We start from the raw sequence: 141,333 nt of genomic DNA on the forward strand, positions 1-141,333 counted from the left end.
GAAGCTGAAATTCAGTGATCAGTCCATGGAGAGGAGGGGATGCTGGATGTGGGAGCTCGCAGGACAGGCAGAGCCCCGATGTCTGCAGGAGCTCTCTGAGGAGCTGCGTTCTGCTGCCATTGCTATAGTAACTTTCTGCCTCCTGGTTTTGTTATGAATGGCAGTGGGAAAGACTCCGTGCCGGCTCCAGCTGATGCCCTGCTGTTCCAAACATCCTCGCTTTCCCTTTTAACCCCTGAGTGCGCGGCGCTTTTTAGCCGGGGCTTCCTTTGTGAGCTTTCTTCCTTTGTCTGTGCTCGCTCCACGATGAGCCGTGTGTCCGTGGCACACAAAGAGGGACAATTTGGGACCTTTGTCCAGCTGCATCTTCGCAGGAGGGGACGCTGGTGGGCATTCCGGGGAGGCAGCAGCTTACAGTGGTGTTTGGCAGGATGAACTAGAGCCGGGAGGTTCAGGCAGCGCTCTCAGGGCTGACTTTGAGCTCCTCTATCTCTGTCCCCGCTCCAGACACCATGCAGCTCTTCTCCTTCTGCCAGCAGCGCTTCCCTCCGGGAGCTGCTGCTGTCCTGGAAAGCACCAGAGACAGGGCTGGGGCTGTCCCGGGAGCTGCTGCTGTCCTGGAAGGCACCAGAGACAGGGCTGGGGCTGTCCTGGGAGATGCTGCTGCCCTGGAAAGCACCAGAGACAGGGCTGGGGCTGTCCCGGGAGCTGCTGCTGTCCTGGAAGGCACCAGAGACAGGGCTGGGGCTGTCCTGGGAGATGCTGCTGCCCTGGAAGGCACCAGAGACAGGGCTGGGGCTGTCCTGGGAGATGCTGCTGTCCTGGAAAGCACCAGAGACAGGGCTGGGGCTGTCCTGGGAGATGCTGCTGTCCTGGAAAGCACCAGAGACAGGGCTGGGGCTGTCCTGGGAGATGCTGCTGTCCTGGAAGGCACCAGAGACAGGGCTGGGGCTGTCCTGGGAGATGCTGCTGTCCTGGAAGGCACCAGAGACAGGGCTGGGGCTATCCCGGGAGCACTGGGAACAGAGGGTCAATGTTTTCGTGTCCCGCCGAAGGGATGGAGCTTGTTCAGGTTAAAGGAGCAGAGGCTCCCCCAGAAAAGGGGAAGGAGCTCAGGAATTGGCTGGTGCTGTCACATTAATGGTCTTTGGTTAGGACAGAACTCAAATAAGGCTGAAAAGGGCCCATTGCTAAAGGCTGCGCACACCCAGGGACCCCCAAAAGAGCCGGGATGGCAGAGAAAGGCCCAGGTGAGAGACTGACCCATGTCCCAGGAGGGAACAGCTTTGCAGGGAGCACGTTCCTTGTGTTCTCACAAGGAATCAAACCCAGCTTCACACCTTAGTTCCTCCTAGAGACAGCGGTGATGGTTTCCTCCCAGCACCCTGCAATTCATCCTCAGTCACAGCATCTTTCCTATCAGACCTGATCATTTTCCCCCATGGGTGCTAGTGAAATATTCTTCAATATTTGCCTTAACCTCGTTTCTGCTGCCATTTGTTAGAGAGTGGGAATATATTTTGGGCCCAGGGAACGTGTCCTGCCTTGAGCTGAACGAGAGAGATGCACTGAAAATTATGTGCTTAAAAATCCTTTTCCACCAAATTGACTGGACTTTCATGGATTTTCTGATGTTGGTGTTTCAGGTAATTCAGCTGGTGCTGAGTTGAGTACATGTTATTAGTAAATAACTGCTTGCCTTAATACTAATATTTCTTAAACCTGATTTTTGAGATGCTGATTAATTAGTGCCTAATGCAGTAGACATCTTAAGTAATTAATTTTGTTATTATGTCTTTTTTGTCTTTAATCCCCACATCTAATTTTCTAACCACTAAAGAATTAATGAAATAAAAGATCGATGTATCAATTTATTCAAGTTATCAAAATATTTATAAAATATTTATTCAAATTTTCTTTTCAGTTAATTGATTCTTAAGCTCTTAATTTTGAAGTCAGAACATTCTCTGCAAACATTTCCTTTGATCCAACAGAAGCACAACTCAACCTGCTTGGCCTCCAGGGGAGGTGTTCCCTATCAGATGGAAACCTGAAACTTTACGTTTTCACTTAATTTTATTTAACAAACTGTTTAGTGTTGACCTCAGATCTTTAAAACAAAATCCCAGCACACCAGGTCAGGAAAGGCTGTTTTGCACAGAATGTTACAGAAATTCTGTTACTGCTCCCCTCCAAGAGTTAGAGATACTCTTTGTTTTCATTCCAACAGGGGCTTGGGGGTATTTTAAACAAATATTTCCACGTATAAAGCACATAGTGAAGGGAATGTAACTTGTGCTGTCTTTGAAGCACTGGTACCAAGTTTCTGGGATGCTAAAGCAGCATCCTGCCTGCTCCCATCCTCCCTGTGGCCCATTCCAAGTGCTCCAGCCAGGCAGCAATGGGACCACAGGGATGTCTGGTTTGCCAGGAGCACCTTCTGCAAGGTTATAGAAAGGAAAAGCAGAGTCCAGGCAGGAGTTAACTCTCTGGATGATCCATGAGGCAAACAGATTTATGAAATAAAAGCTTGTAATGTAGTTTAATCAGATTAGATTTATTTAATAAGTGCACCATGAGGACATTGGTTGATGGCAGCAGCAGCAGCAACACCCCAGACTCGGCGCAGAACAGCACGAAGAAATCTGAGGCTTCAGGGCTGTTATTCTGCTGAGTCCCTTTTCTTACCACTGATGCTATTCCTGCCTGGAGATGGGGGCTGGAAACTGGGCTGGAGGAGGATCCCCAAGCAGGGCTGGCTGCACACAACAAGAGCCTGGCCCAGTGTCTTGCTCAGTCCCAGGCTGTGGTTGGAGGTGAATTTGAATTTCTATGGCTCATTTCCCATGTGTACAGTGAGACCAATAATGCTGCCTTTGTCTGTGGGACTGTTTAAAATGTAATGAGATGAGATTTTCAGAAATGGCAAATGGTTTTCAGGGCCATGTGCTGGGATGAAGGCTCTTCAGAGGGGCCTGGGCTCTCCTGCTGGGCAGTGTGGCCTGCTCAGGTTTCCAAGCTGTGTCAGCAAAATGAAGAACCTGAGCAGTGCAGAGACAGCCTAGGGCACGTCACTGCTTGAAATTGAAGCTTGAAGCTTCTTCTTAGCTTTATAGTATTTATAATATGAAATAATAAATTAAAAAATAAAATAATATTAAAATTCAGCGACTCCAAGGTGTCTTTCCAGTTAGCACTGGCTCTCCCAGACATCACATGTGGATAGGAGAGAAACCTTTGTGAAAACAAGAGACAAGAGGGAAGTTTTCCTTTCATGGGGTTTAATGACTTCGTTTGGTTATTGTTTTGATATTTTCAGCATGAAGTTTTTAACTGTTTGTCTTCCCTGTTCTTCTTTCTGATGCTGAACCAAATCCCAGTTCCCTGGGATTGATTGATTCCTGATTGATCATCAGGAAAACCTTTGCTTGAGACCTTTGGAAAAGGCTGCTGCTTCTGTGTATGTTTACACTATTATACAGCTCAAGACCTGCTGCAATAATAATGTGAAGCATACAAAAAGCTTTAGCTCTTTCTGTTTCACTTGAAAGTGTTGCACTGCTTGGAAATCTGCTTTGTGTGGTTATTGCTCATTTTTTCCAATTGGAAATGGTGCCAGTCTGGCCCCGTGGCCCAGCTCAGCCACAGCCATTGGATTGGCAGTGCAGCAGCTCTCTTGGCTGTCTCTGGTTGGCATTTTTATTGCAGAGCAAGGCAGGCCAGTCTGTTTTCCATGGACTCGAGGCTTTCCCTTCTCCTTCAGCTGGCTTCCCCAGGTCAGTGACTGTGTGCATGCAAACCAGCAGGGCATTCAGAGCTGTTTTTCAGAGCCCACCTGTGCACACAGGTGCCCTGTGTTTAAAATAGGCTTGAAAGCCATCCTCAAACACGGGATGAAGCTGCTTAATGCCGCTTAAGGGTAAGATGCTTTTGTGCTATGAACTGGAAGAGATTCCAGCCAGTGAAGCTGATGAACAGAACCATCAGCACAAGCAACACCTGAACTCACCTGGGCGTTTTCATCCAGCATCCCTTCCTCTCTTCTCTTTCAACTCGTGGAGCTCAGATATCCACAGTGAATTCCTGACAAAGGAGAGGGGATGGATTTCTGTGCTGCTGGGATGTGCCTGTGTGATGAATACTCTCAGCTCTGATCCAAGTGTGGATTCTGTCGCTGCCTCTGGGTGCTCCAGAGCGGCTCCAGTGCCCAAGGAAGGCCTCCCTGAGCCCAGCATGCTGTCCTGTGAGTGCCACGTGGCAGCTGGTGTCCCAGGGTATCGCTGTGTTGTATTGAATGTTTTCATCCCAACAAAAGGACAGGTGATTTCACTGGATGGGAAGATGCAATTGCAGCACGTTAATCCAAGCAGAAATTGTTTCTCGTGAGCCTGGGCTCCTCCTCATGTTGAATTTACAGCTGGTTTTTATTTTTAGTGCTGTTGTGCCCTGTCTCAGAGAAACACAGGGAGCTGCAGGTAAACACTCACTGTGCTTATGACCCTTGATATTATTTTTGACATCATTATTTATTAATGTAGCACTTGGAAGGTGTGTGGAGCCACACAGATCACAGCTCTGGCGTGTCTGCAATGGCAAGATCTTACCTGGAGAGGTGGGGAGCAGCCAGGAGATCCCAGTGCCATGAACTGATGTTCACTCATTCCTCTTGGCTTTTTGGCCAGAGCTCCCTGCCTTGGAAGGTCAGATTTTAAGCCGTGTTCCAATGGTAAATGTTACCATTATCCATTCTGGGTCCTTTTGAGACAATGCTGGCAAAACTTTAGATAATTTCCAGTCCCCAAACCAATGGCTATTTCCACACAAATGTCAGTGCTGGTGAGCCAGGAGCTGCCATATTCTGAGAGAGGAAATGTTAATATTTAATGCTACATTTTGTGGTTAGGTGGGTGAGCTCTCTTAATGACACTGTCTGGAAGAAGCATATCCCAGCCATCAGCTGTAATTCAGCTGTGCTGGGGCTTCCAAATGTCACAGAACACTCACAGATCTCAAGGAAATCAACAATTTTGGAAATTCTGTCTTAAATACTGAACATTTTGGAGAGATTCCTGTTGTTTCTGTCCATGATCATCCTGAGAAAAATCTGATTTTAGGGTGGGCTGGTGCCTTTCACAGGCTGAATTGGTGAGGAGAGATTTTGATAGCAATGAGGGTCTCCACTCCCCCTGGAAGTCACTGGGAATGGTGGGCCTGATTTCCTTTTGGAAAATCCTCTGGTAATTAACTCAATATTTGTACTACTGGCCGTGGGCAGGGTGCTTGCACAGACTAAAACTGTTTGTATGGACTAAAACCCACTGGCAACAAAATTTGAGTGGCAGAAATTTGCTAGGGCTACTTTTGTTAGCTGAGGTCGCTGAGGAAAAAAAACATAAAGGTAAAGTGAGGCATAGGATAAACAGAAATAAAAAGGACCGTGGAAAAAAAATGATCTTTGTCTCAGCATTTGAATAGACTGTATTCATTTATCAAAAGACTTTCTGCTGGTCTTTAATGTTCCTGAAATAATGTGTCTCGTCTTTGAGTGCTCACCGCCAAGAAAATCTGTCAGCCACTCCAGCAATTATCATATCCCAAAGGGAAGCTGGTTAATGATTTCTCTGTGGACAACATGGCCTTTCAGTTTTTGTGCTCTGCCAGAACAATTTCCAACCCAATGAAGCATTTTAGGATTTGGTTGGATTCTTAATACTCAAGGAATATTCTGGACATGGCAGTTTTTCAGTGCCACCTCTTGATCCTGAGCCCGTGCCTTAGAAAATTCAAATATCAGGGTGGGATGCAGGGAGCAGCAAAGGCAACACCCAGAAAGAGGGAAGGTGGCTTTCCCAGCTTCTGGCCAGGCAGGGAAATGAAGATTATTGCAGTGGCACATGTAACAAGTTGATGTTTTCCAGGGCTGCAAAATTCTGTAAGCAGTGCTGGGCACAGAGCTCAGTCCAGCCTAAAACCTTGCTCTGAGCATCCATAAAATATATATATATATATATAAATAAAATCTGTAAAATTTATATAAAATTTATATAGATTTATATAGAATTTATATTTTATATCTAAAATCAGAGTGGTTTGGGTTGGGAGGGACCTTACAGCTCATCCCCACTGAGATCCAGGCTGGAGGTCTCCAAGCCATCCCTTAAATTGGCACAGTGGTTTGTGCCAGGCTTGCTTTGCTCATTTTCACTGGAGAATTGACTCAGTGGAGTTCTACTTCTGCAAATACCCAAATTTCACTGGGATCCTGCCTTGCATAATAAATCTTGCACCCACTGGAAGTATTAATAATTAATTATTTGCAATAGGAAGGGCCCCAGATGTGGAAATATTTGCTGTCATTTAGTTTAATAATGTCAATTAAATGGTGGAATATACTGTCTGCATTCTTAATTGTTAAATAATGAGGAAATTCTGGATTTGCAGCAATTATCTCACCTAAGGATGGAAGGCAAATAAAGCAACATAGAGCTTATATTGCCTTGTTTCTAATCCAAATCAAGTTTGATTGTTCAGCCTTGGAAGTAAGTGTGAGAATGAAATGGAATGAAGCACCTTTAGACATTTCATTCATGAGGAGTGGAATCAGAGAATCCCAGAACAGTTTGGGTGGGAAGGGACCTTAAATCCCACCCAATCATCTTTGGTTTGGTACGAGAGACCAGCCCAGAGTCTCAGCGGATCAGCAGACACAGGTGAGGTGTTTGACACTTCCCATGAGCCCAAGGGGAAATACAAAGCCCAGAAAAGTGAAATACTGCTGAGTGTGGCCTCCAGTGCCCATGGAAGGGGAGAGCTTGGAGATGGATGTTCAGCGTGAGGTCATCTATATTTTGTGGGGTTATTGTACAAGAGTCAGGTCAGCACAGCAGGAAAGCTCAGCCTTTGGTAGTGACCTTTATCAGCTCTGGGACGTTTGGAGGTTTAGTCCTGTCTGCAGGATTTCATTCCCGTCCGGATCCCTGCACAGCCTGTGGCTTTCCCGGCAGATCCTTTGCACCCCTCCACAGAGCCCGTGCCTGTGGCATCGGAGCAGCTTCCAGGGCTGTGCCAAGGGATGAAGGAGCTGAAGGATTCCAGGCTGTCCCTGAAAGCCACTGCCCTCATTTCAGCAAACTGCAGAACGTGTCGACACAATCACTCCAAGACTTTCCTCTTGCTGGAGCCTGTGCCAACACTCGCCGCAGCTCCGGTGCTGCCTGATCAGCAGTGCTGTGGCAATTAATATTTATAAACCTTAAATAAAACAGCACTCGGGTGTACCTGAGAGACCATCTGTTGGGCCCTAGTCCCCAGCCATGCACCTGAGATCAGCAAGGCTGCAACCCCGCTGTCTCCTTGGGGATGATCCCAGGAGGGGAAGGAGGTGGGGCTGTTTCCCTGGAGTGCCCCTGTCTTTGTATTCCTCCCTCCTTCATTAGTTACCAGAGCACATCATCCTCATCCTTCAGGGCCAAGCTGCAGGCTTATTTTTTTCCCCTTTTAGTCTGGAGTTTTTTATTACTGCACTGTGCATTTATTACCGGGCTTTGCTCGGTTGTGACCTTGGCTTTGGTGGTTTTCCACCTTTTGGATACAAATGCCTTGATTTGGGTGTGGTTTGCAGGGAGACATGGCTCTGGGATTATTGTTTTTCAAATACACCTCCATTTATTTATTTTAGTGTATTTTTGGGGTTTTTTTTGTATCTCACAATGGTGGTAGCCATTTGGACACAGATGCCTCTCAATTAACAATTAATGTATGCATGTGCAAAGATGCCTATCAATGAATAATGCATGGGAATAAGTAGCCTGGCCACTGGCTTTGGCCCGCACAAACATTGCATATGGATTATCCTGAGGGCCCCAAATCAAACATGAAAAACGTATTATCAGGTGGAGACAGCCACGTTCCACCTATTGTGTGCTGCATTTCTTGCCTCTGTGACCAGCCTGGCTCTGCTCCCACGTCCCCGGGGTGTCCCAGGCTCGCAGGGTGTGGTGGGTTCTGCCCCAACCATTCCTCTGGGAACGACCTCAGCCCTCCCTGAACCTCGCCTGTCCTGGAGCGGCTCGTTTGGGTGAAACTCCGGGGAATAAGTCCCAGAGGACACCAGGCACGGGAAGCAGGCGCTGCGGAGGGGCTGCAGCGAGAGCCCGGCGGGCGCGGTGGTGCTGAAGGGACAGCGCCGGGGGCCGGGCCGTGCCCGCCGCGGCCCCACTCTGCCTTGCCTTCATCTCCCCTCCCTTTCCTTCATTCCCCTTCCCTTGCTTTCATCCCCCCTCTGCCTTGCCTTCATCTCCCCTCCTTTGCCTTCATCCCCCTTCCCTTGCCTTCATCCCCCCTCCCTTGCCTTCATCCCCCCTCCCTTGCCTTCATCCTCCTCTCCCTTGCCTTCATCCTCCTCTCCCTTTCCCCCATCCTCCCTCTTCCCCATCTCCTCTCCGCCGCACCTCTCCTGGCCCTCTGTCTCCTCTCTCCTCCCCCCTCTCACTGCCCCCCGTCTGCTCTGCATCCCCCATCTCCCCTTTGCCCCATCTCCCCTTTGCCCCCTCCCCTCTCCCCCTTTTCCCCCTCCCCTCTCCCCCATGTCCCCTTTTCCCCCTCCCCTCGCCCCCATGTCCCCTTTTCCCCCTCCCCTCTCCCCCATGTCCCCTTTTCCCCCTCCCCTCGCCCCTATGTCCCCTTTTCCCCCTCTCCCCCATGTCCCGGTGTCCCCCAGGTCCCCCCGGCCCGGCCGCAGGGTCACTGTCAGCGCGGGCAGGAGCTCGGGGGGCCGCTCTGTCTCCTCCTCTAGAAACCCGTCCTGAGCCGTAGCCGCCTTTGGCTGCCTCCCCCGATCTCCCGCAGGGAGGAACCGGGGTCTCCTGCCACTGCAGAGGCTTAATTGACTCGCAAGGTCACTAATTTCGGCTCCTGGAGGTAAGTCCCAGTTGCCAGCTCGTTTTCTTCTCTCGCCAGGTTCCCACACCCCTCTCCCATCTGTCTCTCTTTCTCATCCTCTCTCCAGTGCCATCCATCAGCCCTTTTCCCCCTGAAGGGGGTCTGCACCGGCGAGGAGCCCCAGGAAGCTGAGTCAGCGTTCTGCTCCCCAGCCCCGCTGCCCCAGCTGCGCTGCCGCTGCTCCCGCCCTCCGGCAAAGTGAGGAACAATGGCATTCCCGGAGCTCTCCACCATTGCTGGGCTGGGGAGGCAGGGAACAGCCCGCCGGGAGCAGGGGAGGGACAGAGGCAGAGCCCCTTTCTGCCCTGCCCGGCCGAGGGGAGCAGCCGGAGGGGAGGAGGAGCCCGGTCCCCATCAGCCTCCTGAACAGCGAGATCCGCACGCCGGGGAAGGGGAGGGGGACAGGGTGGGTGTGATGGGGGCTGCTGCTCCAACCTGATCGAGTCCATTTGCCAGTTCAGCACTCGCATCACTTCCGGAGCACTCCTCAGTTTCTGCTGCAGAGTGAGCTTTTTTTTTTTTTTTTTTAATTTTTTTAAATTTTTTTTTTCTCTTCTCTCTCTCTCCTTTTCCCTCCCTCCCCATCTGGATGCTGGGAACTTGAAGCCTCCTCCCTTTATTGCAGCAGGATCTGCCCCATCCTTGCCTCAACTTTGCGCTGCATCAGACAGAGAGCGAGCCACAGGCTGGCTGGTGCCGATGGGGGCAGGGGACCTGCCGGGCACAGCCCTTTGCAGTTGATGTTGCCGTATCTCTAGGACCCAGATCCGGCTCTTCCCCATCGCTTTTCTTTCCCCCACCTCTTCTGTGTGTGTGTGTGTGCGCGCGTGTGTGCGTGCAGGATCCTCCTGGTTACCGCTGTTGTTATTCCCCCTCAGCAGGGAGACCCCAGCCATGGCTGAGAGGAAGCAGAACGGGCGGCAGGGCGAGGAAGAAGAAGTGCCGGCCTTCTTCAAAAACCTGGGCTCGGGCAGTCCCAAGCCCCGGCAGAAATTCTGTGGCATGTTCTGCCCTGTGGAAGGCTCCCTGGAGAACAAGACCATCGACTTCGACTCGCTCTCGGTGGGCCGCGGATGTAACAAAGTGGTGGCAAAGCAGAAGGATGTTGCCCACCTGGGTCCGGATGCTCCGTCCGTCTATTCCAAGCAGAGCGGGAAGGGAAGGGAACCATCTGTTGAATTCGGGAGAAAGGTGGAGATCAGGAGTGCCACGGGGAAGGAGGCGCTGCAGAACCTGAATGACAAGGTGGGTGCATATATCCAGAGATATATTTATATATATATATATATATATATATATATATATATGTATGTAGTGGGGGGTGAACTCGAGCACGCGATAGGCTGCAGAGAGGACGGATCCTCTCCACCTGCAGCCGCTGGCTTTTCTGTGCCCTGCATCCTTGTGGCAGCAGCAGCATCTCCCGCACCGCCTCCCCTCCAGAGCCCGAACGCGTCCGTGTGCGAGAGGGGCGCACGAGAAGAAAGAAGACCCCCCCGCACCCACAAACACCCCGCCCTGCCCTCCTGTCTGGGGAGAAAAAGCGACTTTTTTTGTTTCGGAGGCGATTCCCCCAGCACGAAGGTAGGGCACTGCCCCACCCAGGCAGGGAATGCAGCTCACGGAGCACAAACGCGATTGTGAGCGAAAGCATCAATGAGCCTCCACCTACCGGGATCAAATCCCTGCAGGTCTCTTCCAGGGAGGACTCCTACCCCTGCTCCCAGAGGAGAACAGGCACCGGAGTGACCCCTGGCAGCTGCATTTCACTGCCGATTTTCAGCAGGGCTGCTGGCTACAGTGGGGATTTTTGACTCGGGAAGATCTGGGACTTTCACAGCAATGTGGCACCCTCGTAGCAACCCAGAACTCCTCCCAGGATTTTAAGAGCGCTGCAGATACTTCTCATTCTCTGGATTTGTCAGGGTGTAATAAAGCCTATCCTCTTCCAGAGGCAAAACCCACTGAACCCACAGATCTGCCTGACCATGCCCATCCTCAATAGACTGATTTAAAGCAGCTGCACTCAGCTGTGAGCCAGGAAATACTCAGTGCACACCTCTGACAATGCTGGCAGAGGCTGGCAGAGCAGAAATGAATGAATGAAGCAGCCACCAGCAGCCTGCTGAACTCCTGGCACAGGGCAGGAGTTTCTCTGAGTATTCTCCTGGTGGGCATAGAGCAGCCCTTTCTTCTGGAAGCTGTTCCTAGGATGTGCCTTCTGCTTTTTAATTCTGATATGGATGGGGATGTTGGGCAGAAGTCTGCCTGGAATTCAGGATATGGGGCTTGTTCAGCACTTCCTCCTGCTTTCAGGAAGGTGCACAATAACTGGAGGTAATATAAAAATATCAATTAATAAAATGTAATACAAAAATATAAATTAATAAAATGTATTAGTTATAAAATATAAATTAAGGCTCATCCTCCCCACATCAGCCCCTGCTCAGTGACCTCAGGGCCCCATCCAACCATATCTCCACACGTGAATCGCTGCTGCTCCAAAGAGCTCCCAAAGGCAGGCACAGATTCTTAGAATTCCCACACACCAGCCCCAGTGAGGAGGAGGAGGATGTGCTCCACACTGCTCAAAACCTGGTTTCCCAAACCCAAACAAAAATTTGCCACTACAGATGTCTGAGGTTTGCTCTGATCATGCTGGAGTGTCCACTAATGGAGTAACTTTCCATGGTTAATTGGCCTCGTTGGACAAATCAAGGTACATTTCAAGAATAAAGGGCTTTTTCATCTTGAGGAGTCAAAGGTTCTGCAATTCATGACATTTTAAGAGCTAATTTTGGACAATTTGATGTCCTGTGGGATATAAGTATGAGCAGGATATAGATTAACTCTGAAAAGATCAATTATTTTCTGATTAAATGGTACCAGTATAATAAAAATTTAGAGTACAACATTGTGCAAAAACAGAATCCGCTGAGAATATTAATAACATTTTTTTTAAAGTGTGGTTTTTAGTTCTATTTTTAAAGATTATTGTCTAAATGTTGACTGAAGGGATGAAATAATGGGATGGTACAAAACATTTGTGTTGTTCCTCATTAGCTTTATTTAACACTGATGCCAATGGATCGTGTTGTGAGGGGTGGTGAGCACTGGGGTAAGTGCAGTCTCTTGGGATAAATGTCATGCTATGGATTGGGAATTTATTGCAGGAACGTTTTAGCTTTGGTTTTCCAGCTGACTGCACCCATAGCTTGAATCAATGGTTAAATCCTCAGCAAGTAAAATTTGCTTTATGGGTTTAAAACTCACTCATCCTTTCTGTCGCTTATGGAAAAATCTTGTCCTAAACCCCTTTGAAACAGTTAACAAAGCAACACGGACAAGTTATTTTTTATATTTTTCTCTGAGATCTCAACTGTCAAGAGGATAAGAAAGGGGATGTAATTATTCCACATTAAATTGCCATATATTGTTCTGTGGGGCAAGATAAGGGCAATCAAAGCTCTCTGTGTCAGTCCTGCTTGGGACATTGTGTAGCCATCTATCATGTGCTGTCCCTGGGCTGTGCTGCCTCATAATTCAGGGTTAACATCATCTCTGGAGGCACCAGGAAGGCTCGGCCTCAGTTCCAACAGCGCTTGCAGCTCCGTCTCTGGTGGCCAATTCAACAGATCTGCAGCTCAGCTCAGAGCCAGGTTCTGCTGCTCCCAGCTGCCAGGCCTTGGAGAACTGACTGTGCTTCTGTTTCCCATCTCAACTTTCTCATCTTCCCTCTTTGGGCTGCTCCTGGTTCTGGAGCTGCTGGTTCAGCGTCTGGCCCCTGCTCAGCGCTCCGAACCCTGACCCCAACACTGGGATGTGCCAAGAGCATCATCTTCAGATGTGGGATTCCTGGAATGAGGCAAGAGGTCCTTGGCCTGGCTCTCAGGAGCTGCTGTGCACCTGCAGGATCATTTTCTGCACTGGAATTTACCCACAGGATGATCCAGGTTGGAAAAGCCCTCCAAAGACCATCAGGTCTGACCTGTGCCCCATGCCCTCCTTGTCCCCAACCCAGAGCCCTGAGTGTCTCCAGGAGTTCCTGGGACACCTCCAGGGATGGGGATCCAAACCTCCCTGGGCAGATCCAAGGCCTGATCCCCCTTTCCATGAGGAAATTCCTGCTGCTGTCCACCCTGGGCCTCCCTTGCCCAGCCTGAGGCCGTTCCCTCTCCTCCTGTCCCTGTTCCCTGGGATAAGATCCCAAATCCCCCCGGCTGTCCCCTCCTGTCAGGGAGTTGTGCAGAGACAGAAATTCCCCCTGAGCCTCCTTTTCTCCAGGCTGAGCCCTTTCCCAGCTCCTTCAGCCTCTCCTGGGGCTCCAGCCCCTTCCCAGTTCTGTTTCCTGCCCATTAACTCTGCTCTGTAGTCAGTGCAGAAGCTGGAAGGTTCCTGGTCCCAGAGCAGGGACTGCTGGAGTGGCATCCCAGGGCAATATTCCCCTTTTCCTTACATGAGTAGTCTTGAGACAGAGGCATTCATCTGGGGTTTGGGAAACTTTGGCCACTGATTGCTTGAGCTGGGTCATTTCAGTGTGCTTCTCAGATTTCCCACATCTCTAATTGCTAGTCCTGTCTCTCTCACCTGTTGACATTTCTGGGACAGAAACAGCATTTTAGGGAACATCTATGGAGAAAAGCAAGGTTTAATTGCAAGATAGATCACAAGGGCTTGAATCTGGTTTGCAGAGAGAGCCTGAGCAGCTGCTCAGACCCCTCAGCACCAGTGCAAGACCTGGGATCCTGGATCTCTCCTTCATTTGTCATCTTGTTGTTACTCCAGTGGTTCAGGTGTTTTCCCTGTGCACCTTCACATCCCTTTTTTGCCTCCCTTAAAACAGTTCCCGGCCCTTTGGGAATCACAGACCACTGTGTGTAAACTGCTGGTCTAAACCAACAAAGCCTATTGTAACAAATAACAACAGTGAATAAACAGACAGTAGGAGAATGTTTTGATTTCAGAATTGATAGGAGAGGACTCGCTTGCAAAACACTGTCATGAAGCTTGTGACACCACTGGACTTTTTCCTAAAACCTCAAAGCTCTCAGGATCGTGGTTGTTCATTCCTGGAGAGAAATAATGAATAACAGGATGTTGTTGAGAGCTCAAATAATCACAGACTCTGGAACATTAATGGAACTGTTGTCTAAAACAAAAGAGCTGTTCCAGACAGCTGGAAATGCAGTCCTGAGTTTAATTTGTTACAATGCCTGCAATTTTTCTAGCCTCGTTTCTACAATCACTGCTTACAAAATAATCAGAAGGAAGGATGACTTGCATGTTCTCCCAATGGGTCAGGATGGTTTGTGGAAAAAAAAAACTAGCAGTGAGGAGCAAAAAATGCCAAAATCCTCTTAACATCTTCTCAAAGCCATCATTCTGCACAGCTGCTGTCCCATACATCCAGCGGGTTTCTTGTGGTTTTAGATGCAGAATTTACTAATACCAGATGCAGAATTTACTAATACCACACTTCCATGCAGGAATGAGCAAGTGGTTTTTGATACAGGGCCAAGGTATTATTTGGGTTAAAGATTTGGTGGGAAAATTAAAACGCTTGGAGCCAGATCTCCCTATTGAGCTTGGAGCAGGTTTTATCTCAAGGGATAAATGCAATTAATGGCACGTGGGAGTGGCAGTGTCACCCTTAGATCATATGAAAAAAAATGTCTGAGGTGTCCTTTCCCCAAGACCCTCAGCTGTTTTAAGATAGAATTCCCCTGGACATGATTGAACAGGCCCCATCTGGTTTCAGTAGGTGCTGAGCAGTCATTTAGGGGCTGCCTGAGGTTTTTTACATGCAGGGCCATGTCTGACTCCCCTGTCACCCATCTGTCCTGTGGCACATCAGATCTGGGTGCATCTCCTGGGATCTTGTTGTATAGCTGGGAAATGACATTGTCAGCAAAGTTCAGGTGGGGTTAGGGGCACGTGTCCTCGTGAACTCCCTTTGCTTATAAAACAACAGCATTTGGGAGCAGAAAACCACCCAAACCCAAACCTCTTTGCACTTCTGTGTGATTTTCAATGTCCTGTTCTGTCATCCCCTCCCAGAGAGCAGGAGTGAATCTCAGGGTGGGAGAATAAAGGTCAAAATTCCATTTTTCCCCCAAGTCATGATCATCCTGCACCTCAGAGGAAGGCAAAGCCGGCTGGCACAAGCAGGGACAGCAGAGGCAGAGAGCCTGATGCTTTGCCCTGTCGGTTTTTGGGGAAGGAGAAGGGATTATAGTGGTAAAAAAACTGTACAATCACCGAAACAGCTATTTCTTAGCCCCTACCCATGGATCCCATGGACCTGGGGGTGCCAGAGGATGAAAGGGAGAGGCAGTGACAGCGAGGCCTGAATGTCCCATGCCTTTGTTCCAGAAATTCTGCATTTAGCTGTGGTGCAGGTCAGGGCAGGATGTGACTGTGAGCGCTTTGGAGAGAATAGCACATTTTTTCTGTGAATTGTACAGCCCCTGACAGAGCAACCCCTGTCTAGAACCCAGAAGAGAGCCTGGCTCATTCCCGGGTCCATGATGGGGAATTAACTCTGCCAGGATTGTTTAAGGACAATTCACATCATGGTGCTCAGGACATTTCCTCCAAGAAGCACACTCTAACACTAACAGCCTTCTTCAAATGCTATTTTGGAGCCTCCTGAAGGGTTCTCTGGATATTAAGAGAAAGCAAATCAATTGGAAGGTTAATTTTAATTTGCAGATTGAATGTACATTTCGATTGACCTGTTTGTGTGGCTAGAAAGTGAATCTTACCCTGATAAAATGTGATAGTGGGTATGCGAAAAAAAAAAATCAGGCTGTTTTTCTGAGAAGCTGTGTGATTTTTACCTCCTCATAGTAATGTTTGACCCCACCCATGGTCAATTCTATGCCATGACTCTTAATTTGAATTTTCTTCTGTAAGATAATAAGAGATGCTCATTCTCAAGTACAAGTCCCCTCAGTAATTTAATTTACAGTGATTAATAAAGGACAGTTCTTTCATCATTTTTTGGGAAGGACAGATGTAACTCCTCCTGCCATGTATCAGCCTGGATTTAATCCTCCCTACACTTCCTAAGATGCAGGAGATTCCTGGATCCGTAGAAAACTCCTTTAAAATCACTGAGAGTTGGAGCTGATGCAACAATTGGCATTGGCAAGACCATGACAGAAAATTAGAGCCTGATGGGTGAACTCCTGAAAGCTCTTTTGGCCCAGTTTACTTAAATCCATCTCTGATCCCTCTTTTCATTAAGTTTTAAAATGGATATTTCCATTTGCAGGTTTTTTAATTTCATGGCAAGATGCCATTGTGGACACACCTTTAAGTATGCATTAGGAGGAGAAGCAATTTGGGCGTTGCAGAAATTCTGTGGGCTTTGTTGCCATTACACTAAAATTCCACAGAGGAAGCAACTCTTTCTAATGCTTCTTTTCCCAGCCATCCAGTAACTCCACAGTGGGAATAAAATTCTTTTCCAAGTGCTTTATGGTAGTTCACAGAATCTGTGAGTTAAGATTCAGAGCTGATGTAAATTGATTTCCACTGATGCCTGTGCTGATTTATTTCAGCATAGATTTATTTTGATGATTTTAGCATAGAGATTTTCATATTCCTGTGCCATTTTCCCTCTGGACCTTTGCAGGATATAAATTTAGACATATATATGTTCCTTTAACATGAAAGAAGTTTTTGCTGCCAAGAACCTCACAAGAAGTGCTGCAGCAGCTGGCCAGGAAGGGCTGAGGATGATCCTGGCCAATATTCCCCCAAATACCTGAAGCCGGAGGATGGCTCAGGGACACTCTTTATTAGAATTGATTAGGCAGTGCTCATTAATGTGAAACCTTTATTTTTAACCTGTTCAGCCCCCTGTGTGCATTAACAGACCTGTGGAAGACAAAGTGCACCAGCACTATCCAGAAATCCCATCACTTCCCACAATATCCTGGCACTGCTGTGGGGCAGCGGGGCAGATCCAGCCCTGCCAGGATTTAAGGAGGGAGTTCAATTCTCTTAACAAAGGACCCAACTCCTGCCCCTGATGTTTCATAGCTACTTTTCTTCATTTAACTTGCGAGGGAATTTATGCAGAAATAGAGATTTACCAGAGGAATTACTCAGAGAATCATGGAATGGTTTGGGTTGGAAAGAACCTTAAAGCTCATCCAGTTCCAAACCCCTGCCAAGGGCAGGGACATCTTCCAGTGGACCAGATTGCTCCAAGCTCTATCAGAACCAACCAAAAAGATGCACCTCAGTAGTTCCAGGCTGTTCCCCACTTGTTCTCATCCAACATTGTCCATTAGCTCTTCTCCTCCCTTCCTGATCACCTCCCCTTATATGAGATTATACAACAGGCGATTTCCATTCCTCACCTTTGTTTCGCAAGGCTAAATAAGCCAGTTTGCAACTACAGTAATTTTAAAATGACATATTTTGACAACCTTTTAGCTCATTGCTAAAAGCAAAGAAACCTGGGGCATGCTGATGTGGTGTAATGGAGCTAAGGGACACGCTTGGGAGCTCAATTCTGGTCTGAAATCATGGAAGTTTTAAAAATCTGGTGCTGAGTAGATGTTGCATCTTCAACAACTGTGGTTTCACAGCCCTTTAATCTCTGAATTTATTTCATTCTGTGCTACTTAGGTTCTTGCAGCAAGGTGATGAGAAAGGCAAGCTAAGTGTCACCTGAAGATTGGTTATTGCTTTCTGAGCCTAGTCACTGCTGGACCCAAGTTATGGAATATGTGATTATGGAACACTCAGCATTCAAGAACTGCTGCTCTGAATTAAGTCCATGATGCAGTAGGAAGCTTTTTGAAAATAATAATAATAATAAAAAATTGAGATAGGTGTGTTTGGGCAGCTGAGATGGGCTCTAGGTTTGGTGGTGATCTGCTGCCCAAGGCCTGGGTGCCAGCTACCAACCTTGGGCAGTGTGTGATTCCTCTCTGCTACTCTCCTACATGCAAAAAAAGGCATGGAACCATTCAGATATGAAACTGAGGAGGAAAACGAGCATCAAAGAGAAAAAAAAAAATGGAACAGTTGTGCTGTCTAAATTTAGAGACCTGATGTAGATTCTTGCTGCCATGTTCTGAGCAAAAATATGCTAAGGTTTCAAAACTTCTTCAAGCACACCATCAGAGGCTCAGGATAACTCATTCAGGGTTGTCTATTCTAATCATGAAATCAAAATAAACCCTACAGGCTGACAAATTAATCGCTTTGCCACTGTCATAATGAGCCACTTTTTAATTTGTTGTTAATTGGATATTAACTGATTGACATATCAGCTTTTTAAGTGTTGTGTGATATCCTACCTATACCCAGGAAAAAACCCTTCACTATTTTCCTTAGAGCTTCCTGTGAAGAAATGAACATAAAAGGTCCTGGTAGGAGTCTGTTTGAACAGATGTTGTCTTTATAATGGTTTATTGCTCTCCTAGACCAAAGGTTTCATTTCTTACTGGCTGTGCACAGTGTGTTTGGGTATGTAGACATCATAATTCTGTGGCAGGCAAAGATGCAGTTTGTGTGGTGTGAAATTCATCATGAGTGAGGGAAGAAGGTAAGTCTTTGATTGTTCATTATCAGTTATAACCTTCAAGCAGAAGTGAATTTGTGGCACTGAGTTCTCCAAAAAGTGTGTTGTACCTTACCCCAGCACAGCTGATGTCAGAGGGACCTGCCTGGCCACGGATCCCTTCCCTGCACTGGGACAAGTGCACTGTGAACACTGAGGAGATATTTACGCCATTTAATGCATTTCTTTCCTTGAAGTACCAGCTTATGGAGTTCAGGGAGTGAGAAATTTGACTCCAAGTGTGACTGAAACATGGAGCACGGAGTTGGCAGCACTGGAGTAGTAAGGAATGGCCCGAGGGACCGGAGAGGACCCCCACGCCCGGGTGCGTAGCTCTGAGCCCACATTTCCCTGGCACTAAAGCTTCAGGTTAGTGACCACAGGTGTCTGCGGGGGGATGGATCCGGGCTGGATTTTCTGGACGAGGTGTGGGAGAAGGCAGACTGGGAAAACAAAGGGTCGGGAGCGGCTTCAAATCTTCATTTCCCGGCTCCTCTCTCCCTACCCCCGCCCCCCTCCCCAGTTTGCTAACCGGGAGCGCCAGGAAGGGTGGGGTGAGGACAAAGAAGATGGAAAGCAGTGAGTTCCCCACCGGGCATCCCCCGGGAATGGGGGGGTCGCTCCCCTCCCGGGATGGAATGCTGCCCCGGCGGGGGATGCATGGGGCTGTCCGCACCCCCAGGGATGGAGGGATCATTCCCGTTCCTCCCGGGGATCTCACAGCCCCGGCGGGGAATAAAACGGGCTGTTCGCATCCCCCGAAGGGCTCGTTCCGCAGAGCCCCGCCCAGCGCTGCGGCTTCACTAACCCGGGGCCCCGGGGAAGCGTTTCGGTGGGAGCGGGGGGCCTGGCGGGCGGCGCCTGGCGCATCCCGATGGATTCCAGTCCGTGTATCCCGAGATATCCCGAGATATCCCGAGGTATCCCAGTCTATCCCGAGGTATCCCAGTCTATCCCGAGGTATCCCAGTCTATCCGGACGCCGCAGCTCCGCGTCCCTGCTCCCGCTCCCCGCCGCCTAGCACCGCGCAGCCCCGCCCACCGCTCATTTGCATTCCGGCCCCTCTCCCGCTCTCCCATTGGTCCTCTCCCGCCGCTGATTTGCATCTCCTTGGGCTCTCAGCCAATGGCGCGGCGCAGCGGGCGGGCGGGGCCCGGGAGCGGCGAGGGCCGCATGCGCAGCTCCCGCCCCGCGGCCGCTCCGGGCTGGGCCGGGCTTGGCTGGGCTGGGCTGGGCCGGGCTTTGCCGGGGCTGGGCCGGGCTGGGCCGGGCTCCGGGCACAGGGAAGAAAGGGAGACGCGCGGGGCTGGCTGCCTCTCCCGTTCCTGCCATTGCGGAGAGCACGGATCGCCTCCCGCGCCGCGCCCCCCCCCGCTCCCCTTCCCTGGGATCGCAGTGATTTGGCCTCGGGGGATTTATTTTTTTTCTGGGGTTTTTTTGGGTTTTTTTTGTGTGTGGCTTTTTTTTTTTTTTTTTTTTTTTTAATCTACACACTGGTGAAGGGGAGGTCGCAGTTGCTGCGCGGGAGACAATAGCGGTGCAGCAGCCGCCGCGCTTCTCTTAAAGAAAAAAAAAATAGCATTATTGAATAAATACATCAGGGCTTAATTTCCCAAGATGTCTTATCAGGGGAAGAAAAATATTCCGCGGATCACGGTGAGTGGAGTGCAGGGGAATAGCGGCGGGGAAGGGGGAGGGGTGCGCGGGGATGGAGCCCTTTGTGTGCCGGAGCGATGCGGGGCTGGGGCAGGATAATGGGATCAGGGATAATGCGGCGCTTCCTGTGCTGCAGCGCCGGGGGGGCCAGGGTCGGTGGGGCTGAGCCCCGGCCGGGGGCGGATTCAGCGGCATCGCCCCGCGGCAGCGCAGCGCCGGCCCCGGCGGGGAACGGGGGCTCGGCAGCCTCCGGCTGTGCCCGGGGAGAGCTCCCTTCCCTGGGGCTGTGCCCGGGGAGGGCTCCCTTCCCTGGGGCTGTGCCCGGGGAGGGCTCCCTTCCCTGGGGCTGTGCCCAGGAGGGGCTCGGTGCCCTCGGGCTGTGTCCGGGAGGGGCTCGGTGCCCTCGGGCTGTGTCCGGGAGGGGCTCGGTGCCTGCCCGGGGGCTCCATCCCCGCCCGCCCCAGCCCGGCGAAGGGCGGCTCCGGGCGGCTCCGGGCGGGGGGGATCAGCTCGGGACCCCAATCCCCGCCGGGCTGGCGCTGGGGATTTTCCAGGATCGCCTTTTCTTCGCCAGGAAGCTTCTGGCAAGGCGCAGGTTTCGGTGCGGTCCTGGGGGAGCAGGGAAGGAGCCGTTATATAAAGCCCTGCCTCGGTCTCCTTGTTGTGGGAGCCGATTTAGGGCAGGTATTGCAGATCCAAGGGTACCAACTTTTGGTTACGTAAGATTTCCTCGCCTAACGGGCTGCTGGAGCCGCTTATTTTTTTTTTTGGACACGGGAGATTTTCATCCTTGGCTGTGGTTCCTCACCTTCCCCACGGACACACCCTTCCCCGTCCTCCTTCCTCATCCTCGGGGGCAGGAAAAGAAGCTCTGAAACGGGGCTTTGACGTGTTTGGTTTGGGCAGGAGTGGCTGATTGTACAATTGCAATGCTTGAGGAAGGCAGGGGATGTGCAAAATGGTTATTGATAATTGGAGCATCCTTCTGTTTTTTAATTATTTTTTCTCTGCGGAGGGGAGTCGGTTTCCCACGAGAGTCCAATGGTAAAGAGTTTAAAAAGCTGCCTCTGTTTAAAGGGCGATGGAGGCTCCTGCTGAATCCCTGTCACGGCCCAGGAGTAGTATGACGCATTTTTCTTCTGGCTGATCGCTCTGATTTATGTTCTGTGCAGCCAATCCTCCTGCAAAGGGGTAGGAAAAATCAGATTCTGCTTCTGTTTGCTGTTGTGCAAACCTGGGATTATCAGCCGAGGCTAATGCTGGAAAAAGGAGGATAATGGATGTGTGGCTGCCCTGATTCTGCGGCTGAATAGACACAGATTTGATGGCAGGCCCTGGAAGGGATGCGAGCTGCCTGTGCTTTTGTCTCCAAGGTGGTTGAGATGAGTAGGAGGATTTGTCCTGATCTCAGAGCCCTCTCAGGAGCCCAGCAGCAGCCCTGGCTACTGCCAGAAGCACCATTAAAATGCTCCAGGCTGCGTTTTTGTGGCCACTTTACATATATTTTTTCCCTTCTCCTTCCCTAATTGATGCCCAGTGTGTGAGGACTTGGGCTGTTGGTGACATCCATGGCCAGGCTTTCCCATTTTAATGGCACAAGGAGCCTGCACTGGAGGTGGGCACCAATGCTGCCGTGCTGCTGGAAATGGTAAACATGTAGGACAGTTTGCTGGAGAGGCTGCCATTGAACGATAAGTGGGTTTTTCACACCCCACACTAATTCACCCAGGCTTATTGGCATTTGCAGCAGCTCCTAAATTTAAATTTTGGGGGTTTCTTTGTATTTGAAACCGGTGGCGTTATGCAGGGGAACTCTCCATTGCAGCAGGACAAGGAAGGAGAAGGAGGACAGGAGGGAGATGGATTTCACATCTCCTAGATGTTAAGCAGTGATATAAAAGATGGATATAATGGTATAAATCAGTATCTGATGCAATCCACAGAGCCCTCTTGGTGTTAAAAGAGCCGTGCCAGTTTTGAATTGGGTGCTCCAACTCATCAGTTTTATTATGAGGAATTTGGGAAAATGCCGGATTGCTGCTTCTGTTTGACCAGTGGAGTTGGCACTTCAAAATCAGGGCCCTGAGCACCCCTGTCACTGGTTTATACGTATTTTTCTATAAGTCCATAACTCCGAGTTAAAAGTCCAGCTTTGGATTTCGCCCAGCCTTTGGCTGTGCTGGTATTGCTTTGTTCTCTTCCAGAGGTGTTTTTGTGAGGAGGGAGAGAAGAATCAGAGTAAGTACAAGCGCAGATCTGAGGGCCAAAGGTGTGGTTTAAACCAAAGACTCACAGCATGTATATGTGCTTTGCTTTAAATATTCATCTGCTCTAAAAATGCATCTGTGATGGGGATGTTGCAGCCACTTTTAACTCTCCTCCCCATCAGGAGCTCTGCAGTGGGTTTCACTCTTGTTTATGACTACTGAAAAAAAACCAAACTAAAACCCAAAAGCCAACATTTGTTTTTGACCTAAAATCTTGCAGAAGCAAGCTGTAACCTGGGCTGGAATAAAATCACGCTGCCTGATAGCTGCCTTTTTATAATTACCTTCCTGTTCCTGCCAAACTGTCTTCTAATTTGAGGGAATTTTAATAACCATTTTGTATCTCCTTCCCTTAACCCCGATTTGCTAAATAGGTGCATATTTCCATCTGGTTCTGCAGTGGTGCTCTGGATCCACTGCATCCAAACATCACTGAATTGGACCAAAGAGTGTGTTTGTGTTGTGTAACCCCTGGCAACAGACTTTTGGGCCATTTCCCTGACAGCAGTTGACTCACGTTGAGCCAAGCAGTGACTCCACTGTGTGGGTGCATATAGGAAATTCTGCGTACAACCAAGGCAGAAAAAAATAAGTGCTGTGGTTCTGACACACCCCTCCAAGTGTTATTTAGTGCTGCAGGTGATGGTGGCAGGCTTCAGGTAGGAGTGAGGCTGCCAGAGTCGACAAGACCGCTGGAGCCCACCTCTATCCTCATTCTAATTTTTTAAAATTTTTTTTTATTTTTGATCATCAGTGATGAAAGGCCTTGCTGATGAAATAAAGCATTTTATCTTTCCAGTTGAAAGTACAGCAGTTGACTCGTGTTTTGATGTGTGCTGGTGAATAATGCAGAGGTTGTTGCCTTCCCTCCTCTTTCATCTCTGGAGTGACACTGCACACTGTCAGGTCTCCCACTGAATAATTGTGTCTTGTGTTGTGCTTCTTTTGTTGTAGAGCGATCGTCTTTTGATCAAAGGTGGTAAAATAGTTAATGACGACCAGTCCTTCTATGCAGACATTTACATGGAGGATGGGTTGATAAAGTAAGTGAAGCCTCGTGGTGGGATTGGGGATGTACAGAAATGCACTGCAGATTGGCTGGAATAGCTTAATCTCAGAGAGCTCTATTAAATTGCAGTGAAAAATGAATATTTCCACTGGTGTCTAGTGAAGGAGCTTTAAAAGCAGGGTGTTGAATAAATAAACAACTGGGCCCAAACCCTGCTGGCTCCAAGGAGGTACTTACATGTGTTTAATTTTAGCCATGTGAGCAGCCCCATGCTGAGATGACACATGTGTTTGAAGTTATCTGTGCTGTAAAGTTTCACTGAGTTATGACTTCAGATATTTTGAATCTAGAGTTCAGCATCCTAACACAGTTAATTCTCTTTTAGTCTTGGAGGCTGGACTTAGGTGACCTCTGGAAGTCTCTTGCAGTGCTGACTTCTCTGGGTCTGTGATGCAAGGATCACTCCAACGCCCCCTCAAGTGAAAAAGGACCCTGTAGTGGAAGAGGTTCAGACCTCTTTCTGTGTTTTCAGGCCTGAAACATGTATTCCTGGCACATTAAATGTGTTACAGATTTCTTTGGAAAATTACTCCTAGGAAAAAACGGACAAGCCAGAGGTTACAAACAAGGAATTTTCCTGTTCTGGCTAAACAGCCAGCACATGTGCTTTCTTAATCAAGGTTAAAAGTTAAAGGAGCCAGCTAGAGACAGCTAATTAATTGCATCCACTACTGCACTGCTAAAAATAGGTCTGTGAAGAGCTGGACTGGAGAGACCTCTGAGGGTCTCACCAGGAATTTGGTAACCAATATCTGTTTGAATTTATGCTTATTTCGGGACTCTGTAATACTTACACATGAGAGGAAGGTAGAAAATATAGAGGCAAAATTTTTTCCAGTGCTCCCAAGCCAATGGTAACATCAAAATTGCTGTTAGAGAGCTGGAATCAAGTGTTGAGCTGCTGCTTAAAGAAGTCCAGCCCCAGTAAAGCTGTTATTGGTGCAGTGATCATCCATGACCTGCACAGCCCCTTCCTGAGGGGTTCCTTCTTTTCCTTCCTTTAATGTTGCCCCAAAGTCCTGAAGGAATTGCACATTTCACTCAGCATTGTGCAACTGCTTCCACGGGGAGAATAAAACACCCTCAGCCCTGTGTGTGCTGGTGCTGTGCCCTGCTTTACATGGAAAAAGCAGCAGCTGGGCTAAGTGGCACAGGGGTGTTTGTTTACAGGCTGCTCACCTGGCTGTGCCTGACCTGCTCCTCCAAACCTCTTTCCCCAGGCAAATAGGGGAGAACCTGATCGTGCCAGGGGGAGTGAAAACCATCGAGGCCCACGGCAGGATGGTGATTCCCGGAGGGATCGACGTCCACACCCGGTTCCAGATGCCAGAGCAGGGGATGACATCTGCTGATGATTTCTTCCAAGGGACCAAGGCTGCGTTGGCTGGGGGCACCACCATGATCAGTAAGTGCCTGCTTTTCCTCTTCCAGCAAAGCTGGGCTTTTCTCTTTCCCAGATAAGGACAGGAGCTGTGGGAGTCACCTTGTTCTGGACCAGTGGGTGATGTCTGGCCAGTTTGCTGGGAAAAGCTTGTGGGAATAGGGGTGCAAAAGCAGGACCCCAGGATTTCCCCATCTTTCAATTGTCACTCATTTCATTTGTCTTCCCTTGCTGGTGGTGTGACTTCAGCAGGTTTTTTGGTCTGCTCCTGCTGGTACCAGTGTCACTGTGACCTCTGGCTCCAGAGTGAGGAGCAGATCCCCCACATGCCTGTGCCTTGGTCCCTTGTCTGTGGAGAGGTATCTGTTGTATTTCTCACACCCAGAAGCCTTGCCAGTGTTCAGTGTGTCTTTGAAAACTTTGAAAACTTACTTCAGGATCTGCTTTAGCCACCAGGATTTTTGTTAACGTAGCTCTGTTTGTGTTCATGTCCTCCTCTGGAGAAAGAGAGGAATTGCAAAGTGAAAATACCTCAAAACAAAAAAGACAGACAGACTGACTTGTGCTGGCAGCAGGATTAGGCACTCTTAATGTTCTCATCTGCCTGTAAAATGCCTCAGGAAGGACTTCCAGGCTGTCTGGCCCTGCTTATGTTGGCCACAAGATCTTAAAACTCATAACCTTGGTCATAACCTTGTAACCTTGCTTGAGCCAGAGGAAAAAAACAAACCCCTCTGTTTCAGGGCAGCTGGTCAGGTGTAAAAATCTACCATGGTGTCCCAGGCTTTGCTGCTGCACATGGGAATGAGGGATAAAGGTGTGAAGTGATCCAAAATCTGAGCATCTCACAGTCTTTCATGTACTCTCAGGTGCTGCCATTCCACAGGAGGGGAGTTCAGGTACAAAGGAATAAAAGAAGCTGGTTCAGAACAGGTATTAGTGTCTATTGTCCAGTCCATGGGTTGAAAGAGATCTTAGGCAGAGCCAGGAACCAGCTTAACTCTGCTCAGTTCAAACCAAGCTCTGTGTGGACTGGAACATCCTCATCTCCCAGTGCTTGATTGTGAGCAGTCCTTGATCCCTGGCCTGGGTGGTGGACTTGAATTGATTGACAGGAGGCTGGAAGTAGGTCTTGGTCTGATGCTTCAAAGAAGAAATCTTAAAATAACCCAGGACCTTATTTTTCATAACATTATCACTTCAGAGCACAAGGTTTGTGCCTGAAGATAACCTCACCTACACAGGGGATGTGGCTGTGGGTGCTCCCTTTGTGCACACGGGTACCCAATTCTCCTTCAAATCTTTCCTGTCCATTTAAATCAATAGCACTGAAATGTTTTCGTCATTTTCAGCCTCAGTTCATTGATGTTGTTTCGTTGGTTGCTCCTCTGTTAGGAGTACACCTGGTTCACACTTGAATTATCATTTTGTTCTTCCTTGTTAAGTTGAATTAGATCAAAATAACGTTTTCTGCCATCTGCATGTGACCTTTCAGCAGTACTATTCCCCTTGGTGGTACTTTTGGAAAGTAGAAATTGGTTTGGAAAATTTTTTTTTGAGAAGCCCTTTGCTTTGGTTGCCTGATTTCACCTCTGCAGAGCCTGCTGCTTCAGAAATCCTTCATGTGTGTAAATATTTATTGCCTTTATGGCTGTAGTACCTGAATCCCTCACTAACAGCGAGATAACACTTTTCTCGCTGTTAGTGACGAGAAGGGAGGTGGGAGAATACCCCATTTTATAATTTCTCCTTTTACAGCTGTGAAAATGAGCATAATTAGGATTATGACCTTGGGCAAACCATTTAGGGGAGGCTGGTGATTAAACCTCACCATCCCGAGTATCTCAGATTAAGACACCAAAATACAAAATCGTCTCTGAGCAACAACAACAACAAAATCTTCCTAAAACTGCAGTAAGGACAAATTGGACTAAAACAGGATGATGGGGAGACATTTCTGGTGGGTGGGAATCAGCAATGGGAGCACTGGGAAGCAGAATGAATGATCCAGAGCAGACTTCAAAGCTTTAGAGCCTCCTCCCTGTGTCAGCTCAGCTCTTTCTCTGAGCAAAATTACAGCATTTGCAGAAGTTTTCTCCACACTGAAGCCCTGGTGAACATTCTCTTGGTGGGTGGCCCTTGGGCTTCCCCAGAGCAGGTGGGAGTTGTGGTGGATGGCAGCATTTTGTCTCTTCTGATAAAAAGGACAATATTTAGTGAACTGGATTCATGGTATCAGCCTGAAAGTGATGCTCTTATCTCATTGTATATTTTAAATGCTGGGGTTTTCCAAAGGGAATCTTGCTCCTCCCGTGGATCCAGCTGTGTCTGTGTTCTTCAGTCTTTTTTTAGGAAAAAGCACCTCTTTTTGGATGTGAGATTTGTGGAAAAAGCCACCCGATTTCCTCATTAGTGCTTTAAGCAAACTTTGTATGATGTATTTACAAATAGCTTTGCCCCATCTGTTTCTCTGCTTTATGCATAACCCTCTCTTTGGGCACACCAACAGCTTCCTCAGCTGCATGCTTCAATTTGTTTCACATTTTCATTCAGGAAGGCACTTTAAGGCTGTTTACTTTACAATCATTTTGGGGAAATATTTATTTTGCATGCAGTTTTCAGTGAAATTGAACCAAGAACCTTGGATAGGTTTCCACTGATGGTTTATAAAAAATGTGGATGAAATTCTGACTTTGGTGAGTTTTGACATTGATCTGCAGTGCCAGGAATTCACCTGGAGGATCTGCTTTGGTGAACCTCATTTTCAGCTCAGCTCAAATTCAAGGTTGCCCCTTTCAATCTCATGGCAGACACATCCAAGGGAAGCCCAGGGGTGTAACCTGCTCTTTCCAAGCCCTGTCCTCATTTGCTTGTTCCCCTCTAAATTCATCCCTGCAGCATCAGGGAGGGGGATCAGATGGGTCCTGGTGTCGGGTGGAACAATTGTGGGTTTTTTGTGGCACCAGGGGAGATTGATCCTGGTGGGAAGCAGATCTAGCTCCAATCCAGGGCTTCCCATCCCATCAGGAAAGGGGGGCTGGGGTGAGGATCCAAATCTGCCCTTTTGTCTCTCTGTCCCTTGCTTTCCTGAGCCCTCCCTAGGCTGCTCCACTCAGGAGTTAGGGCTGATTTCTTTTTCTGCTGGCTCCCCTGAGGCCATCTGAGCAGGAATTCCAGCTATGATCCTTCTGTCTCTCCCCTCTGCAGTGCCAAAGGCAAGGCTCCAGCTGACTTTGCTAACGGAGGAACAAACAGAGTTGGTTTTGCCCGAAATGACGTATTGTGATATCTTTGTTTTTCTGCAGTGGCAATTTGCACGCTCCTTTTCTCGGTCCCCACCTTAAAACAATATTGGTGTGGGTATGTCAGCTGAGCAGCCCTCCCCACGGGCTTTGGGATAACATTGCTCCGGGAAAAAAACTTGGATTCTCGCCCTTTTGAAATGTCAGAATGCAATGTTTGGGCATTAAGTTGAAAGGAGAATTCCAGAATGCTCCACAGAGAATTCTGAAGGAGAGAGGAGTATTAGATCTGCTCCAACCTGTTCTAGTCGCTTCCCTAAACTCCCCTGTGTTCCATGGGAAGAGAACAGTCCTCCCAGAGTTTTGGAAAAGGACCCTCTGTCTGAAGTTGCCCTTTACAAGAGGCCAAAATTTTGCTTTTTCATAGACTCCCAAACCATCCTGAGCTGGAAGGGACCCCCAAGGATCACCAAAATCCAAGGCCTGGCTCTGCACAAGACACACCTATTTTTGAGCCCCTGTTTTCCCAGCCTGAGCAGGTTAATACCCCAGGACATATCCCAGTCCCTGGAGCTGCCAGAGGAGGAAGAATCCCTGCTAGGAACAGGGCTGCTTCTCACAGCCTGTTGATGGTTTGGTGGCTGATTAACTGTGATGGGTAAAATCCCCATCAGAATCAGTGGAAAAACTCGCCCTGATTTGAGCAGGGGCAGGATTGCCTCTCTCTGCTTCCAGGCCTGCAGGAGGGATGAAGAAGTTAAGCTCTGTATATTTACTGGTCTCTGATCCCTGAGCCTGTTTAATGTCCCAGTGAGAGCTCCATCCACCCAGGCCAGCTCTCACACACATTTGAGCCCCTCCTCCCAGACTCTGCTCCTTCTCTGGGATCTGCTGTCCTTGGGTGAAATCTCTTGCTGACATTGCCTCTCTTGACTCAGTCAACCACTGTTATAATCACAGAGAGAAATTACAGTGAGAGAAATGATAGCTTTTTCTGGCCTGGTGGCTTGGAAGCCAGCAGCCTTTTGAACTCAAGCAGCAGTTATCCTAATGACATGGGGAGGGAAGGCTGGGGAGGGGAGCCTGTTCATCTTGGGAAGTTCAGGAGATGAAGGGGAGCCTCACGAGGGCTGCTGTTGGCTCCCTAATTCCTGACCCTGCTATTAAAGAGCTCCTGTGGGCAGGGGTTTGGGCAGGGTTTGAGCTGCCCAGCTGCAATCAGACTCAAAGTGAGGTGACACCAGTTCTCTCAGGTCATCCTGAAGATCACCACCTTGCTGGAAGGAGATGTTTCCAGTCAGGAATGATTCCTCACCTCTTGGGTTTTGATCTGAGAATGGAACTGCCCCCAAGGAGATCAGGCTCTGTGATAGTCTCAGCTTGAAGTGGGGTTCAGACAGGGTGAGGGTGTGGGGTGGTATTTAATCCCACCAGTGGAGATTATATCCTATTCTACCCGACTGGGTACATTTATTTTATATTATCAGGGTTAGTCCTGTGCTGCTCCAAACGGTGAGAGGAGGAGGAGGGAAGCAGAGACAGAAGGAGGTGACAGCAGTGGTCAGGCAGGGACTCGTGGCTGAGCTGGAATTATAAAACCAAGTGTTCTGCATCCAAGAGCAGCGACCACAGAGCTGCAGTGTCTCCCCAGGTCCCTGGCTGTGTGTACACAGCACTGCATTGTTCCACAGGCACCAGCCACAGTTTTGTTTCTCTTTGCACCCAGAGATGAAAGAGGAACTGTGCGCTGGGACCAGCCCTGCAGACGGCTCTGGCTCTGCCCTGGCTCTGGAGCTCGTTTCTCTTCCTGGCAGCGGTTCTTCTGCCCCAGAGAAATGTTTAATTCTCCAGAAATGTAGTGAAAATGTCCACACAATATTGGGGATTTCTATGAGTGGGAATCCTTGCTGTCTGTGACTGGAATAATGGCATGGCCACACACTCCTGCCCTGTCCCTCCTCTCTCCAGCTCCCCTTGGTGCTTTTCACACCCCCAAAACCAGCCTTGGCCCTGATTCACCCTAAATCTCTTTGCTTCACCAGCTCTCAGCTTCCCGCTGCTGTGTTTGTACCTTTCATTCAGGGCAGGCTTAAAATGCTCAATGAGAAAGTGAGCAGAGCTGGGCAGTTCCCTGGTGTGAGCTCCTCTTCCCAAGCTTTTAAACCCCTCTAAGTCCATTAGGCTCTGACTGCAGGGGATTGTGCAGCCTCTCCTGGGGCTCCCAGCACATCCCAGCAGCGCTGGATGGGGTCCCCATTGTTCTGCTGGGGATCCCAGTGGGGACCTGCCAGGCCCTTGATGTCCCTCCCCAGAGAGCACAGGAGGAAACAGCTGTGCTCAGATGTGTTCTGTGTTTGTGTGTGTGCTCAGGAGGGGGTTTGGACCCTTTTTATTGTTGGCCAGGTCTCTGTGCTGGGAGAACAGGCTCCTGTGAGGAGCACACAAGGATTCAGGAGCTGTGTGGCAGTGCCTGGGGTGCTGCAGGAGGCCTGTGGTGTGGTGAGGTGGCTGTCACAGACTCTGGGCCCTCGTCCCCCTCAGTGCTGAAAGGTGAAATCAATGGCCCTGGTGTTGGGCTGGAGTCCTGTGAAACCTCTGCAGTCCAGCCTGGCTTGGTTTTGAGTCAATCAGAAGATATTTTCCCTTTCCCATCTTTTCCTTTCCCAGAGCTGCTGGGGATCCTGCCCCATGCTCCCGTGCCACCCCTGTGCCTCCCGTGCCACCCCTGTGCCTCCCGTGCCACCCCTGTGCCTCCCGTGCCTCCCGTGCCACCCCTGTGCCTCCCGTGCCACCCCTGTGCCTCCCGTGCCACCCCTGTGCCTCCCGTGCCACCCCTCTGCCTCCCGTGCCACCCTTCTGCCTCCCGTGCCACCCCTGTGCCTCCTGTGCCACCCCTGTGCCTCCCGTGCCACCCCTGTGCCTCCCGTGCCACCCCTGTGCCTCCCGTGCCACCCTTCTGCCTCCTGTGCCACCCTTCTGCCTCCTGTGCCACCCTTCTGCCTCCTGTGCCACCCTTCTGCCTCCTGTGCCACCCTTCTGCCTCCTGTGCCACCCTTCTGCCTCCTGTGCCACCCTTCTGCCTCCTGTGCCACCCTTCTGCCTCCTGTGCCACCCCTCTGCCTCCTGTGCCACCCTTCTGCCTCCTGTGCCACCCCTGTGCCTCCTCTCCCATCTCTCAGCCTCTTGGCAGCAGTGGTATTTTTTAAGGAGCAGGTGGGGGGTCCCTTTCTGTGCTTGTTTTGACCCATTCTGCTCCAGCCCCTCCCTGTGCAGGAAGGAGGGGGTGGGAGCAGTTCCACAGGTGCTGGAGCCTGGTTTAGTTCTGAGCACACGAGTGCTGGAGTGGCAGCAGTCCTGACAGTGCAGATGTGACTGATCTAGATTTTTCCATGCCTCCAAAAAGAGGGATTTATTTCAGGAGAAATTAACCCCTGTTGTCTTTTGATGCAGTAGCACTTAATGCCTCTTATTCCATTTAATGCTGGGGATCAACGGTGCCGCTTTCCCTCTGCGTGGGGAAGAGTTCTTTTGTTTGAGGAGCTGCTTTGAAGTGCTTTTCTTCCAGAATCACAGAATGGTTGGGTTGGAAGGGACCTTAAAAATCATCTTGTTCCACCCCCTGCCATGGGCAGGGCACCTTCCACTATCCCAGGTTGTTCCAAGCCCTGTCCAGCCTGGCCTTAAACACTTCCAGGGATGGGGAACCTGAGCCAGGGCCTCCCCACCCTTATAATAAAGAATTTCTTCCTAATACCTCATTTAATCCTGTCCTCCTTCAGCTTAAGGCCACCCCTATTTGTCCTGTGACTACATGCCCTTGTGAAAAGTCCCAAAAATCCCCAAATTCTTGCTTTCTGTGCCCAGTTGTCTCATCCCCAAGTTCCAGGCCTTAGAGATGACACAGAAGTAAGGAGCCAGTGGATCCTCTCTGGTGTGCTTGTGTCTTACCCAGCCACTCAGATCAATGGAAAATGTACATGATGTTTTTGTGGGGGCAGGTGTCAAAGTTGGCTCCTCCAGGTCTGCTATGGATGGAAAGAAAAAAAAAATAATAAAAAACAAAATGAAATTATCCACCTGGCTTCATATAAGATCATTAAGTGCCTGTGATAGGTTTTCAGGGCATGTGTGTTACACCTTGCTGGATAAAATGTCTAAATGACCCTCAGGTCTTGACAAGGTCTTCAGAGAAGCAGCAGGTGGTGCCTCCAGCTCTTTCCTTGGCCTGTTCTTCTGGGCAGGGAATTTTTGCCTCCCCACCAGTGTTCAAGGCCTTGGCTGCTTTTTCCTTCCTGTGATCTTGACTCAGCAGAAAATGCCCTGGCCAGGCAGGAGCTTTCAGCTCTCCACGTTGGAAATGAGCTCTGTGTGCCACGGGAGGGAAGCAGGTGGAGCCTGGAAGAAGCAAAGGCTGTAACCAACTGCAGGATTCCCCACTTGGGATGGATTTGGAGTGCTGCCTGTGGAGTGGGATTTGATGTCTTCGATCAGCAGAGCCTTTTCCCCCCTCTTTCCTTCAGCCTTTGTGCCTTCAGAGTTCATAGATCCCATCTGTTTCTTAGAAACTGCATTTTTTTTTTTAATCTTTCTGGTGAGAGGGAGAAATGTTTGAGGAATACAAATGAGCTCCTCTTGTCTGGCACACTTTAATCCTGCTCAGGAGCTGCCAGCTGTTAGCAGCTTGGGGCTGTGCCTGCATCTTTTCACAGCCCTCACTCCCATGGAAGCCCTGTGCATGTGCAAGGAATGCAGGGATGGACTTTTAGGGGTTATGGGAGAGCTCTTTTCTTCCCTTGGAATGCTGCAGTTGGGATTGGGGACCCCCTGTGTGGCAATGGGAATGCCATTCCATTTCTCCATGCTGGTTGCTGGCTGGCTGTAATGGGAGGTGGCTTTGTTGCTGAAGGGGTTGTGGTTTTAATTCAAATTAATTGAGCTCACCTAGAGCCTCATATCATAAGTAAAAAGTGCTTATTTTTATGAAGAGCTACCTGAGAATCTGATGTGGGCAGCTGTGGTGGTTTGGCATTTAGGGCAAATCCAGAGGAAAGTGCTTTTGGCTTCCTGTTTTAAGTAAACGAAGGAACTTGCAGATTTCACGTGCAAATACGAAGTGGGAAATGCTTTGGTTGGTTTTCAGAGCCCACCAAAAAGAGGCTCAGCTTTTGGAAGCTTCCCTTTACCCGGGTGTGTTCCCACCACGTTGCTTTTGTCCCTAGAAGCAGCTCCATGTGTGCAGGGTGGGTATTTTTGGAATCTGAGGGACTCCGTGCTGCTGTTTTACATATTAATGAAATTCCCTGGCGCAGACTCCAGGCAGCAGGAGCTGGGGAAGGAGTTCCTGAAGAACCCTCCCAAATTATTGCACAGCGCTGAGCTGGTGCAGGGAAGGGGGGAAGCTCCCAAACTGCAGCACACTGAGTGGTTTGTGCCTCCAATTTGGGGTTCTTCATGGGCCTGGCAAGATTCCAGGCTCCTTGAAAAGTGAGGCAGGCCTGGTTCAGCAGCCAGGGGCTGTGACACAGGATTCTCTGTTCAAATATTCCAATATTGCTTTGAAAAATCTCTCTCCAGAGTGGGTGTCAGTTAATGATACTTCCCAGCAGGCTTTTCTTTACTTCAGATAAGATTTCTCAGGATTAGTATCAGTGTCCCAAGAGAAGAGGTTGGCTACTGATGGGCTACAAAGGACTTTTCAGCCTGATGGGCAGAGACTCTTTTTCATTCACAGTAGAAAAAAAAGTTTTGGGAAATCTTTGTAGCACAGCTGAGAAAAATGTGGCTGTGTAGGGGGTTCTTAGAAGTGGAATTAGGCCGTGGAAGCAGGACCAGAGTTCAGGACTCTGAACCAGTCAGTCCTTCTGCAATGCAAACACTCTGCAGTAAAGGGGAGGTGGCAGCAATATGGAACAACTCCCACTGAGCCACATCCAGTGGCAATTCCCACTGTTCATGGAATCCCAGAATGGTTTGGGGTGGAAGGGACCTTAAAGTCCATCCAGTGCCACCCTCTGCCATGGGCAGGGCACCTCCCACTGTCCCAGGCTGCTCCAAGCCCTGTCCTGCCTGGCTTTGGACAGGGATGGGGCAGCCACAGCTTCTCTGGGCAGCCCGTGCCTCCCCACCCTTAGAGAATTTCCTTCTCATGCCATGTTTGAGACAGGAAATTAAACTGAGGTGTAGGAAGCAACAGTTGCCCCTAAAGACTTGGAAAAAAGCACAGACCTTGTGTGTAAGAGTTTCCCAAGCCAGTTTGCCATAGGGTGGGTGTCTCTCTTTGGGTGGGCAGCTCAGGTGGTGCCCAGGAGCGGTGCTTTGTGCCCCAAACCTCCCTTCACTGATCTAGGGAGACACCAGACAGCCTGTGAGGCCAGGCTGGGCTGGCTCAGAGCTGGAGGAGGTTCAGCAGCTGGGGAACGTGCCACAGGTTCTCTGTTTAACCTGGGGATCATCTGGTTAGGACCTGCTGCAGGTTAATGATTTCAGCAGAGCGGGGAGAACAGCAGCAGATGGGCAGGTGTGGTCAGGAAATGGCTGTGTCAGGGGGGATGTGCTGCTCCATCCGTGTCCTTTGTGGAAAACAGGTCCTGCTGCACCTCCAGGCCACATCCCAGCGTGTTTCAGGGCTGATTCAGCCCTCCCCTCCCTGCCTGCAGCTGGGAGTGAGAGCTGTCAGTGGGAACAGGAGGGGGACTCCGGGGCTTTGGTGGTGATGGGTGCCAGCTTCCTCCTCAGAACATGATGTCACCTTGTCACAGTCACGGGGAGAGGAAGCGTCTGGTCCTCATGCAGCCAGGGGTGATGTTTCTTTGGCAAATACGGGGCTTTTCTTTCCCCCATTTCTCTCACAAGCTGTAATAATAAAAAGTGCTTGTATAGAAGCAGAGCTTTGCACATTTAGTTTATTTTGTGGGTTGGGGGGGGGAACCAACTCTTTTAATCCCAGAAACTCTCAGAATCACTACAAATTTCCATTGTAAAAACTGGCATCCTGCAGTTGTGTTCCTCTTTATCTCCAACACCCCTGAGACAGCCCTGGGCCATGAAATGAAAGTGAGAATCCAAAACTTGGTGATAACAATGCAAATCCAGAACTGTTCCATCTTCCCAGCGAGTGGAAAAAGCCTGAGGGGCAGGACACATCTCCAGTGACCTGAGAGGGACAGAGCAGGCTCACTGCATGTGTTCTTCTGTCCTCCTGTGTCTGATCAGCTCTCGCCCCTTGGATGTGTTGTTAATTCTTGTGTTTTGTCTTGGCTTGAAAGCCGTGGCTACAAACTGAGGTTTTTCTCCATCCTAGTCCCTCAAGGTTTACAGAGCAATTCATATGGAAGCCTTTGAAGTGCTCTTTTCATGGCTTTCAAGTGGGGAGTAATGCCTAAAAGAAAGGATAAATCTTGGAACCACTTAAATGTCTCTTTTGAACTTGGTTCCCTTCCCTCTCTGCCATGGTGACCTCCTGAGATACAATAAATGCACAATAAACCTGTACTGGGAAGAGATGGAGCCTTTTTTTTTGGATCTGCCATTCCAGCTGCTGGGGAGAGTTATTAATTCTTGTTTGAATTCTTCATGTTTGTGTCCAGCCGGCCTCAAATTGGTAATTGTGTTTTGGATGTAATCAGCCAAAAGGGCAAGAGAAATATCTGGATGACATCAGTGAGGGAATAAGGGAACACTGCAGTCTGAAAATGTAATCAGTGCATGTGTCTGATTCTTCTGAGCCTGGTCCAGCTTCTGATTCCTCTGCATCAGGTCTTATAAAGTGGATGTGAGCTGACAGAAAACAACATGTGATGTCATTTAGGCTGCCTTTACTATGAGCTTGGCAGGCATGTGCAGCCCTTGGGTAGTTGTATTAGCACCATAAATGCTGCTCTGTGCAGGGCTGTAACTCTTCAGAATAATCTCTTTATTCCGGTATCTTTGCCTGGTGGGGAGGGAACAAAGAATAAAATACTGTGGGAATAAATCCCCACAAATACACAGAGCTGAAATCTGGTTGCTGGAGCCAGGATGTGAAGAAAATAATTTGTTTGATTTCTTATCAGCTGAGATGTGTCAGGTCTGTGGAGCAGTTCCCTTCAAAGCGATTTTGTGGCTGTCCTTCCTTTTCCCAGGTCAAACCCATGACCCAGAGTGTGGTCTAGAGGAAGGACTGGGATGGGGTCAGATAAAAGGAGGTGTGAGGCTCTTCTGGATCGCTTGATTGGGGATTTTTGAGCTCAGAGAAGGGCTGAGGTCTCTGGATGGGCTGCTGAGCTGGAAATGGGGGTTAATACTTAAATCAGAATTTTTGCTGCTGAAAACAGCTTTGTTACTCGATGAGGCAGCTTTTGGTAGCTCAATTCCTTGGCACAGAAAAGGGTCATGATACATAAAGGTGGAAGGGGTTGTGATATTTTACCAGCTGAGAATTTGAAGCCTCTGGATGAAATAAAGTTTGTGATTATGGGATAATCTTCCATGGGTCAGTCAAGGGCCTGACTTTCAGTTCACAGAGATTGATTTTATTCCTTTTGCTCTCGCAGAATTACTCCCATTTCACACCAAGAAATATTCCTGCAGCCACAGCCTGACAACTCCAGGCTTCTAAGCAGGGACCTGTGCAATTAGCAGGGCTGAATTTAATTACAACCTCTCAATAAAATGGCTTGTGACAGAATGTACAACTCCATAAATTCACCAGATTTCATCACACACAGTTGCTGTGGGGATTAAGTAGTATTAAACGGGCAGATGTGTTTATAGTGATCAAGCTGCTGCTTAAAGGTTTGGGTAGGGGAGATCTGCCTGCTAACAGTTGAGCTTAAATGTTAAGGATTTTCACCTTATAAACTTCTCTTAAACAACAGGAACATTTAATGGTGGTAGGAGCAGGAAATAATGTGTAAAACTGCAGTCTAGAATAGCAACTGGAACCCTGAATACATGGTTTTTATTGCATACACAATTTTGGTAACATCTGACCCTAATTCGTGTTTATATTGTCCATTTCAAACAGTTTTTCTCCTTCCTGGTAGTGGCATTCATGAGCTGAAGGCCCAGAAAAATTTCATGCATGCTTTGGATGACACTTAATTAAACCAGTTGAAAAAAAAAATCCTTTCCAGGGGAAAGCTGGGCTATTAATAGAAGCTCCAGGAAGGGGCTGTTTGCAAGCCAAGGCCTGCTCGACTGAGGCAGGATGCAAAAAAGAAAAAAAAAATGTACATGCCACAATGCCAGGAAGCTATAAAACCCATTAATCCCCACCCATGAGCACATCCATCCCAAAAGCTGAGTTTTGTTTTCAAGGCAAGGCAAAAAAGCTGGATGCAGCTCTCCCTCTGAAGCAATAATTTCTCTGGAGCTTAGCAAGGGGTCAAAAATATAAAGGCATTGCTCTTAATTTGCTTTTTTTAACTTGAGATTCCAAGTGCCAGAAAGAGATCATGTGGGATTTTTCTGGCTCTGGTCTCAGAGCATCCTGAGATGTTGGGTGATCCCTCGTGCCCAGGGTGCCACCCTGCTCCAGGAGAGCTCTTCAGCAGCAGAAAGCCCCCGAGTTTGGAAAAGGGAGCCAAGATGTGATGCAACATTTCCTAAAGCCACCATTTAAAGCCTGGCACCATTTTCAGTGGGCTGTGGAAGTGGTTTTGAAGTCTGGGAGAAGTTGGATGAAGACAAGGAGATGTTTCAGACCAGTCCTAACTTTGTTTTTCAGGCTGCCCTTTCTGGAATCAGTTGTTGGACTTGATCTGTGTGGGTCCCTTCCAGATCAGGGTATTCCATGATTCCATGAAAAAAGCAGTAGGAATGATCTGAACTTTGAAATTACTCACGTGTGTGTATGGGATTGTGCTGGGATCTGATTTCAGAGCAGGTTTGATGTTAATATATGATAAGAACGTGTTGATAATTGCTGCTGTTAGCACTTCCACCCCGTGTAGATCTCCCCATGCCCTTGTTAAAACAACACTGCTTTATTTTCCCCATCCTTGGAGCATTTAACCCATTCCCCTTAAATTTTTGCCTTCCCCTTTCATTTCACACCCAGACATCTCCCCAGCAGCATCCAAGCAGTTTGGCCCAGGAGAGACAGAGCATTCCAGCGTGGCTGGAGAGCCACACGGATCACCCAGGCTTCTTGTCTGCCTTTAATCCTGAGCCGATTAATCTGCCCGAGGAGCAGGAAAACAGCCCTGCCTGGGAGCTGGAAGGCTGGGAAGCAGGAGCAGATGCACCTTGTAAGCCTGTGCAGGATGACAGGAGAGCCAAAGCAGGCCTGGGAAGGGTAATTAAGAGTCTGGGTGATTAGGGCTGGAGCATGTGGGTCCACAGGTGCTCAAATCCCTCTGCCCTCAGAGGGAGGTGAGAGCTGGGATTGTCTGGGAGAAAGACTAGCCAGGTGTTTTGGAATCCTGTCACTGTTTAACAAGGAAAAAATTAGATTATTTATAATGTATAAAGTAGTTTGTCTCTTTCTTTTCTCTTTTTTTTTTTTTAAAGAAGTTCCTTTGCTGGTGTAACAGCCTTGCCTGGGCTGCTGCATTTTGGGTTCTGCAGCTCAAAAAGTTAAAAGATAATTAAAAGATAATCTACAGAATGTTTTCTGTTCATAGCTGAGAAACCAAAGTAACCCTGAGCTTGGCTTTTCCCTGTGCCTTGCTGAGAGTGTGTTTAGTAAAGAGAAACATTATGATTAGGCCTGAATTTCACTCAGATTCAGGGAGCCACTACAAGGCTCACACAAGTATTTAGTTTTTCCTTTGAAGATTTTAGCACTGATGAAGTGATTCTTAAATTATCTTTTCCTTTTTATTTTTTCTGTTTCCCTCTCTGTTTAGTTTCTGTTTTTGGGACAAGCTTTCAGTTCAAAAATGAGCTGGCAACTTCCTTCTCAGACCTCAAGCAGCTGAATTCATTTGCAGAGCAAAAAAAAAATCAACAGCAGGAAGCAAACATCTGGGCTGGGGAGCAGAGTGGATCAAGGCAGTGGTGGTGGAGGGAATAAAGGGGTGACAACAGCCTGGGTCACAAGAGCTTGTCCTGAGCGTGCCCTGCAGGCGTGGGGCCACCGCAGGGAGAGAGCACTGCCACTTCCAGGGGTGCTGGAAGGATGGATGGGGCATGGGATGGCAGTCCCAGGGAGAAGCAGCTCTGTGGGGTTAGCTCAGCACTGCTTTTCCCATTCCTGGGAATTCTCCACGGAGGGATTTGTGGGGTGGGTCAGCCCTTGTGTCCGAGGTGCTGGGACAGATGGTCCCCAGGGGTCCTGCTGGGAGCCTGGGGCTGTGGGAACGCCGTGGGACGGAGCCTCCTCAGCTGCTTGTGCTGCTCTGGAGCACAGGGACCTGAAAGAAAAAGCTTTTTGTTTTACTCTGAGCTCTTGAGCTGTGCCTGAGGGCTGGAAGAAACCTCTCTGAGCTGCATGTGGGCAGTTCCTGGCCATCTCAGCAGGCAGAAGCTGTTGCAGAGCTCAGTCCTTTCCAGAGCAGACATTGACTGCTCTCTTTTCCTGCATCTTTACTTACATTTTCACTCGTTTGCTCCCCCAAAACCCCACCCTTGCACGGAGGGATGTAGGCCACGAGTGTTTGCCCCCTCCCATTGCAGAGAGGATGGGAGAATGGAGGAGATTGCTGCCATTTGTGTCTGAGTTGTCTCCAGAGCAGGACTGGGGATTACACCCTCCACGCCTTCTGTGCAGCATTCACTGCTGCTGCTGCTGCCTGTGCTGTGGCAGCAGAGCTCCCCTCCTGCCCCAGGGACAGCTCTGGAGGCAGATCAGCCTGCCAAGGCTGTCCCTTGCAGGAATGTGCCCTGGGGGAGCTGTGATAAGCTCATCCCAGCCCTCTCCTGGAGAGACACCCCTTTGATGGGCCCATCCCCTCTTGTCACAGTGAGCTGTCTGCCATGCTTGGTGACTGTGCTGATCCTTTGTTTCCCCCTGGTACCACCCTGGCTTTCCCCTGTAAAAACCCATAAAAACCCCAGCTCCTGCCCAGTTCAGGGGGAGCTGCCATCCCTGGCTGCCCTTCACAGAGCTGCTGGACCATAAAGGCTGTCTCTGTGGGATCGCCACACGCTGCTCCTGTCTCCTGTCTCTGAGTCGGCCTGAGATAACCTCACAAGCAGAGCTGGAATCACTGAACTGGAATCACTGGGCTGAAATCACTGAGCTGAAATCACTGAGCTGGAATCACTGAGCTGGAATCACTGAGCTGAAATCACTGAGCTGGAATCACTGAACTGGAATCACTGGGCTGAGATCACTGAAATCACTGAGCTGAAATCACTGAAATCACTGGGCTGGAATCACTGAGCTGGAATCACTGGGCTGGAATCACTGAGCTGGAATCACTGAGCTGGAATCACTGGGCTGGAATCACTGAACTGAGATCACTGAACTGAGATCACGGAGCTGATCACTGAGCTGAGATCACTGAAATCACTGAGCTGGAATCACTGAACTGGAATCACTGGGCTGGAATCACTGAGCTGGAATCACTGAGCTGAAATCACTGAGCTGTAATCACTGAACTGGAATCACTGGGCTGAAATCACTGAAATCACTGAGCTGAGATCACTGAGCTGAAATCACTGAGCTGAGATCACTGAGCTGGAATCACTGAAATCATTGAGCTGAAATCACTGAGCTGAGATCACTGAAATCACTGGGCTGGAATCACTGAGCTGGAATCACTGAGCTGGAATCACTCACAGTCACAGGCTGCCCCTTGCTGAGGTTACCCTGTGGCCAGGGCTCACCAGAGACCCCCAAAGGCCATCCCTTGTGGGAGTGCTCCCTCTGGGAACGCTGTGGCATCCCGGAGCAGACCAGCCTGGCCACCACAGTCAGGAGCAGGACCCCAGCCCTGGGCATGTCCCTGTCACCGTGGCTGTCTCGTGGTGTCTCTGCGGGATCCTTTCCCCACATCCCTTCAGGGCAGTGTGGTCCTGGATGCACTGCTCACCTTTCTGCTTTCCTGCTGAGCCTGGGGAGTTTGCCGTGTCTGCCTGGCAGAGCTGCTGTGGAGAACAAGTGTGCTGTGTTTTGAAGGGGCTGGAGGGTGATTCGGCTGCCAGGGAGCTGCCACAGGGGATATTCCCAGCCCCTGGAGCTGACTTCCCTGCACACTCGCACCACCACCTCCATCCCTGACTCCTGCAGCCAGCTGTGGTTTGGCTTTGGCAGAGCTGGTGGAGCTCCCACTGCCCCCACCAAATCCATCAGCCATCCCTGGGCAGGGCATGAGGTGAGCTGGAGATAAAGCTCTGATCCCAAACACCTCAGTCATTCCTGAGGGCTCCAGAGCCATTGCCGGGGGCTCAGCACTGGGCTCTGAGGACTCTGTGTTAACCCCTTGGTGCCTCCAGGCATGATTTCCCAATGCCCACGAGCCATCCATCATCTTGGGGCTGACAGAGCTCTGAGGGCACCTTTAGTCTCACATGGAGATGGATTTATTCCTGTGATTTGTTAGAGATTAAATGGGCTTTTTTTTTTGCTTTTTAATTAGACATTTGTGTAAACCTGGGCTTTCTCCATGTCCCATTGGAAAAGCAGAGGGAATGTTATTTTTCTCCTTGTCGTTCATTCCACTTAAGCTAAAGATTAACTTTGGCAGAGCAGCAGGGGCTCTGTACTGGCCAGGAAACAATTCAGGCTGGAAGTTAGCAGAAGGTTTCTGACCACTGGGGAGGAGCAGATCATGGAACAGAAATGCAATGATTTTTTAAAAAACGGATCAGTTTATTGTCTGGTTATATTTGGGCTGCTTTTCCCAGTGGTGGTGTAAAGCACATCGTTGATGTGGTGCCAGAGGGAGGCACATTTCCAAGATTTCCCTCGTAGCGTGGATTTGTGTGGTGGGTGGGGAGGGAGCAGAGACCACCAGGCACTCCTGATGTGCTGAGCTCCCAGAGCTGCACATCGTGTCATTCCCTTGCTGTGACGCTTCCAGGGGAAGAGCCTTGCAGAAAAGCTGGGATATTCTGTCTCCCTGTGCAAAGGAGAGAGGTGGGAGGTTCCCTGCAGGTTTGCAGCAGGGTTTGGGCGAGCTCTCGGCTTTCTGCAGCGTGCGCACAGCTCGGGCTGGGATGTCTCTGCTGCCTCGGGGGCTGAGGCTCGTGGCTGCTCAGGAGAGCTGGGCTGCCTCTCCCAGTGGGAGTCTGGTTCTTTAGGCACTGCAGAAACAGTAAATCTCAGCTGCTGTGTCTGCGTGGGGGTGAAGCAAAGCTTTGTTCTGCCCTGGGGGTGAGTGGAGCCCACGGGCTCTGTCTCTCATCCCAGCTGTGACTTAGAGCAGCCCTGATCCTCACCATAAAGTTATAAATAAACTGCTAGGATTTCTCTGCTAATAATTAAACCAACTTTTTATTTTTCTGTGTGTTTTAATGTAGAATCAAGCCAGGCCCTCTCCTCCTCCCCAGCAGTGCCTGCCCAGTTTGTGACCCTGAAATCCCCCAGGCTTTTCCTACTCCCCCAGTTAAGCACTGGAGATGCTGGCTTGCTTCTTTCATTTCTCTGTGCCTTTTGAAGGTCTCAGAGACTCCATGTGCTCAAATTAAAACCAGGAACACTGAACCTTCAGATCCAGGTCCCTTGTGTCACCCTTTGAGGCTGTCCTGCAGCTGCCTGTGAATCCAGCTGCTGCTGGATTTGGTGTGAGGGTCAAGCTGAGCAGGTGGAGAGGCAGCAGGACCTTCTCAGTGTCAGAGAGATCTCTCCAACCACAAATTGTTGCTTCCTCCAGTCCTCTGGAAGGTTGGGATGTGTAGCACCAACAGTTGTAGTAAACAGGTTGTAGTAACAACTCATTTTCCTTCAGCTGCTGCTCCACAATCGACTTCCCTGGCCACATTCTCCAGAAACCACTGAGAAATTTCAAACTTCAAAATATTTTAAGGGGAAGGGGGATGCCTTGATTTTGTAGCAGCCTCTGCACAGCTGTGCCTGCTGTCCTGGGCACAGGGAAAGCTCCTGCACCAGCCACTCACCGGTGCTTTGGTTGTCGTTCCCAGTTGACCACGTGGTTCCCGAGCCTGGGACCAGTTTGCTGACGGCGTTCGACCAGTGGCGAGAGTGGGCAGACAGCAAATCCTGCTGTGACTATTCCCTGCATGTGGACATCACTGAGTGGCACAAAGGTGTCCAGGAGGAGATGGAAGCTCTGGTTAAAGATCATGGTAAGCTCAGGGAAGCTTTGCTGCTCCTTGTATTTCAGGATCCCCTGTGGTTTAGGGCTGTCTCTCATTTTACTTTTATTTTGCTTTTATATCCCAATAAAGCTGTTTTGGGGCCTGTTCTGGCTCCTTGAGAAGGTTTGGGCAGTTGGGGTTGCAGGGGGCTCGGGTTGGGGCACACAGGTGTTCCAGAGGTGAATCTCCTGCTTTTCCCATGCAGAGCAGCTGCTGTGTTCAGTGGAGGCCCTTTGGGTTCCTCAGTGCCCCTGGTGATACCTGCAGCCACTAAAGTGCTGTCAACAAGGGAAACAGGAGCCCCAGGAGGACCAATCCAGCTCTGGCTGCTAAAAGTGAAGAGCTGAATAAAATGACCTCATAGGTTTTCCCCCCCTCTTTAATACCTTGGCGTTTCATCCTCAGGCTGGAGTAATTTTCCATCCTGTTTGTAGTTTCAAAACCCAGCATTTTATGCCCTAATGGCAGCTTCTAATGGCAGCTTCCCACACATGCTGGGTGGGAGTTTCTACTGCTTCCAGAGTCTGGAGAGGGAAAGGCAGCTTAGGATCAGTGGGTCAGTTTGGACATGTTCTCACTGTTCTCCCTGGAGGGTGAGAGGGTCAGCCAGGCAGGCCCAGTCTCTGATTTGGTGTGAGATGCATTTCTGCTTTTATTTTGTTCCTCAGCCTCCCACAGCACTGAATCCATGGAATTATTGCTGGGGGCTGATTTAGGGGTTAAATTCCATGGCTTTACCTGCAGTGTGCTCTCTTTTCCCCAGGTGTGAATTCCTTCTTGGTGTACATGGCTTTCAAAGATCGCTTTCAGCTCAGTGATTCTCAGGTAGGAAGGAAAGCTTTGTGTTCCATTTGTCACAAATAAGTGTTTAAATTCAATATCCTGGGGTCTGACACTCTCTCCTGGTTCCAATCTTGATGTGTGCCATAGCACCCACAGCTCTGGTTTGAAGATCATATTTTTAATTAGAAATAAAACCCAACCAACAGCAAACCCTGAAAGGCTTGGTTGAGAGGAGCAATGGTAAAACTCTCATTTTGAGAGGTCAGAGGTTTTATTCCAGCTCCTTTGGGGCAGAACCAGTGGCAGTTCTATGAATTGCTGCTTTATGCCTCTGCACAGGGCAGGACAGGAAGATCTCTGGGCTCCTTACAATTACTCTGTTCAGAAGCTAAAACTGATCCAGAGGTGGTTTTTGGTGGTAGAATCACTGGGACCTTAGAGAGGAGTTAATTGCCTTCCTGTTTGCCGTTCTGGTGGGCACATCTGGGCACATTTAGCTGTTCAGAGGGGCAGTTAAGGAAGTTCCTGAAGGTGTGGGAGGAGAGGAATGCCTGGGAGTGGTGTGTGAGTTATCTCTGAGGGCTCTGGAAGCATTTTGATGAGGGAACATTGATGGCGCCAGCTGGGGGTTACTGGGTCTGAGCCCTCCCAGACTGGTTGCTGGAGTGGGAAATCAGCTGCTCCTGCTCCAGAGACTGCATTTCCATGGAGAACCTGCCCCCACCCCTCAGATACACGGGATGTTTTTCATGCCAGGCACCAGTAAATGAGACATCAAACAGCTACAACTCTGCAAGTCCTTTAAAATCATCCAGCTGTGGGGTTTGAGTTGTTGCTGTTTCTTCCTCCCATGCTCCAAACCTGCCACTGGATAATCCTCCTTTGCCACACCAGCAGCATCCAGCTGTAGAACTGGGAAATCCAGTGACAGGCATGAAAATGGTTTGTAACCCTCCAGCAAACCACATCTTACATTGCTTAATGCTTCTCTTTCTGTATTCCCTTCTGCCAAAATCTGTTTTCTGAGGGGGTCTGGGCTGTTTGCCCTTGCAGCAGGTGTGTTCCTGTTGTGACCTGTGCTTTGTGCCCCCCAGATTTACGAGGTCCTGAGCGTGATCCGGGACATCGGTGCCACAGCCCAAGTGCACGCTGAGAACGGTGACATCATTGCTGAGGTATGGCCTGTTTGTTCTCAGAGCTGGTGGCTTCAAACACCCGCGGGGCTTTAAATTCTGACTCCTTCTTTGCAAACCGAAAGCCAGCCAGGCTTTTGGGAGTGTGGCATGGCTGTATGGAGGGCAGGAGCAGGGCTGTGCAGCATTTGGCACTGATAAAATAGGGTTTTGTGGCACCTTTCAGCTTGGGGTAGATATTGGGCATCTCTGCCTCTCTCCCCTGAAGTGAAAAGCTGGGTGTGACTGTCACTGTGTGCAGCAAGATGTTCTGCAGGAAGTAAAAAGAAGGGGAGTGGGAGGGGATGTAGGTTCATACAGTTTGTGGGGTGCTGATGTTTGGGGTCTGTTTATCCTTCCAACAGCAGCAAGGGAGAAATGTTAATAATGTATCCAATTTAATCTTATCTCCAGCTCATTTTGTACACTCAAGCACTCAAGAGGATTTCTGTGTTCTCTGGCTGGGCAAGAGCCTGCCCCAGTCCTTGAGCCCAGTTGCAGGATGATTTTTTCCATGAGTTATCATTTAGCCACATCTTAGAGATGATTTTATAGACACAAATGAGTGCTGAGAGTCAAGGGAGCTATGAACCCAGTGTGAAGCAGATCCAAATAAGAGGTTTCCTTGACCTCCTGTGAACAAATCAGCAAGGTTTTGTGAGCTCTGGTTATCCTCAGCAAGGGGAGTTGGACAGGACTCTCTTGCAGGGCCCTTATGCAAAGCCCCATGTGATTTTTAGCCAGCACAGATGCTCAGGATCTCACTCATGCTCCTTTACAACAGCTGTGTGTGCTGCAGGAAATATTCCTTGTTGCTTTAAATCTCATCCCTGCTCTTTTTTCTTTTCTGCCTCAGGAGCAGCAAAGGATCCTGGAGCTGGGGATCACAGGCCCTGAAGGGCATGTGTTGAGCAGACCTGAAGAGGTGAGAACTCCTCTGCCTTTGCATTTATCCCCTCCCCAGTTTAGAACATCTCTGCGTCAGTGTGAATGTGGCTGGAAACAGGACTTCTTCCTGTTATGTTGGTGGAATTCTGCTACTGTCCTTTCTAGATCCAGTGTCTTGGGCTTCTCTCTTGGTCACTATTTTATCAGACTTCCAGTGAATTAGCAGAATTTTTTAGTATATGCCCAAATCCTGACATTGTTTTAGCTACTTCCATAGCTTCCATTACTCTGACATTTGATATTTGATGAAATTGGGGTGGTTTTTCACAGCAATGGATTAAGTGTTTGCTGAAGGCACAGAAAATATGTACCAGAGAGGGGAGGTCATGCTCAGGCCTTAGCCCAGCACTTGAATATAGTTACCCTTCATATTTCCCCATGGATTTCTCCAGGGATGGGCACCCCAATCCCTTTAATCCTTTGAAATAAATCCCAGAAGTATGAAAGAGCCTTCAAACTTTGCCTTTGAGGTCGGTTCCCGTTGCACTCTTCACTCACAGTCCGTCGCTGTCTGGGACACCTCACCGTGGCGTTCCAGGTCTGTGGGGTTCATCTGCTCTGTCCAAGCAGCTCTTTTTGTCCCTCCAAGATCCTGGGGCTTTGCTGCCTGCCAGATGTGGCAGCTGGGAGCTAGGGCTGTGAGATCATCCACACGTGCCCCTCATGCTCCATTTCCTCCCTTTGGTTCAGACAAGCAGCATCCAGAGGCATTTCAGTGGGAACATAAATCATTCTCTTGCCTGGGGGAAAAAAAAAAAAGCTCCACTTGGGCAGTAAGTGAATCCTCCCAGAATCTGTGTGTGGCTCCTGGAGCTGGGAGCTTTTGCTTCCTGAAATTGTGAGCAAACACTTTGCACTGAGCTTTCCAGTCACCCATCCAATTTGTGTTCTTCTAACACGTTTTTTTTGGTCTGCATCAGGAGAGAGGGAACAGATGCTGGTGTGACACTTTAGGGAGTTCAGTTTGTGTTGTTTTCAAAGGAGGGCTGCTCTTACCTTCAAGGATCTGGACATCAAACCAGCCAAGTTGTGTCCGGCTGTTTAAGAGCTCATCCTTCACGGAGATGGAGCTTTAAAGTGTGAGTTGTATGGCTCCCAGGTGTGGATGGGTTGTTCATCTGTGCAGGATTGTGCTCTGCCTCAGTACAGGGAGGTAAAAAGGCAGCCTGAGGCCACGTGGCTGCTGCAGATGAGGCTCAGTGAAGCCTGTCCCTGATGTCACACGGGGCAGGCTGTGTGCAGCTGAACTCAGCTGTGCTCTGCCCAGCCCTGGGAAGCGTTTGGTCCAACATTCTCCTCCTTGAAAGTCATAGGAAACAGAGCAGGAAACGATGTCATCTGGCTGCCTCCCCTCCCTTTCTGCAGCGCGGGAGTGACTTGGTGCTTTTAAAAACATCCAGCTCCCCTTGGGCTGGCTGGTGATAGAGACCAGATTCCAAGGGTGGCAGCAAATCCCTAATTCCTGTTGACTTCAGCAGAAGTGGATGTTTGTTGTATCCCTCTGGGGTGCTGTTGACACTAGAATTGGCTTTTCCTGCTGTCCCTTAGGGAACACAAAGCCCATCCTGAGGATAGCTGGCATCTGACTGGAGAGCTCCTGAGTTCAGACCTCCATCTACAGCAAACCAGCAGGAGTTGCTGAGCAAGTCTAAAGCATTTATTGACTCAAAACTCCTACTCATTTCAGGGAGAATTACACCAGAGTGAAGCATTCAGGGGCTGGCCATGTGCACTTGTGTCTCGGAGTGCACATATCTGAATTCCCAGGCTGGCAGGAGGCTCGAATCGAGGCTTAAGCTGACTCAGGGGTTCAGCTTTGCTCACCTCTGTCACCTGGGCTGAGCCAAGTGTTCAGCATGTTATTGCAGCCAGAAAACAGGGCCTGGCTTGAGACAGCACCATCCCAAGTCAGCCTCACCCATCACTTTCTGGAAAACTCTCCCCCTCACAGCTCAGTTCATTCTGTGATGACTTTTCGGAGCGATCCATCATTTTTTGTTTTTATTTCAGCCACAAAAACGCTGGAAGCACAAGCAGTCCAAGTGCTCCAGGAAATGTCTGTCTTTTTTTTTTTTTTTTTTTTTTTGTTCTGTTTTGTTTTTTCTCCAAGAGAACTGCTGTGCTAGGGCTTCTAATGCATCCTGGTAATTGCAAACATTCCCCTTTGGACTACTTGTTGGGTTATTGTTATGTGCCTGTCACCATAGCATCTGGGCACAAGGCAGGAATTCAGCAGCCTTGTTCAGAAAATATTCTCCTGCTGCTTCACAGTTTCTCAAACGCCTTCTGCCCAAAGGTCTGAGGGTGTGTGTTGTTTTATCCCTGCTTTGCCTGCAGGGAAACTGAGGCACGGAGTGGCAGTGTGGTTCCCAGGTACTGCAGAGCCATGCACAGACCCGCTCCAGTGGGGAGTTTGCAAAGGGAGGCCATGGCCTGGAAGCTTTGGCCTGTCTGAGTCCTCCCCTTGTCTCTCAGAAGGGACAACTGAGCTTTTCTTGGCTCTTCCTTGCAGCCCTTGTGAGTGTTGCTGGCATTTGGGTCCAACATCCTGGAACAAAACCCTCCCTCACAGCCTTTCCCATTTGCCTGTGGCAGCTGGGGCAGAAAATAGCCCCTTGTGAGCATCCCCTGCCTGGGGCTGTGACCCTTTGGGCCCCAGAGAGCACCCTGCTGACTCTGGGGGACTGGAAGCTCCTGGCTGTAGTTCTCCTGGAGTGTTCTGCCTGCAAACAGGGCATGGGTGTAAGTGGTGGCTTCTCTGGCATGAGCAGAGCTGTTGAGGACACTCGGGCATTGCCCTGGCCACGCTTCCCTAAGCTGGGGGTTCTTTTCCTCCAAGCACTGAGCTGAGAGCCAGCAGGATCCCAGAGTGGTTTGGGTAGGAAGGGAGCTCAAAGCCCACTCAGTCCCAGCCCACACCATTCCAGGATGCTGCAAGCCCTGTCCAACATGTCCCTGGACACTTGCAGGGAGGAGACACAGCCTGTCTGGGCAATGTGTTGTGGTCCAGATGCTGATGATTTGTGGCCCTTGGGCTGTGATCGGTCACTGCAGAGCAGATTTTCACAAGTGCTGAGTGTGTCCTGACCCAGAGCCCATGGGAGAGCTTCTGGGAGCCTCCTGCCCTGGGGAATCTGCTGGAGGATTGCTCTGGGTTCATTTCCTCTGTTGTTTGCTTGGAAAATGTCCGTGGCACTGCTGGCAGCAGTGAGCATCACCCAGCTGCTCAATCTGTCCTCTGGATCCTCTGGTTAGGACGTGTGATCCATAAAATCAGAGCGATGCCCATCATCCTGAGGCTGCAGTTACAACGTGACCCTCAGTGTGGCTGAGCTTAATTCTCTGTACACATGCAAGGAAAAGCAGATGATTTATGGGGTGGTTCTCACTCTGTCAGATCCCAAGCCAGAGATTGTAGCAGAGGGTACAATTTAGGAGCTTGTTTGCAAACGTGGCTTACCAGAGTATGTGCTGCAGCATCTCCCTTCTGCGTGGGCTGGAGAGGGAGCAGTTTTGTTGAGTCAACATCTGGTTGCTTATTTTTGTCTAGGTTAAAGAAGGGGCTTAATCATTCTGACCCCGAGCACCTGGAGTGGTGTTTTAGTTCAGGCAGAGAGGCTCTGAAGCAGCCAGGGAGAAAAGGTGGTAATGAGAGGGGATTGCAGCTTGATGTCATTTAATTGCTGTGATTACACTGTGCCTTTCCAGGCTCAGAGGTGGGAAATGCCTCGTGTCTCCTGTGCTCTGGGAGAGCAGGGTCTGTGCCTTCTGAGGGTGACTGGGTGCTCTTGGGTGTCCCTGACCTGCTGCCACCTCTGTTCCTCAGGTGGAGGCAGAGGCTGTGAACCGGGCAATAACCATTGCCAACCAGACCAACTGCCCCCTGTACATCACCAAGGTGATGAGCAAAAGTGCTGCTGATGTCATTGCTCAAGCCAGGAAAAAGGGTAAGTTATTTCCTCCTTAGCTCATGCACTTCAGCTCCTGCCAACATCAGCTTCATCACTACAGGAAAGGTTTCTTTTTCCAGTGTTACTGTCCAGGCTCTTTTTAAAAAGATCCCGAGCAACTCCTTCTGCCTCATCTCCCACAGACAAGGATTGTGTCAGGGCCAGGAGCTGCTTGTTCTGCTCAGTCCTGAACTTGCCTGTTCACACTCATCCTCCCCCACTGAGCCCTGTGCCCTCATGATCCCACAGAACCATTCCATGCTCTCTCCATGTCATGAATCCCCCTGGAGACCACAACTGGGTCCTCCTTCCAGTTGCTGTGGTTTTCCCTTGGTGCTTTCTGCTGAGCTTCCTGGGCTCAGCAGTGATTCCTGATGAGGTCTTGGCTGACAAGCCCTGTTGTATTTCACTTGAGTAGCCAAAGAGGCCCAGCAGTTCCAGCTGCCTGCTGTGCTTCTTGCTTGTGGAATAGATGCTCTCCATGTGGTGTAACTCACAGCCCAACATCCCTGCAGGGATTGGAATCAGCAGCCTGGGTCAGGTTTGGGAATTGTCTGATAACAACTCTGCTCGGGGATGCTGCAAGAAGCAAGACTCAGACCTGCTCTGGATGCTGCTGCCTGTGTCTCTCCTCCTGACTGAGGCTTGTGAGGGAGCTGAACTGCTCTGAGGGATGCAGGAGCTTCCCCCAAGCCCTGCCCCTGCTGCCTGGCCCTCCAAGGAGTCAGGATTGCCTGCAGAGTGAGTGCTGTCTGCTGCTTTATCCTGTGACTAAAGCCTTCAGTTCTGTTTAAAGCTGCTCAGGTTGGCTGAGTAACCAGGAGGGGTGATTTACCCCCTTCTTTCCTCACAAGGCTTGGATTTAATTTCCTGCAGCCTAAAGAAGCCTGGATGGGTATGCCAATGACATCACTTTCCATCTGGGTGTTTGGTGTGAGAAGAGCTGATTCCCAGCAAACAGGTTGGTGTTTGTGCATCAGCTCAGGAGTATTTTGGTCCCATGATTCCTGTTAAGGGAGTTGGTGAGGAGGACTGATCTTCAAGGCTGTTTGTGGAAGCAGCTCAAGCCATTTGGAATAAATCTTTCTCTCCCAGCTCCATCAGAGGGGATAATCCTGAAGGAAGATGCATCAACCCAACAGTGTGGCTGCACGTTGCTTCCCCCCAGAAAAGAACTTGATGTCGTGGTGCAGCTGTATCCTGAGAGCCAGGGAAGCCTCTCTTCCCTTTTCCAGATAAAACACTAAAGGCATGTTCCCCACAAAGGTGGAGCATCAACAGCAACACCTTCTTGCTACACTCAGTGTCCTGAGAGCAGCAGCTGCAAGGGGCGTTGGGATGAGGGACCACACACTTGGATCACAGAAAGCCATAAAACACAACTTGGCTGGGGTGGATGTTACCCTGCCTGTGAAAGGTGCTGGGATTGTCCCAGATCCACAGGGCTCGCTTCACTCAGCCTCCTGAGCGAGCCAGAACATGCAGTTTTCATCCAAAATACCTTTTCTCCTTATAAGGAGAATTTGGGGTATAAATGGTGCCCCATCCTCTGTTCCTTTATTGAAATGACTCGAGTTAAACACTGTGCAGTAACTGAGGAGGGCCACACACACTGGGCTTGCCCTCCCAAACAACAGAGGAAACAGAACCGAAGACTATGCAAGGCAAAAACAGACCAGGATTGATTCGGTGAATGGAAAAGAACGGACGTTATTTAAAGCCAGATGTTCCCCGTGGCTTTTGTATGGAGGAGATTCCCTGCAGACTCCATGGCTGGCAGATCTGGGACCCGAAAACATCACTCCCTGCAGAACAATACCCCCAGTGTGCTGGACCACAAGAGGCCTCCCGTTAATAGCCAGTGTGTGTTTGGCCTTGTCTTGATTTCAGAGCCCTGTTTGTGGCCAGTGATGTCAGGAAGCCTCTTCCTCTGCTCCTGGGAACTCTCTGGCAAAGGCTGTTCCTGCACCTCCTGTGTCAGCAGGGTCCTGGGAGCAGCATGGAGCCTGTTAATCATCATCCTGCCCCAGCTAGTGGCTTCTTGCCCAGCTCTTGAGACCCCAGAGGTATAACAGCAGCTCTGGCAATACAGTGAAAGAAATATTCTCTTTTCACTGGGCATGGTGAGGTGTGAGACCCTGCTGAGCAGCTCTGCTTTTCCCTCTGCCCATCCTTCCTGACTGAAGTATTTAGGGCTGGCATCTCAGCCGCCCACATCTTTGGCAGGCAGATCCAAACCCATGGAGTGCCTGGGCTGGGGAGGCAGGTGGGTGGGCACAGAGCAGGTTTTGGCGAGGTTGCATTTGGTGGGCAGATCCCTGGGACTGCCAGCTCGTGCTGCTTTTGAAGTTGCAGCATCTGCTTGGAGTGCAGATGGTGCTGCTGCGTTCCAGCTTGCAGAGTATCCTGGTCTTAAGGATCTGCTGCTCCTTCATGTGGTTCCAAAAATGTTAATGAGGAGGAAGGATGCACTGGTGGTGAGCGCACTGGACAGTCAGGAGATGCAGTTCCATTTCCCAGTTCTGCCACAGATTTGCTTGTGTGCCCTGAGGGGATCACAGAGTTCCCCTGAGCTGCATTTGTGAAGCAGGAACTCTGATATTTCCCCTGTGATGGGCTTCCTTTGTATGCAGAAAAACTTTCCTGGCAGTTTTCTCCCACCTGGTCTATGCACAGACCCTGCTTCAAGAAACCTGGGCTTGTTAGAAGGTCTTTAATTCACACTAATTTATAAAACCTCTTTTCATTCTTCTTCTTGCACATCTCTTCTGGATCAGACTGAACCTCCTCATGCCCTTACAGTTTCCCTCTTCCACAAAGTTCTTGGCCCAGGATAAATAAAATAAATATAAACAATAAAACTAATCTTTACAGTAACTATTTCAAGGACAATCAATCAGTGCCAGCCTCTGCAGTTGTGTAAAGGATTGTGCACATTTTGCTGCTCCCACCTTTGGTCAGTAGCAATATCTTTATTTAATGCTTCAGAGGAAGAACCAGGCAGCCCTGCATGCGTTCTGCCAGGAAGCCAGGCTGGAAATGCACATTCCTTGGTGTTCACAGAGGGTTTGTGTGTGTGTCCCTGTCCCACAGGCACCGTGGTGTATGGGGAGCCCATCACAGCCAGCCTGGGCACCGATGGATCCCATTACTGGAGCAAGAACTGGGCAAAGGCAGCAGCTTTTGTTACATCCCCACCGCTGAGTCCTGACCCCACCACTCCTGATTTTCTCAACTCCCTGCTGTCCTGGTGAGTAGAGCTCTGTGTGTAAACAACGTGTGATTCACCGGGAGAAAATGAGTGATAAAATAAGGGATGTTGCTGCCAGCAAGCAAAAGCTGTTTTACCTTCAGGAGCATACCTGTGACGATAAAATACCTCAAATCCCTTTTGTTTTATTTCCAGTGGAGATCTCCAAGTGACTGGCAGCGCCCACTGCACCTTCAACACTGCTCAGAAAGCTGTTGGGAAGGACAACTTCACCCTGATCCCTGAAGGAACCAATGGCACCGAGGAGAGGATGTCCATCATCTGGGATAAGGCTGTGGTAGGTCACAGCTCTCAGGGGTTTACATCTCAGCTGGCCGTTCAGAGGGGAAGGAGCTGCAGGAATGTGTTATTTTCTTGTCTTGGTCCTTCCACTCGGTGTTTTTACTCCTGTGGAGATGCTTGGGGATCTGCTGTACTGCCAGCTCCTTGCTGGCTCGTGCAGTGGCTCCTGTGCTGTCCCCACAGGTGACTGGCAAGATGGATGAGAACCAGTTCGTGGCTGTGACCAGCACAAACGCAGCCAAAATCTTCAACCTGTACCCGCGGAAGGGCCGCATCGCCGTGGGCTCCGACGCCGACCTGGTGATCTGGGATCCTGACAGCGTCAAGACAATCTCTGCCAAGACTCACAACATAGTAAGGATGTTCCCTACCATTCCCTGCTTCCTTCCCCCCTCTCTTTCTCAGTGCTGGCAGCAACAGGAGCTTGTGACAGCTCAGGGCTCATTTTCCCTGTGCCTGGAGCCCTCTCTGGTCTCACTCTGGAGCTCAGCTATGTGAGCAGGATGAGTCCGTCTGAAATCACATGGATTCCCCTGGAGCAGGGAGTGTGTCTGCTCTTCCTGGGTCTTGGGTGCTTGGATCTGAGCACACAGAAACTCTTTAAATCCTCTAAAATATCCAAAGGCCTCTTAGGACAATGTGTTGTTTATGACATCCAGGCTTGCCAGAGACTGGGAGCTGCCCCTTTTCACTGAAGTGTTAGCAGCTCATGGACACTTGTGGAAATCTGGCCCCACATCCAGGGTCTGAGTGGATTTACACCACCTACTGACCTGCCACATGTATGTGGAGTCAGGATTTTCCTGGAGCTCATCCCCACATTAGCTGGCAAAGGGCAGCATCCAAACCAACCAGACCTTCCCCTTAGCTCTTGTGCAGCTTTGTGGTGGCACTCTTAGGGACCCCTTTGCTGAATCCCCTGCAGTGACCAAGCTGTCCCAGCCTGTGGGAATCTGCAGGATGGTTTCAGTGCAGGGGCCTGCTTGGAGTCTCCCTGTGACATTTGAGCCCTGTCTCAGAGAAAGCAGCCACTGTTTGCATTTGTTGACAACTTGTTTTGCTGCTGGCCATGAACCTATGGAATCTTTCCCTGGAAAAAACTGCTCGTTCTTTTTTTCCTGTGAATGCTTTCATTCACTCTGGAGCTGAAGGAGCAAAATTTTCTTCCACACTTAGATCCCTGGGCACATTCACAAAGAAACTTCCTTTTTTTAAAAGGTTTGGTTCACTTCTCTGTGACTTAACTCTTCGTCAGAATTGGTCACAGATGGCCTGGCTGCATCTTGCCTCTGCTTGGGAATTCCAGGAGTCTGCTCACTTCAGTCACCTTGGAGGTGCTTCCAGACTCCTTCCAGTCTGGAGAGGAGTGACTTAAGAAGAGGGAACCCAGGGACTCACTGCTTTTAGGTGCCAGATTTCACAGTCTGAGCCTTTGCTTACGAATGGCTTGGAGAGCTGGAAGCATTGGGTGGATGCTTGAAAGTCATTGCTGTTTAGTGGCTGTTGTCTTTGGAAAATGAACTGGCTCTTTCCATTTCCTGACACAGAACTCAGAGACTTTCTCTTTTGTGGATATGCCCCAGTGCAGTCAGGATTGGCTCCGTGATTGTGCCACAAATCTGGGCAAGGCAAAGGAGAACCAGCTCCATTCACAAGTGTCTGAGAACTGCAGATCCCCTGAAACCCTGACGCTGTGTAAGAGGCCTCAGCACTCAGCTGTGGCCAAAGGCTGCATCATTGAACTGTGCCAAGAGAAGGGAGGATGAAGGGCTCTCATTCCCAAGAGTTTGGAAAGCTGAGCAATCACAGTTTGTTTACAAACACATCTCTGACCTCTCCCCACCATCGCTCCGCCTGTTGTACCTGGTGTCACACCTGAAGGTGGAATTCCATCATTCCTCCTACATCAGGAGGAATTTCCCCATGGAAAGGGTGGTCAGGCATTGGAAGGGGCTGCCCCTGGAGGTTTGGAGTCCCCATCCCTGGAGGTGTCCGAGGAAGGCGACCTGGACATGGCACTCGGTGCTCTGGGCCAGTGACAAGATGGGAATCAGGCCCAGCTTGGACTCAGTGACCTCAGAGCTCTTTTCCAGCCCTAATGATCCTGAAATTCTGTATTTTTTTGGGTCTCACAATGTCTTGTGTTAGAGGAGAAACTGATACAAGTGATGCCCTTGGAGTCCAGGCATCCTGGTTTAGCCAAGCAGAAAACAAAAAGCCTCTTGACAGTCAGCCCCAGGGACACCCTCTGATTATGTGGCCTTGGATGATTGTTAGTTTTTGAAATGTTCGAGCAACTTACGGATATTTTCCAAGAATTCACACTGCTCTTGCCACTCTCTGGCAAGGAAACATCAGGAGCTGGAGAGGGAGGTGGTGTTGTTCTTGGAAGCAGCCTAATCCATAAGCTCCTGACCCAGCCTCCTCCTTTGCCACCACAGTTTTTTTCAGGCTGGACCCGGTTCAGACTCGGTTTAACCGCTGGTCTGGCTAATTGCAAAGCTGCACTCAGGCCTGCCCATACTTATAACACACTTCAAGGGCAAACTCCATCATTAACTCAGTAAAAAAGACCTGCATTTGACTCAGAGATGGTCACTAGAGTAACAGTCCCCAAATAACATGGTTGCAGTGCATCTCATTCCAGGATGTTTCACATTTGCAGTGATTTCTTTCAAACTTGCCTTTTTTCCATGGTGTGATGTTTCCAATCCTGTTAATCGAGGATTAGCAATCCCATTAGAATAAAATAAGATTGTCCTGGTCCCTGACCCATCAACCAAAACAATGGTTTGAAATACAGATTTCTCAGAATTACTATTTTCGGTAGGAAACTCACATAAAGCTTTCTTTGGGTCCTAAATGTGCCCCCAGCTCAGCAGAGATAGGTGCCTAAATGTATTTAAACAGGGAGGCTCTGAGATAGTCTCATTTGAACTGGTTTTCCTCTTGCTCAGAGAAGCTGTGGCTGCTCCATTCCTGGAAGTGTCCAAGGCCAGGTTGGACAGGAGCAGCCTGGGACAGTGGGAGGTGTCACTGCCCATGGCAGGGGATGGAATGGTATGAACTTTAAGGTCCCTCACAGCCCAAACCATTTTGGTATTCTTTATCAACCTTATTTCAATGGAAATTTTGCATTAATAAACCCCTAAACTTAGACTGATAATTAAGAGCAGCCTTTATTAAATCACAGCAAATAGAGCTCAGGTAAACACTGTTGAGTTTGTTTCCATCTGTCCTTCAAACTTTGACAATTAGCATGGCTGGTGATTGCTAATTAAAGCCCAGCAGGCTCTGCTGGGTGAATATGTTTGCCTTACGTGCTGGTTTTGCTCCCTGCAGTCTCTGGAGTACAATATCTTCGAGGGCATGGAGTGCCGTGGCTCTCCCCTGGTAGTGATCAGCCAGGGCAAGATTGTGCTGGAGGATGGGAATCTGCACGTCACCGAGGGCTCCGGGAGGTACATCCCCAGGAAACCCTTCCCTGACTTTGTTTACAAGCGCATCAAAGCCCGGAGCAGGGTGAGTGTCAGTGCTTGGCTGCACATTTGTTCTCTCCCTCTGACAGCCCGAGGTAAAGCGGCTGGAAAACAGATGCTGTCGCCTGGCTCAGGCCACGCTGCTGTTCCCTGGATGGGAGCCACGTTTGTCTCGTTCCTCTTTCATTTTTGCTGTTCACTCAGGTCATTGCAGGAATATGCTTTGGGTTGAGCTTGGGTTTTCTGCAGGTTTTATTTTTCGGGTTTTAATTTTTCTCTGTCTGAGGACAGCCAACAGAAGTTGTGTCCAGGAACCCTCCAATTTGGCCATGAGTCAAACTTCCCAGAACCCACCAGGTTTCTCCTGTCACAGAGGCCCCAGGAGAAGTTACCATTAGCATTTCTATATCAAAGCTCTCAGCAGCAAACTAGAATTGTAATTTATTGTTACAGATACGTTATGCTGCTTTCCCTTCTCCCTGATACAATCAGATGCTCTTGTCTGGTGACTAGTGAGTCATAGGCACAGCCTACAGACTGCTTAAAAGGGACAATGTTCTATTTTTAAGAGGCTAAAATAGTTGAAAAGTGATTCTGTAAAATGCACCCATTCAAAACTGAACTTGTCTTTTGATACTCCTGAATTTGCCTGACAGGGGAGATGACACTGAATGCAGTTGCTGAGAATTGAAGAAGTTTATTTATAGATGAAATAATTTCTGAGGAGAAATTATTTTGCTGTTTGAAGTGTTGCCCTCTCCTGGACAACTCCTGAGCTGTGTTGGTTCTGCTGGCCACAAGTGATCCTCCCACTCCTTGCTAATCATCTTTCTTTGGTTGTTCTTTTGAAGAAATTGCAAGTTACCAAAATTCCAACCTGGCATAATTTAGCCCCATGGAGAACAGATTCCTGATTTCTGCTGTGTCCTCCCACAGAAATACACATTTGACCTATAAATCCAATTGGGCAGCATCTCAACTGGAATAATTGCATTTATCCCCATCTGCAGCTTCAGGGCTGACGATTGAAGCCAGCCTGGCTCCTCTGGGCTGCCCTGCCAGTCTCAGCACCGCTTGGCTTTTTGGGGATGAGTAATAAGGTGCATTTGAGACATGCCAGGAGCCTTTAATCCAGTGGCAGCTAGGCTGGGATCATGAAAGGACAGCACCTGTGGGGCAGGGGACAGACTGGCTGGAGCCACAGCACATTCCATGGCACAGACTGATTAGAAGGTTCCTCGTCCTGCACAAAAATCTGGAGGCAAAGCAGGAAGGTCCCCTGCTCCCAGCTCGGTGCCCCGGGGTTTTGGGGAGAGCAGAGCAGCCAGGGAGCCCTGGGGCACCCACAGACCCAGAGCCCCTCAGCTCTCCCTGGTGGAAGGTGTTGAGCTGCACAAACACTGGTTTGAGCTTGTACGAAAATAGTGCAAATTGACCATGTTTGCTGCAAAACTGGCTGGGTTGGACAGAGACACAGACATCTTTTATATAGATATGGATATAAAATAGAAATAGATGTAAGAAGCAATACAGATATAAACATATAGATATATAAATCTGGATATAATATAGATGGAAATATAAAATAGATATATATAGATATAAACATTTAGATATAAGTATGCATATAATATAGAGATATGCAATAGATATAGATATAAACAGCTATAAATATGATATAGAGATATAAAATATAGATATAAATATGGATATAATATATATAAAATAGATATAAACATATAAATGTAGATATAATCTATACAGAGATAAAATAGGTATATATATATATAATACATGTACAGATATAGAACTAGGTATTAAATACAAATAGACATGATATAGGTATCATACAGATATAAATGTTACAGATACAAAGCTATAGGTAGATAGCTATGGATATACTATAGATGTAAAGGAGATACAGATAAAATCTAACTATAGATACAAAATAAATAGAGATGGGAGCAGCTCCCCAGGGATGAGCACAGAGGAGATGCTGCTTGCTTTCAAATCTTCTTATCAACACCCAATCCCAGAGTGCGTGTCACTGGCTGAGCTACATCTGGGCAGCTGTTGGGCTGTGCTGGGCTGTGTTGGGCTGTGCTGGGCTGTGTTGGGCTGTGTTGGGCTGTGTTGGGCTGTGTTGGGCTGTGTTGAGCTGTGTTGGGCTGTGTTGGGCTGTGTTGGGCTGTGTTGGGCTGTGTTGGGCTGTGCTGGGCTGTGTTGAGCTGTGTTGGGCTGTGCTGGGCTGTGTTGGGCTGTGCTGGGCTGTGTTGGGCTGTGTTGGGCTGTGTTGGGCTGTGTTGGGCTGTGTTGAGCTGTGTTGGGCTGTGTTGGGCTGTGCTGGGCTGTGTTGGGCTGTGTTGGGCTGTGTTGGGCTGTGTTGGGCTGTGTTGAGCTGTGTTGGGCTGTGTTGGGCTGTGCTGGGCTGTGCTGGGCTGTGTTGAGCTGTGCTGGGCTGTGCTGGGCTGTGCTGGGCTGTGTTGAGCTGTGCTGGGCTGTGCTGGGCTGTGTTGAGCTGTGTTGAGCTGTGCTGGGCTGTGCTGGGCTGTGTTGGGCTGTGTTGGGCTGTGTTGAGCTGTGCTGGGCTGTGTTGAGCTGTGTTGGGCTGTGCTGGGCTGTGTTGAGCTGTGTTGGGCTGTGCTGGGCTGTGTTGAGCTGTGCTGGGCTGTGCTGGGCTGTGCTGGGCTGTGTTGAGCTGTGCTGGGCTGTGCTGGGCTGTGTTGAGCTGTGCTGGGCTGTGCTGGGCTGTGTTGGGCTGTGTTGAGCTGTGTTGGGCTGTGCTGGGCTGTGTTGAGCTGTGCTGGGCTGTGCTGGGCTGTGTTGGGCTGTGTTGGGCTGTGTTGAGCTGTGCTGGGCTGTGCTGGGCTGTGTTGAGCTGTGCTGGGCTGTGCTGGGCTGTGTTGAGCTGTGCTGGGCTGTGCTGGGCTGTGCTGGGCTGTGCTGGGCTGTGTTGGGCTGTGCTGGGCTGTGCTGGGCTGTGCTGGGCTGTGCTGGGCTGTGTTGGGCTGTGCTGGGCTGTGCTGGGCTGTGCTGGGCTGTGTTGGGCTGTGCTGGGCTGTGCTGGGCTGTGCTGGGCTGTGCTGGGCTGTGCTGGGCTGTGTTGGGCTTTACTGGGCTATGTTTTAAGGCTGTGTTTTAAGGCTGTCTGGGCTGTGTTTTAAGGCTGTCTGGGCTGTGTTTTAAGGCTGTGCTGCCCTCTCTCCCTGCAGCTGGCTGAACTGCGGGGTGTGCCGCGAGGTCTCTACGATGGCCCGGTCTGCGAGGTGTCAGTGACACCCAAAACAGTCACACCAGCGTCCTCAGCCAAGACCTCTCCTGCCAAACAGCAGGCACCCCCTGTGAGGAACCTGCACCAGTCTGGGTTCAGCTTGTCTGGTAGGTGATTTTTGGGAAGGGTTTGTTGCTGGGTGGGTTTCATGTGCTGAAGTTGTGGCTGGTTTGTGCTGCCATGCTCGGAGTTCATTCTGGGTAGGGCTGGAATGAGAGGGTTTAGCTGGGAGAGTTTCCCTTAAGGGAGGGAAAGGAGGAGGAGTACAGGAGCTGTCCTAAATTCCTGCTTCTTCTCACAATGTCACATGAGTGCTGAGCACTCCAGTGTGTTCTGGGCTCAGTCCTCAGCTGGGTGTCTGGAGAGGGCAGATCACGGAATCCTGGAATGGTTTGGGTTGGAAGAGACCTTAAAGCCCATCCAGCTCCACCCCCTGCCATGGGCAGGGACACCTCCCACTATCCCAGAGTGCTGCATCCTGGCCTTGGACACTTCCAGGGATGGAGCAGCCACAGCTCCTCTGGGAATTTCATCCCAGCCCCTCCCCACCCTCAAAGAGAGGAATTTCCTCCCAATATCCCATCTAACCCTGCCCTCCTTCAGCTTAAGACCTTTCCAAATGTGTTTAGAAGTGGGAATTTTCTGGTTTAAAGAGGCTATAGCAAAAAACCCTTTTTTTTTAAGATGGCACGAACTTCAGGAGAACTTTGCCAGCTGAGACCAGCTGTGGGTCTGGGATGTGGAAGGTTTGATTTCTCAGCTGCTGTTGCAGTACAAGAAGGGTGGACTGTAGAAAGGGATAGGAAGGCTGGCTAAAGGATAATCATTCATCCAGCTCTTATCTGCGCAGGGCTGGGTGCTCCAGGTGCTCAGGGCAGAGATATTATTAATGCACAACAGGTTTCAGCAGAATTAAGGCAGTGGGGGCTGGTGAAGGCTTTTCCGCCAAATACAGAATCACAGAATGGTTTAGGCTGGAAAAGCCCTCTGAGAGCAAATCCAACATCGAGGCAGCACCTTAGTGTCACAGCCACGTGGATTTAAAACCCTGGTGGAGTTGGTGACCCCTCCTCTCTCTCCCACAGGGGCACAGATCGATGACAACATCCCACGCCGCACGACCCAGCGCATCGTGGCCCCGCCGGGCGGCCGTGCCAACATCACCAGCTTGGGCTAAGGACGGAGCCCTCCTGTGCCCGCCGGGTACACCTGGGGGGACCGGGGCACCTGGAGACCCTTCTTGATTCTTTTAGAGCCTGTGACAGTTACTGCGGGCACCCAGTGTGGGCGGGGGCTGAAGTAAAAGCACCTCTCTCAGTCCCCTCAGGTTCCCTCCTCATCTTCACCAACCCCTCGCACTTCCCCCCCCTCAGCCCCTTACACATTTAAAGAAATAAACCCTGTTTTGACACCTCTGACATGAAAGAGTAAATGTAAAGAGGGTATTTGAGATATGTGGTCTCTGTCCTATTCAGCATCTTTCTTTTAATAAAGGAAGGATAAAGTGAATTTCCCAGGAGCTGCCTTTAAGACACACACACACACAAAAAAAAAAAAAAAAGAAAAATAAATGTATAAGAAAAGCTTTTTTTTTTATGTCAAGCAGAAGAGTAGTTCAAGGGTTTTCAACTGGATATTCTGTAGGGTTCTGTGTTCCAGTAGAATTAGCTAGGCAAGCATGGAGGGACAGGAATCTCAGCCTGCCTGTGGCCATTCACCACCAGCTCTGAGGTCACTAGATGCTTCCAGGAGAGAGGAACAGGACCCAGCAGTAGGAATGACAGAGAACATCACCCCAGCCACCGGGTGAGCCAGAATCCTTGGGGACTTCGTTCTCTTGAGTTGGTTTTTCCATGGTTTCTTTTTTCTTCTGGATTTTGCTGCAAATTAAGTCCTTGAGGAAACTTTTTTTTTTTTTAATGTTTGTGTGTGTGTTTTTAATACGTTTGTATCATTGTGTTTACGAAGCCTTATCTGAGAACTGGGAACCTCCCTGTTCTTCCCGAACCTCATCCAAGTCACAGACTCCCGCCAGTGTCACTGCCACTGCCACCCTGGTACTTCAGGTGTCCTTAGTTGCATCTTCTTGTCACGTAGCTGCAGTAAGGGCTTGGAGCAGGTCCGTAGGATCTTCAGTCCATCAGGTCTTGAGCTGGTGCAAACAGAGGAGCCAGACACCACGTGAGCTGCTGGGATGGAGTATCTGGAAGAGTTTGTAGCAGTTAGTTTTTCTTCTGTCCCTGAAGGTGGGTATGGACAGGCAGGGAGCTGTGGGCAAAGAGCAACGCGTTGCTTGAAAGGTTTCTGTAGCAGAAACCCCCTCCCTGGCCATCAAGGAGAGGTTATTTAAAGCTTTGAGGGCTTATCCTCAGCTCTCGAAGGGCAGGCAGGGAGTGTGTGCTGAGCACCTGTGGCAATTCCAGTCCAGGCCCAGCTGCTGTAACTGGGAGCTGGCTGGGTCCCCAGCAGCTGAGAATCTCTTGTACGAATGTCCCAGCTGCCCAGCCCGGCAGGAATCCTGCACATGGCAAGGCCTGGCTGTTCCCCAGCCAGCCTCACATGCCTGGGGCTTGGGGCACCATCAGTGGTGCTTAAAGGGATGGAGGAGCCCCAGCTTCGGGGTGTGTCTGACCATCCCCTGGGATTGAAGGTCTGCTAGTCTGGCAATGGAGGCTGCTTGTTTCTGGGACATGGAGGATAAAGCTGCACCATCAGATCCCCACTTAGGCATAGCTGGAGGGCTCAGCAGTCCCAAGGACTTGTCTTAGCACAGAGAGCTTTTATTACCCCGGCCTTGCCTTCACTGTCTGCCTGCCCTGGCACTTGGCTGCATCTTGTGCTCCCTCTTCTCATTGTGCTTTGCCACCTCCATCAACCTTTTCCATAGCTGTATTTTCTGAAATGGTGTTTACAGGTTCTTTTAGGAAAAAAAAAACCCTATATATATATAAATATATATATATGAAGGCTTTCAAGAAACGAGTACCAAATTTGTTGTTGTGAAGTATCAACGCTGGGATTTGCAAAGTGTCTGGAAGCTACTTAGCCCCCCAAACCCTCCCAGCTGCAGCACCTCAATTCTTTAGGCCCCTTCAAACATGAAAGTTAAAACTTTGCCATATTCCTCCACGCATTTTGCATTTAGGTTCAACTCCTGGGTCTTTTAGTTTTGCATAAAGAGTTTGCACTTTGTTTGTTAAGTAATCCGTGAACTTAATATATATTGCAGCTATTTTCATTTTTATTTTAATTTTTAATTTTTTTCTTTGTCACCTGTATGTTAAAATCAATTTGAACGAGTTGGGGAGAAAAAAAAAAAGAATTGTGGATCCGTTTCAATTCTACGAAACACTTGCGGCTCTTCAGTATTCACTTAAGTCTTCCTTTTTTTTTTCCTTCACTGACTCATGATAACTTGTTAAGTTTTAATTTGTTCTTGAAAAGGAAAGGAAAAAAAAATCACAAAAAAAAAAATTTTTTGCAGGCTGTGTAAGCATGTTTTTTCTGTGAGAGCTCGTCCGCTTTGTGTCTGTTTAATGAATGTCATATGTAAATGCTTAAAAAAAAAAAAAGACGATGACTTAATTAATTAATTAATTAACCGCAGTGACTTGAAGCTCTAAAAATAATAAAAGAAAAAGTAGGACTTAATACTAGCTGGATTTAACCCTTGGATTTGTGATTGTGAACCATGAGTGGAGGAGCTGTAAGTGCTAAAGCTGATCATGTGTGTAGACAAAGAGGAGTACTGATATTTGACTATTGTCTCAATGGCAAAACACCCCCCCCCAACCCAACCCCAAGTCTTGTGTTTTATTCCTTAAGAACTCTGTGTTATATTACCATGGGAACTCCTAATAAAGACAAAATGTTGTTGTTTCAGTAGGTGCACCTGTGTCTCGAGGCGCTGCGTGTTGTGCGTCGCCGCGTTGGGGCTGCTGCCTCCAGCAGGGACACAGAGCCCTGAGAACCGGGCTGGGCTGGAGAGGAGCAGGGGCAGAGCTGGGGAGGAGCTCCCGTGGTGCTGGGAAGGAGGAATTGATGGGCCATGGAGTCATTTCCTCTGGAGAAGAGTGAGCTGTGACCCAGGGCACTGTTTAAAACAGCATCGGGCAAAGCAGAGACGGCCGCGTGAACAATCTCGGCTCTGCATTGCACGGATCACGGATGGAATGTGAGCAGAAGCCCCTAAAAGCATTGGCATAGCTCTCAGCCCCCCAGTGTGGTTCTGCCTGGACCCTCTGGCAGCCAAGGAACGGGGGAAAAAGCAGTCATAAATAGGAGCCATGGGCAGCAACTGAGCAGGGAGAGCTGGGGTTGGTTGGAACAACTCCTGTGGAATGGAACTTGGGATTTACAGGAAAAACACCAGTGAAACTTCAGGTGGTCATGGTTGGGATTTACAGGAAAGAACAGTGGAACTTGGGGTTTGGTGCTTGGGATTTACAGGAAAAGCACCAGTGGAACTTCAGGTGATGGTGGTGCTTGGATTTCACTGTCACATGGACAAGCATCCCTGTCAGCTGCTCAGTTTTGGATGCTGCAGCCCTAGACCCACCAGCTCAACCCTCTGGGGGATCTTCCCCCAAATCTGAGCACAGCTGAAGCTTGTGACTGACTCTGTGAGGAGCTTTAGCTCTTGTTCCTCATCTGAACAAACCCAGATGTTGGAGTGCTCTGTGAAATGCATTGAGCTTCCTCCACACAGCTTTAAACCTGGCACCCCACACAGTGGGAAGTTTTAAAGGGTTTTTCCTTATTGCCTGCTGAGAAGGGGTCAGTGGTCATCCCCTGGTAAAGAGACCTCTGGTTAACATGAGGATCCTGGCTCTGCCACCAGTGACATGCAGTTACTTGGCCACTGGCAGCTTAAATGAAATATCAGCATCTGTGTAATCGGGTCCCTTGGAGCAGGGTTGGTGGGTAGCTGTAGGGAAGATTTATCAGCTAATCCCACCAATAATATCCCAGTGAAAGATGCATTCAGCCTGAAGCAGTCAGTTAACACACGCCTGCAGAGCTTCCTTTTGGTTTTATTCTTTTCTTCTTTTCTTCTTTTCTTCTTTTCTTCTTTTATTCTTTTCTTCTTTTATTTATTTTATTCTTTGGTTTTATTATTACTTTAATTCATTAATTTTTCCTTCCAGCACCTGAACCAGAATGAAAGAAACTTCTTCCTGAGGAAACAAATGTCAGGGACTCAGGGAAGTGATTGGAACTGGCAGAGTAGAGAAGGTTTTGAGGTCAGGAAGAATTGCCAGCAGCCAGATCTAAAGCCAGCATGTTTAGGCACAGGAGAAAGCTCAGGAGGATATTTGGGTCAGTGGGGCAGCCCTGGTTTGGTGCTGCACAGGAGCACAGGGATAGTTCTATTTGGTCAGCCCCTTAATCCAGGTAATTCCTGGGCTGGCAGCCCACAGCTCATTAACAGGTGCTAATTTGGTTCTCTGCCAGCCCACTGTGTAAGGCCCTATTTGGATTTAATCTGACCTGAACATCGGTGGAGTATCCTGTGGCTGAAAGGAGAAATAAAGCAGGTGATGAATGTGACTCTGACCTGGAACAGGAGCTGCCAGGGGCTCTCAGATGGGGACAATGCAGCCTGCTTTATCCCTTGGTGGCACAGCAATAAATGTCACTGTACTACAAAAGCTTTAGAATCCATTTCCCACCCTTTTTTTCGCCCCAGATTTGCCTGTTTTGCTCAGTGCCATCAGGACAGCAGGACATTGGGAAATGTCAAGGTCCAGCTCCCTCGAGGCACATGGATCATCTTGGGAATGATTTAGAATGGGATAAATGTGGAACTTGCACAGGGTTTATGATTGCTGTGACGTGACACACACACATCCTGTCACTTCTATGAATAGACTGGAGGGTATTTCAATGTTAAAGAGATATGAATCACCTGAGTGTGTTCTCTTCTTGTTAAAGCCTGACAAGACACTTATCTCAAATCAGATACAGAGCAGAAACTTTATCCATTACATCAAAGAACCCCCTGACATTTGAGAGAGCTGGAGAAGGACTTCTGACAAGGCCCTGGAGGGCCAGGACACAGGGAATGGTTTCCAGAGGGCAGGGATGGATGGGATATTGGGAAGGAATTCCTCCCATGAGGGTGGGGAGGGGCTGGGATGGAATTCCCAGAGGAGCTGTGGCTGCCCCTGGATCCCTGGAAGTGCCCAAGGCCAGGCTGGAGCAGCCTGGGACAGGGGCAGGTGTCCCTGCCCATGGCACGTTGGGACAAAGCTCCCTTCATTAAAGAGATAAAGTAAGCAATTAGAGGAAATGATTTTTCCTCTTCTCTAACCCAGGCCAGAGGAGCTGCCTTCTGCTAATTCCTGTAAGCTGTGACTGACTTCCAGCTCTGGTGCTCCAGCTGTGGATTTACCACTCTGTGCTTGAATGTGCTGCTCTTTCCACAAGCAGGTTTTTTTTGACCATTAACCACTAAAACTTGGCAAGTGCCTTCCAGTGTTGACTTGAGAAGCCTCAAATGGTAGGAAATACCTTGGTAATTTATTCCACAGATTAATCACATCTTCATGGTTCATTTTTCTCCCTGCTTCTGATCTGAACTGGCCTGCCTTGCATCTCTCCCCATCAGCCTCTTGTTCTGCATTCCCACAATAAAAGGAAGATCCCGTGGGATGTGTGGGGCTGTTCTCTGGGATCTGTTGGAACCTGGGGGCTCATTGTGGAGCAATCCTTCCTCCCCCTCCTGGAGCTGTGGCCCGTGGAATGATGACAACAGATCTGCAACCGATATTGGAACCGTGGACTGGTTTGGGTTGGAAGGAACCTCAAATCCCACCCAGTGCCACCCCTGCCATGGCTCCCACTGGCCCAGGTGCTCCAGCCTGGCCTTGGGCACTGCCACAGCTGCTCTGCTTCCATCCCAGCCCCTCCCCACCCTCCAAGGGAACAATTCTTTCCCAGTATCCCATCCATCCCTGCCCTGTGGCAGTGGGAGCATTCCCTGTGTCCTGTCCCTCCATCCCTTGTCCCCAGTTCCTCTCCAGCTCTCCCGGAGCCCCTTTAGCCCCTCTCCAGCCCTCCCTGGATCCTTCTTCTCTCCAGGTAACACCCCCAGCTGTCCCAGCCCGGCTCCAGGGCAGAGGAGGATCTGCTCATTAAATCCACTCGATACTTGCTGCTCTCATTTCCACAGGAGGGCACCAGATACCCGCGATTAAATCGAGATTTTATTCCTTTCCTGAGGCTCCCGTTCTCCCTCCAGCTCACATCATTTCCTCCCCAAAGCACACAGGCCTTGGCATTTTTGTGCGATGCTTTTCTACACCAAACCCTGCCCTATTTCACATTATGTTTGTCTGTAAGTACAATGGGGAATTTTAAAATTAAATAGCATTTTTAAATTTCCACACACAATTCTGCAGCAAGTTTTACAAGTGATTGTCCCCATCAGAGCCCATCAGAGCCACCCCCATAGGATTTTACACAGATTCTTGCAAGATTTTATTACCAAACAGTCCAAGCAAGAAAGCAGCTGCACCCCTCTCCCTTAATGACATCGAGCAAGCAGGAAAACGTCCTGCTTTATTTAGAAATATTCGTTTTATTTTATTTAGAAATATTTTTTTCTCTGCAGGACAAAGACAAATGGACCATGGGAGAGGCAGAGAGGGGAGGTGGATGTCACCTGGGTGTTCCTGGGACAGGCAGGACAGGCCAGGTGCCAACTCAGACTGCAGCTGGGACTTGGGGCCAAGTGACATTTGAGTGTCACAGCTCTCAGCAGCAGGCTCCTAGCCCTGAATTGCTGGCAATTCCCAGGAATGGCTTCTTTGGGGTGATACCTGAAGGAGCAGGAGCATCATGGGGTGTAAGGTGTCCTCCAGGCCATTTCCCAGCCCCTTGGGTAGAGGGGACGGTCCCAGGGGCACAGCAGGGTGAGACCCGAATTACCCACGGATTGACCAAAGCTCTCCAGAAACCCCCATGGTTTGCTCCCCTCCAATTCACTGCCCTCTCTGAAGCCTGCCTGGTGGTAGGATCAAGCTTTCCCAGGCTGAAATGAAATAATATCCCACATGTGTGCTTTAACCTGGTTTGGTTTTGTCCTTTCCTCGGACAGCTCAGAGCAGCCTCGCCCTGGGTGCAGGGGGGACCCCATGGGGATGTGACCAGGGCTTAGCAGTCAATTAAAAACCTCCTGAGATTTTACAGTGTAAGAAACAGAGTGAAAAAACTCACAAATCAGGCACGGGGATGAACCCTTCTAGCATGGAGGCTTGGAGGGATCAGAATTCATTTTCCAGCCTCCCTCCTCTAATTACAGACAGCTCCCACTGGCCCAGGGGGCTCCAAACCCCATCCAGCCTGGCTTGGGACACTCCCAGGGATCCAGGGGCAGCCACAGCTGCTCTGGGAATTCCATCCCAGCCCCTCACACCCTCCCAGTGTCCCCGAGGTTGTGTCCCTGCAGGTGACATCCTTCCTCCTCCCAGTGCACCAGGGAGGGATCTGTTTATTTTAGATTTTTGCAGCACCCAAGTTCATCAATTCTCTCCCAAAATCCCACTGGAGGCATGTGAATAAAAACGTCCCAGCTCGCCATGAGTGGGACTCAGCACCCCTGTGAGAACTTTATTCACTCGTGTTTTTCTGACAAAAATCCTCAGTTGATGCCAGCAGCAAAGTTTTTCTTTGGAGGAGGGAAGGGACCTCTTTTCCCTGAGCTACCATTGATTTACTGCCATGAGAGTTTTAATCAAGCCCTTGAAGCCATAAGTTCTTGGAGGAGAGCAGGAACAGTCTGTCTGAGGACTTGCTGACATTCTGAGTTTTTGGCATTATAACTCAAAAATGGGGTCTTGGAGAAGGTTTTTGGGGGGTTGGGATATTTTAATTTAATTTTTGTAGGTGCCACTAAACTGCTAAATAATGTCAAGTGGAGGACATATGAATTCCCCAGTGAGATCTATAAATAACAGCTATAAACGTGCCTCATAAATTATCCCAAGGGTTATCCTTGAATACCCTCTGTCACATCCTCTGTCACTGCAGGCTCACCTTCCCAGAACACCCAGGTTGGCTGGTGGGTTTTTTTCCCTGATGCATCTCTAAAGCAGTTTTTCCTGATATTTGATTTTCCAACAGCCACCAGAGGGCAAGAGTCCTTCATCCCGGGCTGGAGACATCTCCCTGTGCATCCATCCTGGACTGAAAACACGCTCACCCAAAATACTTAAATCAATGAGAGGATTTCCATCCATTTCAGCGCTCTTTGGATCGGGTCCTAGAGTTCTTTAAAAACCACAAAGCAAAGCCAGCAAGATGTTTTATATAAACTTAGAAACAAGGTTTTATAAACTGCAAAAAGCCCCTGGCATTTATATGCTTTGGGTTTTGCTGTAACCTCTCGCTTGGCTATTAAATGGGACTTTTTATTTACATTAAATTTATTTTCTAAATGTCCCCTGTTATGAACCAACCACGGCAACAGGGGACATAATCCAAACCCCTGCAACTTTTGTTTTAAATCTTCTTTGAAGAGCTGTGTCAGCCTGGAGCTGAAATGGGGCTGGCAGAGCTCATTATGCTCCCATCCAAAGGCGAGTGCCTGGCAGACAGTTTTAGGGCATAATTTAGTGGAATGTGTTGGCCTGTGCTGGGTTTTAGGCATGGAAGCAGCTCCCTGCCTGCAGGGGCAGAGGATGGAGCCTGAGGGTCAAAATCCCAGAGGAAAAGCCCCACTCCCCATCACAGAATCATGGAATGGTTTTTGTTGGAAAGAACCTTAAAGCTCATCCCTGCCATGGACAGGGACATCCTCCACTAGACCAGGGTCTGAATCCATCCAGCCTGGCCTTGGACACTTCCAGAGATGGGACAGCCCGAGCTCCTCTGGGCAAATCCCAGCCCTGTTTGCCTGCCCAGCTGCCATCAGCAGCGATGGTGAGAGGTTCCCTGATGTGCAACCCAGACCAGATCAACCTCTGGGTGCTGCGAGAATTCTGAATTGGTGGAGCTTTTTGGCCATGGTACCTACAGGCAGCAGTTCTTCTTCAGCCAGAGAAGAGGAGGAAGTGAGGGCGTGTGAGGGAAAACAACATGCGGCACCCAGGTCAGTGGAAAAGGAGGGGGAGGAGATGCTCCGAGTGCTGGAGCCGAGATTCCTCTGCAGGTTGTGGTGAGGACTGCAATGGAACAAACTGTTCACCTGGAATGAATGAAATCCATGGGGGATGCAGAGATCCACTGGCAGCCTCTGGGAAAATTGCTCACGCTGGAGCTGGTGGATGCCAGAGAATGTGATCAAGTGGAGAAAGCCCCTGATCCCAGAGACAGAGAATCCTTGATCCCAAAGATGGAGAGAGAGAATCCCTGATCCCAGAGATGGAGAGAGAGAATCCCTGATCCCAGAGATGGAGAGAGAGAATCCCTGATCCCAGAGACAGAGAGAGCCCCTGATCCCAGAGATGGAGAGAGAGAATCCCTGATCCCAGAGATGGAGAGAGAATCCCTGATCCCAGAGATGGAGAGAGAGAATCCCTGATCCCAGAGATAGAGCCCCTGATCCCAGAGATGGAGAGAGAGAATCCCTGATCCCAGAGATGGAGAGAGAATTCCTGATCCCAGAGATGGAGAGAGAGAATCCCTGATCCCAGAGATAGAGCCCCTGATCCCAGAGATGGAGAGAGAGAATTCCTGATCCCAGAGATGGAGAGAGAATTCCTGATCCCAGAGATGGAGAGAGAGAATTCCTGATCCCAGAGACAGAGAATCCCTGATCCCAGAGATGGAGAGAGAGAATCCCTGATCCCAGAGATGGAGAGAGAGAATTCCTGATCCCAGAGATGGAGAGAGAGAATCCCTGATCCCAGAGATGGAGAGAGAGAATCCCTGATCCCAGAGATGGAGAGAGAGAATCCCTGATCCCAGAGATGGAGAGAGAGAATTCCTGATCCCAGAGACAGAGAATCCTTGATCCCAAAGATGGAGAGAGAGAATCCCTGATCCCAGAGATGGAGAGAGAATTCCTGATCCCAGAGATGGAGAGAGAGAATTCCTGATCCCAGAGACAGAGAATCCCTGATCCCAGAGATGGAGAGAGAATCCCTGATCCCAGAGATGGAGAGAGAGAATCCCTGATCCCAGAGATGGAGAGAGAGAATCCCTGATCCCAGAGATGGAGAGAGAATCCCTGATCCCAGAGATGGAGAGAGAGAATCCCTGATCCCAGAGATGGAGAGAGAGAATCCCTGATCCCAGAGATGGAGAGAGAGAATTCCTGATCCCAGAGATGGAGAGAAAGAATCCCTGATCCCAGAGATAGAGCCCCTGATCCCAGACTAGAGCAGCCCATCCTCGAGGGCTGCACCCCAGGACCAGAGACCCAGGCCCAGCAGTTTTGGGAAGTTTTGTCTGCCCATGGCACGGACCCCACGGTGTGGCAGAGCAGGTTCCTCTCCCTGAGGAACAGAAGATCTCAAGTGAGGAACTGACCAAACCCCAGCCCTGTGTCCCTGCACTGCCAGTGAGGCCTGGGGGGGAAAGGTGTTTTACAGGCTTATTTTACATCTCATTATCCTCTGACTTGTTAATAATAAAATTTACCTTATAGCTTTAAATTTGAACCTGTTTTGCCCTTAGAGTCACAGTCTTTAACTCAAGAGCCTTTTGTTAATTTTTTTCCCCTCTCCTCTGCCCAACTACAACAAAAGAAGGTCAGCAAATGACTTCCATGGGTGCCTGGCATTTGGCCAGTGTCAAACCATGACAAGATAGAGAATTTGTCATGGCTCTTGGCAATCTGTTTTGCTCTCCCCGATAAACAATTTCTAATTTCTAATTTTCCTTTCAAATACTGACTTTTTTTTTTTTTTCAAACAAAGCAAAAAGTTAAAAAAATTCAGTTTTTTCAAAGAAATCTGCGTGGTCCCAAAGAGAATGGAAATCCCATTGCTGTGGGTTGCTGCCTTTCCTGAGCTGTGTCGTGTCACCAGTACAGATCCCAAAGAGGCAGATTCCTTTTACTTTGGTCATCTTAAAAAATATTTCTGGGGGTGTTTTTTTAAATGATTTTTTTTCCTATGGCTTGATTAGTTTGTCTTTGCATAATTCCAGCCTTGCCATTTGCCCAGGAGTTCTCTCTTCTAAATTTAGACCAGGCTGTTATTCCCTTTCATAAGAAGGGCTAATATCCCTTAGGTTAAGAATAATTAGATGCTAATTTTCAAAGCCTAAAAGGAAATTATACTTCTAATTCATCATTTAGAGATAAATAGCTGGTTTAAATGACACATGTAGCACATTAAACAAAGGTCTAGCCAGTTTTTTCCCAAACAAAAATTAACCTCAACACAAATTAAGATTATACAATTCCACTTAGATTAACAACACTAATTAAGTGAACACATTTCAAAAGCTCCTGGGGTTCATGGGAGAAGAAGGAAGAGCAGGAAAACAACCCCAGTTTCATTTTGCTTTCCTGGTTTCCATATGTCCACGTTAACCCTTTACAGCAACTGAGCCTGGACCCCACTGAAAAGTCTCTCTACAGCCAATTTCCGCCCCCCCTGAAAAAAAATTTCCTCCGTTGGAATAAACAGAAGTAATTCCAGAAGAACTGCAGAACCTTCGTTGTATAAAACTGGGAGAAGAAGATCCACCATTAACTCACTGCAGGAATCAGAGTTTCATGGGAAGGGTTCATTTTCTGTGTCACTCTCAACATTTCCTCGCTCTCCTCAGTTAATTTCAAGCGTTTTCTGCTGATGTTTCTGAGATTCTCCAAACCTGCCTCCCCCCTGCTCTGCCATCTCCCAAGCTGCTGTGACCCCTTTGCAGAGCCAACTCTCCATGTTCCTGTTTGGGATGAGCCTGCACATCCCTCGAGCAGCAGGAAGGGAGATTTTCCTCCCTGGGTGTTGCCATTGCTCAGCAGCACTGGGATCAGAAATAAAACCCTCCCAGTTCACCCTCAGGTGTAAATTGCTTGTGCAGAGCAGTGGGGCAACATCGTGGTGTAAAACAAAACCAGTGTAAAATGGGGAGGGCAAACTGCTGAGGGAAATTCCCTGCCTTCCCTATTTCCCCCATTTTCCTGAGTTCCTGTAGCATCACTTTCACCTCCCACATCTTTCTGACCTGGCTTTGCTTCCAGACCACCATGAGATGACAAAACTGCCCAGGACATTCCAGGGGGTACAGCCTATGTGCACTGGCCCATCTGCTCTTTGCCACCTGTCCCCAAAGTGGGGGGCATATATGTGTGTGTGTGTATATATATATGTATATATGTATATATATATATGTATATATGTATACGTGTGTGTGTGTGTGTATATATATATATGTATGTATGTGTATATATATATGTGTGTGTATATGTATGTGTGTGTGTATATATATGTGTATATATATGTATATGTGTGTGTATATGTATATGCATATGTATATGTATATGTATATACACACACATATAAAATAATATTATATATTATATTATATATATTATATTATATATTGCATACTATACATTGTATTATATATATTATATAATATATAATATATAATATATAATATATGATATATAATATATAATATATAACATATAATATATATATATATAATATATATTATATAATATATAATATATAATATATAATATATGATATATTACATATATATATGATATATTACATAGTATATAGTATATAGTATATAGTATATAGTATACAGTATATAGTATTTAGTATATTATTTATACTGCATTATTTATTTTATTTATTTTATATATGATATTTTATATGTCATTATTTTACATATTTTATATCTGATATATTATATATTATTATATAGTATATATTATATATTTTTAAAATTATATATTATAATATATAATTATATATTATAATATTATATATTATCTTCTCTCTCTCCATACATATATATACCTATACATACACACACACATACATATATACATATATATACACACACATATATACATATATACATATACATACATATACATGCATATATATGTATATATGTATATGTGTATATATATGTGTGTGTGTATATATATATATAATACCTGGCTTTCAGCAAACAGAAGTCTCCAGGGAGGTGAACAGGGATTCTGGGGTGTTTAGGCATCAACCCTTGGCAGCACGAGGGGTATATGGTTCTCAGGAATCCTCAGAAGTTTGCAACATGCCCAGATCCATATGGAAATATAGCTTAAGATGAGATTTAAATCCAGCTATTTCCTGGGGAGACACTGCAGGCATGTTGCAAATGAAACAACAACCTGAGCAAGCCTTGTAATTTAATTTAACTGCCTCTCTTTGGGGTGTGTGTCATGCATTCAGAATCAGGCAGCTGAATTCCCAATCAAATATTCTTTTGATATAACAACGGAGTGGAAGGCATGGAAGTGCCTGAAAATAGCTTGCTAACAACCTCATGGAACCTGTGCTTTTGGCAAAAGAAGGAGGCAATTTATGGCTCTGGGCTCAGTACTCATAAATAAGTCCATGCTCCTTTTCCTCTGCTTTGGCAGGGGTTTGGTTGTTCAGATTCTCGATAAATTCTCATACACTCTATAAATTCTCATACAACTCCTCAGGCAGCTGATGGGAATGCACAGACTTTTTGGGGATGTGAATTTATCCTGTTTGAACTGGCACGAGTTCTCTGTGTGTACCTTGTGAGGGAATTGTTCCAGAGCCGAGTACTCCAAATCCACTTCTGCTCCACCACCCTGAGCCCAGACGAGCTGCTTGTATTATTGAACCTGCTTGAAATATTGTTTTCCATAAAGGAAACAGCAGCAAACAAAAAGTTTAGCTTCTAGCCTCCATATTTTGTGATATCTGGTAGCAGCAAAAGGTCTTTTTGAAGTAGATTAACAGCAATTAAAAGTAGATACCTTTCTCTACTGCGGCACAAAATTATGCAGGATAAATGCACATTTTAATCCAGCAGGAGAACAGACCTGTGAAAGAAGCAGGAGGGCAACTGAGGTTTGATTTTGTTGGTTTGTTTTTTTTTTTCATTTGAAGTTTTCTCCAGAGTTTCCCTGGATGAAATTTCCCAGGGTTTCACTGGAAGCAGCCACAGGCAGGCCCTTCCAAGTTCCTGGTGCATCAGCTGGTTTTGAAATCTGTCTTTTCCTTCCCTGTGTCTCAGTTCTCCCTTTATAAATCAGGAAATAATAACTCAGCACTTGTCTTTCCCATTTACATTCTTGGGTGGACAAGGATTGTTCTCCTGGTGTTTGTTTATAAGGAATACAGCAAAATGGGCTGGATTTCATCTGGGACCTGATGTTTTACTGTAAGCAAACTGAAGGAGCAGAGTAAGGACCTGGGGCCCAAATGAAATTCTTCAAAGTTTTTTAAAGGACTTCAACTTTTTGCAGTAGAAATCTAAGTTTAATTCATTTATTCACTTGGCAACTTGCTCCTACCAAACCCCACTAAGATCAGAAGTATTGGGAAGAATCTCTACCTGATCCTGTGCCTGAAATGTTTGTTGAACGGGAGAAGACAAATCTGTATGAATAATTTGGAGGAAAAAAAACAACCAACCAGACTTGCAGCTCACATATCCCAAAGTGCACATTCCCCCCAAAATTTTATTTGTTCACCTTAGCAAGATTTCATATACATTCAGTATTTTGTTCAGGGAAATGACCAGCATGGACTGTTCAAACATGATAAAGCTGGAAAACAGCACATAGAAAATTCAATGACACAAGAATACCACATTCAGAAAATGCACTGCCTGTTTCAGGAGAAATCTTTTAAACCCAGTCAAACTTGTACAACATCCAGGCAAAAAAGCTGCTGCAGGCAGAAGGAAAAAAAAAAATACAAAACCATTTTTTCGGCAACCAAAAACTGGCAAAGCAAAAATTGTATACAATTCCCACAGTCATATTGTCAGGAAGAACTGAGTATTCAGTGAAATTCAGGGAGGTTTTCTATCATTGGCTGAGTGGACTTGCTCTGAAAGTGGAAATCTGCTGAAATTCTGGGCAGGTTTGTGTTTTCCTACTTCAGAAAATGGTTTACAAGGGCTGAGTTGGCAGCTGATAAAAAAAATTTGGATTAATGCGAGAAAGCCTCATTCTTTGGTTGAGACATTGAGAACTGTAAAATCATGTTTATTTTCACCATTAACACATGGAGGTTTTTGCCTCTGAAAAAGATCTTGATGTTAGCAGGGTGAGTAAGGAGAGGCTGCCCTGGGTTTGGGCTCAGTGCTGAGACAGAAATGTGCATTAAGCAGAGCTCTGAGCCATCGTGGGACTGACGGATGTGCTATTTCTCGTGTGATGGTCGCCATCCAGAGCTCTCCTCCTCAGCAATTCATTTCCCCTTAGCTCACATTTGCTATTTTCTCCTTCTCTGTCAGCATGAGAAATATGCAGCGTGCTCTGCGGAGAAGGAATGACATTTCACTCCAATCCCTGAGACAAATGCTCCATCTCCTCCCGGGAAATCAGAGCTTCAATTACATCTATCAAGCTGGGGGGAAGAGCTGTATTTTAATGCACCTCTGTAGTGTCTTGTGGTTTTTGTAACACTGTCGTTTATGAAGTACCTTCACAAACATTTGAGTGTGTGAGGGGTGCAGGCAGAGAGCAGATGCTGCTGTGAGAGCAGCTCTCTCACCACCTGTTGGATTTTTTTCTTCCTGGCAAAGGATAACACTGGTGCAGGTCCCAAATCTGTCTGGAGCTAAGTGCAACACTTTGAAGACCAACTGGCTTTTCTCTTTAGCTCTGCTGTCGGAAGAGATCATCTGGGAATAATTGGTGTCAACAGCCTGTCCCCTCGAGTTCATTTTCAACCTTGTCTTGCTTATCCAAACCACATTAAGACAGGAAAGAGGATCAAGGTATCTCTGGGTAGGATGTGGAGTTGATTACCCAGCAGGGATTCAGCCTGGGCCAGCTGAAACCTTGCTGGATGAATCACTGAGTTGCTCTGTGCCTCAGTAGCTTTATTTTAAAATGAAGTTCCTAATAAAACTCCACTGAGACATGAGCAGCAGTAGCTCAAGGCCAACAGGCACACCTAGAACTGGGCACTTGCACTTCTGCAGAGCAATAAGACCTTTTTTAACGGACTTCAATCAGAATAAGGTGCTGCAGCCTGTCAGTGTTGCCTTTCAAAAAATTGAAAAAGTCAGGCAGGGAAATTTTGTAAAGAAGCTGTGTGGAACCCATTTGCTTACTCCAAGCAGAGAAGCAAGAAATATTCCTGGCATAATCTTTCTTCTTTTCAGTGCTATTGATTTTCAGGACATTCAGGCCTGGAAAAGGAGAATATTCCTTTACACAATGCACAATTTATCCTTGGAGCTGGTGGAGCAAAATAAAGAATATAAAAATCAGAAGACATTTATTTGGATAGTGGGCAGCAGTTAAATATTTGGGATTTGAATAATCTTGCAAAGTACACAAAGCCTCAAAAACATCAGACAGTAGATCTGAATTGAGTGTGGAAACTGGACTACTGAACTTTCCCTACCCTGGGATGAAGAGGGGTTGGTGACCTGCTTCACCTCAGTCTGTGCAAATTAAATCATCCCTGTGATTCTCCAGCCCCCAGCTCTTTGCAGCAGAGACTGTGCTCCCCCCAGCACGGAAATCTTGGCTGTCACTCCCAGCAGAGATCTGAGAGCTTGGTGGGATGTCGGAGCCATCCCTTGGAGGTTTCAGGCAGGACATTTCCACTGCCAGGTCAGGGTGGCTTCGAGGGGACCTCCCAGCACTCGGCTGTTCTCACTCCCCATCTGGCCCCTCTCTGATCTCTGCCCTGTACTCCTGCCAGGTTTCACACCACAGAATCCTGATGCTGGGAAGGTTTTACAAGTGATGACTGATGTCCAGCCTCTGGGACATCAGAGCCTTGTCCTATTTGTGCTTTCAGACTGACAGATACATTCAGCCTCCGTGGCTGCAGCTCTTTCACCAGTGCCAAGTTCACTTTAAATAACAGAAAAAAATGGGCTGTTTCAATCTGCACGGGTTTTTTTCTGTTTCCTAGAGCTCCTTCTATGGTTTTTGAGACTTTTCAGTCCAAAAAGTCCACTGAGATGACAAGTGCCAATGACCCTTCTTGCGACAAGGGAACAAGGCAGTTTTCCTGCAGAAATTCTCTGGGGGAGCCAAGCAAATGCTGTGTTTGTTTTTGCTGGCAAACCTGGCAGCAGCAGAGACGTGGCTGGGACCAGGCTCACCTGATGCTGAAGGCTGGGAGCTTTTCAGAGTCACTGGACACAGAGAGGTCCCTTAGCATCTGTTTGGTGACAAAAAACAGGATGAAGATGAGACCAAGACTTCATTATTCCAACCTCTGTCTCTGCCATGCAGGAGAACTGTGCTATATCCATGTCCATCCTGACACTGCCAGCATCAGGTTGACTTATTTATCTTCATCTTACAGGGTCAGATTATATTGCTGCATCAGGACTGCTCTGGAGTTAAATTAATCCAGTTGTGGCAGCCTCCATGTGTAGCTCCACAACAACTCCTTGCCTGACACCATGAAACCTCAATAAATCTGAAATTACTGCAGCAACCCTGTGTAAATCTCACAGCTCCAAAGGAGAGATGGCAAAAAGGACCTTTCTGGTTATAAAACAAGTATTGGTTGTAGAATAAGACAGGGTTGGGCACCAAGGGTGTGCAGTGAAGACTTTAAATCTTGCCAGCCTTGCTCAATTTAAGGGGTGTTTTTTCAAAATGTTTCAAAGTTCAGGTTTTGTCCAAATGCATATCCCACGTATCTGAACCCTGTGTAACAGGAAACCTCGGCCATGAGTCTCACGTGACTTTCTTATGAGATTTCCAGCTTTTCTCCTTCTGCTCTTGGCTTGAAGCACCATGAGAATATTTTCTTACGTGGTATTTCCACACTTTTAGCTTCAAATTCTGGGCCTGAAAAACTTTAAGAGTGAGGTGGATTCCTTATTTAAACTAAAACTGGGATCATGCTACAGGTTTGTGTCCTGGGAGTGCATAAATAAAAGACACAGGAGACAAATCCTCTTGACATTGGGGACTTAATACTGAGAGATAAATAATGATTTCTCATCAACACTACCAAGGTGTTGTTTCAAGGCACTGTCCTGTGATAATGACACTCATCTCGAGCCCTTTCCCTTTTCAAGGCAGTGGATCCTCAGCACAGGAGCTGACACAGACAAGAGTAGGGGCTCATGTGTTGTTTCAAGGAGCTGAATTCTTACTTGGCAGGCTCAGGAGGAGTCATGTCAAGAGCTGCTTATTTCTAATATTGTACAGAGAATTCCTCCCACTATTTCTTCCAGATGCTGTCCATCTCATTTATTTATTTATTTGGATTAGCTGTATTAAAATATAACATGCTTCCAAATGCTTTGCTCCCAAATTCCCAAGGGACGGCCCTTTCTCATGGGGATGGATGTCCTTAAGCTGTTTAACATGCTTAACTCCCCCTGCTCAGAACAAGGGGAAAGTTCCTGACTCCAGAGTACCCAGGATCTCACAGAAAGCTTTGAGCACTTGGTATTGAAGGAGTCAGGAAAAGGAATGTAGCAAAACACTGGGCAGGGAGACAAGAAAAATCTGCAGCTTTTCCAGTGACTGTGGCACTGATCTGGCTATCGAGCACCTGAGCAAGGAATTGCTGAGCCTTTCAGCAGGTTCCTGATGGACTCAGAAGGTGAAAAACAAAAGGATGCGTGCAAGTGAGCTCTTTGAGCCTTGTTTGATGAGGACTTACCTAGTTTTGAGTTTTTTTAGACCCGCATCAAGGCGCAGGGATCGTCTGAATAAACCAGGGGCACATGCACATTTTCATTTGGTTTGGTGTGGAGATTAGGGAGGCTGATTGTACAAAAAGGGAAAGTTCTCCTTGGTTTCTGAAGCTCGGTGGAGTGCAGTCACTTGGATCAAGTTTTCCTTGGCAATGGAGTTGACTGAAATCCACAGCTGAGGTTTGGCTTTATGGGGAGGGGTGGAATCACAAAATGGCTCTGAAGGTGGAGCTGTCAGAGAGTGTTGAGGCTGAAAGGTCGACCACAGGGTCTTTGTGGCTCTCTCTTTCTCCTCCACTGCCCCTAAATGAGAGCAGTGGGAACTTTGAAAGAGGAGAACAGAGGGATAAAGCCTTTAAATGCCAAGGAAACGCCTGGCAGATGCTGGACCCTCAGAATACCATCCACTGAAGCCTTGCCCAGTCTTTGAGTGGCTCTGCTCATGCTCCCAGCACTCACAGACATCCTTCCTGGAAAGATTTGGCCCTGTTTCACCGGTTCAGACCCGGATCCTTTCAACTATCACCACACCTACTCCTACTTCCCCATCCCGCGAGGCCCTCAGGCCGGCAGCCCGGCGCGCCCAGCCGCTTACACATCCTCCCCGCTCTCGCTCAGGGAGATGGAGTGGATTTTAATGGTTGGCACTTTGCAGTTCTCGTGGCCGAGGCTCCCTGAAGCTCCTGGACAGCAGCATTCCTGCAGGAACCCTTTGCTCTTGGCTTTGGCAGCCGTGCAGTCTTTGGAGACGGCGGTTTTGGTGGGCACGCCCTGCACGGCCGAGAAGATCTTCCACTCGCAGACCCCGTCCGACTTGGAAATCTTGTAGAAGGTTTCTCCCGACCCCACAGGGATCCGCACCACCCCTTTGCCACTCTCCATGCCCTGGCCAGCAGGATGGTTGAGGTTGAAGCTGGGGGTTTGCTTCTTCGCTGGCTGCTTCCTCAGGAGGCACTGAGCTTTCAGCACGTTCTGGAACGCTTTCTTGAACTCTTGACTTGAGCATGGATAGATGATGGGGTTGATGCAGCTGTTTAAATATCCCAGCCAAAATGTTATTTTAAAAAGTGTGTCCGGGGGTTTGATTGCAGGAAAGAAAGAACCTAAAATGGAAAATACGCAGAGTGTTAGGGCAGAGGCAGTGAGGAATTGCAGGTAACCAAAGAAACTAAAACACTGGAAAAAATAAATAGGATTCTGTTCCGTCTTGAAAAAATCATGACTGGAAGGACAATTCCTGCAGGAACAAGGGTTTTGGGATCTATGGTGTCACACAGTTACATGGATGTTCCATGAGAAATCAGTTCAAGAGAGCTATTTTATAATTGCAAGCATTATATTCCCATATAGAGCTAGAGAGGCAGCCAGAGAGCTGATTCCAGGGATAGGGGAAAATTCCCTCCTCAGGGACTCCTAACTCAAGATTAATTACCCAGATGACAGAAGTATCTTTAAGGTCATCACATGGGGCTTCAGATGGCAAGAAAATCACACCATTTCAGAAGGGTTAGTGAAAAGAGGGGTTAGAGTTGACTGTGTTACATGAAATGATAAATTATTGGGTACTGATATTGCCCAAAACCTTCAGAAAATCTAACTATCTACATCCTGCCTCATGGAATACTGCTAAAATTGAGAAAATTGAGAGAAGTTAAAGGAAAGATTCCTTCTCATACCAAGGAACACTGGGGAGGGTCTCTTAGGGAGCCATGAGATGTGTGTATATATCTATATCTATATCTATATCTATATCTATATCTATATCTATATCTATATCTATATCTCTATATTTATATATAATTATATTCAATATATATTCAATATATATCAATATATTAATATATTTATAATATTATTTATATTATGTATATGTATATGTATATGTATATGTATATGTATATATTTATACATATATTTATATTTATATTTATATTTATATTTATATTTATATTTATACACAGATATTCTGAAATGCACTTTCCATGTTACCTTCCCAAAATGACTCAAAGAGCAAGAACTTCGATGGCTCCTTACCAAGGAAAGTACTTTGGCATTTCTTTTTCTATAGAATTATGAGTTATCTGCTGATTTAAAATCTTGGCAATGTTTTTCCTGATGCCAAACCTTTGGTTTTATTTAAAAAAATTAAAAATCCCAGAAACAAAATTGACTTGTTTTGGAATTTATATTCAAATTTATAATAAACAGGACTTTTAGCACTGGCAAAGCCTTGTCTTCCTGCTTCCCCTGTAATAACTGTAAGCATGAGGAAAGAAATACATTCTTTGGAAGGTTTAGGCATCGATGCATCCATCATCCTCTGCAGTTTAACCGTGTCTGGGATCAGCTCCCAAGCTTTACAGGGATTGATCTGTTCCTGGACCTCTCTTGGCCCAGGAAAAGCTGATAATGCTCTCTGAGGGTGCTCTGACAGAAATCTGAGAGCTGCCCGAACCATTTTCCTCACTCTTGGTCAAACAAAGCTGCAGCATTTGTAGCAAATGCCTGCCAGTGGCCAGAGCAATTCTTGGGGTGGTTCTGCGTGTGTGGGAACGCACCAGAACCCACCTGGGCTGCTCCTGGTGCAGAGGATCCATCTCCTGCTCATCCTGCAGGGCATTCCTGCCCAGGAACCTGCAGAGATCTCGTGGTGGCAGCAGCTTCTGCACCCGAGCAGAGCCCATGGCCTGGGCACACTGCGGCCAGGGAGGGGACATGGGGCAGTGAGAGGAGCCGTGCAGGCCTCTCTGACCTGGGAGCGGGGCTTTGTGTGTGCTACAGCAGCAGGGAAGTGACACCAGGGCAGGATCAACACAGCGTGCTTTGGGTTGGGAGGGACCTTAAATCCCACCCAGTGCCACCCCTGCCATGGGCAGGGACAGCTCCCACTCGCCCAGGCTGCTCCAAACCCTCTCCAGCCTGGCCTGGGACACTTCCAGGGATCCAGGGACAGCCACAGCTGCTCTGGAAATTCCATCCCAGCCCCTCTCCACCCTCACAGGGTGGAATTCCTTCCCAATATCCCCTCTAACCCTGCCCTCTGGCAGTTTGAAGCCATTCCCTCTTGCCCCTCAAGGCTTAGTCCCAAGTCTCTCTCCAGGTGTCTTGGAGCCTCTGGGGGCACTGAGCCTTTCCCAAAGCTCTCTTGGAGCCTCTGGGGACACTGAGCCTTTCTCAAAGCTCTCTTGGAGCCTCTGGGGACACTGAGCCTTTCCCAAAGCTGTCCCTTCCCCAGGCAGTGCAGAACGTGCCACAGGAGCTCTGTCTCTGTACCAAACCTCTGATTCCAGCCTCAGGTATGATCTGGCCACCAAGCATGGCCCTCACTGCCTCCATGATGGCTTCTGGTTGCCCCAAGCTGGCCCAGGTAGAGCAGTTTCATTATTGCTTTCAGTATCAACCAGATTTTAAGACCAAAAAGGTTTTGCTAAGGAAAACAAACGCTGTCTTGCAGTGAAGCACAAGCAAGCATGCGCATCCACAACCTAAAATTTTTCTCAGCAAATTAATGCTTCTCTCCTTTAGTGAAAACCAACTGAATAACATTCTCAAAGAACTTTTTGGCTGAAGTCATTGGCAGATGAAAAATAATGAAAGGCTTCTAAATGCCCAAATCACGCTCAATTTTTTGGTTTGTTTCCTCATTTAAATGCAGTGTATCTGCTGCTTTCCCTTTTTGTGGTGAGACAAAAGGTGAACCAAATCCCGCTTTAGGGAATCAGCTATGTGAGGCCAAGTGTAAAAATGGGTAAACAATAACAATTCCTGTTTGCTACAACTCCTCGCTCTCTCCAGATGGAATGCAAAGGCTGTGCCAAAGTCTGATAAAAATAGAAAACAGCCAGTGTCAGACTCTGTCCCTTGCTCTTTTTTTGGGGTGGGATCTGCATGTTAATTTATTAATGTCGCCTTTTTTGGTTCATCGGTGGAGAGCCTTGTTGCCTTGGAGTAACACACAGTGCAAGAAAATGAAGGAGTTTTAACAGCACAGGGACTTTGCTCTCTGCAAACCCCTCTATTCACTGGCTCTCAGAGAATCATGGAATGGTTTGGGTTGGAAATCATCTCATTCCAACCCTCTGCCATGGGCAGGGATACCTTCTGCTGTCCCAGAGTGCTCCTGGGACACTTGGACACTTCCAGGGATGGAGCAGCCACAGCTTCTCTGAGAATTCCATCCCAGCCCCTCCCCACCCTCACAGGAGGAATTTCTTCCCAATATCCCAATAATCCAAGTGTATCCTCCTTCACCCCAAAGCCATTCCCCCTGTGTTTTCAGTGCATGCCCTGGTAAAAACTCCCTCTCCAGCCTCCCCGTAGGGTGTGTTTGACACTCAGGGGCCACAGAAATCTCTGTCCTTCTCTTGCAGCCACACAGTTACCTCTGTAGCTCAGAACCATTCCCTAATCTTTCCTGTTGGCTACCTGAGTATCTAGGAAAAGGGGAAAAATATCTTATTTTCCAAATCCTTGAGGAATGGTGTTCCTCCCCACAGAGTCCTAAGAACGTGTCCCTTTCTTCCAAACCTTTAATATTCAGAGATGTTGTGATCAATCTCAGTGGCTGGTGGATCTGGTAATGAGCAGGAGGCATTTTCAAACCTGGTGACAAAGAGATTTTGTCAGTGCTGAGCACTCAGAATGGACAGCCCAGGTCAGATGAACTCAAAGGAGAAATAAAACAAGGATTTTGGTTGTTTTTTGTTTTTTTTTAAACAATGACCATAATTAATCATGAGATTAAACAAGAGTGGTGAATTATCTCTTTTTTAGGGTGTGTGGGACATGTTCCCTACTGAGCAGTGAGCTCAGGGAGAGCAGGTGGAGCTGGGATGAGCATTTCCATGCAATCCTTCACCATTCGGTGACTGCCAGTGTGTGTCAGACAAAGTTTGGGCACTTGGACACCATCAGCCAGGGCTGAGAAAACAGAATCAATGCATCTAATTCTCTGAGCAAATTTTTCCAATCCTCTCAACTCCAGACCAGGTGGAATCACAGGTGCCATCCAGGTGTCCTCCAGCAGAGCTGGAAGGTGAACAGCAACTAAGATATTAAGTTTTCACCCTTGAAATTAATTCTCTGTGCTGTTCACTGGTCTTAATATCTTCCTTTGCACACTGTCTGGAATTAAATGGTAAATAGTGGCAAAAGTTTAAAGGTTTCACCTAACGCTGTCTCCCTGCAGTCTGTGCTGGAGGAACAGTAAAGAAAGCTTCAAGAGGTGTTTTCATGCATTTTGAATCATGGATTGAGTAAATGATGCTGGAATTCCTGCTTTGTTTTCAAAAGGTTGGGGACACTCAAGTGTCAGTAGCAAAATACAATTTCTTCTTGTAAAATGAAATAAAATAAAATGTACTATGAGCCTCCTGAGATCTTTTGCCATTAGGTATTTCATCACTCATCCCTGGAAATGTCAGGATTGCATTTTCTTCCCTCATCATTTATTTTCCTGTTTGACATCTGGAAGTCTCTGCAGCTCTGAGAGATAAGTCTGCCACGTCCCTCCTGGTGAGTAAGTGCCAATTCACTCTCAAAGATGTAATTTGACTTCGTCATTTGTCACAAGAGTTGCCTGATTATGGGTTGTTTAAAAACCAGCCCTGATGTCTGCATCATTTCATTGATGGGCAGCAGAGACGGTTTTGGAACCTGCCAGACTGTAAAAACTTGTGTTGTTTACTCTGCATCATCGCTGCCAGCACCATGGGAATCAGATCCTTTATATTTGTGTGACCCATGAACTCTTTGTGGTGTTAAAACCATCTCAGCTACAAACCCATCTCTGTTACTGAATCTGGTTTAGGTTTGCTGCTTTTTGCCCCCTTTTTTTATTTTTGTGTAGCTTCAATTTGGTGACTGAGGCAGAGCACAGAGGTCATGTGGGGGTGATGCTGCTTCAGGGTTTGGGGGAGACCAGGGCTGTGTCCATAGAGAATCCTGAATTGGTTTGGGTTGGAAAGGACCTTAAACCCCACCAGTGCCACCCCTGCCATGGCAGGGACACCTCCCCCTGTCCCAGGCTGCTCCAGCCTGGCCTTGGGCACTACCAGGGATCCAGGGGCAGCCACAGCTTCTCTGGGAATTCCATCCCAGCCCCTCCCCACCTTCCCAGGGAACAATTCCTTCCCAATGTCCCATCTAAATCTCCACTTCTCCATTCTGAAGCCATTCCCTGTGCCCTGTCCCTCCATCCCTTGTCCCAAGTCCCTCTCCAACTCTTGGAGCCCCTTCAGGCTGGGAACAGGATGAGTGCTCTGGTTACAGGGAAGCAAAGCTCACACCTCAGGTCCTGCCTTGGAGCAGTCAGTCCAGAGGGTAGCAGCTCCTCCAGAGCCATAAAAACCCAGAGGAAGAAGCACAGAGGAGAGTTGATATCCCAAAAGGAATGAACTGTGTGCCAGGGCCTCCCTACATCTCTCATGGCTCTACAAACATTGATAAATATGCTACATGTTGTGTTCCCAAGCCCAGTGCTAGCTCTAAACTTTATTCCCTAAGACAAGTGTTCTATACTGCATCTCAGGGCATGACACAATCTGCCCTCTGGAAAGTGTATTTATAAATATAAGTGTATATTTATATATATATATACACATATATATATATGTTGCTGCAGACATTCAGCAGCTGCCCCCTGTGCACACATGACCTCCCCCATATGCTCTCACTGCTCCCTTATGGGAAGTATCGTTTATGGAATAAAAAATGGCATCAAGGAACCCTAGGACAGCAAGAAATGATCCTGGACTCTGCACAATCCAATTAACACAACCAGTGCAGAAAAAGCAGTGATGTGAGGAAGTCTTGCACTTTCCAGATGTGCCTCCCCAGGGTCTGGAATATTGTGGCTGTTCCAGAGGGAAAATGAGAGGGACTTTGTGCTTGGCTATCCCTGGTCCATAAAAAACAGACACAGAAGGAGGAGCGGGTTTGTTTTCCCTCCCAAAGCCCTGCATTCAGCTCTGTGCAGCACCAGGAGGGTGTCTGGGCACAGGTGAGAGGTGAAAAGCTCAGGCAGCAGGAATGGGTCGGTCTGGGAACACTGCTCTGATGATTTGGATTATTTCAGGCCTAATTTATGCTCTGTTTCATATTGTACCCACTTAGGATGGATGATATTTCTGGCAAATGTCTCAGCAAGCAACTATTTCCAGATTCGCTGCGGGCAGCTGCAGATTTAGAAAGCTGATAAAAAACCATGGGAAGGTAAACTGAGGTTTTGTTACCCTTGTAAACACGAATAATCACATTGTTTCACAAATCAGTCTAATTGTCACTCCAGTTCCAGTTCCTAAGCTGTGGAATGGGTCTGGATCCCATTGCTGACATTTTGGAGATATTTGATATTTGCCCTCAAGCCCTCGCTCTTGAAGTCATTCACTTACAATAAAATAATAATTTTCCTTTAAAAATTAAAAAAAAAAAACAACCAGAGAATAGTTTGAGAAGCTGGGCCTATCTCAGGCTGTCTCATGAGCTTTTTGTCTGTCATGATTTTGGAATCCTTGGAGCTAGAAACAAGGAATTATCTCCTTCAGCAAGAGCCAAGCGTCTCCCCCGTTATCCAAATTGCAGACAAATCCTGACATTTGCCCAGCAGGGTGGGAGAATCACTCACCACAGCCTTTCCATCACTCCCCAGCCCTGGATTGTGCTGTGGCATTTGGGAATGAGTGAGAGATGACACTCCTGCCTCCTTTACTCCGGGGACTTGCAAGTGGTGGCTGTGTGAGGAGGGATATTCTGGGACAAGGATGTGGCTCCGTGACAGGATCTCCTGAAGCAGAGCACAGCTATCCCACCTTCCCTCCCTTGGTTTTAGTATAAATCAGTATAAAAAGTTTTTTAACATTGATTCTTCCCCTCCTTTGCTGTGTTTTGAGCCACTGGGAGGCATTTCAGGATTTGGGAATGGTGGAGAAATGTTGGCCCAGGGATGTCTGTGGGATCTTTGTCATTAGCTGAGTTACTGACACAGACCAACAGTGCCTTTCCAGTCTGTGATTATGAAAAATGCCCCTTGTGATCAGCAAAAAACCTAAAAAAATCCCTTGCCATGGAAATGTCTTGGCTGTTTATCCTCATGGCTGAAGTTCTCCCCATTCAATGGTTTAACTCACACACACCCCCCTGTGCTCTGCAACTCCAGGAGTGCAAACATCCTTCCTCTCCCTGAGCAGGGCTCCAGAGAAAGAGCTGGAGCTTTATTCTGGGGGGGTTTTCCCACTTTTATATATTTTTTTTTCTCTCTTTCTCACTGAGGGAACACTGAAATATTCATGTGGGGAGTCTGTGTTGGTGTGTGTTGCTACTCTGAGCCTTTTGACCCTCTGAGAGGTCATGTTATGTCAACAGCAGAGATGGAAAAATGCACTTTATTTTTCTGGCTTATGTCTAATGAAAGTAGAGTGGTTCTCTTTGACTCCAGTTAAAAAAATTACCACAAAATAGTAAACAGAAACCAGCTGCAGACAGGATTAGAGGATTCCCTTGACAGTGTCTGTGTCAGTTCACAGGACTCATTTACTCCTCGACCACAAACACAAACACCCTCCAGCGCATCCTCTTTTTTGCTTTAATTACAAGAATGACTGACAAATGTTAAACCCTTCCTCTCCCTTGCCCACTTTAGGATTTTTTTTCCTGTGGCCTCCTAGCTTGGACTTTCTCTTTTCATTTCTTCCAGCTTTGGGAAGCAGCACCTACACCCAGAGCTGAGCCACAGGAAACAGACCCCAAGCAAAGTTCTGGGAACTTGTTCTCCTCTGAGGGTTTGTTAAGATAAATCATCAATCTCAGGCTGGGATCATTTTTTGCAACACCCCCAACGCTTTTTCTCCATCAGTTCTCTGCACGTTTCACCTTAAAAAAAACCTCCAAGCACTGTCTTTTATGCTGCTGATAAAAAAGATTTTGAAGAATTCCCAGAACAACACATCAATTTCAGTTACAGGACAAGGTCTGTTCTGTCACTTGTAACATGAAAACTTTTCATCACTGGGGGCTTTCACTGATTTCTGGGCTCTTCCAGCTCTGAGTCTTTCTACATCTATCTATCTATCTATCTATCTATCTATCTATCTATCTATCTATCTATCTATCTATCTATCTATCTCCTATATCCCTTTCTCTATCTATCTATATCCTATGTCCCTTTCTAGGAATTGCAAGAGGAGAACACAAAGCCAGAATTGCAGGTTGTGATTGGGAATGCAGAGCCCAGACTGCCCAGATGAAGCACCCAGATCTGAGCCTCTCCCCACAAAGCCCAGGAGCTGCAGATAAGGTCAGGCTCTTCCCCTTAGCCCTCTCTGAGAGATGCAGACGGGCTCAAAGTTGCTCTTTCCTGGCTCTGTTTTGTTGTTTTGTGTGCCTGGTGGTCACTGAACGGCCAGTTGAAGCCATCATTGATGCCAGCTCTGCTTGGTTCTGCTCACAGGAATGAAAACCTGACTTCTTCCAAGAGAAACCAAAGTTCTGACAACCTTGTGTGGTACAGAAGTGTTGTGAGCAGTGAGTTCACACTCCAGCATGCATAGGAAAAGCAAATATTAGCCTCACTTATTTTCCTGCAACAGGATTATAATTTCCTGGCTTTTTCCACAAACAGCCAGCTAAGGGAGAAGAAGGAGTGTTGGATTATTGGGCTGAAGGACTTTGCACTGACCCTTTGGAATGAAACTTCATCCAAGACAGTAAGAAAAAACCCCCATTCCTCACAAAGACTGCAACTGGTACCTTTACACCCCAGCTTCAGTTCAGGTTATTTTTTACGGCAGGGATACTCCAGCTGTTTCTCCATCAGCCAACATGGATATTGTGCCTTTCTCAGTATCCTTCTATCTCTCTTGTAATTCCCATACCTGCACCTCAAGGCTTTCTGCCCTGTTTTATTACACACTTGAATAAACCCAGTGTTTCTTGCTTGGATGCAGCTCTTGGCTGTCAGAATGGATGTCAGTGGATGTGGAAATTTTGAAGGTGCTGTAGATCAGAATGAAGTTAATCTAGGTTTGGGGAAGTCGTGCTGCATGGAATGAGCACAGCTGTCTGAAGAGGTCTGTGTAGCAGTTTTGGGGTGTCTGTCTCATGGGCAATCTGCACTGGAATCATGGAATTACAGGCATTTAGGTTGGAAAAGATCTCTTGGATCACTGAGTCCAACCATCCACCTATAAACGATGTCCCTGCGTGGCACCTCCACACCTGTCCAATCCCTCCAGAACTGCTTGGTGAGACCATGTTTTGGTCTGTCCCATGGCCACAGAGCTGCAGAGCCCAGCTAACAGCCATGTGTGCTCTGAGCTCCACCAGGGTTTCAACAAGGAGCATTTTATACACCTGGAAACTCTGATCCCTGCTGCAAGATCCTGTCAGGATCACTTCCCTTCCCTTTCCCAACTGGACCTGGCTGCAGGACAGACCTGAGTGTGGCTGCTGTCTTTTGGAAAGTGCTCTGCATCAAGATGTGAGTCCTTAGCTTTTTTGAGGACTTTTTTAGTGACACTTGCCAGTTTAATCAGTTTCTTAATCAGCAGCAAATAGCTTTTGAAAGCCCTATAATATATGCTTTAAAAATAACCGAGTAACCCCCAAAAACAGAGGAAAAAACCTCCAGTTTCCTTACAAGGGATCAAAGGAAGATGCAAAACCATTCTGGAGCCCAGAAGATTTCTTAAATCCAAAGCAAATTTATTAACAACAGCTCTGTGTGGGCAACCACATTTGCAGATGAAAAGTGTGTTTAATGCATTCTCCCAAACCCTTTCTGAGTATGTTTCAGTCATCTTGGCAAGCAGCATTCCAACGTGCTGACATCCCGGCCAGCACCAGCCAGGCCCTTGGGGGCTCCTCCTTAGGAAACAGCTCCAATCCAGCACATCCCAGCATTGACCAAGAGGAAAAAATTCTGAATTTTGGGGGTTTTTCACATTAGCAACAGGTTTTTTGTGTGAATTGATAAATCTTGCTAAAACCACTAGAGGTTAATTGAAAAAGAACAGTTATTTGTAAGATTGAAAAAAGCAGAATTAAAAAAAAATGGGAAATAAAACCCCCAAATCTTTCTTTTCATGTTTAGGTAAGGCTGCTTTACATTTTTCTTAGTGGTCCATATTGTTGTCTTACTAACTAAAGCTCCTTACTAACTAAAGCTAAATAAAATCTTACTTTATTTTTCCTGTGGTTTTGCCTGTGTTTTAAGATAGTCAGAAAGCATAAAAGCAGAATCCCTTTCCATAAAAAAAAAACCCTGAAATTGAGCAAGTCACAGATTTTAGTTTCCACGCTTGAAAACCCCAATATTTAATGGCAGAGCCCAACTCAGTGTGATGAGCCACATCCCTCACCCTCAGATATAGGTATGAAATTAGTATTCTGCCTTTACATCCTGCAACTGCATCAAAGGTAACTGAGCAAGGTTTAATTAAAATTCTAATTACTTCTTTATATTCCAGCAAAGCAGAACAAATCCCCAGCTTTGCTCCCCTTTGGAATGACAACTGGAGAATAAATATTCATCTCCAGCATGGTGGCTGAACCAGTGTTGGGCCAGTGGGCTCAGCGTGTTCCCAGAAAAGATGCAAAGCAGGGCAGTATAAAATTGGTTGGAAGGATCCACACTGCTGTCTCCTGACGGGTCATATGAAAAATTGGATTAGAAGATTAACTTTGTTTGGAGTTATGGTATCTCACAGGATGAATTTCCTGATAGGAAAATGATGTTTTTTCCTTAGAGGGGAAATCATCAGTGCTGAGCACTCCGTGAGATCTGTGAACAGCTGCTTCAACCCTGAATGTATTTATATCCTGACCTTTTATACGTTTAAGTCACCTGGCTGCAAACATAAACACACAAACCCCTAAAGATCCTGTTCCTATAGCAGAGATGGTCACAAATATCTGCTCCAGCTCACAAAGAGGATTTTCTATGTGGGAAAAGTACAAGCCTGTTTCCCTGGTTTTCAGAATTTTGTTTCTCATCACCAGAGACATTTGGTCTCATTTGAGCATTTCTTTCACGCTCCCTGCTTTGTGGTGGTGAGTGTTTTGTTTTTTTGACAGCTTTGCAGGACAAAATTGTTCCCTCAGAGCTTTTCTGATCAGCGTTATCACACCCAGCCACAAGCACAGCCCTCCCTGCACAGAAGGCTCTGGAAGACACACAGGGGTTGGCTCTACTTACCAAGAGGCATTACTACAAAAAATGGGAGCCAGCAGAGAACGAAGCATCCTACCACTATTCCCAGGGTCTTGGCAGCTTTCTTTTCCCTGGAGAACTTGAGCAGGCGCACAGAGAAGTGGTGCTTGCTCTTGGGGTTGGGCACGGAGCCGCTCGCACCGGGTGCATTTTTGCGGTGGATGCGGAGGGTCACCTCCTCGGAATGGGATCTCTCCGTCTTCAGCCCAGAGCTCAGCCCTTTGTTTTCCCTTTTGGCCACCACGTAGACGCGGCAGTACATCACCAGGATGATGATCAGGGGCAGGTAGAAGGAGCCCAGCGCCGAGAACAAGACGTAGCCAGGCTCCTCGGTGATCTGGCAGATAGTCTCATCCTCGGGGGCTGGCTCCTTCCAGCCAAAAAGGGGCCCGATGGAGATGACCAGGGACAGAGCCCAGACACACAGCAGGGCCAGGAGGCCCCTCCTCTCGGTCACTATGCTGGGGTACCTCAGCGGGTAGCTCACCCCGATGTATCGGTCGATGGAGATGATGCAGAGGCTCATGATGGAGGCAGTGCAGCAAAGCACGTCAACAGCTGCCCAGATGTTGCAGAAGATCCTCCCAAAGACCCAGTAGCCCAAAATCTCCATGGTAGCTGAGAAAGGCAGGACGGTAGAAGTCAGGAGGAGGTCAGCTACAGCCAGGTTGATGATGTAATAGTGGGTGACACTCTGGAGGTGTCTGTGGCAGGCTACAGACAGGATAACCAGGATATTCCCCAAAACCCCAAAAACAATCAGCCCCCCTAGAATAACACCCAGTAAGATGGCCTTGGAAATGTTCACGGGCTCCACAGAGTGGGTGCAGTTGGAGCACTCGGAGGAGTTTCCAGGGAGGAAAGCCATGGCTGGAAATGTCCATGTGAGGCTGCTGAACTTTCCAGGCAGGAACAGGGACAAGATCAGTTCTTGGAAGGTCCTATAGGCAACATTTGCCTGGCCTTGCTGGGGAATAGAGTTTTGAAGAATGTCTTAAAACTGCAGCACCAGCAGCAATGAGAAAGATCCAGAAACATATTAGAAAACCTACCTTTGCTCCTACGCTTTCACCAGAATAGCACGGTTGATACTCACCAGTATCGAGTCAAATTTAACTCCTGCATTTTCCTTGGGGTGCACAAATGGGGCTACACAAACCTGAGGCTGTTTATCCCACTTTCCAGGGTTATGTGATGAGAAGTACTGGAGCTGCAGGTTAAAATAATTTCTGTATTTTGGGGAAGGCTCTGTATTTAAGGAAAGTAAATATTCCAAAGGGCCCCCAATTTAGCTTCTGAGAAGAAATCACCGACGCTTTAGACTGCTTGGTGTTAATCCTGATTCTGCCTTAAAATTGGCTTAGAAACCTGACTGGGTAGAGGTTGCTGCTGTGTCTGCTCAGCAATTTTCTTTGAGATACCCATCATCAGGGTCTAGGCTGTCAGTCAGAGCTTTCCATACTTGGAGCACTCATCAGTCGAGGTCCTGGGCCGCAGATTAAAGCTCATTTACATCAGCTGGCTCTGAGGGGAAGAGTGGAGTTTGCTGTGTGCACAGGGCCGTGCTCTTGCGCTCTCTGCAGATCCTCACCCCCCTGGAGAAGACAAAAACACGAACAATGCGATTCCCAGAAGCCACACTCGCTGCTAGGGTTCCCATATAAGAATAGAGCAGGAGGCTATTTTAGGGCGCTTTCCTCAGGCTGCCTCCAGCCAGTGGAACCAACCTTTTCCAGCCCAGCATTGTTTAACAGCAACTGAGAGATCCAAGTGGGTTTTCCTGCCTGAATTTTCCCTTCTTTATGGCAATAGGCATCAATCCTAATTACCAGCTCATCTGCAGAGACCAGCTTTAGGAGAGACAGAAGCCTGCAGGACACAATTCAGGACTATACAAACTGTGAAGCAGATTTAGAAGCCCAGGATTTAATCCTTCCTTTATTAAGTGAGACCTTTCCCCACTGAAGTGTTAATTCAGCTGAGCTGCCCATTTTGAAGATCTATAGGGAAAATCAATTCCAAAGCCAAGCAGAAGACGTTGCAAGGAGCAAGCCTCCTAGTGAGTAACACAACATTTCAGAGTATCTGGAAGCCAAGCTCAGCCTTTGCTGACTAAATATGGAGAAAAGGTACCTCAGATGGAAAAGTGAGGATTAGCCTGGGAACCAAGACCTGGGGGGCACGGAGAGGAGGGCTGCAAGTGGGAGCTGCAAAACCTTTCCCAGCACCTCCATGTGGATATAGAATTCCTGTCCCAAATATTAATCAGATGTGAAAAATCACCATGAAGACTTTGGCTGTAAAACCCCAGATGAGGAAGGACTCTCTAAGTGTCCATGGGATGAGTCCCTCAGATCGTGCTTTAAGCAGCAACAACTGTCCCCCTCCCAAACCTCCACGCTGAACTTCCCTGCAGTTAAAGCATTTCAAACACTGAAGCCCCGAAATTCCCAGCTCACAGCCAGGGAGGAGGGAGGGAAGGGGGAGATGGATAGGTATCACACTGTGGGAATTCTACTTCAGTGCACTAAAATGAAATTGGATCTTTTATTTTCTTTCTCACCAGATGGAACAAGTTGAGGAATAATCCCAAGGATGAAAAGTGAGTGTTGCATGGAGCATCTCTGAGCATTATAATTGTGGTCATTACAGTGTACAAAATGAGGTCATTATAGGGCTGAGAGAAAACTAAGAAATTATTAATTTTACTTTTAAGCACATGAAGAAAAACTTCCCAGGAAGTCAAGGAGATGCAGCAGAAAGGACTGAGAGAGATTTCCATGCTCCAAACCAAATAATGCCCAGCCTGTGGAGACAGCTGATGCTGGGAAGAGCAGACCCCAGGCTCCCGTGCCTGCCCCACACTCACCTCTTTAGTCTCCAGAAGGCAGCACAGCTCCTCTGAGCATCTGGGAAGGAGATTCAGCACAGCAGGCTCCTCTTTCACACAGGGATGGGACTCCGTGCCTGGAAATCCTCTGCTTTCCTCCCTTTATGTTCCCACTGGTATTCCAGCAGCTGGCAGTGGGGCTGATTCCCTGAAACCCACGGCTGTGGGGGCTGGCTCCAGGCTCCCTGGAGGGACCCGAGCCCGGATCAGAGCTCAGCTCCACACTGGGAAGGAGCAGCAGGAGCTGTGCTGCCCTGCTGATGTAGCAGAGCAGCAGTCTTACCATTACCGTAATTCACTGCCACTCCCATATTGCCCAGAAAGAAAGAGCACTCTCAAGCGTGGTTTTAAATCTTCTTTTCTTTTTTTTTCCCACTCAAACTCCTGGTTCCTGCAGAGACCGGAGAGTGGAGGGCAGATAACAAGCTCCTGTTTATGAGATAACAAGAAATTTTGGGGATCTAAAAAGAGAACTTCCTGCAGGACAAACGGAACAAGGAGATGAAGGCAGGACACACTGTCTGGGGTTCTGCATGGTGGGACAAAGCCCAGCTGACTGGAGATGGGGGTTTAAGGAGGAAATTCCTCCAGCACATTGTGCTGTTGAAAGGAGGTTGATTTTCACGTGGCTCTTAATTGCAGTTTAAAAAGAAGCGTCCGAAGAAATCCCCGATGAAGAACAGATACAAAAGTGATGTCCTGAGGTGGACAGAGTGGGATTTCACAGCCAAAGGCCAACAAACCCTGTAGCCACAAGGTTTGTCCTTGTTCTTGCATGACAGACCCATCTCCTCCTCTTCCTCCTCCTCCTCCTGGGCAGAGAGGGAAACTTTGGGCTCTTGGGTTCAAGAGTTTCATGGACAGAGGTAGATCTGAGTGATGCTCAGATTCCTCCAGGAGAGTACTGAAAACAGATCTGGGCTTGCCAGCAGCCCTGATCACTGCTCCAACAAATTCAGAGTGCCTGCTTGCTGCTGGGACAGCCACTGCTGCTGGAGGAAAAATGATAAAAGCAGCTCCCAGGAAGCTGCAATTTGTACAGGCTGGGCAAAGAGTTTGGGACAGTGTAGTGACCCTCGTGGCAGCTCCATCTACACCATCGTTTGCTGCCTGTGTGAGGGTAAAAAACCCCATGAGAACAAACAGCAAAGTGAGGGGGTGGGGGGAAGAAAATTCAAGCTAATTTTGAGGAACTTGCAAACTATAAAAATGAGGTGATTTTTAAATGCTCAGCTGCTGTTTCTCCACAGTTTTCTTGGCACGTGCAGCCCCTGTTCCATTGCACATCTACAGAAGGTCTTACACTGGTTTTTGGAGGCTGCTTGGAGGTCTCGTCCTTCCGTGAGTAACAAAGGTGCTGGGACAGAGCAAACCCTAAATGGATGAAGGGAATCTGGAGTTATTAAAGACCCTTGAAGGCTGTGATTCGAGCAGGTTCATTTTAGATGCCTATCTTCAGATGAGCTCTGTTTCCATCGATCCACTGGGAAATGAGTCAAAATGACTGGGAAAGGAGCTGAACCCCACTCTGGGTTTTGTTTCTACTGGTACACACTTTGCTATACTGGTGGCTTGTTCCAGGCTCTTAAATGCATGACGGAAATAAATACATTTATATTCATGGCTTTAGTCATTAATATACTCAATATATCAGCTCGTCTGTGAGTAATGCCCTTGTTAGGGGATATCTTTCCAGAATGGAGGGAAGCAGAAAGAAGGGACTGCAGATTTTTTCCTAAAATCCTCAGAGAAAAACGAATTTATGGCAGTGAAGAGCTCATACACCTGGACACCACGAAGAGCCTGAGGTCAGAGGGTCATTAAACACAGTGCAGGGTGTCCCCAGGCAGGGAGGGACAGGGCAGGATTTGGGCCACATCAGCCTTGTGCTTGGCTCTGGCAAGACATGCTGGAATTGTCTGTGTCCAGTTTAAAAGTCTGGGATGAATCAAAGTTTGGGAGAAAGCAGAGAGAGGGATGCAAGTCTAGAAAACAAAAGGAGGAGCTGTGGGTAGCACCCACAAATCAGATCCTGTGTGGTGTGGTTATTGATAAACTATGAGTAATTAATAATTTTATTAATTAGATATATCTTATAAAATAACAGTATTTCATAAATAATAATTTTATTAAGATAAAATTATTATATAGTTATATATAATATATAAACATAAGAACATTTATAAATATATATTTATAATTTACAAAATATATAATATATATAATATATAATAATATACATATATATAATAATACAAATTACTATATTTAAATATATAAATTATATATAGAACATAAAATATTATATAGTATCTATATAGTATATATAATATATAATGTACAAATAAATATATTTCTATATTTATATAGAAATATATATATTCTTATATTTAAACATTTATATTACTAAATTTTCTTAATGTAGATATTAATAAATAATTATTAATAGTATTGATAACATATTAATTAATTATAATTATGAGTAATTATACTCATTAGCACAAGACGGTCCCTAGGGAGAGCTCCAGGCAATCCACAGCAGCTCAGCTGTTTCTGAGCTAAAAAAATGTTAAAATCAGAGCCTTAAATCCCAACTTTTGGGCAGCAATTGTGTTTTCATTACAAATATCTCATGAAAAGGCCCGAATCGAATTGTTTGTGTGTCTGATGTCATTTGATGAAGTGTTGTTGGTAATCTGCTCAGCTCAGTGCCAGACCATGCAGGCAGCTGGCCCAGGAGTGAGGGAACTTCTCTGAGGTGCTCCAGGCCTTGCAATTATTATTTACTTGCCCAGAAAGAAGTGAAAATGGTGGTTTTGATGAATCATCCCTCACATTTTAGCAAGGGTTCGACTTCTGCTTGGATAAGAAAGAAAACCCACCCAAAGGCAAGAGATGTTAAATGTTGTCTATTAAACTCAAAGCTGGACTCATTGCACTGTCTTTTAGGACTAGGACAGCCTGAAGCTTTTAGCATGGCTGAGCTGAAGATAAACTGGGAAATTCTGAGTGTTTAGAAAGGAAAAAACCCAACCCAGCACAGGGACTCTGAGTGAGCATTCAAAATGTGGATTAAAAAGTGGATTGGGCATAAAAAAAGGCTGAAATTTTCAAACAAGGTAGATCTGTCATCTCATACTTAATGACAACACGTCCAAGTATTAGAGGTTTCTCTGTCTTGGGATTCATAGGGACTTTTCACAATGTTCCTAAATCACTTAAGCACAGGCTGGTTAAACATGATTTATGCTTTTGCATATATTTATGCTTTTGCATAAATCAAGGCAGCCTCATTAAAACTCAGGGTACCTCCTTAATTCTCCACAGATGAAGATTTGGGCCACTGGATTTTGTGTACAGCTGAAGCTCTGAAAGCTGCCTAATTACTGAGAGGAGCTGTTAAATGTTTATTCCTGTGTAATTCACAACAAATTTCCTGGTTTGATTTATTAGCTGGATGATCTGATAAAAGCTGCCCACATATGGGGGACACGGCTCTTTTGTAGCCTCAGGAACACTGATTTTACCTAGAGTTGGAATAAATCTACCCAGAAATGAGCGCTTGCCTCAGTTTCCATCCCTCCCCTCCCTCCTTCCCCATCCTGGCACTGCTGCTTCCCTCAGCTGAGAGTTCACGCCACTTTTCTGAGCTTTAGCTCAACATTCATCTTTAATATGTAAAATAGTTGGGGGAAATTTAAGATGTGTCTAAATCATGCCTTTCTCAGACTCATTTAAATCCTTCCTTCATTCTTTCATCTGCTGCCTGCCCACCTGTGAGAAGCCACGAGATCCAATGCCCTGGAACACCTCCTTCATCCCAATGACTTGATTTCATCACCAAGGCATCTCCCTCCATCTCCCTTTCCCAATCCAGCTTTTGGCAAGGCAAGGCCCCCTCTAGGGCCAGAGCTCTGACAGTGTGTCCTGTGTGGCACATCCAGCTCTTTGTGCAGTGCAGGTCACAATCCGTAAAACAGAAATAAACCCAGAGTTCTGCTTTATCTTTCCTGAATCTGAGCTAGATTTAGACCTGGTCCTGTGCCTCAGCACTCACCACAGGCCTCTAAGATTTCCTTACCATCGAGGGCACGCAGTCCAGTAAATCTCTTAGGGAAACATGGCTCTGAAAAACCCCAGGGAAGAAATTCTGTCTTTATTCTTATTCCAGAGGGGCTGGAAGCTGCTGTGAGTGTATTGTCCCCTGTTTTGGCTGATTGTCCAGGCTCGGAACTCTCTTGCCACATGACTTTGTGTATAATTCTGTCATCTCTGCTGAGCCTCCACCTCCCTCCTGTGCTCCCAACTGCAGTTTGTGTTTAAACAATCCTCCAAGCAGCCCAGCCCACAGCAATGCTACGTTTGACAAATGGAGCCTCTCATCTCCAAGGAGCTGTGGTACTTGGGGACTGTAAATGCAAAGCTCGTGTCACCCCTGCCATCCCTGGGCAGCAACTGCTAGGAAAAAAAATTGTTTAGGGGAAGGATGGGAAAGAATGTGCTTTTAGTGATGTATCAGTCTTTCCATAGGCACATATTTACCCATTATTTGCTTATCACTACATCTTGTCTGAGATCCCCTTGGAAGGAAAGGGGCCCGAGCTGATGACAGCAGAAGTCAGCAGCTTGGGAAGGAATGTGGCAGCAGAGTCCTCTTGGCTGTGTGTCCCTGTGAGCAGAGCTGGCCTGGGCAGGGAGGAGATCCAAAGCCCCCCAAGTCAGAGGCAGCAGCTGGAGCCCCAGAAATGTCTGTTGAGCTCACTGGGCTCTTTCTCTCATGGGTAGACACTGCCATGCCAGGACAGATCAGGCTAATTTAGGAGCCTGTCACACAGCGGGCAGCACAGGATGTTCCAGACAAAGAGACATTTGTAGAACAAGCTCACAAGTCTACAGAAGACCAATCAACAACATACCTGTGCAAGACCTCTGGAGCTGCTGCTTTAACCTTTCCCAGGCCAACCTGTTGCCATGGCAGCCTCCTCCTCAGCTGGTGGGTTTGGCCAGGCAGAGGATGAACCACTCCTGTCTCCTGGTGCACCCCCTGCTCCTTCTCACACCTGCTCTGTTGTGTCTGAAGCACAACCCCTTCAGCCCAGCAGAAGCCCTGAACAGAAGAGAGCATTAATTAAGATATTTGTTCCTAATTAAGGTATTGCCATAACACCAACAAAGAGCTGGGCTTTATTCTTTCTCTGCTGATGGGTTTTGTAGCATTGGGTGCAGGTGGTGAGGTGACACTACCTTCCCAAAAACACCTCCAGAGAGGAGAGTGTCTGGGCTACAATCACACTCACTCACACACACACTCACACACGCACTCACACACGCACTCACACACGCACGGGCACACGCACGGGCACACGCACGGGCACACGCACGGGCACACGCACGGGCACACGCACGGGCACACGCACTCATGGACGCACACACACTCATGGGCACACACACTCATGGACGCACAAACACTCATGGACGCACAAACACTCATGGACGCACACACACACACATGCGCACACACACACACTCACGGACGCACACACACTCACGGACGCACACACACTCACGGACGCACACACACTCACGGACGCACACACACACATGCGCGCACACACACTCACGGACGCGCACACACACATGCGCGCACACACACATGCGCACACACACTCACGGACGCACACACACACACTCACACACTCACGGACGCACACACACACATGCGCACACACACACATGCGCACACACACACACTCACGGACACACACACACACTCACGGACGCACACACACGGACGCACACACACACACACTCACACACACTCACGGACGCACACACACACATGCGCACACACACACATGCGCACACACACACACTCACGGACACACACACACTCACACACTCACACACACACACACTCACGGACGCACCACAGACAGCTGAGCGACAGCCCAGAGCCAGGAAAGGTCTCTGTATGGAGCTCCCACGGGGTTTATTGCAGCCACACACTGAAGGGGCGCAGGAACAAAGACAGGGAGCAATGGAGGGGCCAGGGATGGGCTGGGGGGGTGGAGCTGAGGGTCGGGGTCCAATAGGAACAGAGTAAATTGGTGCATAGGCGGGGCCAGGGGGAGGGGGAGCCAATGGGATCACAGGGGCGGGGCATTGCAGCAAACTGGGGCCAATGGGGAAGCAGGGAAGGGAGAACTTTCTAGAGAAAGGACGTATAAGGTAAAAAAGGGGAGGGACAGCCCACAGGCCAGCTGGCTACATAGAACTGGGGTACAGTAACATGGTGGTGCAAAGGACTATGGGAAAAACTTTTTCCTACAAGCTTTATGTAGGGGAAAACCTTCGTTTTATGCTTTAATTTCACACCTTAGAGGCCTCCTTCCACACCATCACTGCCTCTGTGCTCCAGGGTCTCCACAGGTTCTTTCCCTCAAGAAGCTCGAGTTAGAAGCTTCCATGCACCTTGTACTGCAACCGAAACCATTTTCCATTTCTTCTTTAATCTGCACTAATTGCCTTAAATTAAGGCTGTCTGTAGAAATGTACACAGTTTGTATATTTGATGGGATGCCAGCAGACATAGGTGCTTGAGAGACACCAGACAGATTTTTATTCCCTTAAAGGAACAAGCTGGAGCTTTCTTCCGAAGGACGTGAGCATTTTAATGATATGTTTTCTTCTGTATTTTTTTTTTTTTTTCTTTCTTTCCTGGCTCTCTGATGGTTATTACTAAAATACACACACCAATAATTCCCTTCCTCTGAGCCAGGCTCTCATGGATGCAGAATGCAATTACCACAAATTAACGTCTCAAGGAAAACAAAGAGACAACAAAAAGCTCAAAAAAACCCAAAAAAACCTTCCCAACTGCTTGGGGAATTTAAAACTCTACTTAAAGCACCAGACAGGCAAGTGTGGTAATAAGATTTGCAAAGCAAAATGGTTTTACACATTAAAGAGCACCAGGGGAAGGGATTCTCCTGCTCTGCCCTGCTCAGGTGAGACCTCATCTGCAGAGCTGCCTCCAGATCTGGGGACATCAAGAGGATGTGGAGCTGCTGGAGAGAGGCCAGAGGAGGCCATGGAGATGCTCCAAGGGTTGAAGCCAGGCTGGGAGAGCTGGGAGTGTTCACCTGGAGAAGGGAAAGCTCCAGGGAGAGCTCAGAACCCCTTCCAGAGCCTGAAGGGGCTCCAGGAGAGCTGGAGAGGGACTGGGGACAAGGGTTGGAGAGACAGGACACAGTGAATGGCTCCCACTGCCAGAGGGCAGGGCTGGATGGGATACTGGGAGGGAATTCCTGGCTGGGAGGGTGGTTATAAATTCTAATTGAAAATGGGAAAGGCACCACAGACTGTTCCATGGGTATGGATGGGTTTCTGTCCAGAGGAACAGAGGGTTTTGTGGCTGGGCCAGTAGCACGGAGGTTCTGATTTCGTGGCAGTGGAGAGTCAGCCTCAGGAGTTGTCTCCTGGGTTCTGTTCCCAGCTCCCCAGCAGACATTTATGTCGCCTATGCTTTAAGATAGCCAGAATTTACTGTTAATGAAAACAGTATTTCTTAGCATTGCATGGTTGTTAATGTTCAATAAATGCCTCCTTATTTCAGAGCTGTAAGATGTCATCAATTCCCTTGATACCCCTTATATATAAATATACACACACATATATATATATATGTATGTTTGGTTTTTTTAAATTTTTTTTATGAAGTGTTCTCTGGGTTTTAGTGCAGTGAGGAACATTGGCTTGGGCATGTGGCAAAGTGATTTGTAGAGATGTTCTGTGGTCCTTTGTGAGCTGGCACATGGTTGTTGATGTTCACACAGGACTGGGCTTTGATTTAGGTGCACTTGATCACTCTTGGAAAGATGACCAAAATAGCAAGAGTCTTTATAGCTGCTGGGTTGGAGCATTTTCCCTGGTTTATGGTGGTCACTCCAAAGGCAGATGACTCCTAATCATATCCTTGTCAGAAAACCCTCCTTCCCTGGAGCTTCAAAACCCACATTTGTAGAAATATGGATTTCTCAGGCTGTTCTCTACCTTGAAACTAGTCCCCACCAATGCCCCCAGTCTGGCTGGAGTCAGTGCCAGTATTTTGGTCTTTATATACCAAAGAATAGACCCAAACAAAAGATATTCCCTCCAAAAATAATTCAGACAAACACTACACAGAATTCCTGTGACTCAGCTTGAGAGAAACCCATCTCAGGTGCTGGGTTTTGCAATTAAACCTTGTCCTAAAGTCAGTGTGATGGAAGGAGGGGCAGGAAGTGGTGACATCTCTCATTTTTAATGCCTGGTTCTAGGCACAGTACTAAGTACCTGGAGGAAAGGACTAACTGCTGACTTATTTAAGTTCTTGTTTCAAAAACAAAAATTCCCTTGCCAAGGACAGTGATCCAGCAGAGGTTTGAATTTACAAAGCATCTGTGTGGATTTTCTGAGCCTGTCTAGGGAGTGTTGCTCCTTTTGCTGTTGATTTGACTGCTGGTTTATCAGGCTGAGAAGATGAAAATGTCCCTATTGCCTAATATTTGAGCCTGGTTTGTTTAGGATTAATTCTACTGCTGCTGCTGCTACTACAACTAATAATACAACACCAGAGTTCCCAGTATCTAGGGACACACATTTTCTAAACCTTATCTCCAAAAAGCTGGGGTTCAAATGCTGACTTATTTTAGCAAAAGAGATATTAATTTTAGATTATATTTTAAAACTGTAAAAATCACACCCATCACTCATCTTTCTTGTGCCTTGCAGGAAAATAACAAATGTCATGAAATGCTGGAGGCAGCTCCAGCTCTGGAATATCACAAACTCCTCAATTCTGCACTAAACAGCCCCTATGAAATAAGATTTCACTGGGGAGTGGGGGTAACCTGAGACACAGAGATTAAATAATGTCTTCCCTGAGCACAGAATTGACCCCACACATCCCAAATAACCTCCTGCTCTGCCCTCTTGGCTTTTCCATTCTTGTTGGTGCCACAAGTCTGAGCCAGCTGTAAAACTTCCGCTGCTTTGGGTTCCCATCAAGACTCAGAGCTGGCCTGCACAGAATAATGGCCCTGTCACAGCCCAATGTGATGCCTTTTAAATTCAGTGCTAGTGACCCTGGCAAGGTACAAGGGACACTTGCTGCTGGAATTACTCCTTGGATATGTTCCTGTATTTATTTCTCCCCATATGCTACAGCGTATTTCACAAATAAGACATTTATTTGAGATTGAGGTAACAAATAGCACAGGAGCACGGGAAGAAAAGGATGAATCATAAAATGAATCATGGAGTGGTTTGGGTAGGAAATGACCTTCAGGATGATCCATCCCTAACCCTCAGCCATGGCAGGGACAGCTCTCACTGTCCCAGGCTGCTCCAGCCTGGCCTTGGGCACTTCCAGTGATCCAGGTGCAGCCACAGCTGCTCTGGGAATTCCATCCCAGCCCATCCCCACCCTCACAGGGGACAATTCCTTCCCAATATCCCATCCATCCCTGCCCTCTGGCAGTGGGAAGCTCCTTGTTTTCTCATTCCCTTGTCCCCAGTCCCTCTCCAGCTCTCCTGGAGCCCCTTTAGCCACTGGAAGGGGCAGTCTCTGTGTGTTCACTCTCTCAGGCTGAGGATTTGCTGACTTATTTAATGTAATGTGGCATATTGGGAATGTCTTTGTTTAAAACAAAGCTGCTGCCTTGCATTTAGCTCCATTTAAAGTGTTTAAAAGCAGCTGCTTATTTGTGGTCAGCTTAAATTTCACTGTAACTCCATTAGGAAAAGAAAAAAGCTCAGAATGAGAAATAATTAAAGCCCTTCTAATGTGTTAAAGGAGGTTGGGGGAGGGGGTTGGAATATCAGTGCAAGCTCTTCCAGGTTTCAGATTAACTTTATTATTTGGTGCAAATGAGAATCTGTCTTGAACAAATTCATTAGAGGTCCTGGTGGTCCCTGAATTCCCCTGTGCTGATGTGACTGCAGCTGTGGGAAACTCACGGAGCTCTGACTCCTCAGGTGTTCCCCACTGCCTGCAAACCATCCAAAACCCATGGAAAGCAGCAGCAGCATAAGAAAATTGGGGCTTTTTTTGGTCCAAAGAACAATCCTGATGGCTGCATCATCAAAAACAGGACAGCTGCTGTTTTGTTCATAAAAACCCCAGATGGAGAGCTTCCCCCAGCTCTGCTTGCAGCTTTATTCCATTTCGTTTAATCTTGATTTTGCTGATGTTTGTATTCTAGCATTGCAAGAGGCAAGAGTTCAACAACTCCCCTCTGAAATAGGACATTTCTCTTTATTCCCAGCTAGGAGCATTCCCAACATCTTGGGAATGCAGCCTGCACACCAAAGCAGCACATCTGACAACAAATCTCCTTCTCAGGAAGGCAGCCTCCTTTCCTGGTGCTCCAGAAGATTGCATTTCATCTGCAGGAGTTCTGGAAACAGCATTTGGGTATTACAGTAAATATCTCTGTGGGTGGAAAACAATCCAAGGAAAATTCTTCCCTCTCTGCAGTCAGGCAGGGACTGGATCCATTAATTTACCTCGAATTGCTCTGGTTTTGTAACACAGGTTTCGCTGCAGGGAACAGGTACAACGATATCCAGGCGGCATGCAGGAGAGAAAAGCAATGTACCCATTTTCCATTTGCATGGATTTATTGCTAGTTAAAGATGCTCTCAGGGCGCTGGTGTGGTGGGGAATTACAGTTTTTCTGGTTAGCAGCCAGGCACAGCAGTGAACTGGGATCAGCCTGGCTTACCAGGGAGGCAGACTTTCACCATTATCCCAGTTTTAATTCTGCATTCATAGATATTTCCTGACACCGACTCACCAGACTGGGAAGAGGTCCAGGACTTCAGACGTCAAGGTCAGGAAAGCACATGATGAAGATGCTTGTCAAGACCTCCTGCCTGAGCTGGATTTGGTCAGGAAGCCCCTAAAGAAAGCAGTAAGATCTCATGAAGCCAGGGTAATTTCTGCCAGCTCAGGCCTGTCTCACACCTTGTGGAGTCAATCCTGCTGATTGGGAGAGCGGATGGGCAAAGCAAGATGTGGCCACTGCAGCTGGGGATTGAGGGGAAAAAGCTGGTTCCAAAGTTAACCAAGAGATCCATCCCTGACCCAACTTTCTCTCACGCCGAGGACTCTCCCGTGGATGGAGCAGGGAGGGGCTCAGTTTTTGTTGAAGTGAAGCAGCAGGAAGAGGGATCAGAGCTCAGGGGACAGCAGGGACTGCTGAGCTGGCAACTGGAGGAGTTTTTCAAAGCCTGTGGTTTAACCCCGGATGAATTCACATTTTCTGAGTAATCTCCAAAAGCAAAGCTCGTTGCCATGCAGCAGCAATGCTCCCAAATCCCAGTCTTCCCCAGTAGCAGTGACTGCTGCCCATCTCCAGCCAGAGCCTCCAGGCTGCACCAAGGCAAGGAGCAGAGCCTTGTTTTGGCAGGACAGCTGGAAATCCAGACAGCCTTGAAAATCCTGGGTGGAGAGGATCAGGCTCCATTGCAAGGAAAGGAGCAATTTGAAGAGAATAACTATGGATTTCTACAGCAACACTGCTAATTTCTCTTTTTCAAATCCATGGGTTTAAGAGCTGCTGTGAAGGGAAAGGGAGCTGTGAAAACCTAACGCTTTTTGCCTGCAGCAAATTTATCCAGAGGCTACATTATATCCAGGGTTTCTTCCTTCAGATAATTTGTTGGCAAAGCAAATGCAGCTTCAGCAAGGTTGGGCTTTTGTTCTCAGTAAAATAACTTGGCTGGAGGATCAGACTTTGACTGTAAGTGTTCCTGTCATCTCACAAAATATTTGAAATAAAAGGATGCTGGACTGTTCTTTTAGAGTTGGGTCCAAGAACCAGCTCCAAACCTGAGCAGTATCTGAGCTCTCAGGGCTCAGACACGGCTCAGATCTTTAAATCTTTCTGGGGCTGATTTGGTTTTTCCCTGGATGCTCCATGTGCTGGTGCCAGCCAGGGAATTGTATGTCTGTGAATGATGATGTGCTTCTGGGTCTGTGAATGATGATGTGCTTCTGGTTGTAGACCCCAGTCCAGGGGAGGTTTTACTGCAACAAAACCTTTTCCCACAGTTAGTTCTCCCAAGGAAAGGAAAACTTTGAGCTCCAGATTAAGGGGATGGCCAGTCAGTAACACGGACAATGCCTGAGAAAGGTGAAACCACACTGTGCTGATGTGACTTGACAGTATTTTTAAAAGAAGGATGGGAATTATCTGTTTTGATGAAGAAATTATAAAAATACGTGGAAAAAGAGAGAAAGTGTTTAATTGTATGGGTAATGTATGCAAATGTGTAGTTGACACCAGAAATCAGGTGAAGAAGAAACTGTATATTCTAGAAACTAATAGGAGTTCTTGGAACTTCCCTGATCCCAAAAATAGACTGGGCTTGGAGGGGCACAGGAGAGAACAACACCCAGGAAAGTTCTGAAATGTATCCATTGATCCACCACACCCTGATTCGGAAAAAGACTTGAACTGACAACAATTGAAAATGAAACCCATTTTGTCATTTGTATTTTGCTCAGTAATAGGATTTCTGGAATGGACAGCCTTGAGAGGGGCAGCATTAGGAGCCTCTTCCCATGTAATCAAGCTATAAAAAATCACTTTTGTCAGGACTGAAGGGATGTTCCTCCCAAATCAACCTGCACTGAGATCCTCCACAGCCCATCCCTCCCTGATGGGATCTGATCCCAGATCCCCACTTGCTGCTGGGGCAAATCTTTACATCCTAATTGTTTTGCTGTCAAACAATTATATTAATTAATGCTCCTCATCCTCCTACCCCGTGTGCCTGGCAGATTTCCACCGATACTTTCAGCCCATTGTGCAGTCAAGTAAAAAATGCAGCTCTGAGACAGAGAACAAGTCCTGCTGTGCACAGATTACATTTGCTGTAGATTTTTCTTTCCCAAACTGTCAGATATCTACAAACTGTTCATACTTAGGTTTTAATGAATAGCACAGCTCAGCTCTTAAAATGGCTGCATAATGATTTCAACCTATTTAAGGTGGGATCCACCTTAAAAATTGGTTGAAGTTTCTAATAATTTCTAAGAGCAACTTCCTTTCTGTAAGCAAAGAGAACTATTTTTCTTCCAAACTCGTTCCATCAGTAGATATTGATCACTTAACCAAGCCAGCCTTTCAGCTGTGAAAGGCCTTTGATTAAAATTTCCCTTGGCATTGCCTTGGATTAGATATTTTATCATCATCATGAATACTAAACCACCATAATGTAAAAAGAGGAAATGAAATGAGGAGAAGAAATGATGGAAGAAGTGGAAAATTGCGTATTAAATGCCAGACACACTCTTAGATACTCCTGGCCCACTTTACATATTGTACAGTCACTTAAAAGAAAATCTCAGGGCTAAAAATGTTCAATTTAATGTAAGCATTCTGAGTAGCACCTGTAAATCTTACTGGGGTTGTTAAGAGGCTGCAGATTTTCTGCTGTGTTCTTGTGGTAATTGGAATTCTCTCTCTGCCTCAAAAAACGGAGAGCAATTGAATAGCAAACAACCTGTCCACCACAAAATCTGCTCTCATACAGGCCAAGTGTCAGCTTGCTCCTTGTTTTTAGCAGAAAACTCCCCACCACATGGGTAGAGTGCTGATATTCCGGATAAATGCCACTGCAGATGAGTCAGCTGCAGAGGAGGGGAGCACTGCTCAAGTATCTCGCTGTAGAGAGAAAAAAAATTCTCTTTCAGGATTCAACAAAAAGGCAGAAGGCAGCATTTATTTCACAGGGAGGCAGCAGTGATGGTCAGAGCTGATATTTAGTGGTGAGGCAGCAGTGATGATCAGACATGACAAAGGATGATGGGGATTTTTGTGTTATAACCAGGAAAAAATTGTATCTATTGCAAGTGATGCATTATGGCCCTGATAAAGTCTATCAGTGGCTGGTTTAACCCTTTCTTATGATGTTCTTTAATCTGTTTCAGCAAGGAGCTCTTTGGAGGACAATGCCACTAATGGCACAGTGGGTTTGATGGTGTGTTTCTCAAAAAAACCTCCCATTTTTAAGTTAATGATGCAGAGCTGCAGCCACAGTCATTGAGAGAAAATGAAAGAGCAGCAGTGCTAAGGTGATTTCAAACCCATGAGATTTAATGCTGATTTTTATGTCCTCCTGGGCAGCAATAAGAAGCCAGCAGCTGACTCAGGAGTTTCTTGTTAAGCAAGATTTGAGCACCTAATTCTGACATCTGTGGATAAAACTTTGCTGTACAGAAGAGGTCAAGGGATGCATGAGCCAGAATTTCCTATTTAATTCCACTGTAAGGTGAGCTTTAATTAGAATTATGTCTGCAGGATGGCTGTGGCTAGGGGCAGGGTGTTTTTGAGTCTTACTCTCAGCAAAATTACTCTCAGTGGGTTTTCAAGACAGATGAGTGGAGGGCTGTGCTGGCAGAATTACACCCCTAAAAGGTTAAACCTGTCAGAATGCAACCTGAAACACAGAGCATCAACTCTGCCATTTATTGAGGTAAATATTTATTGTCTTCTGCAACATCAACCTGCCCAGGGGGCTCCCAGATTCCTGCAGAAGATGTGGAAGCAGCAACAACTGCAGAAACAGAAGCTGCCCAGACTTTCATTGGTTCCTCTCCCCATTTCAGCTCCCAGCTTCCAATGTCTTGCTGATAGCCCAGCCACAAACAAGCTGTTCATCCAGCGTGAAATGATTTTTTGAATTTGTATCCATTATCTGAGGCAGAAAAGCCCCTCTCCCCCTGTTTGCTGTGCCAGTAAAGAGCTTCCAGTGACACCGGGGTGGTCGGGAAAGAAAGCTGGGTCTGGCTTTGTTTTGCTAATTCATTGGAGCTGCTTTGCAGCTTCTTCAGGATCTTTGTTGGCCTCATTTTCTTTCAGCTAATTACTTGGGTATCATGGTCTGGCCTAAAGCATCAGATAAAAGAGTTCAGGACTCGGTAACAGCTGGTACACAGCTGGATTGTGATTCCTTAGAAGGAAAACCAGAGGTGCTGTAGGAAGGAGGCAGTGGGGTTTTTCCACACCTTTCAGATCTCATTTTGAGGCAGCAGAAGATGCACAAGCCATTGATGTCTCTGGGTGGTGAAGGGCTCTCAGAGTCCCTCTCTGGCTTCTCTGAAGGCCTGAGTGGAGGAGCTGTGAATGAAGAGGATCAAGGCCCTGCTGTGAGGATTGGGAGAGATGAAATGATGGGCTGGACCACACTTGAGAGAGCAAAGACAGCTCTTCAGCAGATATCTCTGGCACACTGCTGTCCTTTTAGTGGGAGGAGGTTTGAGTAAACAGAAATGCACTTTATGATTCTTTAACGCTGCCAGTGTAAGAACCAATCCTTCTCTGGTGCACGGTGTCTTAAAGATTTTAATAGAAAACGTGGAAGAGGTGCAGGAAGAGATTGAATGTGTTCAAACAGGGAGAAAAATGAGACATTTTTGTTCCCTTACTCCACCAGACAAAGGTCACTCACCCATTCTGACCCAGTTCCCCATTTTGCAGCATGTTCCTCCTCTGGCCTCCAGCCCACCTCAACCCCTTCTTTAGAGAGGCCTAATTTGGGTTTTCTGAGTCTGACCTGAAACCAGCCCAAGTTAAAATCCTCTCTTTGACTTGACTTCCTTCTCTGGCCACATCCAGCCCCTTCTAGGGAGGTGTAATTTGTTTTTTTTTGCGGTCTGACCCGAAACAAGCCCAAATTAAAATCTTTTCCCTTTGACTTCAGCATCTGCTCCATGAGATCCTTCAAACCCAGCCCTGCTCCGGTTCTGCTGCATTGATGGAAATTCATTGACTGCAGTGGAGTTGGGATAATGATGCTGTTGTAGAATAAGAACTAAATCAAGGCATCAGCAATGAAACTGAAAAAATAAACTTTGGCGTCAAAGTCCACTTCAGCCAGGGGTTGTGCAAACATTCTCATGAAAAGCAAAGCATGAAGGGAGCAAGGAAAATAAACTCTCTAGCAGTTGTCCCAGAAGTTTCAGGCACTGGGTCCTGTGATTCCATGAATGACAGAGAGCTGAAAATATTTACTAATCTCATTTTGAAGTATTTAATTATGTTCAGCTGTGATTTAAAGAGAACACGCTGGCATGTAATTTCTCATGGAGAGAAAATCTACTCTTTATGTCACCAGCAGGTATTTTATTTTACTTCCATGAACCCGGTGTCAGCAGCACGAAGGCATTTCTGATCCATAGAAATTCCCAGGAGGAGTTAGTGACACAAACAGCGGAGCCTGGGCAGCAGCAGGAGCAGGGGAGCAGCGTGCTCTTCCCACGTTCCATTGGTGGCTCTGATGACAAGTCTTTGGCATCCTGGGCCGCTCACTGGAGCCAAGAGACCACGGGCAAACTTCACCATTTCTATTTCTGTGATCTGTAGGTTTTTGTTTTTGTTTTTTTTTTGTTTTGTTTTTTTTTTTAACAATTTCATGCTCCTTTTTCTGATGGAGCAAAGCTTTGGCTTTTTTGTAGTCAGATTTTCCTTGCTGGTTTTCTGGAACCTGCCATGGCTCAGGCAGATCCAAGTGCTGATAAAGTGAGCTCCGTTATTTATCATAAAACAAGAGGAAAAGCACATGTGACACCCCCATTCCCATGGCTGCTCTGCATCAAGGGAACCACAGATTAATTATCAGCACTCCTGATGCCTGACAGTAAATGCCTCAAGAATTACCTTCTTCAATAAATTATTGAAACGTGAAAATTATTTGCTATAATCTCAGAATGCCTTGGCATTGCAATATAAAATTTAATAGTAATTCCTTGCACTTTGTGTCCTGTAGATGAGAGATGCTTTGTAAATATAAAAGGACATTTATTTCCAAAGATATCATCCAAAGATATCATTATCCATGTGATGAGTGCAAGGCACCTCTCAGGCTGGAGGGCTCTAGATGAACGTTTCTTTTCCTTCTGTGGCCAATACATTTTAATTCCCCTGTGTCTTTGTTTGAAAGGCAGGTGTCTGCCTGGGAATCTCCCTTGGAATGGAAAATGTGACCCCCTTCCCTCTAAATTATTACTCATTAAATGTATACATCCCTGTGATGACTTATTCAAGGATGTACTCTGAGCACAGAAATTCAGGTGCTTTCTTAGAAATCCAAGCCCAACTGAATCATTTGAGAAGATCTGAGGGAGCTGCACAGACCCACAAAAGCTCTCCCAGTGCTCCAGGAGTGTAGCCTTTCCCATGTTATGCAGCTGGACAAAGGAGGAACATGAAGATTGAAGGGTTTATCTGTGTTTTGTCAGCAGAGGACTGAGAGAAACACACCAGGAACAAGTGAAACCAGCATGTCCATCTCCCTAAGCAGAATTTTTTCCCCTGTGATATATTTCCCTGTGTGTTTCCAGGTAATTTGACGAATAAGACTCTTGAATCCCTCGGGGATTGTGAATACAGGGGACCTGACAACCAATTTATTTACTAATGGTGGAAGAGTTCTGGTATTCCTTTAATGGGTGTACAAATTTCCTTGTCTCTGTGCAGCAGATTTTCTGTAGCAGGGATTTAATGTTGGACCTCTTAATATGAAGAACAAGGTTTTATATCTACAATAAAGACATTTTACAGCATCTCAAAGATTTCAGTCACTAGAGGGTAACAGAATCATGTAAGGGAGCCACAGACTACTTGACCTACTCCTGGTCCTAACTTGACCTAGCATTAGTGGAAAATGTTCCCGTCTTTATATTAACAGAGCAATTCCAGTGAAAACGATTGAGCCAATCTGTTCAGCCCTGACAGTGAGAAATCTCTCCTCTGCCTCCAAGGGTAATTAGGGTAATTATACACATGTCAATTAAATGTGAGAAAGAATAAATCAGTGTCAGTACCCTAAACCACAGCCCATTCCTTCCATCATCATGAAGTAACTTGTTGTATCAACATCCTTTGCATTTATTGTTATCTTTTAGCCCTCAAATCTCCTGCTTTGGCCATAGAAGGTTCAAATTCCTGGTTTTGAAAGAAAGCACCCTGATTTTCCATCAAGAGTTCTGAGAACTTGTTCATGGCCTGCCCAGGTGCCACTTCATGCCATAAAACACATTTCCTCTTAAAAACTGAATCCTAAACTGGGGGTTAGGATAAATAAATCCACGATTTTCTCATGTATCTCTCTTTCTGTTTGTACTGTTCTCGTAGGTGTGAGGAAGTGCTGGCAGAGTTTGGAGGCTGCAAAGGCTCTGAGTGCCTGAAAACAGGGCACAGTGTGGAATTCACAGGTCTTAAATAAAACCCTGAGGTGATGACACTGAGAATGTTTCACCAAACGAGTCAGTCACAACTCAGAGACCTCCAAGGAGACAAACATCAGTATTTGCACCTCCAAATCTATGCAAATCAGGAAAGGATTCTCTTTTCTTTATTATTAACTCTTTTACTGCATGTGTGACATATCCCACTCTTTAGTGTCTGCATGTCTCAAGTTCAAAATGAGTGAAAAAAACCTCTTTTCTGGCTGGTGCCTTGTGGAAACCCCTTTGGATGTGACACACAAACCTGGTTCTTACTGAGCTGAGCCTCAGGCTGAGGAGATCTCATGAAATCTGCTAAAATAAGTCAGGAATCTTCAGAATTGCTGGAAAAGCAACCTTGCTTAAGGAAACAAAAGAAATACAGGCTAAAGCAGGAAAAAAAAAAAAAAGGGCCAAATTCCAATGAACCTGGATTTATTGAAATGCAAGCGATTGATTTCAGTGGGAGCAGCAGTTGGCTCCGAGCAGACCTGATTAATTAACAATAACGATATTTTGGCAGACTCCTCCAAAGTCCCAGAGGAGCAGTCCATGCAATTACCACTGCAAAATCCCCATAAATACGTGCCTGCATTTGCTCTATTAAATAAAAAGGCTGTAGAGAGTTAATGGATTGGGGGAGCCCTTTATGCAGAAGAGGGCTCATGATGAAGCACCAGAGTGCCATGGACAAAGAATGTGACTTCACACAAGCCCATGGCACAATTCCACCCGATTCTGTAGGATAAAGTTTCACTTTGACAGTCAGTCAAAGTGAAGGTGGGAGCTTTTGCCCAGTGGCAGTTTTGTGCCAGCACCTGCTCAGGAAACGCGTCTGTTCCAGCTTGTGCAGCCCTTCAGCTGGAAGGACCTGCTGGACTGAGCTCACAGATCCCTCCTGCCCTGCGTTCTGATTGAAATTCTGTGAGTGCTTTCACTTGCAGCCTGGAGAAACAGCAGAATAAAAGGGAAAACAAACCTGAGTAATGGAATTGAAGTGATGGAAGAGGGGAAAACTCCTGGCTGTTTGAAGGAAGCTTTTGGTTTCTTTTCTTTTCAACAGGCTGCTGGGGTTTAGTCACTGGCACTACTAACCACAGGTGGAAAACATAAATTATTACCAGACTTTCTAATAATATAAAACATTGCCAGGCTTGGAAGTCTATTTAGGACTAGCTGATTAAACATGTATCCTGTGGTCTGTGCTCCCTAAAATGTTTCATTGACCCTTGTATCCTGGATAAATCAGAGCATCTCACCTCTGTGCCTCCCCTCAACCCAGCTCCTGAGAGAATGAGATCCACACTGTCCTGGACATTCATGGCAGTGACAGAGGAATGGTCAGGAGTTCCTCTGCCTGCTCTTTCCCCACATCCAGGTTTCCTCCCCTGCCAGGCTCCTGCTTCAGGCTGTGACTGTTCAGTGTCTGGCCCATTTTTGCAGCAGTAATTCGGGATGGATAATACTGCTGCTCTGCATAGCTCAGATAAAGCCCCATTTATTTCCCATCTCATTGGCTCTGAGGGATAATTGAAACACAGTTCTACAGTTTAGCTCTTCATAAATACCAGCAAGGGTGAAGAATTTTGCCTTTTGAATTATATTTATGCTCATGTCTGAATTATATTTTATTGAATATGTTTTGGTTCCCTCCCAGTGTGTTGTAAGCGCACCAGCAGGGAGCTCCAAACTCTGTTGTCTGATGATTGACATCTGATTTTCTACTGTGGGATTAGATCAGGGAAAAATCAGAGAGCCCAAGATATCCAAGACTAACAGCTTCAAAATGCTCCTGGCATTCCTTTCAGGTAACCACAAATATCCTTATTTTAACTGACTTCCAGGAACAACGCAATATTAATTAATATTTTGCCTAAAGAGTTTGGAATATTTGATGCCATGACTTGTTCACCTCTGGATCTTGACAAAGTAAGGAAGAGGACCCTGTGACAGGACAAAATTTCTCATCCTCTCAGGGGGGAAAGCAAAAAACAAGGGGGTAAGAAATTAAAGCAATTTAGAGGCTGATAATGAAGAAAATCACAGACCCTCTTTGAAGGCTGTTAAGAGCTCTAAACCAAGGCAAGATATTTGTGCAGAAATCACTGATAGCATTTTCTGTCTACATTCTGAGACATCCATGCCTTGCTCATTGTGTTGTTGCTGTAATAAAAACTCCATCTCATGCTTCAGCACAGTTCACTGTCCAGCACAAATTATACCCAAACATGCTGAGACAGGCAGCGGAGGAGAGGAGAAAGGGAAGCAGAGTGATGCTATAAAAAAAGCTGTTTGTTAAAGGTGGTATTGATCCTCTCCTTCTGAATTCCTCCACATAACTTGCTCAGGCTCCCTCTGCAAATGTTTATCCTGTTAATACATGTGCCTGGAACATTTACTGCCAGTCTGTGACAGTCCAAGGCAGTGAAAGCCATGAGCAATGTGGTGTGGCCCCAGACTTTACAACAAACTGATCACTTGTGACTGCAAGGCAAGCGAGGGTGTTAATTACCCCCAGTATTAATTTTTGACCTCTGTTATGGGGAAGATTGCAATAAACCCTGCTCTGACCTCGCTGTCTTTGTAGAGGAAAGGCTTTTAGAGGCTGTTTCTTCAGCTGCAAAACTTTCTGACTGCTTCATGCATCAGCACATCCTCACTGGTGTCCACCAGGATAAAGGATGTTGATTAATTGATTAAATCTTGCTAATAGTGCTCTGAGACTTCACAAAAATGCATATTGAAGAGGAGAACTTCATCAAGAGAATCTTGGATACCGCATTTAATCTGTTCTATCTGCCCAGGAATGATGGAGACTTCCCAGCAAATTCTGCTGGGATGGTGGGGATTTGATATTTGGCATTTCTACAGCTCAGCCATCTCTCAGCATTTACCGTGGTGTGTGTGTGCTTGTCATGGTGACATGTCCTGCTCCTGGAGTCTAAAATGAGCAAGATCCCATTAGCAGTGGGAGCTGAGCATGACTGGGGAGAGAACTGGAGGTGTTCCAGTCATGCTAATAACACTTTTTGCCTGGAGATAATAACAATCCCGTTATGTTAATTTTTTGCTTGGCACATCCAGTATGCTGCTGACAATTACGGCCCATAAGTGTTTTTACGAGGGCTTAATGCACACTGCAGGGTCCTGCAGAGCAGTTGGCAGGGTAAAACACGGGACAAATCAGATGGTTGATCAGCATGTGAATGCACGAGGAGCCTGCACACCAGGCCCAGCTGTTTTTAAACCCCTGGGGAGCTCTGCCACCAGATGGGCGCTTTTTTGAGCTATGAGTACCGCTCAGAACGGTTTGGTTTGGGCCTTCCACAACCTCTGGTAACTTTGGGAATTCTCTTCTGCAGCTACTCAACCTGGCTCCTCATTTTTGACATAGGGATCAATCAACACTAAGAAAGTTCAGGAAAATCCTGTAAGTTTGTCAGGCCGGATGGAGCTTGGGCCTGGTGTGGATATTGGGCTTTGTTTTACCTGTCCTGACCCTTGGGATACATCAGGAATAATTCAGAATGAGATGTCCCAGCCCTGGAAATGTCCCAGGCCAGGTTTGATGGGGCTTGGAGCAACCTGGGATGGTGGGATGTGTCCCTGCCCATGGAATGAGTTGATCCTCATGCTCCCTTCTAACCCAAACCAATCCATGATTCTATTTAAAGACGCAAACTCACTGATTTGGGGAGTTAAACACCTGGATACAAATGCAGTTTCTACATCCATTTGTGAGCCTGGATTTTTAACCTCCAGTTAATTCCTGGAAATAAATAAACCACTTCACAGCTCAAGCTTATTTGAAAACTTCTAAGTGGGGTTTTGTCATATTTAATTAAAACTTGACCAAAATGTATACAGACTCAAAAGATAGGATGTTAGAAGGAAGTTGAAAGTGAAAATATCTGGTTTTCATTAATTTTTCTTCCTGTGTCTCTAATGTGTTCATTTTTCTCCCGGCTCCTAAATGAATAGGGGAGACAATTTCCATTAAAAGTGGATGAGCTGGAAGAGTGAGTGGAGGGTTTTCTACTCTGAAATTTAAATTCTTTGCTCTTCAAAATCACTGCCCAAGTGCTCAATTGTTTCATGTTCCACCTCCATGACCACATTATCTGCTAAAACATCTGCAATGACTTTATTATTAATAGGCAATGTCATGATTTTCCTCTAGCAAACTTGCCTGGGACTTCATCTCTACTCTGAGCAACACAATAATATTTACTCACACTAAAAAAATCCTGTCAAGAATTTTGATGTTCCTTCTGACCATTAATTAAGCTTGAAAAGCACTTACCAGCACTACTATTAGCACTTCATGCCTGGCTAAACCTACAGAGAAAAAAGTGAAGAGAGCAATTTGATATATTGTGAAATAAATTTGCAGCCAGGAAAGGATGATACAGAAACATGAATACAATCAACAGAAAACTTATTTTTCTACTTTGATCAAGAACTAGAGGCTTCTGGTAAATAGAATATATTTTGCTCCATACCATCTACAATTTTTTATATACTCAAAATACTCTACAACATCCTTCCACTTCTTCCTTTTTCCATTGAAATAATTACTATTTCTATTATTTACGTTGAAATAATTACTATTACTCTAATAAATAATTCATGCTTCTTTTTGGGATACTGAATGATTTTTCCCCTCTTTTCTTTTTTTCCTCTGTTTCCCCTTTCTCCCAGGAATACCATTGCTGTTTGATGTGCTATGTTCATTCCCACAAAGAGTTTGGGTTCTGAGAATCTGACATTTTCCAACAGAAACCCATTCCATGAGAAAATCTCCAAGCCAGTCGTTTCTCTAACTACAACCAGTTTGCCTCCCATGGGCCCAGATCCAGCAGCAATCACACAAATATCAACAAAACCTCACAAGCTCTTCCAGCCCAGTCCACTCCTGTAGCCATGGTTTATATAAAATTTAATACAGAGAGGCATTTCTACCTTTTTCTGGGGTTCTACAGTGGTGTTCCTCTGTGGCTGCCTGATAGATTTAAATCTAAAATTTGATTTAAAATTAAATTTCAAATGACATTTAAAATTTAATTTCAAATCAAATTTCAAATCTAATTTAAAAATGCATGTAGTATAAAGCTTTCTCCCAATGGGTACGGGTATAAAGGACCCTCTCTGCAAACACAACATGGAAAAAGTGTGATTTATTTTTTAATGACAGTTCCTGCCAACTTTCTCCCCTTGGTCCCAGGTTTAAGTTCATTTGATGGTTTTGAGGAAAGATAAGGATTTGAGGATTGAGGATTGCAAATGACAAAAAGGACAGAAGGAAGAGACTGTTTGGCAGTAGAGTTTTTTTATGAAGGAAATATTTAAAATAAGAGGGATGAAATTCAAATGGATTCTTGCAGCACAACTACTGACTTTATTGGAAGCAGTTTGATTTATAGCTTGCATTGATTCTTGAGTTCCCGGAACATTCTTTGTTTTCTCATTGTCAGTGTGCACTGTAGCAAAACCATGCTGCAGTTTGCTCTTCCCCAGAAGACATCTCCATTGCAGGGAGAAAATAGAAAAAAAGGCAGAAATTCCCATCAGTTCAGAGCAGATGCTTCCCTCTGTATTTGCAAAACAAAAGCATTGTCTGTAAATTTTCAGCATAAGGTTCTTAGAATGAAAAATGATATATTATGCATACAAAAGTCTGCCAAAATGACAGCAGCTCTTGTTAAAGTTCTTTTGTCAGGGAGAAAAACTTAGACAAGTTGCCTCACTATTTTATTAGGAAATGAAAAACAAATATCCAAGTGGTTTTTGTTTTAGAATTGTATTGTAAATGGAATTAAATACATTGAAAAGGTAAACGTGGTTTGATTGATGTGTATTATATCTCCCTGTATCCCTGTATTTCCCTATTCACATCACTTTTGTTCCAATTTTGACCTGGGTTCTTTTCTTAATGCTCAATATTTTTGTAGGGAAAAGACACCCTCCTTCCCAAGCTGTCATCTACAAATCCAAAAGGAGAACTGTGTCCTTCTGATCAGCCTGATGATCACCACAGACCATCTGGGCTGCACTTCTGGCCAATATTCAGGTGTGAAGTAGACTTGAAGCATTTCAAACTCTCAGACAAAAAGAAGTGCAAGTACTTTGCCAGACAAAGCCAGCTTAGGTACAGGCAGAATTTTAGCAAAGACTGGGGTGACTACACACTCCTGTACTAAAAATAGAAATACTTCTCCTTCAGACCTTTATTTAGGATTCCTAGTGCAGAAGTGGAGCAGGAAAGGAGCCGTGTTATCAATCAGTCCGAGGGCTCTCACCCGGCTGGAACAGGACACGTTGTGCACTATATATTTATATTTACCCATTTCAAAAGGCTGCAGATTCATTTTTATTTTTCCCTGACATGAGAAATATTGGTGGAAGTACTGAAGGATTAGAGAGTGCCTGTGATTTTCCTGCTAAAGTAAACATCAGCCAATGCTGTAACCAGATCACATTCTTGTGGCGGGCTGAAGAGACTTTAATTTTCAGCCACACTGAGAAGAAGCAAAAAGTGCACCAGGAAATGGGCTGAGCTTTCTTTAGTGCGGGAATGAAAACGTGGGAGAAATGGGGATATTTGGCCTCATTTTACCTGTCCTGATCCTTGGGATACATCAAGAATAGTTCGGGATGAGATGCCCCATCCCTGGAAGTGTCCAGGTTGGGTGAGGCCTGAAGCAACCTGGCATGGTGGAAGGTGGGGCAGGGATGGCACTGGATAGGCTTTAAGGTCCTTCCTACCCCAACCATTCTGGGATTTGAAGGATTCTGCAGACAAGAAATAAAATGGATTTCTCCATTTTGGAGACAGCAGTGCCGTCCTGCCCAAGCAATTTCTGCACTGAGTGCGTGTGGTGGCACTTGCAGGCAGGACAGAGCCCCACCAGGGAGCAAACACGTGGCAAAAGAGCCCCTCACTCCAAAAAACCTTCACCAGGGCAAGTTCAGGGAGGGAGGAGACTGGCCCCATCAGCTGCCCTGTGCTGGCTGAGGTGTGAGGAGCAGAAATGTCACAGAGCTGAGGTCACCCAGGCAGCTTTTAGCAGACAGGTCCCTGGAGCCCAACCACTCCAACGAGTCAGCAGAGGTCAGATCACAGCGAGGCTCCTCCTTCCCTTCCTTGGAGGACATTTCTGTGCAGGCACCAGAGAGGATTTATCTGTAAATGGTTTTGATAACCACCATTTGTAAATGGTTTTGATAACCACGAGAAATGAAAGCTGAAAATTATGTACTCTAAAGAGTAATTAAAGACAAGCATGACCCCAAGTCAAGGGGGTTAAAAATATTTTTTAAGAGCACACAGATGGCAGATGGAAGATAAAGTTTTCTGCTTTTTAAAACCCCAAACACCAAGCAGTGTACTGCAAAATAAATTCATTGTTTTGCCCTGTTATTGTGAAGAGGGTACCTGGTGCAGTGGAAGATGATTCTCTGAGTAATTTTTGGACATCACTCTGTTTTCACAATGCAAAATTCCGCATACATTGGGTGGGAGCTGGATGAGTCACCCAATATCTGCTGTGATTTTAATGCCAAGTTATTTTAACTTCTAAGGGAAAGCATAAATCAGAAGTTTTCAAATGACAGGCACATTTCTGGAGCAATGTTGCAAACCCATGTAGGTGAACAAGCTGAGAGTTACAGCTGAGTTCTTTTCTTTGAGTGCCTGTACAAAGCTCTGGATCCAGCCCAGAGAAAGGGAGAAGGAATAAAATTAATACAGCTCATAGGAATGCCTGGATTTTTGATGTGAATTTCTCTCTTAATGTATTACAGTTACTTTTTTGGGAAATTTTCTGCTTTCCAACTAAACATGTTTTAATATAAATAATAACAATGATAATAAAATCCAGCAGTTTGCATTGAGGTCTTATTTTCCCACAAGGATTCTTGAGAAGCTGAACAGGGAATGTTCTCCAGAAGAAAAACAACTTCTGCCCAGCCAAGCAGAGTCCTGCTGCAAAAAGGTGCAACTCCAGTGACTTCAGCACAGCTCTGTGACCTAAAAAATGGCCAGAATTGATGTAAGAGGGAAAAATGTTGCTCCGGCTCACATAAAGAAACAGCACATTCTGTCCCAGAGTGGTTATGTGGCCCCTGCTGAGCTGAACTTCCCCTGGATAATTTCTTTATGTCTTGGAATTCAACCTCCAGCCAGCCCAAGGCTTTTTGTGCTACTTAAATTCAATGGAAAAATCATCTGGGGAGTCTTGGTGATGTCCTGTGCTCTGTGCTTGTCTACATGCACAGCAAATTTACTGTGCTAGCTCGAGGCTTTGATGTTATTATTAAAAGTTCTTGAGGGCTGACAAGACTCCTTGAGTTTGGGGTCAAGCTGGAGAGACTGAAGTGGGGACACAGATATTTTCTGATTTATTTTAGCATCTTGTGCATGATGCAGCCCTGGGCTGTGTCCACCTCTTCCCACCTCCCTTCATACCAGTTCACTCTGGCAAAAATATGGGAATTTGTAGTTTCTCCCCCTATTTTTATTTCCTGTGCAGAGAAGACATTTTTATACCGTATTTCGAACAGTTTTTGTTGCTACTTTTTTTTTTGCTGCTGAAAATTTCTTAGACATATTTAGCGAAGGTTTGCCACTTGTATTTTGTTCTAATAAAACTTCATTTCTGGTGTAAGGGACTTCTTGGTTTTCAACACATCTCACTGTTTTCTGTCACATTGTTAGAGAAAGTTTGTTTCACTGAGTTACCTCAATAATTCAACTCTTGACAGCTGATAATTTACATTTTTGCTGCAGTCGGTGGTACCAGGGCTCCCTCTCCTGGCTTTCCCTCTTCTCCTGCTGATTCCCTGAGCAGTTTAATTCCCCACCACTGCAGAACTGGGATTAAACATTACAAATTGTGCAGATTTGGGGGAGCAGGAACAGAGTTCTGCCACAGAAACCCACGCAATTTCCCTCCTTCCAGCACACATCCACGATTTTTACCTAATCATTATTTCTTCAAGTTGTATAAAGAGCCAAGAAACAGCAGCCAGAGGAGTTTTTTTCTAAACCATCCCTTTGCTCTCTAGGATGGAAGAAATCCTCTAGGAAGAAGATGTTTCCATCACGTTCCTGTCCTGCTGTGAGTGCCTTACTCGCTCTCTACACCCTCTATTAAACTGCACAGCATTCACTCCCAGAGATCCATAACTGGGATATCTCCCCCCTCTGCCGAGTATAAACCATTGCCTCATGTTTTTTGACATTTTTACAAAGGTGCCCTGACTGCACACAAAAATCCAGGTGTTAAATGCTCAGTGTATTTTGTTTTATTTTAGACAAAAAAACCTTTCCCCAAAACTGTGAACTGGTTGAACGGCTCCACATTTCTCCCCTTCACATTCCAATTTTAAAAGTCCCCAAAACCATAAAGCATTCTGCTCTAAAAATAAAGCACATTCCTATTCCACCTGGCCCCCTCTACCCCCTGAGCTAATTAGTGAATGTTTTACTGTCCCGAGGCTTTATTAATGTTAATACTAAAAATTAACATTACATAAAAATGTTAATAATAAAAATTAATTTATTAATTAATATTTCTTTCACAGCTGATTAGAATCTCCAGGTAATGGAGATGTCAGGTGGCAAAGGCAGGGAGCAGGTGAGCAGGCAGCCAAAAAGCTGTCATTATTTAGTTGGGAAGGAGGAATAAGGGACAATAAAGCCCAGCATTAGAGACTTGTAAATACAAAATACTCAAGGAAGCTGCTGGGTGTGTTGGGCCACCATAAATAATTCACTGATGCTGCTTTAAAAATCTTATTTTAAAGATATTATTGTGCAGAAGACACTGAGATTCTGTTCTCAACCTGTGGCTACTCTGCTGGAGCAGAAGGATCAGAAGATTTGGATTATTCCAGTTTGATCTAAAGAATTATTGACTTTTGTGCCAATACACCAGAAAATTGATGGTGGTTTTTTTGAGTAGTTTGTGAGGGTTTGTCCAAATTCAAGTGAATTGTACTGAAAGGAAACACAACACTTTTAGTTAGTAATTAACTCTGTGTTAATTGACTTGCAATTAAACTCCCAGAAATCTCATAAACATCAGTGTCGTGTTGAAAAATATACACCTTGTAGCTTTTATTAATTGTGAAAATCACAGTTTTTATAACAATTTTAGTTTTGTGCTCATCACAATGAGACTTGGATCACCACCCAGAATTATTAAATCTGAAAAATTCCACCTGTAACAGCAATTAACATTCAGCCAATCCATTTTAAATCTTTAGACTTTCCAAAGGTGACCTTGGAAATGGAGCCTCTGGGATATGCTCCTGAAACTTCCATCATTCTTCAAGGAAAGTGTAAAAAAAAGCAACATTCCAGCTGTTCCTGTGTGTCTGCAGATTACTGATATTATTCTCTTATGCTTATTTGAACACTGAGTTAATTTTAATTAGGCTCCTGTGCCTAATTGCTCGGGAAAACACCTCCTAGTAACAAATGTTGCTCCTTGCTACTTAAAAGAAGCTGAATCACAACCCCACGTTGCATTCTATAAATGTCTGTGTTATAGCTCATTAGGCTGATATTTTAAAGTTGTTTTAAATGGCTTGGTTCTCCCTTTAAAGCTGAGCAGAATGAAGTATTTGCTTTAAAAGGGAAAATTAAATAATGGAAAATAATAATTTATTGCTCTCGCTCTGACAGGCAAGACATCAATTTGATGTTGTTCAGCTTCTATTGCCATGGTGCTCAAAGCTGCTTTCTCCTCCCTAAACAACAAATGAGTTTTGATTTCTCTTCATTAAATGCATCATTAATTCCTCCTCCCAGTTTCTGTTTGTTTTCCCTTCCTGCTCTCTGGTGCCCGACTTGGAGGATGTGGGGGTTTTCCCCCGTGGCTTTGCAGCTTCAGGGGATTTCTGTTCCAAATTCAATATTATACCCCAAAATTCAATATTATTCCCCGATTCCTGCTGACAAGTCCATGCCCAGGAAATATTGGAGTTGCCAATATTCAACTGTGCTGGTTGTATTGTGTCCCCTACCTAAAAGGACATTACAATTGAAGATTTTGACTATTTGTTTTTATTGTAAAAACCCAAATCAAACCAGCCCACTTGGTTTTCTCTGACATTTTTTGAATCCCCTTGGCCTGATGTTGGAGGGAATCACAGTTTCCTTTGGAGTTGTGACTGAACCAGACATCATTGAAAGGCATCAGGTTTGTATATCTGGGGAATTGAAGGTGAGGAGGACATGAGAAGGTTTGTGAGGGCCAAACAGGGCAGAGCCTGCACAGACAAAACCTCGTGGCTTTCAGTGGGAGCCTTCAGTTTGAGAGGCACATCTGGAAAGTTCTATGCAATAAAAAGCTTTGATAAATGATATCTTATAAACAGGACTGAGGTTCCATCCTGCTGCATCATGCAAGGACAAACTGTGTCTGGAGGAGGTTCAGGAGAGTCCTCAGCTGCCACCTCAGCCATGGAGATTTTTCTTTATTTACTCCGGACTCCTCTGTGTGCTCTGACCCTGGACTTTTGATTCCCTCTCACATTGCTTTAAGGTTGCCCTCATTCTCTCTAATGACCTTAAACCACTTGGTTTGATGTCTACTTTATCTTCTCAAAATGTAACAGCCCTGACTGCATCAAATTCCCTCCTTAATCCCCTTGGCATCTCTGATCACTGAAGACTGGAGTTAGATAAACTCTCCCAGGTAACCTTTGCCGACTTTCCAGAGGCAGATGAATACCATAAAAGATCCATCATGCTTTCCTTGGTGTCAGAAAGGTTTTGCTATTAAAGATTAGGGAGGCTGGAGGTCACTCCAAATCACGGTATTGCTCACTTTATAAGCCCATTTTATCCTGTCATCTGGTATTTTGTGTTCCAGTTGTTTCAGAGGAGTCCACAGCATTCATCAATTCCTCATCCTTCGGCCTCTTTGCACACTGGGTTTTAAGCACTGAGTGATTCGTTAAATGTCTCCAAAGTCAAGCCATTTATCTTTTTCACTGTATTTTATTGCCTCTGTTTTCCCTGCCTTACAAACCTCCAGCACAACACTGAGTTCTTCTTGCTTTAAGTGCTGGTCCCTCACAATGGGATCCTGCAGAAAAAAATCCTTGGGTAGTGAAACACCATCCATTGAAATACTACTTTAAAAATAAGGAAAAAAGAAAAATGTAGCGGCCAAAACACAGTTTCATGGTCCAAATGATTGTTGTTGATTATTTCTCAGACTCAACACTGAGCTTTCCAAGCCCAAATCCTTACTCATATAATGCAAGCCTCAAAACTGGGGAGAAGAGCATCACTTTTAAATCCCCAAAGCCCACATTTGGGAGACCAAAGAATTGATTTGAGGTCCAAATTCACTCTCTGGGACTACAAAACCACACTTGTAAGCTGCAAGGTTATGATTTTAAAACTCAAAGCCTCATTTAAAGGGCTCTGAGAATAATTTTTCAAAAGCCTGATGTGGAATATTGGTGGGACTGTGATGTCACACAAAGCCTGTGACACAGAGGGACAAAAGGGAGGTGGGTTCTGCGCTCTGGAGAGAGCCCTGAGGGTGAACATCCTCACCACCGAGGACATGGCTGTAGACCCAGCCCAGATGGATTTCTGGGATGGGATGGAGTCCGTGTTCATGATGCCCAGCGTCACCCCCGCAGGTACGGGCCGGAGCATCGCTGGAGCCGCTCTCAGGGATCAGGGACAAGACCCAGCACTGACCCGTGTGGGGCTGGGGACAGCACTGACACATGCCAGGGCTGCTGGAAGGCTGAGAGCCAGCAGAAGCACAGCGTAACCTGGTGTTTCCTGCTTTTCCAGAGAGAAAGGCTGTCTGGGATGCAGTGGCTGGCTATGTCCAACAACAGCTGTTGCTGCACAAGGTGGGATGATGCCCTGGGACAACACTGACATCCTTCTTTGCCCACCCAGAGCAGTGAGGAGTTCCCATGGCCCTTCTCATGGCTCATGGCCTGCAGTTCCTCTTGTTCTCCTCAGAATGCAGCACACCCACCCCAAAATCCCCTGCTGAGGGACTACCAGAGCTTGTGCAAGGGTGGAATCACCTCTGGGAGGTGGCATTGTACCCCAGGGCTGATCCCGGTCACTGGAGACCAGGGGTGCCCTCAAGCTGCCTCTGTCTGCCCTGACCCCAGCACGGATTTTTTGGTGAGAGAAGGGAAACGAGAGGCCCCAGCATCTCCTCCCCAGGGCTCTCCCCACTGTTCTGTCATGACTTCTGAACACAGGGAGTTGGCAGAGTTCGGTCAAAGGCACCATCCCTTGATGGAACCATCCTCAGCTCTTCCCTCTGTCCAGTCCTCACCCTTTGGGCCTTTCCCTTCTGCTCCAGGGGATCCGGATTCCCACCCTTGGGTCCTTTGATGTGGTCCACACAGAAACCCTGGTGGGGAACAAGACAGTCATCCTGCAGACTCCAGTGTTCCACCTGGCCAGGAATCTTGGAGGAGTCCAGAACCTGGAAAATAAGGATGACCTGGCTGGTAAGACAGAGGATTTAACCCTGAGGCCCAGGGTGGAGTAGGGTACCACACCACATTTCTAAAAGCATCTCCAGGGAAATGCCTTTGGCCAAGCCCTGGGGAAGTGCTTCCATCCCTCTCCTGTGGTTCTTCAGGAGGAAAGCAGCTGGAGCCTCTGAAATATGCCAAGGTGGCCATGAAGGCCTCTGTGTCCCGGAGGAAAGTGGAGCGCTGCATCCTCGGCACCACGTCCCTGCTGTACCACTGCCTGGAGAAGGGCGTGAGCGTCGCCTTTGTCCTGAGGGACGTGGGCATGCTCCTCATCGAAGGCAGCATGGTGCAAATGAGATTCTACCTGGACTTCCTGGAGAAGGTGATTGGGAAGAGGATCCAGGACAGGGCTATACTCAAGGTGAGCCTTTTGTTGCCCCCCTGCTTGGGCAGGCCCACAGCAGTTCCCCAGCACTGCTGGCATGTGGACATGGGGATGTGCCCAGGGGCTGTGGCCAGGCAGGAGTGTGACTCCACCTGCTCTGCTCACCCTGAGCTCCCCCTCTCCTGAGTGCCTCAGCCACACTGAGGATGTGCTGGCACCTTCCTGTTTCTGTGCTGCAGGCTCTCCAGCAGCTGGACATGGTGGTGTCCCAGGCGGTGCCCATTGCTTCCCTGAGCTTCACTGGCCGTGTCATCATCTTTCCCAAGTGAGTCAAACACCCTGGCAGCTTTGGCCTCTGGAGAGCTCTGGGAGCAGTTTCTCCTCGTGACCACAGCAGCCCTGCAGAGCACTGACTCTTGTTTGTGTCTGCCTGTTCGTCATCCCTGTCAGCAGACCTGAGGGACAGAGGGAGTATTTTAGGCAACCCTTGCTTCTCCGTCATGGCCAGGAATCCTTTCCTGGGTGGCTCTGTTTTCCAGGATGGTCCTGGGGGCTGGGGCACAGCTGACTTAGGAGAACAATGGCCTTTACCCTACTGCCCAAACTCACCTGTGAGCAGGTGATGGTGGCAAGGGGCCAGGGCTGGCGGGGACATGGGTCAGGATTGTGTTGTCTCTTTGTCTCCAGCTTTGAACAGACATTTCAGCCCACATCACTGCCCAGGGATCATCTCAAGGACTTTGGATTTGTTCCTGGGGAGGACAAGATGAACAAAATGGGTTTGACATCCATCAGGCAAGGCATGGAAGGTAAAGCAGCTCCTCACTCGTTTCCACAGCACAGGCAACTGGCGGCTCTGATCTGGCGAGAGAATCTCCAGCTGTGATTGTCACAAGGATCTGATTGTGCCAAAGCTTGGTGTGAGCTCCTCATGGCCTTTTCTCCTAGGGCTGGCTCCACAAGAGCTGAGCCCTGGGCTGGGAGGTGCCCAAGATGCTCGTCCCTGGGATCCAAGGGTCCATACTTGCCCTCAGAAATTACCTCTGCTTCCAGAAGAGATTCTGTCCCAAACCTGGCACTGTGGATGGGAGAGTGCCAGGCCTCTGGAGGCAGCAGTGTGAGGGGACTGGGAATTCCCTCTTGGATGTGCTGGGAAGAAGACTGACATTGCCATGTGTCACTTGTGGCCAGCAGCATCACAGCTGTGCTCTTCTGACAGGCTCTGTCCTTCCTGATTCCAGGGAGGTTTCCTGGCCTGCCCGTGCCTGCTCACCAGGGTTCCACTGCCAAGGCAGGAGAGCAGCCCTGGCATGAGAAGGAGATGGCGATAAGGCACAACTCTCGGGTCAGGTGAGACTGGAGCCTCAGGGCATGGGGCCTTTTCCTCATCCAGCCAGAGCTTGTTCCCCAGCACGCCCACCACGTGGACTGGGGCTGCCCCACGTCACAGGGCTGGTTCTTCTCCATCCCTCCTGAAGAGCCCCCCATGACAGCTGGAGCCATCCATGGGGACAGACAAGTATCAGCCACGGCTTCCAGCTCAGGGTTCATCTCCTGAGCTGGGCACAGCCATGGTCTGAGGACACATAGCTCCTGTGGGCAGAATGTGGCCCCAGACCCCTCCCAGCCCCACTCAGCCCCCTCCTGCTGTGTCCTTGCAGGGAGCTGCCAGGGACCCCAGCGGCTGCTGCTGGAAGAAAGCAGCCTGTGACTGACCAAGTCAAGGGCAAAGCTGTGCCCAAGGGCCAAGTGCCACAGCAGAGTGACAAAGAGGCAGCAACAGCTCAGAGGGGCAGAGGAGGAAGAGGAGAAAGAAAAGATCCTCTGAAGACAGAGGGAGAAAAGGAAGTTCAGCTTGGAAAAGAAGGAGAAAGAGGAGAATCCCTTGGAAGAAAAGGAGAAAAGAAAGCTCATCTCAGGAGAGAGGGAGAAAAGAAAGTTCAGCTTGGAAAAGAAGGAGAAAGAAGAGAATCTCCTGGAAGAGAAGGAGAAAAAGCTTATCTCAGGAGAGGAGAAAGAAGGGATTCTCTCAGAAGAGGAGAAAGAAGAGATTCTTTAAGAGAAAGAGATGGAAGAGATTCTTTTAGAAGAGAAGAAAGAAGGGATTCTCTCAGAAAGGAAGGAGAAAGAAATGATTCTCTCAGAAAGGAAGGAGAAAGAAATGATTCTCTCAGAAAAGAAGGAGAAAAGAAAGTTGGACGAGGAAGAGAAAAAGAAGCAAAAGATGCAGTTGGGAGTGAAGGAGAAAAGAAAGTTCATCCCAAAAGAGGAGAAGATAAAGTTTCTTCTAGAAGAAAAGGAGAAAAAAAAGTTCCTCTTGGAAGAGGAGAAAAGAAAGTTCCTCTTGGAAGAGAAGGAGAAAAGTTTAGTCTCAAAAGAGAAGTGAAATATCTCCTTGCGAGAGAAAAAGAAAAGAAATTTCTTCCTTTCCTCCAGTTCAAAGGAATTCAAGTTCCTCTTGGAAGAGAAGGAGAAAAGGAAGTCCCTCTTGGGACCCCATCAGTGCCATGGAGTGCCCAGGCCAGGAATCCTCAGGACTCCAAGATGTTCATCCTGCAGCGGCTGGGGGCCGAGGCAGCGCAGGGCCTGCGAGCCAGGCCTGAGTCCTTCTGGTCAGTGCTCAAGGAGCCCCAGAAGAGCATTTTGGCAGGCTACAGCTTTGAATCCTCCCGCCTGCTGCCCCCCCTGCCCAGAGGCGCCGTGCCTTCGCAGGTGCCCATGCTGAAGAAGAGAGAAATGGTCTCCAGGGGCCCGTGGCCCTGGGTGGAGTAAGCAGGGATGAGGGGGAGCAGCACCTGAGGTGGCAAAACAGGGACATGACTGGAACAGGAACTGTTATTCTGGGAGGCTGTTTCTTCCTAGAAGTGCAGAGTTAGGGGATCTTCAAAATCTTTCTGTTCTGGTGGACGTCATGGCCAAGGTGCCACCTTGGACTCATCCATCTCCAGGGCCAAGGGACTCCTTTTCCAACAAGAAGGAGCCTCAGGACACACCCTGGCCAGGCTCTCTGGGGTTAGAGAAAGCCTAGCTCAGCACAAGGCTTCTCTTTAAACCCCCACTGGGAAGACAAAGCCTCTCTGGGAGGGTCTGGCAAAGCTTGGGAACAAAGTGCTGCTGCTGCAGAGGCTGCAGTGAAGGGGAAGTAGAGAGAAAGAGAGAAAGAGAGAAAAAAAGAGAGAGAGAGAAAGAGAGAAAAAGAGAGAGAGAAAGAGAGAAAGAGAGAAAAAAAGAGAGAAAGAAAAAGAGAAAAAGAGAAAGAGAGAAAAAGAGAAAGAGAAAGAGAGAAAAAGAGAGAAAGAGAGAAAGAGAGAAAGAGAGAAAGAGAGAAAGAGAGAAAGAGAGAAAGAGAGAAAGAGAGAAAGAGAGAAAGAGAGAAAGAAAGAGTTGCCCTCCTGTCAGTATCCTGACCTGAAGCCATCCAGGAGAATTTTATTAAAAGAAAAATCCCAGAGTAGCAAATTAAACAGACTTCACTGTTCTACTGAACAACCCATCCCTTGCACACGTGCAATATCCATTTCTTGTCCTTCAGTCCCTTAGGTTTAAGCGCTGATAGCTTCAACAAATGTCTCCAATGTAAATGATTAATCTTTTAATTAGTGTTGTGCCTCCTGCACAACACTGAGTTCTGTTTGCTTTAAGAATCTCTGTAAATACGGGGTATTTTTACAGAAAGAGGAACCTGCAAATGCTTTTATACAATATTCAAAATTGCACTGTGTTTTATGGGAATTTTAGTGAGTTTTCATTTGGCTTTTATAGTATTGTGTATCTCCAGGTAAGATGTTCACCCTGTTCTTTTATTCAGGACTGGTTTTGTTTCATTTCACAATTTTAACTCAGTTAAAATATGGAATATGGCCACATGTATTTAAGAAGTTAATGTGCCAGAAAGAAGAAAATACAAATACATTTATTAAATGCTGGTAAGAACCAACAAAGCTGCTCAGTTCTTTAAAAATCTGCTTTAATGCAAAGCTCCTGCACTGCCTGCCTGACCATGACCTTAGGGTCACGGAGTGGTTTGGGTTGGAAGGGATTTTAAAGCCCATCCAGTGAGCAGGGACACCTCCCACTAACCCAGGCTGCTCCATGTCCTGTCCAACCTGGCCTTGGACACTTCCAGGGATGGGGCAGCCTCAGCTTCTCTGGGAATTCCATTCTAGCACCCCACCACCCTCACAGGGAGCAGTCCCTTCCCAATATCCCATCTATCCCTGCCCTCTGGCAGTGTAAAACCCTCAGCCCTGGGCCTGCCACTGCAGACCCTGATAAAGAAATATCTCTGTGTCTTTCCCATGACCCCTTTTATCCACTGAAAGGTCACAACAACGTCTCCTGGAGCCTTCTCACCTCCAGGATGAGGAGGAGAAAACCTCCAAATCTTGCAGGATTTCTGTTCCAGGGAGCTATTGCAGCCCTGGGATAATTTTTATGGCCTTCTCTGGACCTGATCTAACAGGGCTGGGTTTTGCATGACGTGGAGGCTCCAGACAAGGGAGCAGAGAGCAAGAATTCCTTCTAACCCAAAACTTTCACACACACCACTGTGCTGCTTATCTTTATTTAGACTTCTACCACTAATTCCTTGTCTTCAGTCTCATTGTCCAGGAGCTCAGAACTGACTCTCAAAGCCGTGAGGCGCCTGTGGAGAGAGAGGAGGCTGCTGAAGCCCTGCCATGGCTGTGTTTGTGGTGGGAGTGAGGATGTGGAGTGGTGCTGGCTATCCCATGGGATGTGGCAGCCAGGAGCTGAGGGCATAGAGAGCTCTGGGTGGGACAGGGGGCAGCAGCTCCCAGAACAAATCTGCTGAGTTTGGCCAGTGACCAACTGGGCATCCAGAGCTCAGTTTCTCGAAACGCCTCATGGCAGATCAGCTACCCTGCCCAAAACTTGGCAACCCTGGAAATGGCTCACGGCAGGTTCATCCCCCCAGCACCAACATTTGGCAACCCCCCCCCCACCCCAGTCACTCACTTTTTTATGTCCTTTGCCCATGCAGGGGCCACCCTGAGAAGCAGCAGAACAATCAGGCTGCAGACCACAGACACGAGGAAGGCTCTGATAAAAACACTCCAGGTGATTTTAGCGTCAACTGTGCCTGTGTTTTCCATGTCCTCCACAATGTTTGGGTCTGTCTTGTTGTCCTCAGCACTGCTGAATCTCTTGAACACACCTGGAGGAAATCCCCAAAGCTCTGAAATCCCTGGGAATGGGGTGTGAGGGGTGGTGGGCACTCACTGCACACACAGAGGGTCCGAGTGTGTGTCCCTGGCACAGGAATGGCCACAACCTCCACCCTGAGGGATGGCTAGGGGACAGGGATTCCCTGACTCACCTGTTGGCTGAAGGGCCTCACTGTTTCCCTCAGGGACTGGCTCTTCCTGATGGTCTTCCTGAGGTATCTCCTTGTCCACATGCTCAGGCTCCAGCACTTTAGACACAAAGTGTGCCAATTTAATTCCAAGTCACCCTTCCTCATGGGAATCTGAAAGCCCAGCTCCACAACTCCTGTGGTTAAGAGTTACTTGTACCTGGAAGTGTTTCCTTCAGTAAAGTCATTAATTCAGACTGTTCCATTAAGGGCCAGGAAATGTTTCCCAACCTAGTTTCATTCTTCAGACCTTCAGGGAAAGAATGAAAAATTCCCACCACAGAAATCCCTGGAATCTCCTCTGGGGCTGTGCAGCCAGCCAGGACTGAGCAGTGACCCTGGTGCTGCTTGGTCTGGCTGAGGAGTTGGGAAAGCTCAGGGACACCAGACCCCCCTGAGGAGCTCCTGTCACACTCAGTGGCTTTCCCTGTCCTCACTAACCAGCAGCACAGGGAGGGGCTCAGGGAATGACACAGCACACACAGGCAAGGCTGGATTCTCATACCTGCAGGAAATGCCTCGCTCACATTTGGGCCTTGATCTGGCACTTCCCAAAACAAATCAAAAGCCACGTAGGATCCAGGAGAGTCAGATCCAGCACCTGGATCTCCACTGCCTCCAGCCACAGCTGTGAACAGGACAAAGAAGCTCAAATGAAATATTTCCATGTACTTTCCATGGCAGGAACTGTGGTTGAAACATGCAATGGCTCTGGGGACCTGTTTGTCCCTTCCCCTCTGGAGCACCATGTAGGCAGGTGCCAGGTGTCTGACCCATGACAATCCCAAACAAACGGTGCAGGAGCTGGCAAACCCAACCCCAGCAATCCTGCTGGCATTGCTCCTGGAAGCAGCTCAGGGCCCTGGAACCTGGGAGGGACCGCTCTGCATAGCTGTGTGTTCTGAGGCCATCCCTGAGCCAGACCCATTGCCTCTCTGCTCCGCTGCACAGCTGAGCATCAGACAGAAAAATGTTAAATTTCCTGTCAACAGGATATTGAAACCTAAATGCTCCTTGAGGGGACCTGTGGGACCTGCCCCTCCCTGCCCACGTACCTGCCTCCTCCATGGGGGGCTGGGCCCTGGGGGCTAGCAGGGCTGCCAGGGATAGCAGGATCACCAGAGACACCAGGACTGTCAGGGCTCTCTGGAGAGCCAGGAGGACGATGGTGACCATGGCCCATCGTGTCCACGTCATGATGAGGCCGCTGAAGCCTCACACTGCACACCGGAGCCCGGCTGTGTGACCCCTTGGGAGCTGTGTGACTCCTCAGGGGGCTGTGTCAACCCTCAGGGGGCTGTGTGACCTCATGGGAGGCTTCTATCACCAACATTCCACCATCTCCAGGGGAGCCCCAAATGTCCTGCAGGTGCCTGGGACAGCCCCATCCCATCCCATCCCATCCCATCCCATCCCATCCCATCCCATCCCATCCCATCCCATCCCATCCCATCCCATCCCATCCCATCCCATCCCATCCCATCCCATCCCATCCCATCTCAAGCTCTCTGCTCTAGGAAACTCTGTGTAGGTTCCCTGGGACTTCACCTGTCTCCAGAGAGAACCCCAGAGCAAAAGGAGGCACTCCAAACTCATGATTTTTAGCTGTTTGATGGAAAAATGGAGATCAGACTGATTTTTTGGGACGGCATTTCTGTCATGGGTCAGAATCGTAGAATCCCAGAACGGTTTGGGTTGGAAGGGACCACAAAAACCATCTGGTTCCAACCCCCTGCCATGGGCAGGGACATCTTCTGCTAGGGAAGGAGATAGGAGATATTTAACACAGCTGATCCTCAGGATACAGGAAAGCAGCAAAGTCACAGTTTAGGAGCCAAAATTTGGCTTGTGGGTGTCCAAACCCAGATGCTTCCCAACACCAGATCCTCCTTCAGCATCACTTTCTAACCCACAACCCCTGTGGAGCCATCAAACTCCTCTAGACCCACCACAAAAAAACTTTTATCCCTTTTCCCCCTGCCAAAACACACATCACAGATTTATCCTGCAGCTGGTCTCACAAATAACAGAAGAGTAATTGCTCAATTTGCAGTGGGAAAAAAGGGGAGAGTGGGACCTGCTTGGGGATGTTGGGCAGAAGCCAGCAGGGACCTGGGAACTCCTCTGTCTCCAGAGGAGGCCAAGAAGTGACTGCAGATGCCTGGGAGGAGTTCTTGGCAAGTGCCAGGCACGAATTTCCCCCAACACACACATGTAGCTCTCTCAGAATAGTCTGGGGATGATGCCAGGGAATTCCCTGCTCCCCAGGAAACACCAAAATGCTCCTGGAGATGCCCAGAGGAGTCACAGTCAGCAATGAGGCACAAACCTGACTCCAGCATAGATAAAGCTCTTCAGGAAACTGCCTAAGAATCCAATGTTTCTACCCAGGACCTGTTCCCAGGGAAGGCCAAATAAGATGAGACATGGAAGCGATGCAAAACCTGCAGCAGGTGAAGGGCTTATCTGACATCCTTCAAAATTAAATGTCTTAGATGAAGGTTTTCCCTGCCACTCTTGATATTGGGTTCAACAACTGCTTAAAGTTGCATTTGCATTGCCCTTAGGAAGTTTCTTACCCAATATCCTTTTTCCTGGCATACTCTGCTACTCACACAAGCTTCTTCCCTGCTAACAGCTCTTACCATTTATAAGCTTTGCTGTGGAAATGCTGGTTCTGCCTGTTCAAGAGGATCTGGGAAAACTTCACTGTCAGATTTAACATATTAGCTCACTGTAACAGAGGCCAGTGAAGTTGACTTTGAATTAAATGTTATTAAATATTATTAACATGTTTACACAGCAATGTCAGCCTGCAGTTATACACAACACTGGAGTATTCCTTAACTGCTGTCTGCTGTTCCTAAGCAGGATTCCAGGCTGAGTTAATGGCCTTTCTTATGGCTTCCTCTAACACAGATACATTTGGTGGCTGAAACGCCCTTGGTCTGTCTTAGGGCTCTGTCAAACAAGTTCCTTCAAGCAGCACTGCAGATATTTTGAGCAATTTTGTGCTGAAACAAAGCCAGAGCCCTCTGATGGGCACCAGTCCTGTCTCAGCTGGGCAGTGAGAATACAGAAGAGATGCTGCCAGCCCTGGCACAACCCAGCTGCCAAAATATGCCTGGCTTTTAGAAAAAAAATCTGTGTAGGTAACTAATCCTGTCTGGATGCTGCTGTGGGGAAGGTTTTGGCAAACAAAACAATGTAGAATTGGCTGGTTTCACATTAATCCTCAAATCTGTGTGTGTACAGTGCTGAACCTCAAATCCTGTTTTGGAGTGAACCAGATCTGGGCATGAGGCTTGACTGCACCCCGAAACATGTGGCAAATACAAGATGGGAGGGAGCAAAAAGCCAGAGCTTCAGCTTGTGCAGTAACCATGGTTTTCCTGCAGGGCAGTTCCCAAAGGGAAGCTCAGGGCTGGTTTTATGTGAGCAGAGTTAGAAATGTCAGCTGCTCCTCTGAACTACTGGAGAATTTTCTCCACCATGCAGAGGAGGATTCATCTCTTGGCAGCTGGGCCTGGTGAGAGCTGAAGGTTTGCTGTGACTGCAGTACAAAGGTAGGGGTTTAATCATGACAAAATACTGGGCAATTTAGGTTTGGTCCAATCTGACTTTCCAGCAGTGCTGGCCTCAATCCCCTTGTCTGAAGCTTTCCCCCTGAGCTCAGGGCTGTGTTGATGCCAGAGTGGGAAGCATACTACCAAAGAGCTGCCCTGCCTTCCCACATTTATCTGCCCTTGGTCAGCTTGGAAGGAAGAAAAAGTCAGACAAAGATTTAATTACTTTGATAAAATTGGAGTTAGTTTGCATGTTCTTCCTCCCTGGGCTGCTGCTGTCCCTTCTCTTGTGTTAAATAAGTCAATCCTCAATATTGCCTCACTACCATGCTCCTGAATGTTTGTTGAGGTGTCTTTTCTTCAGGGATGCTCCTTGCACTGGGGAAATATTTAAGAATCACAATAAAAATCTATTTTGTTTAATTAGTGCTTAAATTATGCTGGGAATTACCCAGAGCTGAGTACATTTGTTTCCACAGTGAGCAGTTAACTGTGTGTCAGTGTGGATATAGCAAGTCTGAGATAATAACAGAATAAAAACAGAACTCATAGCCCAGAATTCTGCAAGACTTCGAGTTTATTTATAGTGGAAATTCCAGGTAAGGACTACCCCAACTCTCCCAAATGGAATGCCCAAATTCATGTGCCAGGAATGCAAACCACAGAAGGCTTCTTCCCAAATTACCTGCTTTGCTGCTGGGGGTATTTGCTCTGGGAGACTTGACAAATCTGTGCAGCCTTAGAGGTTGATAATGGATGATCTAATCTCGTGTTCATGGCAGGAAAATAAAAATCAGGACTCTTGTAACATCGACAGGCAGCCTTTCTGCTCTTGTGCTTGTCACTGTTCTGCACTGTTTTAGCAAATGTTAGAAAATAAATGTAGGTTTTCATCCCAGTTTAATACAATATCAGGTTAATGTATCCACCCCCTTCATCTTTGTTTGCATCTAAGGCAAAGTGATGGGAAGGAGAACATAAGCCTTGACTTGTAAAATGTATTGGTTTTCGAATTTCCCATTTCTAAATAATGTTTCTACCAAAAGACACTTAGCCTGGGAGGAAGAAAAGGTTTTCCTACATCATAATTAGCATTAGAGCACTGAAAAATGCAGTATTTCCAAGCAATTTGTATTTAGGGGTGTAAGAACATTTTATATGTCATGAATTTTGGAGAAGGCAGAATGTAGAACAGGTTTGCGCAGGGCTGCCAGACAGTGTTTACTAAACCAGATGATGCTGGGTTTTGCCTGATGCTTTCCTCTTCTCCCAGGCTGCAAAACCCTTTTGTCCAGGACATTGCTTTCACAAAATTCCCCCTGCAGTCACCCAGGAGTTGCAGGATTCCCTACAGAGCAAAGGAGTCGTGCTCTGGTTTGGACTTTGAAGACCAATTTGGGCTGGTGAAGGAATCCCAGCCTGATTTGGGTTGGAAGTGACCTTAAAGCCCAGCCAGTGCCACCCCCTGCCATGGGCCAGGACAACTTCCACGGTTCCAGGCTGCTCCAAGCCCTGTCCAGCCTGGCCTGGGACACTGCCAGGGATGGGGGAAAAGGCTTTTCCTTCAGCTTATTTAAAGAACAAAGATTTTTTATTTGGCTTTAGCACTAGATGGGGCTAAAGGACTAAGAAGAAGAAAAAACACCACGGGATGTGAAAACCACTGGGAAAAGAGGAGGGAAAAGCCAGTGGGGGCAATGAATGCTGTCAGAACCCCTTCACTGGCTCAGCTTTGTGACAGGAACCAAACCCTCACCCTGCAGGTGTTGCTTGTCAGCACTGGTGAGGGTCAGTGAGGTGGAGTGGGGTGTAAACCATGAGTAGGATACGTTGGATAACAGCACTCGGCAAGTGGATCCTGGTTTCTTTCATCAGAGCCTTTCTCTGCAGGTTATAAAGGGCCTTCAGAAAGCAGCATCTCCTCAGCTTTCAACCTGCAGAGTCCAGGAATAACCCCAGGAGATACCACTGCAGAGGAAGGACCCAGGTTTTGTGTTTATGAGCTCATTTTTACATGGCTGGGTTTAGTGGTTTACTGGGTGACTTTTTATTTATCATTTCTGCTTTCAAAATACACAAGAAACCTCCTGTTTAGCTTGTTACTCTCTGGAATTTCCCCTCCTGTCCCATCTAGGTAAAAAACCTGTTGGTAATCAGATAAAACAAGGAAATAACAATTTTTTTGCAAGCACAATATCCCTGGACTGTTGCAGTTAAGAATTTTAACTCTTCTTATCCATCCTATTGCAAATTGTGCTTATCAATCCTATTGCAAACTGTGGTTACCAATCCTCCTGTAAGCTATCCTTATCAATCCCCTGGCAAAGATCTGCTGTTGCACCAGCTTTTGCCTGCATTAACCTGAGCATTTGTGTGTAAAGATTTCAGTAAAATTCAACAACCAGCTGTTTTCTCATTTGCTCCATGAGTGTAGAAGCATTTAATGAAATTGCTTATGGTTTAGTGATTTGTATGACATAAACAATATTTCCCTTCTGTCAGACCTGGGCCAATCTTAAATCGCTTGAGGATATAAACATGAGAAAACAAACCCAAGCAATTTAAATTAAATGCCTAATGTACCTGAGGACAGATTATCTGCTCTGCTTCCATCTTTCCTTTAAATCTTCTCGCAGTGGGGGCTCCTGTTTGTTGTTCAGTGTTTTATTGCACAAATACTTCAGAGAACAGGGGTGAGGGGATGGGTACTTTTGGAGGGAAGCACCAAAGAAATCCGGAGTCCTTTTAAACCTGCAGTTTCATCATAGAGGAATATAATATCCTGAGTTGGAAAAGACCCATAAGGATCATCTGAGATGTTGGAACAAGCTCTGAGAGAAAAGACAGAGCTCTGGGACAGGGCAATAACCAGAGTACAGCAAGAAAGGACTCACTCCTTGGGGCAAAGAGTTTTTTAGTGCACATTTCTCATTTCCCTCAGGATGGAGCTGAGCCAGCTCCAGCTTGGGATGTTCTGGACTTTGCAACGGATCCATTTTTGTCACGTGAATTCACCTTCCTTCCTTTGCCCAGCTTGAATATCGGTGGCATGGAGATGTTTGTGTGGGCCTTTGTTTGTGATGTTTGTCTTGTGCCTGTGCAAAGAACTCTGGTTTTTAACAACCCAGAGCAGCTGTGGCTGCCCCTGGATCCCTGGAAGTGCCCAAGGCCGGGTTGGAGCAGCCTGGGACAGTGGGAGGTGTCCCTGCCATGACAAGGGTGGGGTTGGATGGGCTTTAAGGTCCCTTCCCACCCAAACCACTCTGTAATTCTATGCTTCATCCTTTTATTTGCTGATATCAAGGGCGTGAAACCTTGGTTGGTTTTAAAAGGAGAGTCTTTTCTTCCAGCAAAAGAAAGAGGAAACTCAGGACGTGGTGACCTTATGGAACCCTAAACTCCGTTTCCCTGCAGGCGGGGCAGGTGGCACTAAAACCACAAACCATCCCCTGGGGCTGTGTCTGACAGACCTGGCAGGTTCCCAGCAGCATCCCTGCCATCACTGGAGTCGAAGTCAGTTCTCTTCTTGGTGTGTCCAGTGCTTAGGAGAGTGCTTAATCACCAATTAGGGGACATTGCTTTCAAAAAGGAGGGCTGGGAAGGAAAGGAGCTGCTGTTGGAATATCACACTGGCTTTGGCATTAGACAGGCAGGAGCAATACATTAAAGAGAGCAGCAGAAAGTCTGATGCCACCTACGTTCCTCCCATGCAAGTTTTAATTATAGCTCTGGACTTGGCTGAGACGTGTCATTGAGCCCCGTGTTCAGACAGCTTTTCCATGACTAAAATTGGCTCCCAAGGACGATGTGTGGAGCAGGATGTTGAAACCCAAATGCATTTCAGAGAAGTCATTCTGGGTAGAGCCTCAGAATGAAGCTGAACCTCCCAGCAGGGCACAGAAGTTAAGCCAAATTGCAATTTCATTTGATGTATTCCTCGGGTTTTTCCCAGTTTCTGGGGAAAGCAGATGGGAGGCAGCTCAGTTCAAGCAATGAACTTATGACTGTGAGAGCTTTATGGCTTTTTTTGCCAAGAGACAGCTCTAATTGATTTCCTTGCACTGAGAAAAGTTATGTTTGGGAGACAATGTATTACTTATCACTGATCTAAAGGGAATTTTCAGCTGGAGCCTTTGGCATAGGTGGAAAGTTATAATTTGAACAAGCAAAGGGTGAGACTTTTTAATCCTTCACCTGGATATTGCTGTACAGAGGCTTGCTCGGTCTTGAGGCATTGATATGGAAAAAAAAATGTGTAAGAATAAATTTTCTGTCTTTTTTAGATGTGAAATTTGCCTTCGCCCTTCGGTTCTCTCCTGTCAAGTCACTGCATGAGCCCACGGGATGTCAAGAGATGATGTGGGGAGTGACATCAACTTGGAAATGGAGTCTGGAAAGTTGAAAATAGTCTAGCAGTCCCTATTAACTTATTCCTATTTTTTTTTCCTGAGCCTTATAAAACATTTCACGGTTGAAGCCAAACTCTGTGGTAGGATGAAAATGCCATCAGTTGATTGACTCTGCCAGCATCACCCTCAATCCAAAAGTGATTGAATGTGGTATTTTGAGTGTGTCCTTTGATAACCCCCTATTAAGGGACTCTTATATTTTGTTTTAAATTTGAACTTTTGTCTTAAATTTGTGATTTTTTTCTTGTTTGTTTGTTTTAAAATTGAGCTCTGGGCTTAGAGTTGAGGTGAATTGCTCAAGGTGACAAAATTCTGAGGCAAAGAGGGAACTAAATACTGCCAGAGAAGGACTTCCAATAATAATATTTTTCATAGAATCATGGAGAGGTTTGAGGCAAGAGTGATCCTCAAGACCACATAGTTGCAACCCCCCTGCCACTAGAACTGGCTGTTTTTCTCTGAAAACAAAAAGAAACT

At 47.2% G+C, this 141,333-nt stretch overlaps 4 protein-coding genes and 2 long non-coding RNA genes across 7 annotated transcripts; 3 read left to right on the top strand and 3 right to left on the bottom strand.

Moving 5' to 3' along the window:
- Positions 1–9,819: 9,819 nt before the first annotated feature.
- DPYSL2 (dihydropyrimidinase like 2) lies at positions 9,820–64,362 on the top strand. 2 transcript variants are annotated; one of them, XM_088068232.1, is made up of 14 exons: positions 9,820–10,185; positions 23,401–23,489; positions 24,736–24,920; positions 43,148–43,312; positions 44,088–44,149; positions 45,202–45,282; positions 46,136–46,204; positions 50,054–50,174; positions 53,271–53,427; positions 53,584–53,725; positions 53,914–54,084; positions 57,073–57,252; positions 60,422–60,587; positions 61,566–64,362. In XM_088068232.1, exons 1-14 carry the CDS (start codon positions 9,835–9,837, stop codon positions 61,655–61,657), a joined length of 2,031 nt encoding a protein of 676 aa, XP_087924358.1. In that variant the 5' UTR covers positions 9,820–9,834; the 3' UTR covers positions 61,658–64,362. The 2 variants fall into 2 exon arrangements, with proteins under 2 accessions (XP_087924358.1, XP_005532299.1); XM_005532242.3 differs by lacking the exon at positions 9,820–10,185 and adding an exon at positions 19,790–20,179.
- Positions 64,363–80,779: 16,417 nt separating this feature from the next.
- ADRA1A (adrenoceptor alpha 1A) lies at positions 80,780–93,393 on the bottom strand. The gene is made up of 2 exons (XM_005532243.2): positions 92,462–93,393; positions 80,780–81,374 (listed from the first exon to the last, which is right to left on the bottom strand). The coding sequence occupies exons 1-2, from the start codon at positions 93,342–93,344 to the stop codon at positions 80,863–80,865; spliced, it is 1,395 nt and encodes a 464-aa protein (XP_005532300.2). The 5' UTR covers positions 93,345–93,393; the 3' UTR covers positions 80,780–80,862.
- Positions 93,394–95,971: 2,578 nt separating this feature from the next.
- LOC148182406 (uncharacterized) lies at positions 95,972–101,429 on the bottom strand. The gene is made up of 3 exons (XR_015774739.1): positions 101,294–101,429; positions 100,283–100,473; positions 95,972–96,740 (listed from the first exon to the last, which is right to left on the bottom strand). It is a non-coding gene; the product is annotated as an uncharacterized LOC148182406 (long non-coding RNA).
- A 24,801-nt stretch (positions 101,430–126,230) lies between these two features.
- On the top strand, positions 126,231–129,218 carry LOC148182407 (coiled-coil domain-containing protein 81-like). Its single transcript, XM_088068197.1, has 7 exons — positions 126,231–126,309; positions 126,470–126,531; positions 127,002–127,152; positions 127,287–127,543; positions 127,747–127,832; positions 128,195–128,316; positions 129,169–129,218. The coding sequence occupies exons 1-7, from the start codon at positions 126,231–126,233 to the stop codon at positions 129,216–129,218; spliced, it is 807 nt and encodes a 268-aa protein (XP_087924323.1).
- Positions 129,219–132,073: 2,855 nt separating this feature from the next.
- LOC148182408 (uncharacterized) lies at positions 132,074–134,078 on the bottom strand. Its single transcript, XM_088068209.1, has 6 exons — positions 133,919–134,078; positions 133,387–133,509; positions 133,042–133,131; positions 132,846–132,941; positions 132,485–132,683; positions 132,074–132,152 (listed from the first exon to the last, which is right to left on the bottom strand). The coding sequence occupies exons 1-6, from the start codon at positions 134,076–134,078 to the stop codon at positions 132,074–132,076; spliced, it is 747 nt and encodes a 248-aa protein (XP_087924335.1).
- Positions 134,079–138,300: 4,222 nt separating this feature from the next.
- Positions 138,301–141,085, top strand: LOC148182409 (uncharacterized). Its single transcript, XR_015774731.1, has 2 exons — positions 138,301–138,434; positions 140,731–141,085. It is a non-coding gene; the product is annotated as an uncharacterized LOC148182409 (long non-coding RNA).
- The last annotated feature ends 248 nt before the right edge of the window (positions 141,086–141,333 follow it).

The sequence above is a fragment of the Pseudopodoces humilis genome, chromosome 30 (genome assembly GCF_049639895.1).
Source record: "Pseudopodoces humilis isolate 2021_Gansu_Grassland_sample_001 chromosome 30, ASM4963989v1, whole genome shotgun sequence".
NCBI lineage: Eukaryota > Metazoa > Chordata > Aves > Passeriformes > Paridae > Pseudopodoces > Pseudopodoces humilis.

Bases quoted from the DNA above. Each gene is read 5' to 3' on its own strand.
- LOC148182407 (XM_088068197.1), top strand. From the start codon at position 126,231: ATGGCTGTAGACCCAGCCCAGATGGATTTCTGGGATGGGATGGAGTCC. The intron at 127,153-127,286 runs GTAAGACAGAGG...GTGGTTCTTCAG, and splicing joins AAATAAGGATGACCTGGCTG to GAGGAAAGCAGCTGGAGCCT. The intron at 127,833-128,194 runs GTGAGTCAAACA...CTTTGTCTCCAG, and splicing joins CGTGTCATCATCTTTCCCAA to CTTTGAACAGACATTTCAGC.
- LOC148182408 (XM_088068209.1), bottom strand. From the start codon at position 134,078: ATGACGTGGACACGATGGGCCATGGTCACCATCGTCCTCCTGGCTCTC. The intron at 132,942-133,041 runs GTACAAGTAACT...TTGTGTCTAAAG, and splicing joins ACTGAAGGAAACACTTCCAG to TGCTGGAGCCTGAGCATGTG. The intron at 132,153-132,484 runs GTGAGTGACTGG...CTCTCTCCACAG, and splicing joins TGGGCAAAGGACATAAAAAA to GCGCCTCACGGCTTTGAGAG.
- DPYSL2 (XM_088068232.1), top strand. From the start codon at position 9,835: ATGGCTGAGAGGAAGCAGAACGGGCGGCAGGGCGAGGAAGAAGAAGTG. The intron at 10,186-23,400 runs GTGGGTGCATAT...CTTTTGTTGTAG, and splicing joins TGCAGAACCTGAATGACAAG to AGCGATCGTCTTTTGATCAA. The intron at 43,313-44,087 runs GTAAGCTCAGGG...TCTTTTCCCCAG, and splicing joins AGCTCTGGTTAAAGATCATG to GTGTGAATTCCTTCTTGGTG.
- ADRA1A (XM_005532243.2), bottom strand. From the start codon at position 93,344: ATGGCTTTCCTCCCTGGAAACTCCTCCGAGTGCTCCAACTGCACCCAC. The intron at 81,375-92,461 runs GTAAGTAGAGCC...TTTCCATTTTAG, and splicing joins TTTTGTAGTAATGCCTCTTG to GTTCTTTCTTTCCTGCAATC.